Source organism: Nerophis ophidion, linkage group LG22 (assembly GCF_033978795.1).
Source record: "Nerophis ophidion isolate RoL-2023_Sa linkage group LG22, RoL_Noph_v1.0, whole genome shotgun sequence".
Classification (NCBI taxonomy): Eukaryota; Metazoa; Chordata; class Actinopteri; order Syngnathiformes; family Syngnathidae; genus Nerophis; species Nerophis ophidion.
Window position 1 is genome coordinate 34,006,924 of NC_084632.1, and position 144,179 is coordinate 34,151,102.

At 40.0% G+C, this 144,179-nt stretch overlaps 2 protein-coding genes across 2 annotated transcripts in view; one reads left to right on the forward strand and one right to left on the reverse strand.

The window, feature by feature from the left end:
* Window positions 1-9,637: 9,637 nt before the first annotated feature.
* On the forward strand, window positions 9,638-118,271 carry exoc2 (exocyst complex component 2). Its single transcript, XM_061883751.1, has 28 exons — window positions 9,638-9,736; window positions 36,403-36,556; window positions 38,608-38,784; window positions 40,989-41,115; window positions 54,028-54,141; window positions 60,902-61,026; window positions 68,309-68,389; window positions 72,089-72,234; window positions 72,751-72,832; window positions 72,928-73,030; window positions 75,582-75,700; window positions 80,477-80,572; window positions 81,941-82,065; window positions 82,150-82,218; window positions 82,310-82,467; window positions 82,571-82,692; window positions 89,200-89,255; window positions 89,477-89,557; window positions 89,819-89,878; window positions 92,363-92,424; window positions 92,517-92,583; window positions 105,222-105,338; window positions 106,316-106,457; window positions 115,565-115,620; window positions 115,704-115,826; window positions 116,002-116,063; window positions 117,604-117,663; window positions 117,754-118,271. The coding sequence occupies exons 2-28, from the start codon at window positions 36,439-36,441 to the stop codon at window positions 117,845-117,847; spliced, it is 2,742 nt and encodes a 913-aa protein (XP_061739735.1). The 5' UTR covers window positions 9,638-9,736; window positions 36,403-36,438; the 3' UTR covers window positions 117,848-118,271.
* A 13,442-nt stretch (window positions 118,272-131,713) lies between these two features.
* LOC133540805 (interferon regulatory factor 4-like) overlaps window positions 131,714-144,179 on the reverse strand; it is a 22,304-nt gene continuing 9,838 nt past the window's right edge. Inside the window, exons 7-9 of the mRNA XM_061883752.1 lie at window positions 143,463-143,840; window positions 138,500-138,612; window positions 131,714-136,028 (exon numbers count right to left, since the gene is read on the reverse strand). Of these exons, the coding sequence (XP_061739736.1) occupies window positions 135,870-136,028; window positions 138,500-138,612; window positions 143,463-143,840 (650 nt within the window). The 3' untranslated portion in view covers window positions 131,714-135,869. The remainder of the gene's footprint in view (window positions 136,029-138,499; window positions 138,613-143,462; window positions 143,841-144,179) is intronic.

The following is a 144,179-nucleotide window of genomic DNA, read 5'->3' on the forward strand; positions in this document are numbered from 1 at the left end:
ACAACAACAAGTGAGCTACAAATTTATATGAGCAATTTATTTTGATAACTTTTATTTCCGTTTCGATGCAGGTTTTTTTTTTTTATTCTTTTACTTTTTGAACTATGATCTTTATCTTTACATCCACTTATGTATTTACTATTTCCATCCATCCATCCATCCATCATCTTCCGTTTATCCGAGGTCGGGTCGCGGGGGCAGCAGCCTAAGCAGGGAAGCCCAGACTTCCCTCTCCCCAGCCACTTCCTCTAGCTCTTCCCGGGGGATCCCGAGGCATTCCCAGGCCAGCCGGGAGACATAGTCTTCCCAACGTGTCCTGGGTCTTCCCCGTGGCCTCCTACCAGCTGGACGTGCCCTAAACACCCCCCTGGGGGAGGCGTTCGGGTGGCATCCTGACCAGATACCCGAACCACCTCATCTGGCTCCTCTCGATGTGGAGGAGCAGCGGCTTTACGTTGAGTTCCTCCCGGATGGCAGAGCTTCTCACCCTATCTCTAAGGGAGAGCCCCGCCACCCGGCGGAGGAAACCCATTTCGGCCGCTTGTACCCGTGATCTTATCCTTTCGGTCATGACCCAAAGCTCATGACCATAGGTGAGGATGGGAACGTAGATCGACCGGTAATTTGAGAGCTTTGCCTTCCGGCTCAGCTCCTTCTTCACCACAACGGATCGGTACAACGTCCACATTACTGAAGACGCCGCCTCGATCCGCCTGTCGATCTCACGATCCACTCTTCCCTCACTCGTGAACAAGACTCCTAGGTACTTGAACTCCTCCACTTGGGGCAGTGTCTCCTCCCCAACCCGGAGATGGCACTTCACCCTTTTCCGGGCGAGAACCATGGACTCGGACTTGGAGGTGCTGATTCTCATTCTGGTCGCTTCACACTTGGCTGCGAACCGATCCAGTGAGAGCTGAAGATCCCGGCCAGATGAAGCCATAAGGACTACATCATCTGCAAAAAGCAGAGACCTAATCCCGTGGCCACCAAACCGGAACCCCTCAACGCCTTGGCTGCGCTTAGAAATTCTGTCCATAAAAGTTATGAACAGAATCGGTGACAAAGGACAGCCTTGGCGGAGTCCAACCCTCATTGGAAACGTGTCCGACTTACTGCCGGCAATGCGGACCAAGCTCTGACACTGATCCTACAGGGAGCGGACCGCCACAATAAGACAGTCCGGTACCCCATACTCTCTGAGCACTCCCCACAGGACTTCCCGAGGGACACGGTCGAATGCCTTCTCCAAGTCCACAAAGCACATGTAGACTGGTTGGGCAAACTCCCATGCACCCTCAAGAACCCTGCCGAGAGTACAGAGCTGTTCCACACTTCCACGACCAGGACGAAAACCACACTGTTCCTCCGGAATCCGAGGTTCGACTATCCGGCGAAGCCTCCTCTCCAATACACCTGAATGATTTACTATTTCAGTGTTGTTTTTATTGTTGTTTCCAAAAATATTCCTTCATTCATCATTTCTTATTTTTGCATTTTGAAGCTCTACTTTGAACTTCCTTAAGATGCAGCAGTGTTACATGTACATTATTACAATTGTTCAACTAGTCTTCATAGTGTACAAATAAAAAATATGTAAACTGACATGCTTAAGATCTTATAGAAAGCCTTCCAATGAACTAAATCCATTTCAGTTACTGCCAGGGTCTCCCTATTGTGGCCCTATAGTCTAGAATGCAAGACAATAGTTATATTATGTTTGACTAATGTAGTTTTAATTAGAAAACCCAAAACCTGTGAAAATGCTACTTTGTGTTATTCGTAAATAAAAACAGAATATAATAATTTGCAAATCCTTTTCAACTTATATTCAGTTGAATAGACTGAAAAGACAAGATACTTAATGTTCGAACTGAGAAACTTTTTTGTTGCAAATAATCATTAACTTAGAATTTAATGGCAACAACAAATTGCAAAAAAGTTGGCAGAGGAGTATTTTTTATCACACATGGCCTTTCCTTTTCAGTAAACGTTTGGGAACTGAGGACACCAATTTTTGAAGCTTTTCTGGTGGAATTCTTTACCATTCTTGCTTGATGTACAGCTTAAGTTGCTCAACAGTCCCGGGTCTCCGTTTTGGTATTTTAGGCCTCATAATCGCCACACATTTTCAATGGGAGACAGGTCTGGCCAGTCTAGTACCCGCACTCTTTTACTGTGAAGCCAGAGGCTTCGCATCTTCTTGCTGAAATAAGCAGGGTCGTCCATGATAACGTTGCTTGGATGGCAACATATGTTGCTCCAAAACCTGTATGTACATTTAAGCATTAATGGTGCTTTCACAGATGTGTAAGTTACCCATGCCTTGGACACTAATAAACCCCCATACCATCACAGGTGATGGCTTTTTTAACTCTGGCCCTATAACCATCCGTATGGTTCTTTTCATCTTTGTTCCAAAGGTCACGACGTGCACAGTTTCCAAAAACAATTTGAAATGTGGACTCATCAGAGTACAGAACACTTTTCCACTTTGCATCTGTCCATCTTAGATGAGCTCAGGCCCAGGAAGCCGGCAGCGTTTCTGGGTGTTGTTGATAAATGGCTTTCGCGTTGCATAGTATAGTTTTAACTTGCACTTACAGATGTAGCAGCAAACTGTAGTTACTGACAGTGGTTTTCTAAAGTGTTCCTGAGCCCATGTGGCGATATCCTGATGTCACTTTTTGATGCAGTTCCGCCTGAGGGATCCAAAGTCTGTCATATCATCGCTTACGTGTAGTGATTTTGTCCAGATTCCCTGAACCTTTTAATGTTATTACGGACCGTATAGAGTGAAATCCCCAAATTCCTTGCAATAGCTTGTTGAGAAATGTTTGCTCACGCATTTGTTCGCAAAGTGGTGACCCTCGCCCCTTCCTTGTTTTGAATGATTGAAGATTTCATGGAAGTTGCTTCTATACCAAATCGTGGCACCCACCTGTGCCCAATTGGCCTGTTCACCTGTAAAATGTTCCAAATAAGTGTTTGATGAGCAGTCCTAGACTTTCTCAGTCTTTTTTTCTGCAAAAATAAGAACGTTTTCCAGTTCAGTGTCTTGTTTTTGCAGTCTATTCAATTGAATATAGGTTGAAAATTATTTCCAAATCATTGTATTGTGTTTTTATTTACGATTTACACAACGTGCCAACTTTACTGGTTTTGGGTTTTGTACAAATATTACCTATGTAGTCATTGTAAAAGAACTGAGACCTGGCCAGGTTATTGTAATGTTAAACATTTAGTATATGATCTCACCGCAATGATCTTTGACACTGAGGGATTCTACTTGTTTGATGTGCTGGAATTGAAATGCCCTGCACAGGAAGGAAGTGCTCACCCACTGGTCGGCTGTTCCATCTTCGGGAGCTCTAAGGGAGGGAGGGAGTGTTTCAGTGCAATATTTACAGAGACCTCTTCCTCTCACTGGCCCGGGGCCCATGGGAAAAAATTGGAGAAGACAAACAATGAACAATAGGGTTCAGGGATGAGCAGTGGTGCCAGCGCAGCATGTTCCATTATAGTATTTGCATTACAAATAATGGGGCTACTATAAAGCATAGAGGGACCATATGTTAAACAACTGTTCAAAAAGTCGGATGAAAATGATAACTTTTAACAGGTACTAAATATACAGTACTCATTTAGGTTGTGATTGATTTGTGCGTTTGAGACTGTTATACTGAGCTTTAGATGTGTTCTGAATTAAAGTTTTACCCATAACATCTCTGACCGTTTTCTGCTTAAAGAAAAAAAAAAAGATGAAAACACAGAACAATAAAATAGTACTAATGAATGTAAGGTATTTGATGTTACATATGCAGTGTTGGGTGTAACAATATCTATGTTTCCATGCACTAAATTAATCTGATTTGTCAAATATTTAGTTCTTTTGTATTTTCCCACCTTGCACACTCTCTAATGCGACTACTGTTCATACGCCGTATGCCTCCTGTACACTTGGGGACTCTTTTTCCTTTCAGGACGGATAAATGTATTGCTTTTCCGGTTGATGTATGACATCACACCAGGCATCTGCGGCCCCCTACAAGCCAACAGCCTAGCTCTGTTGTACCTGATGTCCCCTGTAATATTAGCACACATTACAAATATTCTGTCTCTAATGGCTATGTTGATGTTGAATAGCAGACAGCATCAAGAAATGTTCTTGAATTGCGGAACAGATGTAGGTTCAAGCAGAGAAAGGCCGGTGGGAGAGAGTTTTTTCGAATTAATTTTTGGACAGAGAATCATGGGAAAAATGTTTTTGAATGTGCCGCTTACAGATGTTAGGACAAACTGTAGTTACTGACAGTGGTTTTCTGAAGTGTTCCTGAGCCCATGTGGTGATATCCTTTACACACTGATGTCGGTTTTTGGTGCAGTACCGCCAGAGGGATCGAAGGTCACGGGCATTCAATGTTGGTTTTCGGCCTTGCAGCTTACCAGATTCACTGAACCTTTAGATGGTGGAATCCCTAAAGTCCTTGCAACAGCTTGTTGAGAAATGTTGTTCTTAAAATGTTGGACAATTTGCTCACGCATTTGTTCACAAAGTGGTGACCCTAGCCCCATCCTTGTTTGTGAACGACTGAGCATTTCGTGGAATCTGCTTGTATACCCAATCATGGCATCCACCTGTTCCCAATTAGCCTGTTCACCTATGACATGTTCCAAATAAGTGTTTGATGAGCATTCCTCAACTTTCTCAGTATTTTTTGCCACTTGTGCTAGCTTTTTCTAAACATGTTGCAGGCATCACATTCAAAATGAGCTAATATTTGCAAAAAAATAACAACGTTTTTCAGTTCAGACATTAAAATATCTTGTCTTTGCAGTCTATTCAATTGTATATAGGTTGAAAAAGATTCGTAAATCCTTTTATTCTGTTTTACTTACGATTTACACAACGTGTCAACTTCACTGGTTTTGGGGTTTGTAGATCAGGCCAACACATTACAATTCTTAGTATTTAGTGATCTATGCTTTTACTTCCTTTTTGTCTTCGTCACGATGAGTGCACAGAAGGCTTGCCTGAAAAAAAGACAGAATCAAAACAACTTAACAATTCACCAATATTCAAAATGAAGACTCTGTGTGTCATGGAATTGTTATATTCGTTAATAATTAGTATACAGTAGCTGCACCACAGATGCATTGCAAATTAAGAGTCATCACATCACCAGAGGTGTCAAAGTCATTTTCACTGAGGGCCACATCGCAGTTGTGTTCGGCACCAGAGAACCGCTTCTAACAGTGAATACTATTAGTATACAAGTTTATTAGTTTATCTTTTTTAAATCAAAATGTAAAAAAAATATGTAAGTTGCAATAATTTCACCTCAAAATGTTGTGTTTATTACTGTAAATGGAAAAACAGTACTGTTTTTATGGTAAAAAAAAAGGCTGTAAAATTGACATTTGTTTTTTTACTGTAAATAAAAAATTATTTGCGATTTTACAGTAAAAGTTTGGTACCTGAGCTTCCAGTTAATTTTTTTTACCGCAAGTTAACAACTGTAGATTTTTGGGTGTATTACTGTAAATGCCAAAATGGCACCACAGTCAAAACCACAGTAAATTTCCCAATTTTTCCTTGAAATCTATTGCTACTTTTAAATGGCACACTTTAACAGAAATCGTTATTATTAGTATTTATTTATATTTAAAAAATGGTTTGAATTTTGGATAATATAGTTTTGCATGATTGGACAATATTTAAGTGAGCATAATTTGCGATTACATGAAATACATATCAATCAATCCATCAATGTTTACTTATATAGCCCTAAATCACTAGTGTCTCAAAGGGCTGCACAAACCACTACGACATCCTCGGTAGGCCCACATAAGGGCAAGGAAGACTCACACCCAGTGGGACGTCGGTGACAATGATGACTATGAGAACCTTGGAGAGGAGGAAAGCAATGGATGTCGAGCGGGTCTAACATGATACTGTGAAAGTTCAATCCATAATGGATCCAACACAGTCGCGAGAGTCCAGTCCAAAGCGGATCCAACACAGCAGTGAGAGTCCCGTTCACAGAGGAGCCAGCAGGAAACCATCCCAAGCGGAGGCGGATCAGCAGCACAGAGATGTCCCCAGCCGATACACAGGCAAGCAGTACATGGCCACCGGATCGGACCGGACCCCCTCCACAAGGGAGAGTGGGACATAGGAGAAAAAGAAAAGAAACGGCAGATCAACTGGTCTAAAAAGGGAGTCTATTTAAAAGGCTAGAGTATACAAATGAGTTTTAAGGTGAGACTTAAATGCTTCTACTGAGGTGGCATCTCGAACTGTTCGGGCATTCCAGAGTACTGGAGCCCGAAATAAAAACGCTCTATAGCCCACAGACTTTTTTTGGGCTTTGGGAATCACTAATAAGCCGGAGTCCTTTGAACGCAGATTTCTTGCCGGGACATATGGTACAATACAATCGGCAAGATAGGATGGAGCTAGACCGCGTAGTATTTTATACGTAAGTAGTAAAACCCTAAAGTCACATCTTAAGTGCACAGGAAGCCAGTATATGTTTTTTCTCCCAAAATAGAAAGAAAGAATACATTTAGTTGGAAAAGTTACAGTACTTTATTGATACTTATTATTTCCAGGCTTTCGAGGGCCACATCTGGCCCCGTTGCCTTGAGTTTGATGCCTGTGATGTAGACGAACTGCATCTGACTAGCATCAACATCTGTGCAAAATCTAGAGTCACAGTTGTATCCCCCTTAATGATCAGAATAGCCTCTCCAATTTAACGGTATGACTCCTGAAGGGAGTGGGCTTTTCCTTATCAGCATTTCGTGCCCGACACAATTTGTTAAGATAAACGTAATGGTATCCGTGTTGTTGTGTGCCTGGGTGGTCTCTGACTTCTAATGATGCTGCGCTTTTCCCAGAACATGTGGAAATACCTTAGTGATACACCGTGAAAAGAGAATTGAGGAAAGAGGCAAAGCAATTGGGTAAAGCAACACAGCAGCAGCAACGGCATCATCAGTGTTATTGTAGCATTCATTTTCAGATTCCTTTCCATTATTAATGAAACATGTTTTTTGTACACTGCGATGAGGTGGCGACTTGTCCAGTGTGTACCCCGCCTTCCGCCCGATTGTAGCTGAGATAGGCACCAGCGCCCACCGCGACCGCAAAGGGAATAAACGGTAGAAAATGGATGTTTTTTTTGTACAATATTCATGATGTATGACATAATTCAGTACACATCATTTTAGAATTCGCTATTAATGAAACATTGCTATTTTTATTATTTCCCTGGCAATTTAGACAAAACACACATATTTGCACAGTTCTAAAGAATCCAGGTCATGTTTAGTACAGCATTTCTCCAACTGTGGTATCAATCAATCAATCAATGTTTACTTATATAGCCCTAAATCACTAGTGTCTCAAAGGGCTGCACAAATGCTTGCTCTATCTAGTGGTACACCTTAAAATCACTTAATAAAGTATTCAAACACAGTGTTACTGTTCACACTTTGTGTAATGTTACAGTGGCCAAAAAAATACTTGTTAAATGAAACCTTGGCCTTGTTTTTAATAAATACTTAAGCATACTACGTATTCAATGTTAGTCAAGTATTTTCTAAGGTGGTACGTGGTGAAAAAACTTTTGAGAATCGCTGTCTATCTGTGTTGGCCCGGTAATGAGGTGGCGACTTGTCCAGGGTGTACCTCGCCTTCCGCCCGAATGCAGCTGAGATATCCTCCAGCAACCCCCGCGATCCCAAAAGGGACAAGCGGTAGAAATGGATGGATGGATGGTCTAGTATAAGTGCTTAAAGAACAATGCTTGAACATTCTGTTAGGAAACTACAACAAATTATCATTTTCACTGAAATATTAGATGTATTCATTTAGATCAGTGGTTCTTAACCTGGGCTTCACGGTGGAAGAGGGGTTAGTGCGTCTGCCTCACAATACGAAGTTCCTGCAGTCCTGGGTTCAAATCCAGGCTCGGGATCTTTCTGTTTGGAGTTTGCATGTTCTCCCCGTGAATGCGTGGGTTCCCTCCGGGTACTCCGGCTTCCTCCCACCTCCAAAGACATGCACCTGGGGATAGGTTGATTGGCAACACTAAATTGGCCCTAGTGTGTGAATGTTGTCTGTCTATCTGTGTTGGCCCTGCGATGAGGTGGCGACTTGTCCAGGGTGTACCCCGCCTTCCGCCCGGTTGTAGCTGAGATGGGCGCCAGCGCCCCCCGCCACCCCAAAAGGGAATAAGTGGTAGAAAAATGGATGGATGGATGGGTTCTTAACCTGGGTTCGATCAGCCTCAGGGGTTCGGCGGAGGTCAAGACCCACCCGACTCATCGTGTAAATAAAAACTTCTCCGTATCGATACCCCCAAACAATGCTCCCTCTAATTTTCCATCTGTAATGCAGTTGTGCAATTTGTTGAGAGTTCATGCACTGTGTTGGTTTTGTTCTTTGAACAAGGTGATGTCCGTGCACGGTTCATTTTGTGCAACAGTAAAAAAAAACTGTCTTGAATTTGAAATATATATTTTTTTCTTTTTCACTAAAGAAGGGTTCGGTGAATGCGTATATGAAACTGGTGGGGTTCGGTACCACCAACAAGGTTAAGAACCACTGATTTAGATATAAATAAGAATATTACATGAATTGTAATAGCAATAATTGTTATATTAATTAATTTTGGAGATTAATAAAAGTATTTGTTGACAGTAAGTATTCAGCTGAGATAGGCTCCAGCACCCCCCCGCGACCCTGAAAGGGACAAGCGGTAAGAAAATGGATGGATGATGATACGATCTGTGTTGGCCCTGCGATGAGGTGGCGACTTGTCCAGGGTGTACCCCGCCTTCCGCCCGGTTGTAGCTGAGATAGGCGCCAGCGCCCCCCGCCACCCCAAAAGGGAATAAGTGGTAGAAAATGGATGGGTTCTTAACCTGGGTTCGATCGAACCCTAGGGGTTCGATGAGTCAGCCTCAGGGGTTCGGCGGAGGTCAAGACCCACCCGACTCATCGTGTAAATAAAAACTTCTCCGTATCGATACCACCAAACAATGCTCCCTCTAATTTTCCATCTGTAATGCAGTTGTGCAATTTGTTGTGAGTTCATGCACTGTGTTGGTTTTGTTCTTTGAACAAGGTGATGTTCGTGCACGGTTCATTTTGTGCATCAGTAAAAAAAAACTGTCTTGAATTTGAAATATATATTTTTTTATTTTTCACTAAAGAAGGGTTCGGTGAATGCGTATATGAAACTGGTGGGGTTCGGTACCACCAACAAGGTTAAGAACCACTGATTTAGATATAAATAAGAATATTACATGAATTGTAATAGCAATAATTGTTATATTAATTAATTTGGGAGATTAATAAAAGTATTTGTTGACAGTAAGTATGCAGCTGAGATAGGCTCCAGCACCCCCCCGCGACCCTGAAAGGGACAAGCGGTAAGAAAATGGATGGATGATGATACTATCCCAGCTGCATTCGGGCTGAAGGTGCGGTGCAAAAAGTCTTACTTTTAGGGGGCTGCAATAACCATTTAAAAATAACACGCAGTAAGATGAAATGTAAAGGACACAGTTACCGTGTGCCGTGTTAGTTTGTTTTGTTGAACAAAATACAACAGCGCGAGCATCGGAGGGAGTCAAAAACTTTACTCTGAAAGCCCAATAACGGATATCCGGCAATGGCCTCAGAAAACAGGAAATGGTCTTGACATCTCGGCTCCGGTGCAGCGTAAGTAAATAACTGTATAATCATACCCCTTCCAATGCAATTGAGTGATTTGAATGTGTGGCAGATTTTATGAAATGTTGTATTCGTGCTTGGACAATAAACATCAAAACCAATAACAGATCATTCATCAATCACTAGCGAACCGCTTTTTAACGTTAGCTAAACTAAGAGCTGTCGGAAACTCGACTGCTCTTTGTGAAAGCGCAGACCAAACGTATGTTTTTATTATTATTTTATAATCTTACTGAAACTTGTTCGGAGACTGGGGTACATTGACGCATTTGTTTCGACGCAAATAAATGGGTTCGGTGGCGAGGACATATTCTAAAATGTCAGGTCGTTTTGGTATTTCCATCCATCCATTTCTACCGCTAATTCCCTTTGGGGTCGCGGATGGCGCTGGTGCCTATCTCAGCTACAATCGGGCGGAAGGCGGCGTACACCCTGGACAAGTCGCCACCTCATCGCAGGGCCAACACAGATAGACAACATTCACACTCACATTCACACACTAGGGCCAATTTAGTGTTGCCAATCAACCTATTTCGAGCAATTTCCCAACATTTGTTGATATTGATCCATCCATCCATCCATTTTCTACCGCTTATTCCCTTTCGGGGTCGCGAGGGGCGCTGGCGCCTATCTCAGCTACAATCAGGCGGAAGGCGGCGTACACCCTGGACAAGTCGCCACCTCACCGCAGGGCCAACACAGATAGACAGACAACATTCACACTCACATTCACACACTAGGGCCAATTTAATGTTGCCAATCAACCTATTTCGAGCAATTTCCCAACACTTGTTGATATTGATAAGCTATTGCAAATAACAGGTGTCAAACTCAAGGCCCGGGGGCCGTATGTGGCCCGCCACTTCATCTTATTTGGCCCTCAAAATCCTGGAAATATGTATCAATGAATACTGTAAGTTTTCTTTCTTTCTTTCTTTCTTTCTATCCACCCATCCATTTTCTACCGCTTATTCCCTTTTGGGGTCGCGGATGGCGCTGGTGCCTATCTCGGCTACAATCGAGCGGAAGGCGGCGTACACCCTGGACAAGTCGCCACCTCATCGCAGGGCCAACACAGATAGACAGACAACATTCACACTCACATTCACACACTAGGGCCAATTTAGTGTTGCCAATCAACCTATTTCGAGCAATTTCCCAACACTTGTTGATATTGATCCATCCATCCATCCATTTCCTACCGCTTATTCCCTTTCGGGGTCGCGGGGGGCGCTGGCGCCTATCTCAGCTACAATCGGGCGGAAGGCGGCGTACACCCTGGACAAGTCGCCACCTCATCGCAGGGCCAACACAGACAGACAGACAACATTCACACTCACATTCACACACTAGGGCCAATTTAGTGTTGCCAATCAACCTGTTTCGAGCAATATCCCAACACTTGTTGATATTGATAAGCTATTGCAAATAACAGGTGTCAAACTCAAGGCCCGGGGGCCGTATGTGGCCCGCCACTTCATCTTATTTGGCCCTTAAAAGCCTGGAAATATGTATCAATGAATACTGTAAGTTTTCTTTCTTTCTTTCTATCCATCCATCCATTTTCTACTGCTTATTCCCTTTTGGGGTCGCGGATGGCGCTGGTGCCTATCTCAGCTACAATCGGGCGGAAGGCGGCGTACACCCTGGACAAGTCGCCACCTCATCGCAGGGCCAACACAGATAGACAGACAACATTCACACTCACATTCACACACTAGGGCCAATTTAGTGTTGCCAATCAACCTATTTCGAGCAATTTCCCAAAACTTGTTGATATTGATAAGCTATTGCAAATAACAGGTGTCAAACTCAAGGCCCGGGGGCCGTATGTGGCCCGCCACTTCATCTTATTTGGCCCTCAAAAGCCTGGAAATATGTATCAATGAATACTGTAAGTTTTCTTTCTTTCTTTCTATTTTGGGGAAAAAAGTACTCCATGTAATCTCATATCATGTTAACTTAGATATGGTGTAATTATGCAAAAATATATTATCAAACATTCAAACCATTTTTTGAAAATAAATAAATACTAATAATGATTTCGAAGCAATTTATACATCAAATTGTGCAATGTAAAAGTAGCAATAGATTTCATGGTAAAATTGTAAAATTTACTGTTTTTTACAGCACTTTTCTCTAAATGAATCAGACAGTACTTTTTTTTTAACTTTAAAGGCCTACTGAAACCTACTACTACCGACCACGCAGTCTGATAGTTTATATATCAATGATGAAATATTAACATTGCAACACATGCCAATACAGCCTTTTTAGTTCACTAAATTGCAATTTTAAATTTCCCGCGAGTTTCTTGTTGAAAACGTCGCGGAATGATGACGCGTACGCGTGACGTCACAGACTTTTAGGAAATATTAGCGCTGCACCACTCGCGGCTAAAAGTCGTGTGCTTTAACCGCATAATTACACAGTATTTTGGACATCTGTGTTGCTGAATGTTTTGCAATTTGTTCATTTAATAATGGAGACTATAAAGAACAATGCTGTTGGTGGAAAGCGATGGATTGCAGCTCTCTTTAGCACTGAGACACAACCGGTGTTTCTTTGTTTGTTGTGAAGCTTTAACACAGAGCGATCAAGCGAACATGTTTTCTCTACGTCAACCAGCATGTTTTTGGATGGGGAAATTGTGATATATATATTATACCGGAGACGTCAGTGGATTATTCGTCGTCCTGCATCAGCTGTCAAAAAAAGGCAGCTGTTAGCTTGGCTCCTCGGCTTCTCTCTGAGACACTTCGTGTTCACAGCAGCCACCCGACCTCAAGTTATGTCTTTACAATATTTAAAATCTCACTAAAACACTATTAAAACAATAAGCAGATAAGGGATCTTCCAGAATTATCCTAGTAAATGTGTCTAATTACATCTGAAACGCTCGCACTGCCGCCGCCCAGAGCCGTTTGTTTTTTTTTGTTTTTTTTCTCTAGTCCTTCACTATCAATATCCTAATTCACAAATCTTTCATCCTCGCTCAAATTAATGGGGAAATTGTCGCTTTCTCGGTCCGAATTGCTCTTACTGCTGGTGGCTCCCATTATAAACAATGTGAATATGTGTGGAGCCCTGCAGCTTGTGACGTCACGCGCACATACTTCCGGTAAAGGCAGGGCTTTTCTATTAGCGACCAAAAGTTGAAAAACTTTATCGTCGACGTTCTTTACTAAATCCTTTCTGCAAAAATATGGCAATATCGCGAAATGATCAAGTATGACCATATAATGGACCTGCTATTCCTGTTTAGATAAGAACATCTCATTTCAGCAGGCCTTTAATAAACTGTGGTGCCGTTTTGGCATTTACAGTAATACACCAAATAATCTACAATTGCTGTGATGAGGTGGCGACTTGTCCAGGGTGTACCCCGCCTTCCGCCTGATTGTAGCTGAGATAGGCGCCAGCACCCCCCGCGACCCCAAAAGGGAATAAGCGGTAGAAAATGGATGGATGGATGTTGAATTGCGGTACAAACCAACAAACTGGCAGCTCAGGTGCCAAAATGTAACTGTAAAATTGCATTTTTTTTATGTACAGTAAAAAAACAAGTGTAAATTTTACAGTAAAGTTCTGGCAACTAAGCTGCCTTTTTTTAACTATAAAAACAGCAGGACTGTTTTTCCATTTACAGTAATAAACACAACATTTTGAGGTGAAGTTCATGCAACTTACTATGTTGTTGTTTTTTTTACATTATAGTTTTAAAAAAATCTAATATGTATGAAAAAAATTGTGTAATAATAGTATTCATTGTTAGAAGCGGCCCTCTGGGGCCAAACATAACTGTGATGTGGCCCTCAGTGAAAACGACTATGACACCTCTGATCCCATCATCTTTATTTAGTAATCCTGCTATGTTTTTTTTTAAATTGGAGCAGTTTATCAAAATGTACGTTGTTTATCCCTTTCTTCCTATCAAAAACAACGTGTGAATACGTGTGAAAAATATGTTTTTTTGGAGGTTGTTAAATTGTGTGATGTTATTAAGCCAAAGGCATGATTAGTTGCGTTTACTAAGTTGTATCCCATTAAGAAAATGAAAATATGGGTAAACAATACAGTTTTTAAATAATTATTTGTTATAACAGCTACCCAAGTAGGTTTTAATATATTGGTTTTAATTACAGATTTGGAATAATTGTGTTTGAAAAGTAGATTTTTTCCCCATTTTAGGATCAGCAAATTGAATGTCTGGGAATAAAGGGTGACGTTGTAAAGTAATTATTGGCTCTCACAAGTTTACATGATTCGTCTTACTGGTGGGTAAGGGATTTATTGTTCCCACCAGTATGTCACAAATCACCTGACTTTGTCATTGTCTCTCAAAATGGCTCTGGAATCTTGTGAGATTTATACTATTTTGATCGTACTTACTTGCAAACTTTGTAAGTATTTTGGTGTTAATAATCAGATGTATATGATAATAGATTCAATATAGACACAACTTGTTTTTGCATTATACTGGTAGTTTAACTTATTCTACATTTTACTTACATTCTTTTACCTTCTATTATTTTATTTTACCTTTTATTTACCTTTTTTTACCTTTTACTTTTTATTTAGCTTATTTTCCTTCTGTTCACCTTCTTTTACCTTTTCTTTACCTTCCATTTACCTTTAACGTTTATTTTACCTTTGTTATACCTTGTTTTGTTTTATTTACATATTTTACCTTCTATATTCCTTCTTTCAACTTTTATTTCCTATTGTTTCTTTCTATTTACTTTTGTACCTTCTATCTTCCTTCTTTAACTTTTTTGTTACATTCTTCTCACATTTAATTGACCTTTTTCAACTTATTTTACCTTTTCATTTAACTTCCATTAACTTGTATTTACCTTATTTTGTCATCTTTTACCATATTTTATCCTTTATTCAGCATGTTTGAGTTTATTTTACAGATCAAACGATTATCGGCCAGGCCGATTAGCCGTACCGATATCTATAACAAGAAAAATCCAATTGCTCATATGTTTTTGTTTTTATTTTTTAACACAAAACAAGATCAAAGAAATTACAATTTAATATACAATTATTATTAAAATAAGGAATTATATATATTATTAATATGATATTAATTTGCTATATGATGTTGTCTGTCTATCTGTGTTGGCCCTGCGATGAGGTGGCGACTTGTCCAGGGTGTACCCCGCCTTCCGCCCGATTGTAGCTGAGATAGGCGCCAGCGCCCCCCGCGACCCCGAAAGGGAATAAGCGGTAGAAAATGGATGGATGGATGGATGGATGTTGATGAACAGGTTTTTTGCTGTCATGGTCTGTTCACACAAGATCATGCTTTATTTTGAGATTGTTAGTGTTTTTCCATGTTTAAAGTTGAGTTATTGTCTGTCTTTCGCGCTTATTTTGAAACTACAGCCGGTGCTGCGGTCTTAGTCAAGAGATTGTTGTTTGCTGTTGAATGCTGTTTGCTGGTTTGAAGCTTTCAAGTTAGTTGGTGTACTTCCTGCGTAATCTTAGGTTTTTTGTGTGCATTCCCAAATGCATTTGTGTTTGTCTGGTGTGCAGCTCGACGCACAAGTGCTTTAGGGTTTTTGTCTTTGTTATATTAATTACCTTGTAGATGCATGCTGTCTCCTGCTACCTTCTGCACCTGGGATCATAATCATCGCTATCATGTGACCCAAGCATGACAGTATGTATATCAAGCAGAAGGACCTGGTTCAAATCCCCAACTGCCCAAAAAGCATGAACTCAGACACGAAGGTTAATTTAGTAAGTTCATAATGGGATGCATACTTCCTTGGATAATTTAGCAGCCAGTGTCATAGTTTAATTACAACTATTAAATATATTTGTGTAAGGTCGCCTCTCTATACTTTACTTACTAAATACTTTAATCGCTCTCCGAAAATAATACTCATTCATTTTTGTGCTTATCCCTGACTAAAAGTAAACAAATAATCTGCTTTTTTCCAAATTACTGTACATTGTTTGTTGCCCACAGCTAGCTTCGCAAATGCTAACATCCTACTAAATGCTACATGTGAAACTGTATAAAACATGCTTTGAAGTCTGAAAATGCCGTGAACACACCAACATTTACCAGGTGATGGCGTTAAAAGTTATGTCTGATCGTATCACAGCTGCTATCCAGGCTATTCGCCATCTGTTTATTAGTTTCATATCCCGACTTCCTTTGGCTTTGCTTTCACTCTGGAAATGAGAAAAATCTCACAAAATATATATTATTTTTCAAACGATCATGACCAAAGACATGCATCTGGGGATAGGTTGATTGGCAACACTAAATTGGCCCTATTATGTGAATGTGAGTGTGAATGTTGTCTCTATCTGGCGACTTGTCCAGGGTGTACTCCGCCTTCCGCCCGAATTCAGCTGAGATAGGCTCCAGCACCCGCCGCGACCCCAAAAGGGACAAGCAGTAGAAAATGGATGGATGGATGGACCACGATTGTGGCAGTTAACAATGCCGCACATTTGAGCCATGTCTTGAATTTGTTAAATAAACAAACAAAAAAAATAAGCAAAGAGTCTTGTATTTAACCATGTACCGTAAATAAGCTATTTAGAGTTCAGAACGACACACAATGCAATGTGTTTCCATGTCACACTTTCAAGTCAAGTCAGTTGGGTGTTCTTCCCCTGCAAACTTTCTTGTGAAGTGAGACATGAACTAAAAAAATAAATAAAAAAAAACTTAAAAAAACTATTACCCCGTGGAGCATAAAGGCTGTGATTGATCAGTGCTTGACACATGTTTATCTCATGCATTACTCATTCAGAGGGCGTACAGCCCATTTTCACTTTCTGACTTTGGTTTAGTGTTGTCCTTATTTCAATATCTTGGTACCGGAACCAAAATGTATTTTGATACTTTTCGGTACTTTTCTAAATAAACAGGACCACACAAATGGCATTATTGACTTAATTTTAACCAAAACTATTACAGTACCTTAAACATATGTTTCTTATTGCAATCAAAGTAGGGCTGGGCGATATGGCCTTTTTTTAATATTTCGATATTTTTAGGTCATATCGCGATACACGATATATATCTCGATATTATGCCTCGGCCTTGAATGAACACTTGATATATATAATGATAAATGGGTTGTACTTGTATAGCGCTTTTCTACCTTCAAGGTACTCAAAGCGCTTTAACACTACTTCCACATTTACCCATTCACACACACATTCACACACTGATGGAGGGAGCTGCCATGCAAGGCGCCAACCAGCACCCATCAGGAGCAAGGGTGAAGTGTCTTGCTCAGGACACAACAGACGTGACGAGGTTGGTACTAGGTGGGATTTGAAACAGGGACCCTCGGGTTGCGCACGGCCACTCCTCCACTGCGCCACGCCGTCCCTAAAGCTCTCCATTTACCGGTCGAGCTACGTTCCCATCCTCACCTATGGTCCTGAGCTTTGGGTTATGACTGAAAGGACAAGATCACGGATACAAGCGGCCGAAATGAGTTTCCTCCGCCGGGTGGCAGGGCTCTACCTTAGCGATAGGGTGAGAAGCTCAAAGCAAAGCTGCTGCTCCTCCACATAGAGAGGAGCCAGATGAGGTGGTTTGGGCATCTGGTCAGGATGCTACCCGAACGCCTCCCTAGAGAGATGTTTCGGGCACGTCCGACCAGTAGGAGGCCACGGGGAAGACCCAGGACACGTTGGGAAGACTATGTCTCCCAGCTGGCCTGGGAAGGACTCGGGATTCCCCGGGAAGAGCTAGACGAAGTGGCTGGGGAGAGGGAAGTCTAGGCTTCCCTGCTTAGGCAGCTGCCCCCGCGACCCGACCCGGATAAGTGGAAGAACAGATGGATGGATGGATGATTGCCATTTGAAGTTCCTTGGAGTAGCACCCGGATTTGGCTGCGTATCTGGCAACCTCAGTCATGGAGAGTGGAAGGGACAACATAATTTTGACCCTGAAAACAGTATAATTTCTGGCCACATTCCTATATCTGGCACCTTTAAATGGACAGTAAAAAAATATAATTAAAGTTTTTAACTTTTCTCTTTAAAATGGGCCCCTCTTTATTATTTTGTATCGTAGTAGTTTATATAGTAGTATTTATTGTACTTGTTTTTGTTGTTTTTAATTAAAAAATACAATTCTGCTGCAACACTTTGGTCAGCACCGATTTTAGATGAGATTTCATTTAGACACCCAACTGATGGGTGTCTAACCCTTCTGTAACAACAGAACATGCATGTATCTATTCAACGAGTGTTATTGACTGTTGGTTTCATTTTGGCAAAAGGAGGTGCGGGTGCTTTACCTTCAATATGTTTCCTGTGCTGATTTGAAACATAATGTACACGTCACTGCACATATATCACTATAGTGATGATTAAATGTGTTATGATTAGGAATCACAGCAGTGTGATGATTTTATGTGTCTACATTAAAATATTCTTGTTCATACAGCATTAATATATGCTCATTTTAAACTTTCATGCAGAGAAGGAAATCACAACTAAGTCAATTGACCAAAACTGTATTTAATAAACAATTATTAAGCAGTGGCACAAACGTTCATGTCATTTCCAAAACAGAAAGTGCAAGATTGTCAGAGACATTTTGAGTGTCAAATAAAAATTAGCAGCATAATAGGAAATCAAATAGTGTTCGTCCTTCGCTATGTGGTAGGTTACTACGGACGTTATTAAATTCTGTTGTTGACTATTTTTTTCATACGGCGTTGATGTGGAAATTTTTGCCTCGGCATTTTGATGGTGTGGGCGTGTGGCACCGAACAGAGATGTTGAAATGCGGAGTAGGCACTCTTAATTCTCTAGCGGGTGACTTTTCAAATGATGCAACATATTAGCAGTAATGCTACTTTTTATAGCAACGCTTTTGCCGCATGCTTGACTTATGAGGGTTATCTGGAACAGATAACCCTCATAAGTCAAGCATGCGGCAAATTCCCACTTGAATCCAAACCACCGGCAGACGATGGACCCCGCGCTCTTTTTCTTGGGAATTACTTCTTCTTTCATTCGCACCTTCTTTCTCTCGTATTACCACTCGCAAGGCTCTGCTAGCATCACAGCAAATGTTACCCATGCTGCTACCTCTGTGCTCCGCGAGGGCGTATACGTATATGACGTATGACGTGGCGGTATGTGACGTATGTAAGAAGGTGCGCTTGCTGTCTGTGAGAAGGAGAGACAAGAAAGAGCGAGAAGAGCCTGTAATGTAATTCCCGCAGCTAAAAGCAACTGCATGAGAATATAGACTCAAATATCACAATATAGTCATTTTTTATATCGCACAGAGACAAACCCACGATATATCGCCCAGCCCTAAATCGAAGAACAATTTAACATTCGTCTTGTGTTAGGGTCCGCACCGACCCGTTTTAGTTTTTAAATGCATAAAAACACCACATACATTTATTTTTTTGCATCAAAGCTTTTTGACTTTGTCAGGAACCTCTTTGTCAACAAAATAAAACATTTTAATTTTTTTCACTAAATTATAAAATGCTCTGGTAGAAATTATGCACTTGGTGTTGTTAGGGTCGGTTTCGACCCAGTTCTAAAAATAAGATGATAAAGCAATGATAAGAGCCAAAACTGAACACACTGACAGCCAGCTCCTCTCCCAATCATGTGAGCTTTAGTGGATTCTCATTTTACCTTGTTATCCTGTACAAAAACAAACAAAAGACGGACACTAAAAGTGTCACTTTTTGCCACTCTGATTTTGTTTTTTTATTAGTTTTGGAACTAGTAATCTATTTCTCTTGGTTTCATTTGCTTGATTGGTTGTTGTTTGTTTGATGTTGGATTTCTGTTGCTGAAAAAAATACTTTTTAGCCTTTTTCTTGAAGTAAATATATATGCGTCGAAATTGACCCGTAACACCATAGATGTTACTATAGTTAAAATTCTTAAAATGAAATAATAAATAAAACACATTTATTTAAGAGATGTGTTCTAATATGCCTTAGTAATAGTTAGGTAACACAACAACCTTTTTTTAATGTATATGATTCTCTAGAGGTTCGTTTTACCATTTTTAAAAATTGAAATCGAGGGGTATACTGACAAAAAAAGGCCCAATGGCCCAAACCAAAAATATTAAAACCAATATTTTCAAGGATAAGGAAGCCTAACGAGGTAACCAAGAGATGAGAAACAAATTGGATGATAGATCATTGTTTTTAGTGTATTTTACAGCTGATTTAAGACATGGGTCAAAACCGACCCGTTAACATAAGAGATGGTAACAGAAAGCTAACACAAGAGGAAGGTTAAGAAAATAGTGAACATACTGGACAACTTGTCTTTTAGTTTTAAGTAAGCAAGCAAACAAAGGCTCCTAATTTGGTTGCTGACATATGCAGTATCATATTGTGTCATTTCTCATTCTATTGTTTTGTCAAAATTATGAGGGGACAATCGGTAGTATTGGATCACTAATCTACTTCTTCATTTACTGTTAAAATGTAATAAACAATTATTCTTCTGTTTGAATACTTAACATTAGTTTTGGATGATACCACAAATTTGGGTATCGATCCAAGTAAAGTAGTTACAGGATCAAACATTGGTCATATTTAAAGTCATCCTGTGTCCAGGGACACATTTCCTGGGTTTATAAACATTATATAAATTGATAAAAAAAGGAAATACAATTTTGTGACGATAAAAAATATTGATGTAATCGTTGTCGTATCGACTCAATACACTCTTGTATTTGGTATCGTTACAGTGGATGTCAAGTGTAGATCCACCCATGGCATTTGTTTACATTGAGAGGGGCCATGCAGCTTGTTGTTAGTGGTGAGCTATTGTATCCTCCTACAGTGTGCAGTGAAGCATGTTTAGCCATTCCTCGTCCTGTATGGATGGTACTTGTAAGAAACTTATTTGTCACCATAGAGGCAAGGATTACTCATCGAGAAGTAGCTAAAACACTAACGACTGCAGATGGATGTTAGCTGCTATCTAGATATGTTTCAAAGCACCTCTTGTATAGCGGTGCTTCAGTGTTTACAGCTTCACATTTATTGTTTGTTTTTAAGCCAAAATGCGTCTATTCTGTCTTTTGTGTCTCTACTCTGTGTCTGCTTGTAAGTACTCCGTGGGTGTGCGTTGCCGAACATGCTCCTCTGCTCGTAAAACCAACAATGTCACAAAGTGACATTGTTGGTTTTACGTAATGCCTGTTTAAAAAAAAAAAAAAAGGTAACCCCTTTTTTTCAGAGGCAATACAGTACTGTTTTTAATTAATTAGTACAGCAATACTTTATTATTACCTGTATACCATACAAACCCTACTTTGGATTATCATTTGCAATTAAAAAAAAGTGTTGTAATGCATCAATTATTTACAACGGCAATGACACTCCCCTTCTTTCTTTAATTACCCTTTTCGCAAGAAAAAAAAAGATAACCAGCTAACTTGTCCAGGGTACACACACCCTGGACAAGTCGCCACCTCATCGCAGATGATGTGCAGTGAGGTTTTCAAATTACTGTAAGTCTTGAACTTTACAAAGTATTTCAATGGTTGGAATATGCGCTTTTGCATGATGTACTAGTTACTATGGTAATCTCATTAGTTACTATGGTAATCTAAGTCACAGCAGTTCATACCAGGCACTAAGCACCTTGGGTGGGGAGCGTTTCCACAGAGTGTTTCCAGAGCGGCCAGCCTGAAATGCGGGTGTCAAGGACAGACGCGGAAGGAGATTTTTACAACAAAGATCTAAAGTTTAATGATATATCAGATTGTAGGTGGGGTTTTTTTTTTTAGCCTTCGCGCTTGCATTTCGCTGTGTTTGTTGCATTTTTGTTGCGTTTCGCTTGATTTTAAGATATGTCGATCGAGAGGGCTTGTGGCGTTTATATGTTAATATTTAGTGTTTTATAGGTCATAGTTAATATTGTAAATCCCACATTCTTTATTTTCGTGTATGTTCTGGCTGTCTCATTCAGTAAAAAAACTTAAAATTCCATTCTGTTTTTTAAGGCGGTCTGTCATAATGTTTTAGCGTTCAATCAGACATTATTGTGAGGTTTTGTATTATTAGTGTTCCTATAAATCAGATGTACTGGCCCCCAGACACATTTTTTTTCTCTCAATTTGGCCCCCCGAGTCAAAATAAATGTCCATGCCTGCTATATAGTATAGATTAGAAAACATAATTGTTTTTCCTCTATTAACAACATTTTAAAAGTACACCCAAGCGCATGGCCCATTTTTTTGTTCATATAGCGAAGATGCAGAAGATTGATGGACGACCCAGCTAGTACAGGTTAGTCTAGCCCAGGGGTGGGCATTACGTCGATCGCGATAGACTGGTCGATCTCGGAGGGTGTGTCAGTCGATCTCAAGCCAGGCATTAAAAAATAGACATAAAAATGAGCAATCATCAATCATACCAAGACTTCACTGTCGTCAGTTGTTTGACATTCTCGGCACCCGAGGATCTTGTGGGATGACGCTGGCTGCTGCGAGCTCATATTTAAGAAAAAAATCACTAACAGGGCGGACGCAGAGAAACACATTTTATTTCTAGAGACTCCGTACCTACTGTCAAAACTCTAAAGACCGACTGCACAGTTCCTGTCTTCACCATAAAAGACCTGTTTCATCCTGCCTGTGCTAACAAAATAAGAGTCTCAGAAAGCTAGCGTGCGCAAGCTAGCAAGCTACGAAGTTTGATGCCAATGTATTTCCCTCCCGCCCTCAGCGACCGCTTTCTCACTTGCTTGCCCACCCGCACAGTCACTGACGTCACTCACCTGCTGCCAGACATTAAAGGGCCACACACATATGCTACTCTTATAACAAAGTGTTTAAAAACGAGTATGCAAGTTGGACAAATGAGATGCCAAATCCAACCACTTTCATGTGGTATTGGACAGAAAGGAGGAATTTTTTTTCTCCTCCATTTGAAAATGCGGACGTTATCAGCACCACTGTCTAATTCCAATCAATGCAAGTCATCAGAATCAAATACACCAACTTATATTCTTGTCTTCATGAAAGAAAGGAATCTATGTGTGTTAAACATGCTTGTATTATCATTAAACACCATTAACTTGTTAACAAAAATGTCTCTTTCATAAATAAATAAATATAAATTATGAATAGGAATGAGGTAAATCTCCTCGACTTGGTCAATTGAAAAGTAGCTCACCTGCAGAAAAAGTGTGAGCGCCCCTGGTCTAGCCTGTATCCCACCACAATAGCCAATGGACACGGGGGGAAATGATTAATTATGTTATGCATTGTAATTGGAACATGGGCTATTTTGAATCAATTGACAAATGCCCAAAATTGTGTCTGGACACACACTTCGGGAGAAAAAGAGCACAAGCCAGTACCAAAATAAATGTCCAAGCCTGCTATATAGTATAGATTAGAAAACATAATTTTTTTTCCCCTATTAACAACATTTTAAAAGTACACCCAAGCGCATGGTCTATTTTGTTGTTCATATAACGAAGATGCTGAAGATTGATGGACGACGCAGCTAGTACAGGTTAGTCTAGCCCAGGGGTCGGGAACCTTTTTGGCTGAGAGAGTCCATACAACCCAAATATTTTAAAAAGTATTTCCATGAGAGCCATATAATATTTTTTTTAAGACTGAATACAACTAAATGCGTGCATTTTTAAGTAAGACCAACATTTTTAGAGTAGAATAAGTCTCTTATTCTTTTTAATATCATTTTTATTCTGAAGCTAACCAACAATAAATAAAATACTTCTTACCATTAATGCAACTTCTTGAACAGGTGCGGTAGAAACCGGATGGATGGATTAAAATGCATGAGAATGTTTTATATTTTCAACGTTATTTTTGACACTGTGATTTCCAGCGGAATTATTCATTACTTGCCGTGTTAAGCAACGTCCGCTAAGATTTATCTGAGAGCCAGGTGCAGTCATCAAAAGAGCCACATCTGGCTCTAGAGCCATAGGTTCCCTACCCCTGGTCTAGCCTGTATCCCACCACAATAGCCAATAGACACGGGGGGAAATTATTGATTATTTTATGCATTATAATTGGAACATGGACTATTTTGAATCAATTGACAAATGCCCAAAATCGTGTCTGTACACACACTTCGGGAGAAAAAGAGCACAGGCCAGTAGTGAAAAAAATGCTTTTAACACTTCAACAGAAGTCTAACTTGAACTGTGTTCCAGCAAACAGTGACCACTTAAAAAGAGGAAATTTGCAAGCAGATGTATAAGTCAGGAAAGAGAATGATATCTACACAGTGCTACAACACGTCTGTCAGCCATAGATAAAATGGGTAAATAAATATACCGGTATACAACACATGTCTTTGAGCTCCAAGTTTATGGCAACTGGGGCCAAAGTGTCTGTGCATTCTGTGGTTTTACAAGTCATTAAAAATAATACAACAGAACAGTACAGACACATCTGAAAGATACAAAAGCAAAGAATCAACGTTGAATGTGTTGCTTTTTGTCTGCTTTAGATAATATCAAATAAATAAATCGGAACCATCAATCACAATGTTGTAGGTTATGTAACAACAAAAGTATTATAGTTTATCACCACAAAATAATATCAAGGCATCACTTTTTTCAGCTACAGAGGAAAACATAGTTTTGTTGACTTCTGCTTCTTATTTCCCCTTCGGGGAGGCCAAATACTGTAGTTTCGATAGGCTGTGAGTCATTGATACGCTGATATACCTGTAGAGTGCTACATGCAGGGTGTTCTGCTGCAGTTTAGTTCGGGGAAGTGCTCATGCTATGAGTAGTTCCCAAGCTTTTTTATGCAGCTTTTTGGTTATTGACAAAATAATCTTGCCTTCCTTCATAAATCTTCCAAAACAAGCCGTTTGGAATTTGCCCAATTTGTGACGTTTTTCCCTTTGGTGATGTCTTCATTTATGATAGAGATTATCCTTAAGAGACTTGCCATAGAATTTTTGTGCAAGTCCACCATTGTAGCCCAACAATGTAGTCCATAAGCTCCTCCTTTTTCTCCATCCTCTTGCTGTGAGGCAGACTGCCTCGTTGTCATTTTCTAATACAAAGTAGCATATAGTTCTAACTGAAATATATCAATAGACTTGATATGAAACCGCTAAGAACTACACGGTGGAGAAGACGCAGTTCATCCTGAAGAAACAGCCTGAAAGCGACTTGAAGATGGTCTGTAAAACCATTGTTTCCCCTAAATGTACAGTATTTAATTTTGGCGGCTTTACGCCACACTTTAACCTTCCTCTTGTGTTAGCTTTCTGTTACCATCTCTTATGTTAACGGGTCTGTTTTGACCCATGTTTTAAATCAGCTGTAAAATACACTAAAAACAATTATCTATCATCCAATTTGTTTCTCATCTTTTGGTTACCTCGTTAGGCTTCCTTATCCTTGAAAATATTGGTTTTAATATTTTTGGTTTGGGCCATTGGGCCTTATTTTGTCTGTATACCCCTCGATTTCAATTTTTAAAAATGGTAAAACGAACCTCAGAGAATCATATAAATAAAAAAAGGTTGTTGTGTTACCTAACTATTACTAAGGGGTATTAGAACACATCTCTTAAATAAATGTGTTTTGTTTATTTTTTCATTTTAAGAATTTTAACTATAGTAACATCTATGGTGTTACGGGTCAATTTCGACCCATATATATTTACTTCAAGAAAAAAGCTAAAAAGTGTTTTTTTCAGCAACAGAAATCCAACATCAAACAAACAACCAATCAAGCAAATGAAACCAAGAGAAATAGATTACTAGTTCCAAAACTAATAAAAAGACAAAATCAGAGTGGCAAAAAGTGACACTTTTAGTGTCCGTCTTTTGTTTGTTTTTGTACAGGATAACAAGGTAAAATGAGAATCCATTAAAGCTCACATGATTGGGAGAGGAGCTGGCTGTCAGTGTGTTCAGTTTTGGCTCTTATCATTGCTTTATCATCTTATTTTTATAACCGGGTCAAAACCGACCCTAACAACACCAAGGGCATAATTTCTACCAGAGCATTTTATAATTTAGTGAAAAAAATTTAAATGTTTTATTTTGTTGACAAAGAAATTCCTGACAAAGTCAAAAAGCGTTGATGCAAAAAAATAAATGTATGTGGTGTTTTTATGCATTTAAAAACTAAAACAGGTCGGTGCCGACCGTAACACAAGACGAAGGTTAAAAAAATGCGGGAGGGTTCAAGTGAAAACAAGTTTAAGTAATATCGTATATGAATGGATGTACTGTGTACAGCCAATAATTTGTGCACTATTGACTAGTGATGCATTGAAAATTCAGCCACCGGAAAAAAAAGTCTCTGATCACCGAAAAAGCACTGCCGAAACAGGATGTTGTGATGATGTAGGCAAGACACACACGGTTGTCTGGAGAGAATGCAGCATGTCTGCGATTTGGATGTACTTTAATCCATCTCAGATACACCCCCGGACAGAGATTTACAATATGTAAAATTTGCAAATATTAAGAGGACAGTAGCACCTTTTTATGGAGAGAAAATGCAATTGGATCAGCAGCGCCAAGCAAGTGTGACGTCAGTCGGGCTCGCTGCAGCTCTCGCTGTTCGTTGGGGACAGGGAGCGACAAAAATAAAAAATCTCTAAACACAAGTAGTGTCCAATAACACCAGAAAATTATACATTTGTTGCTGGTTGTTTTTCTTAAAGAAAAAGTAACCAAAAGGATTGGAGAAGTCTTTGGAAACTTAAAAACATTCTCACCAGTAACAAATGAAGAATAGAGAAACGGTAAAAGAAAATAAATATGTTAATACTAATTTGTGATAACACAAATATGTATGTATAAAATCTTTAAATCTTTCTAAAGAAAATATATGCATCAACGCTGATTATGCAAATTATATGAAGATGTCAGCAATCTGGGGGAAACTCTGAAAACATTATCTATGAAAAATGTTGACCAAAGAGCCAAGATTACATAAAATAGGAGAATAGACTTTATTTACATGGAAATTATGTGGTGGCAGTGCACATCCAAAAAGATAAAAACACACAAAATCAAGAGGGAAACATGAAAGAAAACAAAGACAAAAAATACATTGAACATGTTATTTTGACCACAAGGAGGTGTTTAAAAATGTAGAAAATATCATAAAATGACCCCTTTAACGGTTAGTGTGCCTGTCAGCTGGAGGATTGTTTTTGTTGGTGTATGTCACGCAATGCTGCCATTGTTTGCCGGGCCCATCGGTGCGGCATACCGATACCATACGACACAAAAATAATATTTTACAATGTAGTACTCTACAGTGTATTATCTAGAGTAGGGGTCCCCAAACTTTTTGACTCGGGGGGGCCGCAATAGGTTAAAACTATTTGGCCAGTATGTATATATGTATGTAAGTGTGTATGTATGTACAGTCAAAAGTTTACAACCACTTGTAAAGAACATAATCTAATGGCTGTTTTGAGCTTCCAATCATTTTTACAACTCTTATGTTTTGTGATAGAGTGATTGGAGCACATACTTGTTTGTCACAAAAAACATTCATGAAGTTTGGTTCTTTAATGAATTTATTATTGGTGTACTGAAAATGTGGCCAAATCTGCTGGGTCAAAAGTATACATACAGCAACATAAATTATAAATTTTGTTGATGTAGAAAAGTTACAATCAAATCAAATTAGCTTCATGGCATGGCCTTTTATCTTCATTTGAGTGATTATGATTGATGACACCTGTTGACTTTTCTGAGCCCATTTAAATAGGGCCCATGTGATGCAGTCATTAAACTCAGTTACAAACGCGACAATAGGAAAGTCAAAGGAACTCAGCACAGATCTGAAAAAAACGAATCACTGACTTGAACAAGTCAGGAAAGTCACTTAGAGTCATTTCAAAGTAGCTTGAGGTCCCAAGAGCAAATATGTGTATACTTTTGACCCAGCAGATTTGGTCACATGTTCAGTAGACCCATAATAAATTCATAATAGAACCAAACTTCATGAATGTTTTTTGTGATAAACTTGTATGTGCTCTAATCACTATCACGAAAAAATAAGAGTTGTTGAAATGATTGGAAACTCAAGACAACCTTGACATTATGCTCTTTACTGGTGTATGTACACTTTTGACCACGGCTGTATGTATGTATGTTTGTATGTATGTTTTTGTATGTATGTAATAAATATGTGTGGTATAATTGTTCTATTCAATGTATTTTTAAATCTCTGTCATCCATGGTTAAATGATCTTCTGCTTCTTACCAAATTATTTCCATGTGATAAAGCATAATGAAGGTAGTTTAATAATTACCATACAGTGTTTCCCACAGGTCAGGCATCTATTTGTGGTGGTGTAGTCGGGCGGCGGTTGGTGGGAGGGGGTGGCAGCGATTACCAAGAAGAACGCGAAGTTGGAATATAATTGCAACACTTTATGTACATATTTATATAATATTTACATATTTATATAATATTTACATATTTATATAATATGTAACTACAAGCTCCATTCACAGACAGAGTCCCATTGCTTTTATGAGCGGTCAAGCGAGTCAAAAGCCGGAAAAAAAAAATATATATATATATTTTTTTATTTATTTATTTATTTATTTTTGTGGTGGCCGTAATTCTTTCGTGGCGGGCCGCCACAAATAAATGAATGTGTGGGAAACCCTGCCATATATCCATCCATCCATTTCCTACCGCTTATTCCCTTTCGGGGTCGCGGGGGGCGCTGGCGCCTATCTCAGCTACAATCGGGCGGAAGGCGGGGTACACCCTGGACAAGTCGCCACCTCATCGCAGGGCCAACACAGATAGACAGACAACATTCACACTCACATTCACACACTAGCGCCAATTTTGTGTTGGCAATCAACCTATCCCCAGGTGCATACTTCATCTACATTATCTTCGTCGTACACATTGTCCCAACTTTGTTCTCGCCGATCATTCTTAAAAGCTTTTAAACTTTTCTCTGTGCTTAGTCCTTGAAATGTAGTTTTTCATCTTTGTTCCTCTTCTTGTAGTTTCCATCATAGATTGTGAATAGGCAACTAGTAGATGATCACTGATGTCGGAGTGAACAAACATATTATCAAAAAACAGTGTCCTATATTTCTTCTTGACCTTATAATTTTACGACATAAACTCATCAATTGGCTTTTGCTTATCAGTTCAAGAGGTCAATGTTAAAGTCCCCATATACAAAAAATTACTTTTCAACTAATTTCAGTGAAGATTAGCCTTATCCAGCCCGCAATCATTTCAAAAGTTAACTTACCGGTATATATTTTATATTTACATCTGATCAATACAATGTTGTTTTTTCACGACATATTTAAATGTTTATACAGTTTAAAATAATATCGATAGCAAATGCCACGTCTTTTAACCACTTTATAGTTCAACTTGCCCTGCGATGAGGTGGCGACTTGTCCAGGGTGTACCCCGCCTTCCGCCCGATTGTAGCTGAGATAGGCGCCAGCGCCCCCCGCGACCCCAAAAAGGGATTAAGCGGTAGAAAATGGATGGATGGATAGTTCAATTTATCCTCCCTGTGCAACTATCATTCCATGCAGATTGGGGATTTTCAAGGGGAAAACAATTTGGCTTAATCTTACCTACTGGTTTTTGTCACCATCTAGTGGGCGTTTTTTTTGTCAATCTGCTTGCTAATACCACTCGATCTCACACGCCTCTAGCACAAACCTGAACACTGGTGCAGACAGTTGAAATTCTTTCATTAAAAAAAGGTAAAAAAATTGGAGCTGTTCCACTCTTGACTTACAGACCTTGATTTCTAACTTTTTAAGATGAAGGCAAGTGTTGCGTTAAAGGAGGGCTCATCTTTTAGGGCACCAAGGCAAACGTCATTTTCAGTGTGTGTGTGTGTGTGTGTGTGTGTGTGTGTGTGTGTGTGTGTGTGTGTGTGTGTGTATAATATATACAATGTATACACATATATACATTCTATATATACTTTATATGTATATATACAGTATATTATATATATGTATAATGTATGTATATATATATATATATATATATATATATTCATATTAGGGATGTAACGGTACACAAAAATTTCGGTTCAGTACGTACCTCGGTTTAAAGGTCACGGTTCGGTTCATTTTCGGTACAGTAAGAAAAAAATAAAATATACATTTTTTTGTTTTTTTATTTACCAAATTGTAAACAAGGGATCCATACTATACACACAGGATCCATTGCCAAGGTTAATGTGGTCAACATATATAAAATAAAAACTAAATAAGATAAGGCTCAGAATGGTTTCTTAACAAAACCTTTCCTAAACATAAAGTGCTTTTTTTGATTGATTGATTGATTGAGACTTTTATTAGTAGATTGCACAGTACAGTACATATTCCGTACAATTGACCACTGAATGCAAACACCCCAATAAGTTTTTCAACTTCTTTAAGTCAGGGTCCACTTTCAACAAACCCCCCCTAGCCTGGCTAACTTGGCAATAAGAGGATATATGGGCTTATTGTTATCCAACCATAGAAGTGGGTCAAAATCTAGTTTTTAATGCAATACAGCAAACCCCTGCAACCCCGAACGAGACAAGTAGTAGGAAATGGATGTAGGATGGTCTTAAATCTGCTGCTATAAAAACATTTGTTATTGCTTCAGCCCTGCCTGACTCGCCGAGAAAAGGCTGCTTGATGCGGTGGTGCCGCTTCAAAGGAGTTACCATGTTTGATGTGTTGGCAGAAGTGTATCCTACTGCTGCTGAACAATGTCGGCAAACCTCCGGCCTCCATTGTTGTATCGCACCGCGCAGCCAAAATTTTCCCAAACTGGAGATGTTAACAAGGCAGGAGGGTGTTCCAGCTCTGGCTTTTGCATGTTGTCCTAGCCCGGTCACTGCTAACCTGCTGTGTGTTGTGTCTCGCTCTGCATTGTGTACACAACCTGCGGTACGCTACCTAATATGTCCGTGTGGAAACTCGTTCAGTACACCTCTGAACCGAACCAAAACCCCCTTACCGAAACAGTTCAATAGAAATACACGTACCGATACACCCCTAATATATATGTATACATATGCATATATATGATATATGTGTGTGTATATATATATATATATATATATATATGTGTGTGCATATATACTATATATATACATTATATATGCATATATAAAGTATATATTATATATAAAATGTGTGTGTATTTATAATATATATATATTATATATATGTGTGTGTATATATATATATATATATATATATATATATATATATATAATTTATATTGTGTGCGTGTGTTTTTGTTTGTGTGTAAATGATGCACTGTGGCATCCAAATTGCCTGCTGCATGCCCACTCTGTGAATAAGGGAAACGCAAATGTATTATTCACACAAACCCTCATGCCACAGTTGTAAAAACAAAATACGTTGCAGTGTTTCTACGAGGATTTTTTTTAACACTTAGTTTTAAAAGTAACATAAAGTAGCTGCGGTCATTAACAGCACAAAGCACAACAGAAGTAAATTTTGCTCTGCTGCAGTATATCTTTTGTGCATACACTTCTCGCGCTCACCGGTAGCGCCGTAGTGCCTAATAACAAGTAACTTTATGCAACACATAAGTGTAACTATAAGGAGGTTTGACAGAGCAATGATGACAAGTTCATTTTCAAACACTTGCCATCATCCATTCAGTTACAAGTTGACGTACCTTGTCCTTGGAGTTGGCTCAACATGTTGAAGTGTTGCCTGCTTCCGCGGGGACTTTTTTCCTCCATTTTCTGGTGATGGGCTGACTGTCCTCAATTATTTTACCTTCAGCATGCTTTAGCAATCCAAAATACTTCCAGACTTCAGATGTTGTCCTTTTTCTAGGAGGGCAACATCTCAAGAGCAAGGTCTGTGTGTTGTTTTCCACCATTGCAAACGGCGCTGGTGCACGTGCGCCATTTTCGGCGGCGCTGTTGTTGGTGCGTTTTCAGGAAGTGAGCAATGTTGCTTAGAATGCGTTAATAAATTACGGTTTTTCAATAATTTAAGAATCAAACGGTATTACTAACCATCTGGAATTTTACCGCAGTTTATCATTATATTGTTTACCGTTACATCCCTAGTTCATAAGTAAAAAGTCAAGAGTGGTCATGGCATGTTCTTCCTGTAAATGCTGGTCACTTTTTTAGGGCATTACGGAAAATGACAAGGGCGGTCGCGGCACTTGCCGTGGTTAAATTCAAGTTCTGGACTTACTAACTTAATCGTTCAGTAGGGCTGGGCAATATATCGATATAATCGATATATCGCTGGTTTGCCTCTGTGCGATATAGAAAATGACTTTATCGTGATATTCAAGTATACGTTATCACACAGTCGCTTTTAGCTGCTGACATTACACTCACTGCAGGCTCTTCCCACTCTTTGTTGTCTCTCCTTCTCAAAGACATGAAGCGCACTTTCTAACATACGTCACTTACGCCTTTGCAAAGCAGAGAGGTAGCAGCATGGGTAACGTTAGCTGTGGTGCGAGTGGTAATACGAGAAAAAGAAGGTGCAAATCTGGTAACGAAAGAATAATTAATTCCCAAGAAAAACAGCAGGGGGTCCATCGTCTGGCGGTGGTTTGGCTTCAAGTGGGAATATGTCAAACAGACAACCGTAATTTGTTAAGTGTGGGGCAAAGGCGTTGCTTCAAAAAGTAGCATTACTGCTAATATTTAGCATCATTTGCAAAGTCACCTGCTTGAGAATGAAGAGTGATTACTCCGCTTGTCAACATCTCCAATCGGTGCCACACAAACAAAATGCCGAGGCAACTATTTCCACATCAACACAGTATGAAAAAAATAGTGAACAACAGAAGGAGATAACGTCCAGAGTAACCTACCACATAGCGATTTGGTTTCCTATGATGCAGCTAATTTTTATTTGACAGTTATTGAAATATCTTGTGTGACATCATGCACAAAAGTGCACTTTATTGGGTTTAAACTATTGTAGTGGCATTCTGTTCAAAAAGTACACTTTAATTTAATGTTGTTTTGATATGTCATCTTAGTGACATCATGCATAAAAGTGCACTAGCTTGTTTTAAAATGTCTCTGACAATCTTGCACTTTCTGTTTTGAAATGACATGAATGTTTGTGCCACTGCTTAATAACTGTGTAATAAATACACTTTTGGTCGATTAACTTAGTTGTGATTTCCCTCTGCATGAAAGTTTAAATATGAGCATATATTAATGCAGTATGAATAAGAATGTTTTGGTGTAGACACATAGAATCATCATACTGGTGTGATTATATGCGTCAAGTGTTAATTCAAGCTAAGGCAAAAATATCGAGACATATATTGCGTATCGTGACATGGCCTAAAAATATTGAGATATTAGAAAAAGGTTATATCCCCCAGCCCTATTGTTCAGTTTATTACCAATAATCAATGTTTGTGGAGTGCTGAGAGAAATGTGATTAGACAAGTGTGAAAGAAAATGGTCTGAATCTGTCGCTGCCCTTAATACTTTACTTAAATCTTAAATAGGTACTTTTTTTTCTGCTGAAATACCTTTTGCATCATTGATTTCCTGCAGAATGTCCATGCTTATTTACAGTTAAGTTTTGCTCTGCCTAAAGTTACACTTTCTCTAACCTTGGTTTGCTCAGTGTTTGGAGATGATGTGCAAGATTTTCTTTGCTTTCTATGTGACTTGGTCTGTGTGTGTGTGCACGTTCGTCTGATCATGTGCACCCCAGTGTTATTGAGAGAGGTCTGGGCAGTGTTCATGTACAGCCCCCAGAGTAAAGTAAACACAGCGGCCCTTTTTTCATCACAACCGTCAGCAGGCTTTCCCTAGTCTTGTGCTGGAAAGACCACACACCCAGACCACACACACACACACACACACACACACATTAACACGCACATGCAAGCATGCGCGCACATGCACACACACACACGCACACACAAACACCAACACGTACGCACACACACACTAGCACTCACTCACAATATATGTACGTATATACACACTGCACGGTCCACTTTTTAGATTCATCCACATACTGCCTAACAGAACAACACACAGACCACACACACTAGTTATGGCCACTTGCACGCAATCTTGCTGAACATGTAAAATTACTCACATTATCTGCAAGAATAGAAACTATTTTATTATGCTCATGATGTGTAGTACAAAAATATGCAAAATAACGTGTGTTCTATGAGCAAAGCTATTAGTCAAGTGATGGGACATTTTACATTTGTTGGCTGTCATAAACATAAGAGCTTAGTGTAAAATTTACTTTTCCTCTTCCATTCAACCGGGACCTTCCAGAAGAGGGGCATGTTGCATGCTGCTGCCCGGGGTGATTCCTCTATTTGTTTGTCCTTCTTCCCCGTTTCTCTGAAATGCTGCACAGAAACACACAAAAATCAATAGGTTATATCACTTATTCCTCACCAACAACACTGTTGATTTGTCTCTTGCCAAATGATGTACCTTCATGGCTGTGCCTCTCAGTCAAAGAGGGCGGATTGATGTTTTTGGTTTATGTTTGTGTTGTTGCTCCACATTAGAGTCAAACAGTATAAAGATTGTTTCACACAAATAAAAAAGGCATAAAATAAGGTGGGTGAGGACAATAAACCCACAGGTTTTATCCCTTATTTATTAGAATTACCAAACCTCTGCTCAATTTGCCGGTATTATACATTGTATCCAAATAAATAATGATGTAAAACATTGAGAGGAATATGGTATGATATGGTCTTTATCGTCAAAGTACAATAACATTTTGTTTTCAGCACAAACGTGTTCAAAACCCGTGCAACTAGTGTTTGGATCCCATCCATCCATCCATCATCTTCCGCTTATCCGAGGTCGGGTCGCGGGGGCAACAGCCTAAGCAGGGAAACCCAGACTTCCCTCTCCCCAGCCACTTCGTCTAGCTCTTCCCGGGGGATCCCGAGGCGTTCCCAGGCCAGCCGGGAGACATAGTCTTCCCAACGTGTCCTGGGTCTTCCCCGTGGCCTCCTACCGGTTGGACGTGCCTTAAACACCTCCCTAGGGAGGCGTTCGGGTGGCATCCTGACCAGATGCCCGAACCACCTCATCTGGCTCCTCTCGATGTGAAGGAGCAGCGGCTTTACTTTGAGTCCCTCCTGGATGGCAGAGCTTCTCACCCTATCTCTAAGGGAGAGCCCCGCCACACGGCGGAGGAAACTCATTTCGGCCGCTTGTACCCGTGATCTTATCCTTTCGGTCATGACCCAAAGCTCATGACCATAGGTGAGGATGGGAACGTAGACCGACCGGTAAATTGAGAGCTTTGCCTTCCGGCTCAGCTCCTTCTTCACCACAACGGATCGGTACAACGTCCGCATTACTGAAGACGCTGCACCGATCCGCCTGTCGATCTCACGATCCACTCTTCCCTCACTCGTGAACAGGACTCCTAGGTACTTGAACTCCTCCACTTGGGGCAGGATCTCCTCCCCAACCCGGAGATGGCATTCCACCCTTTTCCGGGCAAGAACCATGGACTCGGACTTGGAGGTGCTGATTCTCATTCCGGTCGCTTAACACTCGGCTGCGAACCGATCCAGCGAGAGCTGAAGATCCCGGTCAGATGAAGCCATCAGGACCACATCATCTGCAAAAAGCAGAGACTTAATCCTGCGGTTACCAAACCGGAACCCCTCAACGCCTTGACTGCGCCTAGAAATTCTGTCCATAAAAGTTATGAACAGAATCGGTGACAAAGGACAGCCTTGGCGGAGTCCAACCCTCACTGGAAATGTGTTTGGATCCCACTGTATGCAATATCTGAAGAGCATGGAAAAAAGCATTTCATTGTGGTTTACTCTGCATGTGACGAATAAACTTTGAACCCTTAACCTTGTAGATTAGGCAAAAAAACGGCGTACAAGGTTACTGATGGGTCGCCACAAGGTGACCCGTAAAAGATGGGAAAAAGTAAATGGATGGATAGAGTAAACGCAGCCTTTTTCATTCACATATCTTGGTGGTGTGCAGAGCAACTGTTTGTTATTGCGCTGCGTATTGTGCTTCTTTCTCATCATACATGGCATCATTATACATAACTTGCGAAAATGATTCCACCATAGTAAGGTGATTTTTAGCTCGTAGTTTGTTTGTTGTTGAGTTTTGTTGGCCTCGTATTGTCCCCACTCGCCTGGAGGCTTCGGCTATAGATGCTAGAACAAGTATGTTGGGCCAATGCCTATTTAAAAAAGACTTTGCAGCATGCAGTCCCTTCTTCAACGCCTGTTGTCTCGTTAGCAATAGCATTTGCAATGTTAATGCTTAGGAAGTAAAGGGTAGGGCAAGAGGAGGGAAAAAAATCATTATTAAAATCGCCAGCAACAAAAAATTTCAATATATCGATAAAATCAATACATCGCACAGGCCTAATGTCATGACTGCTTATTACATTGTTGGTGAGTTGCTGTCCATAAGTAATGGTTCACTTTGTTTGTCCAAGCTGGGATTGAAATATTTTTTGGCTCACCAACAATACATATTAGACAATATTTTGTATTTTTTTTTTATTATTCAAGCCTCAAATAAACTATTTGTAAATACATTTGAATCTTGGAATTGTGGGTATTCTCAATGTAAATGTTTTATTTTATGTTTCTTACTTGTGTTTCTCTGTGTTTTCAATTTTAAGGTTTCTATCATCCCGGTGTAACTTCCTCAGATCAAGATGTCTCGTGGTGGTCAAGCCCCGCTCGTCACCGGCATCTCACCAAAGGAGGGTCCAGCCTGGACTAAAGTCACTATTCGTGGTGAAAACCTGGGCACGGGCCCAGCCGATCTCATTGGTATTGTTCTATATATGCAGTTCAGATCAGACACTTACACACACTTATCACTGTCTTCTTTTGTGAAAACTGCCTATTATTATATTATTATTATTATTATGAAATTGTAATAAAGAACAATTACATTTCCAATAAATCAATTCGTAATTCACTGATTATTGTTATTATCAGTCGGTAAAATAATTTTAAATTGAATATTATACTGAATTGTGATTAATATGTAAGTTAATTAACTAACAAATGTAATAAGTGGAAAAAATAATGTGGCCATTTTTCCTGACAGAAATTGGTGTTACTCACTCGTGTGCAAATAACGAATTAAATGACTTGTACAGGGTGTACACCTCCTACCGCTTGAATGCAGCTGAGATAGGCTCCAGCGACCGCTCACGACCCCAAAAGAAAATGGATGGATGGATGGAAATACATTGCAGAGATTAATAGACTTAAATGTTGTGCCCAAACCAGGCCCTCAATTTGCACTTTTTTTGCACCCTTTTGGTTGATTGGTTGCAATTGGTGCACCCTTTGAATCATCGTGATTAGGGTTGTGCGATATAGACAATATATAATATACGTGATATAAATTTGGCCGACGATAGAGCTTTTAATAATATCATCTAGGGCTGAGCGATATTGGCTTTTATTAATATCGCGATATTTTTATGCCATATTGCGATATACGAAATATATTACGATATTTTGCCTTGGCCTTGAATGAACACTTGATGCATATAATCACAGCAGTATGATGATTCTATGTGTCTACATTAAAACATTCTTCTTCATACTGCATTCATATATGCTACTTTTAAACTTTCATGCAGAGATGGAAATCACAACTAAGTCAATTGACCAAAACTGTATTTATTAAATACTCTTCATTCTCTCAAGGGTGACTTTTTAAATGAAAGAACAAATTAATAGTGCTGCTACCTTTTTGCAGTAACACTTCTGCTGCATACTTTGCATATTGCTGTTGTCTGCTGAATATCTTCCCACTTGAAGCCAAACCACCGCCAGATGATGGATCTCCTGCTCTTTATTTTGAAGAATGGCTAAACATGTTACACTACGGGCTTAACGGTGGCAGAGGGGTTAGTGCGTCTGCCTCACAATACGATGGTCCTGCAGTCCTGGGTTCAAACCCAGGCTCGGGATCTTTCTGTTTGGAGTTTGCATGTTCTCCCCGTTAATGCGTGGGCTCCCTCCGGGTACTCCGGCTTCCTCCCACTTCCAAAGACATGCACCTGGGGATAGGTTGATTGGCAACACTAAATTGGCCCTAGTGTGTGAATGTGAGTGTGAATGTTGTCTGTCTATCTGTGTTGGCCCTGCGATGAGGTGGCGACTTGTCCAGGGTGTACCCTGCCTACCGCCCGATTGTAGCTGAGATAGGCGCCAGCGCCCCCCACCACCCCAAAAGGGAATAAGCGGTAGAAAATGGATGGATGGATTTATCAAATGTATACACAATAACAACACAGGTGTTTATCCGGTTGCGAACGAGTTCAATACTTACGTTGTGTCCTTAGTTGAATTTTAGTCATTATTTGAATTAAAATTTAGTCACTAACACAGTACACAAAAAAAACAAAAGACATAAACACATTAAATAGAAGAATTAAATGAAACGGAAATAAAATAAGAGAGAACAATTTCTTACAATTGTTTGACTATAGGGAGGAGGAAGTCGAAGAGGCAAGAGAAGCTGCAGAAGTGTTGATTCTGGTCTTGTAGCCAAAACACTAGCAAACTTTCCATTTCAGTAACACCACTACACTGCTTGGGTAATATTGTCTCTTTCCTATGTGCAGATTCTTTAACACACTCCAGGATACTAGAGCCACGTGGCAGTTATTGGATGTTGTAGTGTTGAGAGTTAATTTTTTGTGTTTAAATTATCCTTCCTTAATGTTGCTGCTCATGAGCTGCACATTGTGTATTATTCCCCTGCGCGCTGTCAAGATACACTTATGGAGGTACATGTATTTTTACTGTTCATCAATAGTTCTACCCATTCACACTTTATCTCTCTTTGCTTCTTTTAGGTCTTTCAATCTGTGGTCATAATTGCCTGCTTACAGCGGAGTGGATGTCAGCCAGCAAAATAGTGTGTCGTGTGGGACCTGCAAAAGACGACAAGGGAGAAATCGTTGTCACAACCAAGTCTGGAGGTTTTGGCACATCCACAGTTTCATTCAAACTGCTCAAACCAGAGAGGATTGGTAAGTACTCCAGCATGATGGCTTTGGTTCTTACTCTTGTAAGCAGTATGATCTTTTACATTATGCTGATAATGACTAACTACCTTATTTTCTGGACCATAGGGCGCACCAGATTATAAGGCACACTGCCGATGAGCGGGTCTATTCAGGTCTTTTTTCATACAAAAGGTGCACCGGATAATAAGATGCATCAAAGGGATCATATTAGGATTTTTTTTTCAAAATTCAAAACATTTCCTTGTGGTTTACATTACCTGTAATGGGGGTTCTTTGATCAAAATGTTGCATAGATTATGTTTTCCAGACCATCTTCAAGTCGCTTTCTAACAGTCGCTTCAGGATGTGCCGTTTTGTGGGCGGTCTTATTTACATGGCTCACTTTCGGCAGCGTCTTCTCCATGTTATCATTGTTGTAGCGGTGTCACGTGCAAGGACGAGAGTGTAAGAAGTGTCAATAGACTTTACTTAAATCAATAATAGAGCAGCATCTCCTCATCCGTTGCTCACTAGTCTAACAACGCCGGAAATGTGTCCCGTGGAAAACCGTCCGACCGGAACTCTCTAATAACTAAAGTTCCGTGGGTGAATTATGTAAACCCACTACACTGGTAGTTTTTAGCGCTTTCACGGTGAGATATAAGTTAAAACTTTACGCTACTTTATTTTAGAAATGGCAACAGCAGAGGGTGAACGTCCCATAACAAGAAGGTAGAGTAAAAGAAGAAGCTTATCTACTACGGCATCGGTACAGACTACAGTGGCGGACCTGCGCTAATTTTCAGGACTTATGCAGATCTCAAATACACATCAGCAGGTAGCAGAAGGTAAGAAAAGTTGGTTTTGCACAATATTGCGAAACAAAACGGCAGATAATATGTCTGCTAATGGTTGCCATTTTGCGGTCGTGATACACACACCATAGTAATACTTGTATCCCTGACTATGGTAGCCATAATGGGCCAACAATCCATCAAGCGGTGCAGCTTCCAAGTCATACTAACACATTTTGACAGATTTTTGAGTGCCGTATGTAATCTTCTTTATTTTCAATGTAACATTTAAAGTTTTGGTGTTTTTACGGTGTCATATTGCAGTCTACACCTATCTCTTGTGTGTGACTACCATCTACTGGTCACACCTATTCTTACACCATGCACCAAATAAAATTGCTCCGAGGTCGGTAAGCACAACCAGAATTATTCCGTACATTTGGTGCTGGTTTTGAGGCTCACTGTCGATTTTTAAGAAAATGAAATGATTTTAAGTGCGCCTTATAGTACGAAAAATACGGTATATGTGCAATTAAAACTGTTAAATATTGGTTCCAATACAGAACTTTAAAAAAGGCCAGTCACAGGTTCCTGCATTAACATATGTTGTAACACATTAAAACGTTCTAAAACTTGTTAATTACCTCTGAACTCCTAAGTTATGACTGAGGTGTACGCTTGTTAAATTTAAGTTAACATCCCGTTAGCATTAATTCAAGCAATCCAAACAAAAGTTCAAATTTTAATGTCAGCATGCTGATGCTAGGTTGCTAGGAAAAGCGTTAGGACCATCTTGACTTAAAATCGGTTGAGAAATGTGATATATGTTCAAGTTTGGAGAAGAACTAGCCTCTGGAAGCACTTCATGATTACCTCAGTGAGAGTCACCGGGCGGTAATCATTTAGGGTGGTGATTGGAGACATCTTCGGCACCGGGATTATTATTGCTGATTTCAGGCAGGACGGGTTAACTGCCTGGGAGAGATTGAAGATCCTGGTAAAGGTGGAGGTGAGCTGGTGGGCGCACGATCTGAGCACCCTGCCAGGAACCCCGTCTGGGCCAGCAGCTTTTCTGAGGAGGTGGGGGCAGGGCTGGAACAGATGCTGCTGTGGTGTCTTGAAGCGAACAAAGAAGCTACTTAGCTCCTCTGCTAGCAGCACACTCAGGTCTGCTGTTGATACATCACAGCCTGTGAAGTTGGTGATGTGGTGTATGCCCTGCCAGACCTCTCGTGAGTTGTTGTTGGACTGGTGGGACTCTATACTATGTTGTGCGCCTTAGCTTTTTTAATTCTAACTAATACTAATAATAACTAATCGTTTTAATTGCAGACCACACTGATAAATCCTAAACCTGGTCCCCTCATTGTTTTGTTGATATATTTTTTTGTATTGCAACCTGATCTTCTCGAATTGTCCTACCTTGTCTTACAGGTATCTTGGACCAGTCGGCTGTGTGGGTTGATGAATTGAACTACTATGACATGAGGACTGACCGCAACAAAGGCATCTCTCTTCTCTCGCTGAGACCCAATAATCCATTGGGTATTGAGATAGACAAGTATGAACAAATGCAAAATAATTCCAAAGCTCAATCAAGAGTTGCAGCTATCTAATAATTTAATAATCGAGTATTCTATCGAATATCCCGATCGATTATACGAGTAATCAAAAAAATTATATTTTTGCTTTGGGAAAAAACAAAAAACAAAAAAAAACAAATATATATATATATATATATATATATATATATATATATACATATATATACATAAAAACCCTGTTTCTATATGAGTTGGGAAATTGTGTTGGATGTAAATATAAACGGAATACAATGATTTGCAAATCCTTTTCAACCCATATTCAGTTGAATGCACTACAAAGACAAGATATTTGATGTTCAAACTCATAAACTTTTTTTTTTTTGCAGATAATAATTAACTTAGAATTTCATGGCTGCAACACGTGCCAAAGTAGTTGGGAAAGGACATGTTCACCACTGTGTTACATCACCTTTTCTTTTAATAACACTCAATAAACGTTTGGAAACTGAGGAAACTAATTGTTGAAGCTTTGAAAGTGCAATTCTTTCCCATTCTTGTTTTATGTAGCGCTTCAGTCGTTCAACAGTCCGGGGTCTCCGCTGTCGTATTTTACGCTTCATAATGTGCCACACATTTTCGATGGGAGACAGGTCTGGACTGCAGGCGGGCCAGGAAAGTACCCGCACTCTTTTTTTTTTTACGAAGCCATGCTGTTGTAACACTTGTCTTGCTGAAATAATCAGGGGCGTCCATGATAACGTTGCTTGGATGACAACATATGTTGCTCCACACCCTGTATGGACTTTTCAGCATTAATGGTGCCTTCACAGATGTGTAAGTTACCCATGCCTGGGGCACTAATGCACCCCCATACCATCACAGATGCTGGCTTTTGAACTTTGCGCGTATAACAATCCGAATTGTTATTTTCCTCTTTGTTCTGGAGGACACCACGTCCTCTGTTTCCAAAAATAATTTGAAATGTGGAATCGTCGGACCACAGAACACCTTTCCACTTTTCACCAGTCCATCTTAAATAAGCTCGGGCCCAGCCAAGCCGGCGGCGTTTCAGGATATTGTTTATAAATGGGTTTGGCTTTGCAAAGTAGAGTTTTAACTTGCACTTACAGATGTAGCGACCAACTATAGGTAAAGACAGTGGTTTTCTGAAGTGTTCCTGAGCCCATGTGGTGATATCCTTTACACACTGATGTCGGTTTTTGATGCAGTACCGCCTGAGGGATCGAAAGTCGGTAATATCATCACTTACGTGCAGTGATTTCTCCAGATTCTCTGAACTTTTTGATGATTTTACGGACCGTAGATGGTAAAATCCCTAAATTACTTACAATAGCTCGTTGAGAAATGTTGTTCTAAAACTGTTCGACAATTTGCTTACAAAGTGGTAACCCTCACACCATCCTTGTTTGTGAATTACTTAATGATTATTTGCAAAAAATATATATATTTATCAGTTTGAACATCAAATATGTTGTCTTTGTAGCATATTCAACTGAATATGGGTTGAAAATGATTTGCAAATCATTGTATTCTGTTTATATTTACATCCAACACAATTTCCCAACTCCTATGGAAATGGGGTTTATATATATATATATATATATATATATATATATATATATATTAGGGCTGTGAATCTTTGGGTGTCCCACGATTCGATTCAATATCGATTCTTGGGGTCACGATTCGATAATATATCGATTTTTTTTTTCCCGATTCGATTCTCGATTCAAGAACGACATTTTTCCGATTCAAAACGATTCTGTATTCATTCAATACATAGGATTTCAGCAGGATCTACCCCAGTCTGCTGACATGCTTGCAGAGTTGTAGATTTAAAAAAAAAAAAAGCTTTGATAATTGCAATAAGGTAAATTTGTTTTAACTATTAAACGGACCAAAAATATGACTTATTTTATCTTTGTGAAAATATTGGACACAGTGTGTTGTCAAGCTTATGAGATGCGATGCAAGTGTAAGCCACTGTGACACTTTATTTTTATTTTCATAAATGTCTAATGATAATGTCAATGAGGGATTTGCAATCACTGCTATGCTGAAATTATAACTAATATTGATACTGTTGTTGATAATATTCATTTTTGTTTCACTACTTTTGGTTTGTTCTTTGTCGTGTTTGTGTTTCCTCTCAATTGCTCTGTTTATTGCAGTTGCTGGGTCAGGTTTGGTTTTGGAATTTGACTGCATTGTCATGGTATTGCTGTGTAGTGGTTTGTTGGATTGATAAAAAAATGAAAATCGATTCGATTCGTATTCGAATCGATTTTTTCCCACACACCCGATATAGATATATATATATATATATATATATTTTTTTTTTTTTATTGTCCTGTCCAGCTTCTCAGGCAAATTTTATCGAGGGTGAACTTGTGCTTTTGTGGTATGCAAGCTCCACTTTGCAATGTTTGCATACTACTGCGTTTGCCTTCGGTTTTAGTGTGAAGTGTTCTTAGACCTTGGACAACTTTTGTCGCTTCTTAATTCCCTCGTTTTGCTATGGCTCTGGTCCACTGCTTTCTGCGGCGTCTGCCATTGCGAGTTATGTCGGTGAAAAAGTTTTCTAAATCCAAGCGTATTTAAAAGAGCGGTGTCGTTCAGTGCTGGGGGCGTATGATCTGTGACGTAAACACGCTATGCATTACCTAAACACTGAAACGAAACGAAACCTGAGCTGCCATGTCCACACAAACACAGAGAGTTTCAAAAACACATATTTGAGGTTAAAACAATCTCCATCCACACAAGTGTAGTTTCAAAACTGTCTATGGCTACACACAAACGCATACACCTCCTGTCATGCACATTCAGAAGCCTGATTTGGATATACAATGACATGTACCTTAACTTTAAAACCAGCTTGCACGTACACACATCAAAATGGGTTTTGCAACATTCCCGCCGGCACAAATGACAGTCAGCTGTTTTGGACAGGATTGCTGTGAAACTCCACCTGATGGGACAACTTTGACAAGCAAGACATTTTGCTCTGTGTCATAAGAAAGATGCAACATTATCTTATGTTTTTAGTCCTTGCTTCCATTTGTGTAGATGGAGAAAAAGCAACCAAGCAACTAAAAAAAACATAATATAGCATTCCTCCCTGTAGTCTGTACTGCTGTTAAAGACAATACACACTTCATTGCACATGTACCATATCACTATACTGTATCGATGATTAAATGCTTTATAATTCCCCTAAACATGCAAAAAGGTTAACTTGGCTTGTTATAGCGTGCTGATTTAAGAAATAGTGTACACTTCACTGCACATGTTAGTGTTAGGTTTCAGCAGCACAGATGTGCATTCGCTTTTTAATGATGTTCCCAGGGCTCTGTGTGCGTGCAGGCTGGTTTCAAAGATAATGTACATGTCATTGTATGTCTAGTATATCAAAGTAAACATAATAGGATGTGTAATACCGCCAAATCAGCTATTGCTGCTTTTTTCAGGCTTCTGATTGAACAAAATGTGCATGACAGCCAGTGTATGTGTTTGTTTGTAGACATAACAGTTGAAACTACACTTTTGTGAATGGAGATTGGTTTAACCCCAAATTTTTTGAACTTTTTATGTTTAAGCGGACATGGCATAAGACACAACTGTCATTTGTTCGGTCACTTCTGTGGCCTACTATTTCAGTTGGTACAGTAAGTTAGTTGTTCATAACCAAATGATTGGCATTTCATCTATGTTGTGTCACATCAATATCTATGAGACAACCTTACTGTTCTCCTGAAAAAATGATTGTGCTCAACAAAGACCTACCTGGCAACAAGAGCATTTACAAACTTAAGGCACATAAAAAGAACGGAAGAAATCCATGTTGCTGCCCCCGCTATCTAGGTAATAACTCTATTTCAGTTTTGAAGTTTAACAATAAATCAAGTAAAATTCCTGAAGTTTGAGTGATCACACAGCAAAATACTTTTCCATCTATTCATTTTCTACCGCTCTCGGTGTCGCTGGGTTGGCTGGACCGTATTCTAGCTGCATTCGGACACCTTGGAAAAGTCACCACATCATTGCAGGGCCAACACAGAAAGACAGACAACCAATCATACTCACATTCACACATTAGGGTCAATTTAATGTTGCCAATCAACCTATCCCCAGGTACATTACTTTGGAGGTGGGAGGGATGTCTATTTTCTCAATTACCTTGTGCTTAATCTACTAAGGTCCATAAAGCATATGCTAAAAAGCATACACAAATTATACAATTGTGTGTAGTGTTCGTGGACTTGTGTGTGATCCAATAAGACTGTGTGTTTGATTGATTGATTGAAACTTTTATTAGTAGATTGCACAGTTCAGTACATATTCCATACAATTGACCACTAAATGGTAACACCCGAATAAGTTGTTCAACTTGTTTAAGTCGATGTCCCCGTTAATCAATTCATGTTAGACATGGTGTACAATTGATAAAAAGTGCATAAGTGGTGCAGACTGCCGTATTTAAAGGAGAACCACACTTTTTTGGAACTTTTGCCGATCATTCACTATCATTATGAAAAACAGGACGATGTATGGATTTTTTTAATGCATTCTAAATATTGAATAAACATATATTAAAGTCTGCTTACAGCGCGGCCAATGGGAGGTCCTCTATTCCACCCATAAAATCCAATAACTAACCATTCAAAAAACGCTAGAGACAAAAAGACATTCTGTGACTTAAATATTAAAGGTGCCATATGTAATAATGTGGCCATAAATGGTACTGCAATCACTGTCAACATTCTGTAGACCCCTCCCACTCTCCATGACTGAGGTTGCCAGATACGCAGCCAAATCCTGCTCCAAGGCACTTCAAAGGGCAATCAACGAGTCCTACGGTGTAGGTTTCTCTTATTTATGCTTCTTGGAAGATGGTTTACAATTTAATTATGCCACATTTTACTGATGTCGATTAGTCAATTGTATTTGTAATTTTACACAGCATGATTTTCGTCGGGAGTCAGGACAGATTGTTGGCATTACCCTGCTAAAATGTCTAGTTTGACCGCACGGACCACCATCGAAATAATTACATATTATAATATATTATTTATTGCATAGGCCTACTTTGATGGCAAACCAAGGCCAACAATAAAATTACCGCCACATTTCGTTCAGCATAACTTCATGTTGCATCCAACCTGATACACTGCATTTTCTTCCATGTACTCACATCACCATCTTTCAGTGCAGAGTGTGATTCTGAGGACCAACCCACATTATGCATAAACCACATTATGTATAAATCATATAGCTTACTACCATGTCAATACACAAAGTACAAAATCATTACATGTAATGCATTATATTGTGCCAAGCAAATGCCAGCCCATGTGTGCCTGATGCACATACAGTACCGGAAACCGCAATTCGTTGTTCTAATGTTGGAACGCATTTCATCAGCGGATCAGCATATTGAGATTGAAAAAGGTGCTGACACTACCCATATTCACAAAGGTTTTATTTGTCGAAAATATATTTTGCCCTGTCAGTTTGATGTCACATCTACATACAGGCTAACAGGCATATATTTCCCCCATTAGCCTGTATGTCAATGTGTCAATGACCAGTCTAGCATGCTTAGCATTACGCTAGGAGCTGAGCATCCGCTAAGCATTCATTGCACGAATATAAAAGCTTTGTTAGACAACATCATAGACTATATTGGACAATATAGTTTACATACAAAATGTCGATTTCCATTTATTACAAGTAGTAAGAAAATGTAAATGCATTACTTACCTCCTAAACTGGAAATTAGCACGTTTGGCCTCAGATGAGGCTGTGATAGGCACCAGCGCCCCCCATTACCCCAAAGGGAATAAGCGGTAGAAAATAGATGGATGGATGGGCCTTAGATGAAAACATTCTCTCCGCCTTCAATCGTCTCTGTCTTTCAAAGGCATCCCGATACAAATCCTTGTTTTCCTGGCTTTGTCATGAATAAGTAGAGACTCTTAATGATGCCTTTTAGATTGATTAAGGTCTGACATGTTTAGTAACTTTACCAGTGGCCGTAGCTAGACAAAGGTGGTGGTGCGTAACTGGCAACCTGGATGTGACACACTCACAGACTTTCTAATTTGTTAAAATCATGCAGTGCGAGGCATCGAAATGAAAACAATAACAATATTTTGGGACTGTAAATCTAATTTTGAAATTAGCATATCCCGGCTGAACTACCGTTATCAGTTATAGAGGTATTCGAAAAGAACATTTATTAATGCCTTTTGACATATCAGGGTCATTTAATAATGACTTGACATAACATTATTACATTTGGCACGTTTAACCAAGTATTAAAGGGGACCATTATTACAATTTCAGAAGGGTTAAAACCAATAAAAATCAGTTCCCAGTGGCTTATTTTATTTTTCGAAGTTTTTTTCAAAATTTTACCCATCATGGAATATCCCGAAAAAAGGCTTAAAAGTGCCTGATTTTCGCTATCTGTGAAGCCACCGTCAATTTTCCTGTGACGTCATGCAGTGATGCCAATTTAAACAAACATGGCTGATAGCACAGCAAGATATAGCGTCATTAGCTCGGATTCAGACTCGGATTTCAGTGGTTTAAGCGGTTCAACAGATTACGCATGTATTGAAACGGATGGTTGGAGTATGGAGGCAGATAGCGAAAACAAAATTGAAGAAGAAACTGAATAGCTATTGACTCTATTCGGCCCTGGCTGCCTTAGCATCGCCGGTAAAATATGCAGACCAAACGATCGGGACTTTCGCATCTTGTGACACTGAAACAACTTCAATCCGTCCATTGGTAAGTGTTTGTTTGGCATTAAATGTGGGTGGAGGGAAACGCTGGATGCAAATATAGCTACAAATGTACATACAGCTAGCCTAAATAGAATGTCAGCATTGATTAGCTGGCAGTCATGCCGCGACCAAATATGTCTGATTAGCACATAAGTCAATAACATCAACAAAACTCACCTTTGTGATTTCGTTGACTTTATCGTTGGAAATGCATCTGCAGGATATCCATACATCTCTGTGCCATATCTGCCTTAGCATCGCCGGTAAAATGTGCAGACCAAACGATCGGGACGTTCGCATCTTGTGACACTGGAGCAACTTAAATCCGTCAATTGGTGATTGTTTGTTTGGCATTAAATGTGAATGGAGGGAAAGGCTGGATGCAAATATAGCTACAAATGTACGCACAGCTAGCCTAAATAGCATGTTAGCATCGATTAGCATGCCGTGCTAATCGATGCACACTTTACGTAAATCAACTTAAATCAGTCCCTGATCGTGTTACACCCTCCGACAACACACCGACGAGGCATGATGTTTCCACGGTACGGAAAACAGTCGAAAAAACGGAAAATACCAGAGGTGATATGACTCTATGTTTATAATGTGTTTGAGAAAATGGCGGATTGACTACCTAGGTGACGTCACAACGTGACGTCATCGCTCCGAGAGTAAATAATAGAAAGGCGTTTAATTCGCCAAAATTCACCCATTTAGAGTTCGGAAATCGGTTAAAAAAATATATGGTCTTTTTTCTGCAACATCAAGGTATATATTGAAGCTTACATAGGTCTGGTGATAATGTTCCCCCTTAATGACACTGTTACTATAAGCGCGAACGCAGACAAACTACCGTGTGTGCCTATGTCTGCATCAGTGGTTCTCAACCTTTTTTCAGTGATGTACCCCCTGTGAACATTTTTTTAATTCAAGTACCCCCTAATCAAAGCAAAGCATTTTTGGTTGAAAAAAAGAGACAATGAAGTAAAATACAGCACTTTGCCGTCAGTTTCTGATTTATTAAATTGTAAAACAGTGCAAATTATTGCTAATTTGTAGTGGTTTTTCTTGAACTATTTGGGAAAAAAGATAAAAATATCTAAAAACTTATTGAACAATAAACAAGTGATTCAAATATAAATAAAGAATTCTACACATAGAAGTAATCATCAACTTAAAGTCCCCTCTTTGGGGATTGTATTAGAGATCCATCTGGATACATGAACTTAATTCTAAACATTTCTTCACAAAAAAATACATCTTTAACATCAGTATTTATGGAATATGTCCACAAAAAATCTCACATACCCCTTGGTATACCTTCAAGTACCCCCAGGGGTATGCGTGCCCCCATTTGAGAACCACTGGTCTACATCATAGAGTGGTCTGCTGTTTCCTCGCTTCCCTGCTCCTTGGAAGTTTATTGTAGATCATAAATCCTGCCTTTCACCTAGAAAGTAGATAGCTTAGTTTTTGATTGATTGATTGATTGATACTTTTATTATTAGATTGCACTGTACAGTACATATTCCGTACAATTGACCACTAAATGGTAACACCCGAATAAGTTTTTCAACTTGTTTAAATCGGGGTCCACGTTAATTAATTCATAGTACAAATATATACTATCAGCAAAATACAGTCATCACACAGTTTAATCATCATAGTATATAAATTGAATTATTTACATTATTTACAATCCGGGGGGTGGGATGAGGAGCTTTGGTTGATGTCAGTACTTCAGTCATCAACAATTGCATCAACAGAGAAATGGACATTGAAACAGTGTAGGTCTTACATAGTAGGATATGTACAGCCAGCAGAGAACATAGTGAGTTCAGATAGCATAACAACAAGTATATACATTAGAAGTACATTTGATTATTTACATTAGGTTATTTATAATCCGGGTACATGGGATGTGAATGGAGTAGGGTATTAGTAAAGGGTTGAAGTTGCCTGGAGGTGTTGTTTTAGAGCGGTTTTGAAGGAATATAGAGATGCACTTACTTTTATACCTGTTGGGAGTGCATTCCACATTGATGTGGCATAGATAGAGAATGAGTTAAGACCTTTGTTAGATCGGAATCTGGGTTTAACATGGTTTGTGGAGCTCCATGGAGCTGGTGTTTTGGTTATGGTGGTCATTTACGTTAAGGAAGTAGTTTGACATGTACTTCGGTATCATGGAGGTGTAGCAGATTTTATAGACTAGGCTCAGTGCAAGTTGTTTTACTCTGTCCTCCACCCTGAGCCAGCCCACTTTGGAGAAGTGGGTTGGAGTGAGGTGTGATCTGGGGTGGAGGTCTAAAAGTAACCGGACTAGCTTTTTCTGGGATGTTTGGAGTCTAGATTTAAGGGTTTTGGAGGTGCTGGGGTACCAGGAGGTGCAAGCGTAATCAAAAAAAGGTTGAATGAGAGTTCCCGCTAGAATCTTCAAGGTGCTTTTGTTGACCAGATAGGAGATTCTGTAGAGGAATCTCGTTCTTTGGTTGACCTTTTTGATTACCTTGGTTGCCATTTTATCACAGGAAAGATTAGCCTCTAGAATGGAACCTAGGTAGGTGATCTCATCTTTCCTGATGATAACAATGTCACCCACTTTTATAGTGAAGTCACTGACTTTCTTAAGGTTGATATGGGACCCAAATACCTAAGTGTATGGATAGTTTGTTGTCAGCGAGCCAGGTGCAAATATTAAGGAGTTTAGCACTGAGGATTTGTTCCACCTGTGACTTGTCCTTGCCGGATACCAGCAGGGCCGAGTCATCCGCAAACAGGAACAATTCACAGTGGCATGCTGATGGCATGTCATTTCCTAGTATACTGCCTGGGGTACTCCCCAGCTTACTGAGAGGGGAGGGGACACGGTGCTGTTTACCTCTACCACCTGTTTCCTCCTCTCCAAGTAAGATTGCATCAAGCTCGATGAGGTTTTACCGAATCCGATTGCTCTGAGCTTATCCAACAGTATAGCGTGGTTAACAGTGTCAAAGGCCGTCTGAATGTCCAGCATGACCATGCCGCAGTATTTGCCCACGTCCACCTCATGTTTGATGTGGTCGGTCAGATAGAGAACGTATGTGTCAGTGGAGTGGTTAGTTCTAAAGCCGGATTGGAATTTGTACTTTAGTTTATTAGTTGCAAGGTATCTATCAACCTGTTCATAAACTATTTTTTCCATTACTTTCAAAATGGAACTGAGAATAGAAACAGGTCGGTAGTTAACAGGTTCTAATTTGCTTCCTTTTTTATAAAGGGGGGTTACTCTTGCTATCTTGAAATCCTTGGGTATTTGGCCTTGTTTGATTGAGAGGTTTATTATATGTGTGATTATTGGGGCAATGGTGGTGGCAGAGTCCATAAGGAATCTGGAGGGGATTTTGTCAAGGCCGGTGGCCTTGTTTGGGTGGAGCGCGCTCAATTTATTAAGCACCTCGTTAGCTAAGACCATTTCTAATTTGAAATTGTTGTTGGTTACTCCTAGCTTTCTGTAGAAGACTTCAATGTGTTTCACACCAAAGCGACCATAATGATGGGACAGCTTGTTAATGAGAGTTGTGGCTATGCTTGTGAATATAATCCAACAAGTGGGTTCACATTGACAGCCATTTAGGACCCAGAACTGATGAGAACGATACGAAAAGACACTTGGTTCCTTCCTCAAGTGTATATATATATTGCTGAATAATCTGTTTATTATTTTTTTTTTAATGAAGGATTGATATTAAGGATTCGTAGTATAAAGCTGCAGAACAATATCCTCTTTTATCACAGCTATTTTTGCTTAACTTTCAATTTGAACGTGCTGTACATTTCAAATGTATTAAATGTAGAGGTAAAACAGCTCCCGCAGTATCGTGTTAGTAAATGGTAAATGGTTGTACTTGTATAGCGCTTTTCTACCCCTTTTTAAGGAGCCCAAAGCGCTTTGACAGTATTTCCACATTTACCCATCCACACACACATTCACACACTGATGGCGGGAGCTGCCGTGTAAGGCGCTAACCAGGACCCATCAGGAGCAAGGGTGAAGTGTCTTGGCCAAGGACACAACGGACGTGACTAGGATGGTAGAAGGTGGGGGTTGAACCAGTAACCCTCAGATTGCTGGCACGGCCACTCTCCAAACTTTGCCACGCCGTCCCCAGTGTTAATTAATCACATAGCGTATGCGAAACATGCTTTGCATTGTGGCCGTTCTGATAATCAGGATGCACTCTGCATATTTAAGAAGACAGACACGCTAAATAGATTGCGCTCATTATTTTGTTCATTTATTTTGCTCACCCCTTTGGTAGAAGGGTTTGTGTGTGTTCTCTAGTTTGCATGTGTTTTACTACATGCAAACCTTTGGTAGATCAGGTTCTTACTGTAGCAGGCTTGTGCGTGTGACTACAGAGTTGGGGGTTAGCTGGTTTGGAATTATTTGTGTAAGATTTGGGTCATTAGTATATATCAAGTTTCCCTAATGAAGCACTAGTTACACTGTGAGCAACCAATCATCACACACTTAGCTTCAGCTTCCCGTATCAAACTTAGTACAATACTTCATAGCAGCATACTGACTTTTACTGACAGAAACAAACATCTTTGTTAGTTTTTTACAATTTAATTTGCCACTCGTAATAGCATATGGTAAGTAGTACACACCAACAATTCATGATCCAGTATTTTGTGGTTCATCTGCATAAAAGCACCAGTTCGGGGTACCTGGATTAAATTAGATAAATCTATATTATGGATCTAGGCAAATGCCCTCAGGGAAGTTAGGTTACAATAACAGCAACACCATATGCAGTATGTAAGTAAGTACATTGTATCTATAAAGCGCTTTTAAAAATAAATAAATCACAAAGCGCTGCACAAAACATAAGGATACAAAGTGGATTAAAAATGATAGTTAAAAAGTGCATTAACTAAAAGCTTTACTAAAAAGAGAAGTTTTCAAATGTTTCTTAAAAGTTTCAACACAGTCAAGATCATGGAGCGACTGGTGCAAATTATTCCAGAGTCTCGGAGCTTTAGCCTGGAATGCCAGGTCTTCACAGGTTTTAAAAAGAGTTTTGGGGATCTTTTCGAAGACCCTGGCCTGAAGACCGGAGGCTGCACCCTGAAGAGTAGGGGCATAGCAAGTACTGAGGGGCCCCACCATGCAACGCACGGAATGTCAGGACTAAAAGGTATACTGGATAGTTGCAAAAGCAGCACAGCACACAGGGTAATTGGATAATAGATACAATAGAATAATAAAGTATGATTACAAAAATGTCTGTATAATGCAAACCAAGGCAGAGTGTCATTAATTCACAATCTCCTGTACCTTTTTCCATTTAAAATCTTCCTACCATGTTCAGCTCTCACCCTCCATCCCACTATGGGTTCTGCAGTTTAATGGCAAAAGGAACGACTTACTTTTTAATGTGTTGGTTTGGACTTTCTTGCGCACAGATGACGAGGGTGGCTGGCGTCATTTATAATATCGAGCAGTCTTTTTTGGAGAACTTGTCTCTACAACCATCACATAGGATTCCGGCTCCTTGCCAATCACAGAAACAGCGTACCTTTTTAGCTTGTAGCCTACAGGAGTTCTTCTTGAAAGTGCTGCTCCCTCGCCCCAATATTAAAATATTACACTGGCAACTACAGACTGGTGTAACGTCTACAGGAGGTCCGACCCTTCCTTTACATTTGCCCCGTGTAATACACTACTACAGACAGAGGTAACTGTGGGAGCAGACTACTTCCACCTCGCTTCCCTCGATCAGAGCTGGTCACTTGCTTGTGTAGGACTTCCAAAGTCTGTAACCTGCTCTTTGGATTTAACATTGTTAAGCTGAGGACCGTGATATCCAAAGGTGGCTTAATGTCTTCTGTATGAATTTAAATGACAAAATTCAGCATATGCTGTGGTGGGTACCTGTCAAGGTCAAGACTTTAGTTCTAACCCAAAACACCCTAAGCTGTCTGATCAGTTAAAGTTGTACCAACCTTGCACCCAAAGTCAGCTTCCCTCTGACTCTGAACATAATCATTGGTATTAAAAAATAATGCAATTTTGAATTAGATAGTTTTACTATTTTAGTGTAACCATGTTTGTCTTTGTTTTCATAGAGGGAAACTCCCACTGAAAGACGTCGAGATGACATTTCCAGGGATGAGTGGAGACTTCACCAGTGAGAACTTCTCCGCCACCTGGTATCTCATCGAAAACCATGCAAGCACTGGGTATGTCTTTGGTTAAAAATCTATTTTCTAAGAATTACCTGAGCAAGAATATGAACATATCCTTATTAATTGGGAAATAATTTCAGTATATACAATACAGCTATTAAAAAAACTTAGAAAAATTAGACTGTGTGTGAATGCTATTCTATGCGCCCTCAGCCCTCTATGGCCCACCCTGCTACACACGGGCAATGAATGGGGTGGAGGGACCCACACTGATATTCTCTCAGAATTACCAGCAACTTCCCTGGAAGGCTATAAAAATATAGTGAACATGCAGATGAAAAATGTAAGCGTTTTGTTGATGGAATATGAATAATTATGGAAAAAAAATGTAAATGTGTCTAAAACCTGAATAGCCAAAATGTCCTCCCATTCATCCATTTTCTTCCGCTTGTCCCTTTTTGGGGTCGCAGGGGGTGCTGCAGCCTATCTCAGCTGCATTTGGGCGGTAGGCGGGGTACACCCTGGACAAGTCATCACCTCATCGCAGGCCAAAATGTCCTGAAAAAATTTAACCTTTTCAGCTTAGAATAGGTTGTGACGTATAGAAGCACAAATAATTATTATAATATTTTTTGTAGGAAGCTTTGGAATTAAGGAAATAGTGGGAAATTTTGGAGTGTGTACAAAAATCATGGAAGTCCTGAAAGAACTGCAAAGTTTCAAACATTTCAGGGATAAGATACATGTGACACCTATGAATTATGAAATATCTATTCATTTTCAGTGTGAATTTTGTCCCAATAATATAAGTAATTACTGAAAATGCGCAAGTTGTTTCCATGTTTGCAAAGTTTCAATCATTTGAGGGATTAGATACATGTGGCGCCTATGAATTATGAAATATCTATTCATTTTCAGTGTGAATTTTGTCCCAAATAGTATAGGGAATTACTGAAAATGCGCAAGTTGTTTGGAATGTTTCAGTATGGAATCTGGGATAGAATAACAGAATGGAGAAGGCATTTTTTGTTTGGAAATGTTGTATGGCTTATGGGGAATGTGAGAATTTTTGCAGTGTGGAAAATAGCAAGCTTGATTGTTGCTATGCTGGAATAGTTTTGATTTGGTTCAGAAATGTGATTTGTACTTTACTAAAAAAAAAAAAAAAATCTTTAAGCTGGGAAGTGGTAAATTGAATGAAACATTTTATGGAATAATACAGCTAGATAGCCTGAATGTTTTGAATGGCAGAATTAGAATACTAAGGTTTTTTTTTTTACATACTACCATGTGTGTGAATTTATGAATTAATAATTGTAATTGTGAACTAAGTTAATATAATATCCAGACATGTTTGTTCCAAGAAAAAAAATCAGTTACTGGTTATACAGTGTGTTATTTTGGACTCTCCTGCCTTCCTCTCCCCTTTCTGTAACCTCGACCTCATAATCCTGTATGACAAGGCACACTATTTTGACTTTGCTGCCTGAATGTTTGTTCCTGCAAAGGAAACCCCACTCTCGACACTGTAGTTACACGTACTCTGTGTATAGGACACAATTGTCTGTGATTGTATCTATAAATCAACATCCATGCTCTTATGTGGCTACATAAAGTAAAATATATATTTTGTATTCTTTTATTGCATATTTATTTATCTTTAAATTTTGTTAGATCTAATAGTACATCTTATGGTATTCTAATATAGTAATCGAATGATGTTATGTTATTATGTTTACCTACGTATAGAGCAAAGAAAAGCAACATCAAATAAAAACCACAAAATTATAATACTTGCTATCAAAACAGGTAAAAAGTTTGTTTTCCAGACAGGATATTATAATGATATCTTCCGTTTCATTGTGAAAATTCCTAAGTATTTTTTTGATTAATTGCTTGCTTACTTTTTTGCACACTCTTAGCATTCTTTCAATGAGCTTCAGGAGGTAGTCATATTGTGATAGAGTGATTGAAGCACATACTTGTTGGTCACAAAAAACATTCATGAAGTTTGGTTCATTTATGGATTTATTATGGGTCTATTGAAAATGTAACCAAACCTGCTGGGGTCAAAAGTATATATACAGCAATGTTGATATCTGGTTACATATCCCTTGTCAAGTTTCAGTGCAATAAGGCACTTTTGGTAGCCATCCACACGCTTCTACCAAGCTTCTGGTTGAATTCTTGACCACTTTTCTTCTCAAAATTGGTGCAGTTCAGCTAAATTTCAGTCAGGACTTGGGGAAGGCCATTCTAAAACCTTAATTGTAGCCTGATGTAGCCATCCCTTTACCACTTTCGACGTGTGTTTAGGGGTCATTGTCCTGTTGGAACACCCAAGACCCAACCTCCGGGCTGATGATTTTAGGTTGTCCTGAAGAATTTGGACATAATCCTCCTTTTTCATTGTCCCATTTACAGAGCATAATACTACCACCACCATGCTTGACAGTAGGGTGGTGTTCCTGTGATTAAAGCCCTCACATTTTCTCCTCCAAACATATTGCTGGGTATTGTGCCTAAATAGCTAATTTTGTGTTTCATCACGTCAATTCAACCAGAAGCTTCAACCAAAAGCGCCTTATTGCAGTGAAACTTGCCAAGGGACATGTAACCAAATATTAACATTCCTGTATGTATACTTTTGACCCAGCAGATTTGGTAACATTTTCAGTAAATCCACAAAAGTTCATAAAAGAACCAAACTTCATGAATGTTTTTTGTGACCAACAAGTATGTGCTTCAATCACTCTATCACAAACAAATAAGAATTGTAGAAGTTATTGGAAACTCAAGGGGGGCATGACATTATGTCATTGTGTAAGTGTATGTAAACTTTTGACCAAGGCTGTATATGGATATATGTATGTATATTTGTACAAACCCTGTTTCCATATGAGTTGGAGAAATTGTGTTATATGTAAATATAAACGGAATACAAAGATTTGCAAATCCTTTTCAACCCATATTCAAATGAATGCACTACAAAGACTAGATATTTGATGTTCAAACTCATAAACTTAATTTTTTTTTTTGCAAATAATAAATAAATTAATGGCCGCAACACGTGCCAAAATTGTTTGGAAAGGGCATGTTCACCACTGTGTTACATCACTTTTTCTTTTAACAACACTCAATAAAAGTTTGGGAACGAGGAAACTAATTGTTTAAGCTTTGAAAGTGGAATTCTTTCCCATTCTTGTTTTATGTAGAGCTTCAGACGTTCAACAGTCCGGGGTCTCCGCAGTCGTATTTTACGCTTCATAATGCACCACACATTTTCGATGGGAGACAGGTCTGGACTGCAGGCGGGCCAGGAAATTACCCGCGCTGTTTTTTTATAAAGCCACCCTGTTGTAACATGTGCTGAATGTGGCTTGGCATTGTCTTGCTGAAATAAGTAGGGGCGTCCATGAAAAAGACGGCGCTTAGATGGCAGCATATGTTGTTCCAAAACCTGTATGTACCTTCCAGCATTAATGGTGCCTTTACAGATGTGTAAGTTACCCATGCCTTGGGCACTATAATGCACCCCCATACCATCACAGATGCTGGCTTTTGAACTTTGCGTCGATAACAGTCAGGATGGTTCGCTTCCCCTTTGGTTCGGATGACACGATGTCGAATATTTCAGAAAACCATTTGAAATGTGGACTCGTCAGACCACAGAACACGTTTCCACTTTGCATCAGTCCATCTTAGATGATCTCGGGCCCAGAGAAGCCGGCGGCGTTTCTGGATGTTGTTGATGAATGGCTTTCGCTTTGCATAGTAGAGCTTTAACTTGCACTTACAGATGTAGCCACAAACTGTATTTAGTGACAATGGTTTTCTGAAGTGTTACTGAGCCCATGTGGTGAAATCCTTTAGAGATTGATGACGGTTTTTGATACAGTGCCGTCTGAGCGATCGAAGGTCACGGTCATTCAAATTTGGTTTCCGGCCATGCCGCTTACGTGGAGTGATATCTCCAGATTCTCTGAACCTTTTGATGATATTATGGACCATAGATGGTGGGATCCCTAAATTTCTTGCAATTGCACTTTGAGAAACGTTGTCCTTAAACTGTTTGTCTATTTGCTCACGCAGTTGTGGACGAAGGGGTGTACCTCACCCCATCCTTTCTTGTGAAAAACTGAGCATTTTCTGGGAAGCCATTTTTATACACAATCATGGCACCCACCTGTTCCCAATTAACCTGCACACCTGTGGGATGTTCCAGATAAGTGTTTGATGAGCATTCCTCAACTTTATCAGTATTCATTGCCACCTTTCCCAACTTCTTTGTCACGTGTTGCTGGCTTCAAATTCTAAAGTTAATGATTATTTGCAAAAAAAAAAAAAAATGTTTATCAGATTGAACATCAAATATGTTGTCTTTGTAGCATATTCAACTGAATATGGGTTGAAAATGATTTGCAAATCATTGTATTCCGTTTATATTTACATCCAACACAATTTCCCAACTCATATGGAAACGGGGTTTGTATGTATGTAAATATATATATATATATATATATATATATATATATATATATATATATATACATAATTTCTCAACTCATATGGAAACGGGGTTTGTATGTATGTAAATATATATATATATATATATATATATATATATATATATATATATATATACATATACATATTTCATCAAAAAAGCCACTCTTTGGTCTGATTACTGCTTTGTACACTTTTGTACACTTTGAAGTGAAAACCATTCCAGATGACTACCTCTTGAAGCTCATCGAGAGAATGCCAGGAGTGTGCAAAGCAGTAATCAGAGCAAAGGTTGGATATTTTGAAGAAACTAGAATATAAAACACGTTTTCAATTATTTCACCTGTATTATTATACAAATACAACATCGCGTGGACATCGGGGGAGATATCTCTGGATTGGCTGACCGGGGTGGTGGTTCCTCTCTTTAAGAAGGGGAACAGAAGGGTGTGTTCCAGCTATCGTGGGGTCACACTCCTCAGCCTTCCTGGTAAGGTCTATTCAGGTGTACTGGAGAGGAGGCTACGCCGAATAGTTGAACCTCGGATTCAGGAGGAACAGTGTGGTTTTCGTCCTGGTCGTGGAACTGTGCACCAGCTCTATACTCTCGGCAGGGTCCTTGAGGGTGCATGGGAGTTTGCCCAACCAGTCTAAATGTGCTTTGTGGACTTGGAGAAGGCATTCAAACGTGTCCTTCGGGAAATCCTGCGGGGAGTAGTCAAAGAGTATGGGGTATCGGACTGTCTGATTGTGGCGGTCCGCTCCCTGTACGATCAGTATCGGACATTAGTCCGCATTGCCGGCAGTAAGTCGGACACGTTTCAAGTAATGGTTGGACTCCATCAAGGTGGCCCTTTGTCACCGATTCTGTTCATAACTTTTATGGACAGAATTTCTAGGCGCCGTCAGGGCGTTTAGGGGATCCGGTTTGGTGGCTGCAGGATTAGGTCTCTGCTTTTTGCAGATGATGTGGTCCTGATGGCGTCATCTGGCCAGGATCTTCAGCTCTCACTGGATCGGTTCGCAGCCGAGTGTGAAGCGACTGGGATGAGAATCAGCACCTCCAAGTCCAGGTCCATGGTTCATGTAGTGCCATCTCCAGGTTGGGGCGGCGACCCTGCCCCAAATGGAGGAGTTCAAGTACCTCGGAGTCTTGTTCACAAGTGAGGGAAGAGTGGATTGTGAGATCGACAGGCGGATCGGTGCAGCGTCTTCAGTAATGCGGACACTGTATCGATCCGTTGTGGTGAAGAAGGAGCTGAGCGGGATTGCAAAGCTTTCAATTTACCGTTCGAACTACGTTCCCATCCTCACCTACAGTCATGAGCTTTTGGTTATGACAGAAATGACAAGATCACAGGTACAAGCGGCCGAAATGAGTGGGGCTCTCCCTTAGAGATAGGGTGCCATGCTCAATGTAAAGCCGCTGCTCCTCCATATCTAGAGGAGCCAGATGAGGTGGTTCGGACATCTGGTCAGGATGCCACCCGAGGTGTTCGGGCACGTCCGACCGGTAAGAGGCCACGGAGAAGAACCAGGACAAGTTGGGAAGACTATGTCTCCTGGCTGGCCTGGGAACGCCTCGGGATTTCTCGGGAAGAGCTGGGCAAAGCTTCTGGGGAGAGGGAATTCTGGGCTTCCCTGTTTAGGCTGCTGGCCCCGTGACCCGACCTCGGAGAAGTGGAAGAAGATGGATGGATGGAATATACAATATACACACACTTAGTTTAACATTTTACAGGTTAACATAGTTTTTTAAATCTTTTAACATATCTAAATATTATCTGTATTAAACATAGCGTATTTCCTTGAAATGCCGCAGGGCATATAGTATGCGCCTGCCTTGAATTACCGCCGGGTCAAACTCGCCTCCCAAAATAATTAGCGCATGCTTAGTATTACCGCCTGGTCAAACTCGTGACGTCAGAAGTGACACTTCCCCTGTCATCATTTTCAAAATGGAAAAGGCTGATTTCAATACCGGTAATTTGAAATCGCATAAAGTGAAGAAGATTAAGAGCTATTCAGTAGAATTTAAGGTCCAAGCTTAAATCAAACTCAATTTTTTACTGCATACCTTTGGTAAGTGCCGGAGTGAGAAGGGGTTTTAAAATAATTAGCGCATGCTTACTTTTACCCCATGCCTTTGGTAAGCGCAGGAGTGAGAAGAGGTTTTAAATTATCTAGCGCCCCGGCGGCAATTCAAGGACATACGGTATACATTAAAAATTGATGTTTTTTTTTTATTTATTCTTTTATTGATGAACGATGAAAGATACGAACAGTTATACTTTTCTGTTGTTCTTAGTTTTGAGCAGTTGAGGATTGCTGCCAGCAATCTGAAAAAGCAGGCCACCAAGAAGAATGAGGGGAGTCTGGCATATGTAAAAGGAGGACTCAGTACTTTCTTTGAGGCACAGGACGCTCTGGCAGGTGAGAATTATTCAAACATTTTGATGTGTAGTTCCAAATGGGCAAGTACATGCTTTTGACCCATCAATTAACCCTTTTCTGCATTGAAATATTTGACGTGTGTATGTGTATGAGTCCTCACCCACTTTCAGCTCAATTGCTGGGTTGCAATCATGTGACCTCGAGGCACTTACAGGTTTTAGGTGGAGGGCAAGAGTCTCATTCGACTTCTGTTTTTTTACTTGCATCAGTGTATATTTTGGCGTATTTTGAAAAGGATAGATGATAAGCTATCATGAAGAAATATTGAAATGGGATGGAAGGAATCTATACACTCTTAAAGTGGTACTACATTTTTTTGTAATTTTGTTTATTGTTCACAATCATTATGAGCGACATGACGATGGATGGATTTTTTTAATGCATTGTAAATATAGAATAAATGCGATCAAAATTCAGCTTACAATGGAGCCTATGGGAGCCGCTTTATTCTGCCTATAACACCCTTAAAAAGCATCCAAACACCCCTATTAAGGTTTTATATACACGCTATTAGTATATATGTAGTGACAGGGACATTCATAATAACATTTATTATTTACGTATTTTGATCAGTTTAAGCATTGTGTTAAAGAGACTTACACGACTGCGTGTCCTGTTTATAGTACAACCAACTCCAGTGTTATTACTTACATTTAGTTAAGAAAGAAAATCTCCGCCTCACCAAAGTTGGCCTTCAGATGGACTTGCATTTCAAGGTTGCCCCAACTGCTGCCAATTTGGTACATGAAGGTACTTGTTCATGTCATTCATGCGTTTTTATTGTTTACTGTCTTCTTCCCCTGTAGCCAATCACTTACTTCCTTAGTACTATTTATATGTACACTTTCTTCCACCATTGTCATTATTAATATGGCTTTCCGTATATTTGTGACCTGTTTGGGAGAAATGCAATGTTTTCATTGTTCGTGGCTGGATCCAAATAAACAGAGCAGTGCAACACAATGCAAACCAGTGTATTAGGATTGACAAAGCTGATAACCGGCCCAATTTGACCAATGGGAACAATACACAGTCATTCCTACATTCAGACTGAGCATGCCTTTAGTACTGTGTGCCTACTGCCTAAAAGGAAAATATACAGAGGCAATTATTGAGTCTTTTCAGTCCTTAGGAAAAAATGCTTTAGGTAATGTAAGATTTTAGACTTGACAAAATAGTATGGATGCAAGATGTGTGCATAAGTGGCTATTTCAGTACAATACAGTAAATTTCATTCGTCAATTTCCTATTAACATTCAAAAAAAGACATTGTCTCCTTTCTGGTGTGGTCCAGTCAGTAAAGAAGACTATATAATTTTACAACAAAGTTTTCAATTTATCCTAATCAAGTCTTTTTCAGCACTGTAGTATCACAAGTGGAACTAAAAAAGCCCTCAGGAAGCGCTGACCTCTGCCAGGCCCTATCTCTCTAAAGTAAAGAATACAAAATAATCCAAAATCTTATCACTAGTTCTTTATCCGATAACTGACATTTCCTGAAAAAAAATCCCTGTTAAAAGTTGCTCTTAACTATTTGAGATGTGCTGTGAGATAACAGAGACAAACAGCCTTCAGTGCATACATATCCTCTTAATCAGGGGTCTCAAACTCAATTTACCTGGGGGCCACTGGATGCAGAAACTGGGTAAGGCTAGGCCGCAAGAAAAGATTTCTTAAAAAATCTAACATGCACTTTTTAATAATTTCACCTTCTATGAATGGCTTTCCCGCCCTAGCAACATACTTGCCAATCCTCACGATTTTTCCAGAAGACTCCTGAATTTCAGTGCACCTCCCGACAATCTACCGGTGCAACCATTCTCCCGAATTTTTCCCAATTTTCACCGGCCGACATTATTAAGGGCTGCCGTGACTGCACTGCCTTTAACATCCTCTACAACAGTGGTTCTCAACCTTTTTTCAGTGATGTACCCCCTGTCAACGTTTTTTTGTTTTTTTAATTCAAGTACCCCCTAATCAGAGCAAAGCATTTTTGGTTAAAAAAAGAGATAAATAAGTAAAATACAGCACTATGTCATCAGTGTCTGATTTATTAAATTGTATAACAGTGCAAAATATTGCTCATTTGTAGTGGTCTTTCTTGAACTATTTCGAAAAAAAGATATAAAAATAACAAAAAAACTTGTTGAAAAAGAAACAAGTGATTCAATTATAAATAAAGATTTCTACACATAGAAGTAATCATCAACTTAAAGTGCCCTCTTTGGGGATTGTAATAGAGATCCATTTGGATTCATGAACTTAATTCTAAACATTTCTTCACAAAAAAAAAAATCTTTAACATCAATATTTATGGAACATGTCCACAAAAAGTCTAGCTGTCAACACTGAATGTTGGATTGTTGTATTATTTTTCCACAGTTTATGAACTTACATCCATACTTCATTGAAGTATTATTCAATTAACATATGTATAAAGTGTTTATGAATTGCTGCTGTTTTTTCGAAAGTTTTTAATAAATCTCACTTGTCCCTTGGCATACCTTCAAGTACATCCAGGGGTCCTCGCACCCTCAAAAGAAGACTACTGCTCCACTACATATCATCGCGCACGCTTTTATATCACACAACCAATGTGCCGGCTCTGTATCACGTTGTGTGAGACTTGTGCAGAACAACGTCAGTGGCTGCAAGATGTACTTGTTCAACAGCCATACAGGTCACACTGTGGGTGCCGTATAAACGACTTTAACACTGTTACAAATATGCGCCGCACTGTGAACCCACACAAAACAAGAATGAAAAACCCTTTTTGGGAGAATTTCCCCACCCTAACACAACTTAAACACAAGAGAACAAATACCCAGAAAACCTTGCAGGGCTACAATATACAAAACCTCAACCGACGCAAGTAGGGAGGGTGGAGGGTGGGGTGTTGGTGGTAGCAGGGGTGTGTATATTGTAGCCCAGAAGAGTTAGGTCTGCATGTGATTCTGGGTAATTGTCTGGTGTGTTTATGTTGTGTTACGATGCGGATGTTCTCCCGAAATGTGTTTGTCATTCTTGTTTGGTGTGGGTTCACAGTCTGGCACATATTTGTAACAGTGTTAAAAGTTTTTTTACGGCCACCCTTAGTGTGACGTGTGTAGCTGTTGATCAAATATATCTTACAATAACACACGTGCGTCTCACATGGTCAGATGCAACATACAACTGGGTATGCACGCTGTCAGTTCAGGATGTAGGGGGTGCTAAAGGCAGTGCCATTATGGCACTCCCTGAATAATGTTGATCGGTGAAAATGGACAGGGGCGTCGAGAGAAAATTGGGGACGTTGGCAAGCATGACCTATCAAGCGCCGTTCATATTAAACTCGCGGGCCGCACCAACATTAAATTGTCATATCAAAGCGCGGGCCGCATAATAACGTCTCGCGGGCTGCGGTTGGCCCGCGGGCCGCATGTTTGAGTCCCCTGCTCTTAATTAACTGAAAGATAATTGAAAATGACATGTCTGTGCAAGTTTGTTTAGTTGATGTCACTAACAAGCAAGAGGGTTCACTCTTAGCACCAGTCTCAACAGCTGAGCGCGTTTCTTCAATAGAGGAACGGAAATAAACGTAGTGAACCCTCTGGTCACCATCCACTCTCTTTGTGTTTGTGGGTAGAGGTATGGTAGCTAGTATGAACACAGAGAAATTCAGGCTCGTAACGTAAACTTAAGATAACAAAGTAGAAATGATCTGGATCAACCCAGGATGTAATCACTTGTTCCTTATACAATTTGATATTCTGTGAACATTTAATCAAAATCAATGCGTATTTTTTTTTAGTTATGTCTATTACAGTCAAACCCTGGCAAATACAGTGGGGCAAAAAAGTATTTAGTCAGCCACCGATTGTGCAAGTTCTCCCACCTTAAATGATGACACAGGTCTGCAATTTTCATCATAGGTACACTTCAACTGTGAGAGACAGAACGTGAAAAAAAAATCCAGGAATTCACAATGTAGGAATTTTAAAGAATTTATTTGTAAATTATGGTGGAAAATAAGTCAACCATTAAAAGCTCTCACTGATGGAAGGAGGTTTTGGCTCAATATCTCAGGATACATGGCCCCATTCATTCTTTCTTTAACACGGATCAATCGTCCTGTCCCCTTAGCAGAAAAACAGCCCCAATGCATGATGTTTCCACCCCCATGCTTCACAGTAGGTGTGGTGTTATTGGGATGCAACTCAGTATTCTTCTTCCTCCAAACACGACGAGTTGAGTTTATACCAAAATGAATACATGGATGTTACAGCAGAGGATTGTGAGAATGTCATGTGGTCAGATGAAACCAAAATATAACTTTTTGGTATAAACTCAACTCGTCATGTTTGGAGGAAGAAGAATACTGAGTTGCATCCCAAGAACACCACACCTACTGTGAAGCATGGGGGTGGAAACATCATGCTTTGGGGTTGTTTTTCTGCTAACGGGACAGGACGATTGATCCGTGTTAAAGAAAGAATGAATGGGGCCATGTATCATGAGATTTTGAGCCAAAACCTCCTTCCATCAATTAGAGCTTTGAATGGTTGACCAAATACTTATTTTCCACCATAACTTACAAATAAATTATTTGAAATTCCTACAATGTGAATTCCTGGATTTTTTTTTTTCACGTTCTGTCTCTCACAGTTGAAGTGTACCTATGATGAAAATTACAGAGCTCTGTCATCATTTTAAGTGGGAGAACTTGCACAATCGGTGGCTGACTAAATACATGTTTGCCCCACTGTACATAACTTCCTGGCAGAGATAAGTATTTTTTGGAAATTAATAAAAACAAAACAAGTTATAGTGTTTCTAGCATACACCATGTCATTGTTCTTGAATATTTAAAAAATGTACTCATACTGTAATTAGTTGAATAATAAAAGTGGGTCTATTATTTAACTGCGATGTGTCTAGCTTGCCAGAGAAAGAGCAGCTGGCTTAATGACTGACAGTCTGTCGAGCTTTGTTGTTAATAAAATATTGAATTTTGAGGTTTTTCATTGTTGTTTCAAAAGGAAGTCTCCCAGCGATGCAGGAAGCAGAACGGCTACCGTGTTCAAAAATGCCAGATTCCCAGGGCCAATTTCCCGAGCCCCCAGCCTAACAGGAGTCAAAACATCTCCAGCTTTAGAATCCAGGGGCACTGTATTTTTATTTGTATTCATTTTTGTCTTCAATGGGTTCAGGAAGTGAAGCAGGAGTTGCTGCTGCTCCTCAATTCCTGGCAGACTATCCGAAGCCGGGTCTGATGTTTGGGTTAGATGTGACATTATCTGCCCTTTATGTGACACAAAGTGAACACACAGCTGGCAACGGGGCAAAGGTGGAGTCTGAAGCAGGCTTTCTTTGTGTGTTTTGTTGGGTTTTTTTAGTGTTCAGAAAGATAAAAGTTGGTCTGCTCTTGCAGCTGTAACTGCATTTACTCTTCTATGTTCAAACCAGTTAAGTTTTTCCTCACCAAACTCATTCAAAACTGTGAGTTTAGATTTATTAGTATGCTAATGATCAGTCATGGTGTGATGCACTATCTAGCTCACTTGATGAATTATTTCAGTAAGTCATGTGCCTTGGTACTTTTGGCAACACATTGTCTGCATGTTAGGAGTGGAACTGTACATGTGTTTGTCATCTGATTTATCAGTACAAAACTTTTGGTTTGGTTCAGACTGGACAAATATGGCAAAAATAATCATCACTATTATTTTGATTGGTATTAAAATCACGATTAATAACACGATTATTCATAAATTTGAAAACGTGTATGTATTGTGACAGCACGGTATAACAGGGTTTAGTGCGTGTGCCTCACAATACTAGGGTCCTGGGTTCGATCTTGGGCAGATCTTTCTGTGTGGAGTGTGCTTCTTCTCCCCGTGACTGTGTGGGTTCCCCTCCCCCATGACCCAGAGAGGGACAAGTGGTTGAAAATGGATGGATGAATTGTGCAATGACAACATATAAAAAATACTGAAGGGTCTGACATACTATGTCGGTGTTGATTTATCAAACTTCAAAGCTGTCCAGCCATGTCTTTAAGGACCATGATTTGTGCTCAGCGGCATGCTCATGCTGTAATAGAAGGAACGCACGGAATTCTTCAAAATGTCAAGTAGCAAGAAGAAGTCATCTCTAATGAATACTGCATTTAAAAGTTATGCTTTCTTTTACAGTCACTAGTGTTGTGATATTTTGCTGGTCGGCAGTAGTAGCCAGAGCAGTATCGTCGTAGTAGTGAGAGTTGCATGAAAGGGCCAATGATAATGATTGAAAATGGCATGTTTGAACAGTAGATTTCTGGAATATTTTAATCCCTGCATTGAAATTTATGTCCGTCAGAGTAGGCTTTATTATTTATTTACAGAGCTCTCCCTTATGCGGTCTCCAATATCTCTTAACAGTAATAGCTGTGTTTGTAATAGAACAAATGAGGAGCAAGAGATAACAGAGAATTGAGTGAAGAGAAATGAGTGGGTAATTTTTTCTCTCATGTTTATTTGTCTTAACCTAATTCCTGAAATGTCTCGTTGCTGCATACAGTATTTGAATTACTTCATAAGTATGTCAAAGGTCCCAAAACCTTGCCCAGCTCACCTCCTCTTTGTCAATAAACTCACAGTGCAGCTCTCAGCACCCAACGGCCCACTTGTGCACTTCCATTTATTTATTCATTGGGCTGGCCACACCTCTCACTGGTCTTTTTTTTTATGTTTGATCTTCTCATTCCCCCTCTTCAAATTCCATCTTCTGCACAAACATTCCATGCTAAATGATTTTAAAGCCAGATTAGAATTCCATGCTTTCCTCGCCCTCCTTTACAAGTCTTTTTTAGCATTTGCCTTTCGCTCGACATTCCTAAAGGTATTTCTCAGATAGTTGATTCACATTAGAGGGCAATTAATGTCTGAAGGCCATAAAACAGTTATTATTACTATATTTTTTCTTCCGCCCGATTGTAGCTGAGATAGGCGCCAGCGCCCCCCGCGACCCCGAAAGGGAATAAGCGGTAGAAAATGGATGGATGGAATTATCTGGTACGATAAGTACAAGGGAAAGGCCTGTTGCATGGTAAATTCTTAAAGGATGGGTCCAGACCTTGCAATTCAATCTACATCCACAATCTGATTATGTGTATTTATTGTTTAATCTTTGATTCCTGAAACAAATATGCAAATGTTCTTGTTTTTGTTCCATTTATGTTGTACTTGGTAGATAACTTCAGTTACTAAAACATATACATTATTATAATTTGTTCTAGCAATCCACCAGAGGCAGGAGTCAGATGGCACTGAAAGAGTACAGGGATCAATGACCCAACGCCTGGAAGTTATCCTCAACAGTAAGCATCTTTTTATTTAAAATTATGGTATACCACAATTACAGTTCCTGGGCACACAATTGGCTTGCGTATTTCCGGTGTACATACATTTACTGCAGTATGGAAAACAGTGAAGTCACGATGCCAAATCCTCTTCAATTGCAGACTTTTCGTCAAAATGAGTTAATCATAGTCTTGGGTCCTAATAGGAAAGCTTCAACCCTAACTCTCCCGTTCAAAGGCCAAACCCAGTAACTCAATTTTGGTCAAAACTGAGCTGATAATAATTTTGGAGTTCCTAGTTGATATGTTTTACATTAGTGTATGCAATATTGTAATTTGTTCCGTAAGTAAGCTGTTACGCGCATGGCAGGACCTAGCTACTACCACATAACCGCGTAGATACAACAGAAAAACTTAGTATCTCAAGGGACCAATCGGAGCTTCTTTGTCAGTCGCCTTATTGTCTTTAATGAGACATTTGCAGGAATGGGGGCCGACGGTCAACCTGATTATGTGATATTATGGCACGAGGGGATATTTGGAAGATGGCCCAGGACGTTGCAAGCACCTTCATTAAATGTATTGTTCTTGATTCTTCCCCTTGCATACTTTTTTGGGCAGATAACTGTGGAGGTCAAAATAAAAACGGGACGCTGTACACGGCTCTTGCCCAATGTGCAAACGCAGAATGGGGCCCACCCGAGATTGTAATAAAATATCTGGAGAAAGGGCACACGTTCATGAGAGCAGATTCAATCCATGGCTCAATCGGCAAGAAAATGAAAGCTCAAGAAAACATCTATACGTTTGATGACTTTGTAGATCTTTGTATGACAGCATCAAGATAGATTGGTTTTCCTTTGTTTTCTCAAAATCAGCTAGAAGTGAGTTACTAGGTTTTGCCTTTGGACGGAAGAACTTGAGTGGCCTCTATACAGTTCAGTCCAAACAGTATCAGTTATTTTTATTTTAACACAACCAACTATAGTTTTGAATTTAAACCATCAAATAAAGCGTAGACTCTTTGCTTTACTTCAAAATGTTTCATAATAACAGCAATTGTATGTACATCTCGCAGCCACTCATACAGCCAGCATGTCCATTTACAGGGGCTCAAAAGTATTTGGAAGTTTGAATTGTAAATATAACCATGCATTTGTAAAGAAAACCTCATAGTTTGGCTTTATATATTGGCGTACACGATCATACAGTATTATTTATTGTAGTATTAAAATTATAGTAAGTACATTTTTTCTTAACATTTAAAGATACATCACAAGTTAAGTAAATGCAAGGCACTGAATCGCACAACATTTTAAACCAAAGGTCTCCAACCCGCAGCTTGCTAGCTATTCGCCACACCTTTCTGAGTAGCTCACCAGAGAGTTTTGAAAATAAGACACACTATTATTATGCACAGCCATCTAACGCAGCTGTCATACAATGGTCAAACGATCAAATATTTTGAATGGCTCTTTCATGTGAACAATAAGTGCTAATTCACACAATAGCTTAGCAGTAATTTGGAATGCTATAAGATTCACTTATAGCAGTTCAAAAGGTCATTCCTTTGTTAAGGTAACATTGCTTAATCACACACACAAACCCCAGGCAACTATGGATAGCGGAAGTGATCTAAGATTAGATTAGATTCGATAGTACTTTATTTATTCCGTCAGAAGAGTTCCTTCAGGAAAATTACAAAGGATGGAGTTATAACTGCCATTTTCAAAATGTACTTTAAGGCCTTACTTCAATGTCAACTAGCCAACAACATAAGAATATGTGCGCAATATATTTTGGAGACAGTGTGGCTCAGTTGGTAGAGCGGCCGTGCCAGCAACCTGAGGGTTCCTAGTTGGATCCCCAGCTTCCGCTGTCCAAGTCACGTCCGTCTTGTTCTTGAGCAAGACACTTCATCCTTACTCCTGATGGGTCGTGGTTAGGGCTTTGCATGGCAGCTCTCGCCATCAGTGTGTGCATGTGTGTGTGAATGGGTGAATGTGGAAATAGTGTCAAAGCGCTTTGATAACCTTGAAGGTCGAAAAGTGCTATACAAGTATTTACCAATTACCATTTAATCCCTCCTGGTAGGCAAAAACAGCATGCTTGTCTCTTCACTTAACACAAATGTCATAACGCTATTAAGTCAAGCATAACACACAGCGCCACCCTTTGAGAACAATGATGAGGTGACCGAAGAAAGATATACAGTTCAATACATACATTACATACATACAAATTAGGCTGATGAAGAGTGGTTTCGTAAATTTCTAGACTAATACCATGTAGATAAAAAGTCAATAATTTATGACTATATACTAGTATATACTGTAAATATTGTCAGGAGCTCGCATAGCTGCTGTAGTTGTCACCCCAAAACGCAGGAGACAGCAGGACGACGTGCAGGTTCGAGTCTTTTATTATATTCAACACAAGAGAGGAGCAGTCATGCATGCAGAAAAATGTCTGTAACATAATCAATCCTCGAGCCCCGACTAGAGGGCGAGGTAGGCATAAATAGCAGCCTGGTTGGCCAATCAGGGACAGATGAGGGAACGAGCACTAAGCAGAGATATGCAGGAAATGGAACTAAAATAAGAGCGCTGACAGGACATTAACACAAACTAAGGAAACAACCAGATGTGAAGTGACAAATCATCAGTTATTTTACTAAGAGGTAAGTAAATGAAATACAAAGCAGTAATTTACAAAATTATATGATTTACAAGATAAAATGTACCTACCGAATTGTTCATAAAAAGTCAGGCTTAGTAGTAGTCATTTTCCTTCGTTACACTCATGTCCTGCCTATTTTATTTCACATTTCTCCATCAATGTCTTACAATAGTAGGCTGCTGAGGTTGTTGCTTCAAGTCCAGCTGAATACTCCTCCGTGAGTACGTTTAAAAACGTCCGACCACTTCTCGTAGCTTCGCGTATCAAAGTTAAGTTCGTAAAAAATAATAAACAAGATTAAATTGCAAATAGTTTAAAGTCTACGGCTGAGCAAAAACACTGCAAGATAGTTCCACTGTTTGTTTCGTTCTTTCCATTGTCAAGTTTGTCGTAACAGGAAAAGTCTCATTGACGCTAAAATGTGTTATATTCGATTACTCTATTAATTAACTAATTAACTCATATATTACTCAGTTTCTAAAATCATCGATTGCCGCAGCCCTATAAATGCAGATTAACCACTAATTTATTTTGACCACACCTGATCCTGGGGATGGTTGCCTGAAAGATGGCTAGGTCACTGATCTGTTCAATACGTGTTTCAGTCCAAAAATGAGTTATAAGACTCTGTGTGGTGTGCTTAGTGGTGCTTAATTTCATGATATACCCAAATTGGGTCTTTGGATAATACCATTATCAAGTTCAGAGCAAATAATACGACATGCATTTAAGTTCAATAAAGTGTATAAGATTCTTACAATAAATTGCATTTATGTAAAAAATATAGGGGTCTTTCTTTAAAGTTAATTGAATTATGCAAGCAAGTCATTTACTGCATTTATTGTGATTTTAAATAAAATAACCATCAGTAATTACTGAAACATAAAACGTTACCATGTCAAAACACATGTTGACATGTTTACAGAATTTCTTTTGTTGTTGTTACTCGACTGGTTTGACTGTTTTGAGTCCACTTTAATAACAATATTTATGTCTTTTTCCACTTTTATTCCATCTTTGCCTTTATCGTCTTCGTAGGGGCAAGTGATACAGCAGATACACTTTTCCAAGAGGTCTTGGGACGGAAAGACAAGGCTGACTCCACACGCAATGCGCTTAACGTCCTGCAGCGTTTCAAGTTTCTTTTCAACCTGCCGCTCAACATCGAGCGCAATATTCAGAAGGTATTCATCCCGTGATAAATATGCACTTTAAGAAACAACTGAAGCAACTCATATCATGTATAATATGGTTGTGTAGTCACCTGACAATTCCACTGAAGTAATGTGTTTTATCATTTTATTTAGATTCCCTTTGTAGTGTGTAGTGAGATATGAATCAGTCATCAAAATAAGAGCTCAGAGCACTCAGACAAAAATATATATTTTATTTTAGTCTCTTGAAATCTTGGTCAAGCATCAAAATATTTGATTTTAAGAAACTGTAATTCAGCCATCCACATTCGTCAAACTCTGCTGTTTATGTTTTGCTTTTAATGTCTTTACAGTCATTTCATTGCTGTGCATGTGGTTAGTAATTACTAACCACATGTGAAGGTACATGTTGTTTGTACCCCCACTGTAGCTTCGACTGCTAAAGTTTTGTTAGTTTTCACCCAGTCAGAGGAACTGCAATACACGGTTCGAGCACCATGAGTCACCGTGTACCATGATGGGTTAACTAACTGCTGTGACTTCCAGGGTGATTATGATGTGGTGATAAATGACTATGAGAAGGCCAAATCCCTTTTTGGGAATACCGAGGTTGCTGTTTTTAAAAAAGGTAAACTTATCGTCACTCGTTTTGGTATTCAGACTAATACATAAAATAGTGTAAAACCTACTTAACAAATGTATTTACCTTTTTGCTCTGTAAAGTCTACGCTGAGGTTGAGTCTCGGATCATGTCTCTCCGAAGTCTTTTACTGGAGAAGCTGCTACAGACTCCATCAACACTACATGATCAAAAGCGATACATCAGGTATTCTATTTTTGATATTACTATAATGTTCATGTCCAATAATTCACATCATCTTGCCCACACTTTCTGCAGGTGAACTACTTTTCAACTGACCAAGTCGAGGGGTTCTACCTCGTTCATATATATAATTTTTATTGATTTATTTATGAAAAACACATTTTTGTTAACAAGTTAAAGGTGTTTAATAATATTTACAAGCATGTTTAACACACATAGATTCCTTTCTTTCATGAAGACAAGAATATAAGTTGGTGTCTTACCCGATTCTGATGACTTGCATTGATTGGAATCAGACAGTAGTGCTAATAACGTCTGCATGTTCAAATGGAGGAGACAAAAAGTCCTCCTTTCTGTTTAATACCACAGGAAAATGGTTGGGTTTTGGCATCTTATTTGTCCAGCTCCCATACTTGTTTTTATACACTTTACTAGAAATACATTGGCGGCAAACTCCAGAGTTTGCTTGCTTGTGCACGCCAGCTTGCTGAGACTATTATTTTGTTAGCACAAACAGGATGAAGCAGCGCTTTTATTGTGAAGACAGGAACTGTGCAGTCGGTCTTTAGAGTTTTGACGGCAGGTACAGCGCAAAAAAGTGTTTTTCTCCTTTTTAACGGTCATTTATTCTAAATAATGAGCTCGCAGCAGACGGTGTCATCTCACAAGGCCATCAGGTGCCGTGAATGTCAATCAAGTGACGAAAATGACATCCTGGTGAAAGCTGATGATTGCCAATTTTTAGGTCTATTTTTTAATGCTTGGTTGGCGATCGACTGACACACCCTCTACGATCGACCGGTAGCTCGTGATCGACATAATGGGCGCCCCTGGTGTACATGTATTAGTCTTTGTGTGTGTCTGACTAGTATATCAACTTTTTTTCCAGCACATGTCATGTAATCACAAATTGGATTCCAAAATTGCATTTCTTTATTATTAGACTCTTGTCTGTCTGCACTCCCTGTTTGTTGTGCAGACATTGGTTCTGTAGATTTTTACCTCGGTTTGCTCAATCTGACAGCCAAAAACACTGCAAAAGCTGACCATTTATCTTTAGCAGACATGCCAACAGTCCCCTTCAAAGACAATATATTGTTGTGCTTCCTCTACTTTAACCAACTTTCTGGTTGACAGGGCTGTACGCTTAGCTTTTTCACTAGGAGCACTGATGCTACTAAATGGAAAACATTTGTAACACAGAAATATAAAAAAAAATAGAGCATTATGAAAATGTCTTAAATAACACAATTTAAATATTTTCAGTCAAACAAGTTAAAACCAAACAAGTGTGTCAAGCTGTTTTATTGAAACAAATACATAACATGAGTAACTTTTATGAAATGTTGAAGTTTAATGTATAGATTCACATAAAAAAATATTGAAAAAGGTCATCCAAAATTGCATTTCTTTGCTATGCATTCTATCTTCTACCGCTTGTCCCTATCGTGGTCACGTGGTTGGCTGGGACCTATCCCAGTTGCATATTACGTTTTTTTTTGTTGCTACATGTAAAACTCTTCTTTGTGGTCTCCCCCATCAGAAGTAGCAACAAATTGTAGTTACTGACAGTGGTTGTCTGAAGTGTTCCTGAACCCATGTAGTGATATCCTTTACACACTGATGTTGCTTTTTGATGCAGTACCATCTGAGGGATTGAAGGTCACGGGTATTCAATGTTGGTTTTCAGCCTTGCTGCTTACGTGCATTGATTTCTTCAGATTCACTGAACCTTTTGATTATGTTAATTCCTTGCAATAGCTGGTTGAGAAATGTTGTTCTTAAACAATTTGCTCAGACATTTGTTCACAAAGTGGTGACCCTCACCCCTTCCTTGTTTGTGAATGACTGAGCATTTCATAGAAGGTGTTTTTATACCAAATCATGGCACCCACATGTTCCCAATTAGCTTGTTCACCTGTGGGATGTTCCAAATAAGTGTTTGATGAGCATTCCTCAACTTTCTCAGTCTTTTTTGCCACTTGTGCCAGCTTTTTTGAAACATGTTGCAGTCATCCAATTCTAAATGAGCTAATATTTGGAAAAAAATAACAAAATTTTTTAGTTCAAACGCAGTCTATTCAATTGATATAGGTTAAAAAGGATTTACAAATCATTCTATTCTGTTTCTCAGCTACAATCGGGCGGAAGGCGGGGTACACCCTGGACAGGCCGCCGCCTCATCGCAGGGCCAACACAGATAGACAGACAACATTCACACTCACATTCACACACTAGGGCCAATTGTAGCTGAGATAGGCGCCAGCGCCCCCCGCGACCCCGAAAGGGAATAAGCGGTAGAAAATGGATGGATGGATGGATGTATTCTGTTTTTAATTACGATTTACTCAACGTCCAAACTTCATTGCTTTTGGGTTTTGTACAGTCATTAGCCCTATTGCAAAAACTGGCTATTAGGACACACCATGAAGTTATAGAGAACTATTACTATCTATTTCTTTAGCTAAAATATTGAAATTCAAAAAAGCAATAGTTGGCGGGTGCAATTAGATTAAATATTAATGCTGTTTCTTTGTTTTGTCTCCCTGTGAAGGTATTTATCTGACCTGCATGCTGCAGGTGACCCTGCGTGGCAGTGCATCTACGCTCAGCATAAATGGATCTTGCAGCTGATGCAAGACTGTAGGGATGAGTTTATCACTGGCCAGAAAGGTAACAGACACATTATGCATTGCATTACTTATATTTCACCTGAAACAACACGCTATTTAGCCTTTTTCAATCATTTCATTTGAACTGTGACTTAGTGCTCAATAGAGTAATCCTTATTAGAAAGCACATAAGTCAGTTCCTTATTGTTGGTCACCAGGTTTGGACACATCTCAGGGGGGTTTTTACTCCACTGCTGGGACAGATACTCTCCAAATCGTGGCGGTTTATAGGCTGATTCTTGGCCACTCAAAAATTCAGTTTCAGTTTTATGTCATTAAGGGGGATTTATGATAATTTTTTTTTTTTTTTCCAAAATTGTCCCACAATTGGATATTTTTGTTAAAAATTGCCAACGATTCAATCACAAGGACTATGCATCTGGGCAGAAGCTTGCGCGCATTTTGTGATGTCTCTGAACGCTATGTTTTGCAGTCTTGTTTTAAGAGTAGGCCATTTGTGACATCACAGATTGACAGACATACTAATGTGGGAATCCTAGTATATACTGTTGGCCAGCCACCTCCCACTCTGCTGTGCCGAGGCTATCAGCTGCAGCATCTCTTGTTATTCCTTATCATCTAATGCCGTCCCGCCTCCTCTGATCTCTTAAAAAAAAAAAAATACTTCTGTGTTTATATGTCAACTTTTTTGACAGGCCTGTTAGGTTGACACTGGCCAGTATGAAATTAGATTTAGCTGCTAAACTTTGATGGAATAAGACGGCATCATTGCGACATAATTACTTGGTTTGAGGGAACACTAGAGAAGGTAGGATAACGTATAATTTTTTTATCTAATTGTGACATGCACACAATAATACGGATGTGCGACATGTAGTGAAATTATTTCTGGTAAATGCAGCTTTTATGAGTCGGTATTGTGTGCCACACAAGGTGTACCAATGTGTACTTAATGTATTGACAGGTCTGTTTGTTTTTTGATACTTTTATCCACGTTAATCAATTCATGGTAAATCGGTGACTTTGTATAGTGTTTATGTTCTCTGCTGGCTGTACATATCCTACTAAGTAAGACCTACACTGTTTCAAAGTCGGTTGATGCAATTGTTGATGACCGAAGTACTGATATTAACCAAAGCTCCTCATCCCACCCCCGGATTGTAAATAATTCAATGTATATACTATGATGATTAACCTGTGTTATGACTGTATTATGCTGATAGTATATATTTGTACCATGAATTGATTGCCGTGGACCCCGACTTAAACAAGTTGAAAAACTTATTTGGGTGTTACCATTTAGTGGTCAATGGTATGGAATATGTACTGAACTGTGCAATCTACTAATAAAAGTATCAATCATTCAATCAATCAAACTGTTACTCTGATACCGTTGGAGAGGTTTGGGGTTGGGGGGCTTCATTTGCAATCTCAGGAAACACCCTCACCCACAAACCGGTTGGACACGAACTGGGAACGAGGGTTCAAAATGTGACTGTGGAGTAAAATTTTAAACACAATTTGCACCAAAGCATATCCAATGCATATGATCTAGACCACAAAGAATTGTGTTAAATGGATATTATAATCATCATAGGTCATTTTTAAGACCCAAGCACTACAAGATGTGCTCTTTCTTGCACACCTCTTTTGTGCACCTTCCCTTATGTTTTGATTCATTGTCATGCTGGAAAACCCATGGCTCCTCGTGAGTGTTCTGGCTGGGGCCGGGAGGTTTTCATCCTAGATTCTACTGTACATGTCTCCCTTTATCGGCCCTGTGTTTTTGTTGTTTCCACCACCATGTTAGGCAGTCTGTATCCCCCATAACTGTGGAATACCCATGTTAACCTCTTCTGCTATCAACAATACATTTTGTAGACCATAGAAAATGTTTGTCAGGAAAAAAATTACAGGGACTTCAGTGTTAAGAAAATTTACTGAATTACATGCAATTGTAATTAGACTTGATAAGTACTGCTTTATAAAGGTGAGAATTAACTAATTTTAGTTTGCTGATTATACTATTATTTCACCCTCTGTACAATGTAATGTAAAAAACATCTTACAATAGCCAATAATTTCACACTTTTTATACATCGCTATTAGCAAACATAAATACACTGCACTGCGCCTGATGTTGTCTCTTTTACAGCCAGATTAGGGCACTGTTCTTCCAATTGAAGGATTTTTCCCAACTTTGCTGTTATTTTATTCTAGGGTTGTTCGCTATACCGGTACTAATAAAGTACCCCGATATTAATTGATTGAAATCTGTACTATACTGGCTTCGAAAAGTACCAGTACAGTTCGTTGATCTCAGTGCCGCTGTGTGGCGGTGACTATAGAGCATGATGTTGTGTGTCAAAACGCACACCCAAAGTGCATACTAGCAATAACATTGTGGTGGGGAAGAATGGCAAAAAATTATACTGGGTAATAAAGAGGGTAGTGAAGCGCAATATGGAGGTATTTGGGCTTCAAAACTAACGGTAAAGGTGACCCTTCAAACAACAATGCGCTGCGCTTCAAGTGTTGCTTTAAAACACGTCTCACCAAATGTGGCGATTAATATTACCACCTTTTGCGTCAAACTTAGGTAAACATTTAAATAATAATCATTCAACTCTGCACAATGATTTATAAAGACTGACAGGTAATAATGTAGTTGTTTCACCGGTCCTGCTGTTCGCTCCGGTGCAGACCGTAGTAGAAGAGCGCAGGGGAAATGTTCCCTTCAGTTCACATTACCCCACAATGGGTCCGGTAAGATCCGCTTTCCGGCCAGAATTCGAGGTTGCCGATTTGTGACAATCTGGTTGCTTTATTATTAGTTTTGTAGGACACAAACAGACCCATTCATCACTTTACTGCGCAGTGCGCACGCTCCCTCTCTCACTCTTTACTCGCCCACTCCCTCACTGACGTCACTTAGCCAACACATCGACATTCTCCCAAACCACATACTGTACGCTACTCTCATAAGTTAACAGCTACCTGTTGTGCACATGTAGATACATGACATGTAGATACATGACATGTAGATATTTGACATACGTAGACTAGATACATAGACTCGCACTCAGCTGCTAGGCTTAATACCAAATATTAGCGGAGTTAAGACCGCCCATCTAACTTCAACTAGTACAAGTAGAATGACTGAATTTAGTAACAAATTGCTACAATCTGTGTTTTATCATTAACAGATGTGTGTTTTACCTGCTACATATCTTATCTGGGTACATTCATCCATAGTTTTGTTTTTAGTACTTACTAATAATTGTATTTTTCTTAATTAACAGACCAGTATTGGCAACCATAAATCATGAAGCAGTTAATATTATGTAAATAAAGTTTTGTTTATTATATTCTAATCTAATCCTTGAATGTGGCAGACTATATTTAATATGAAAAATTGTAAATTGTTCTTTGAGGGCAACAAGAAAAACACAATGTGTATAATGCCCTTTAATTTATAATATAACTTCTAAAATTGTTATTTGACTGCAGTAGGAAACATATGTTTATTGTATTGTAAGATTTTCTGTTAAAATGTTACACTTTTTTATATTTCCCTTTATGTGGAAAAGTATCAAAGTATCGATATACATTTTGGTACTGGTACCAAATTATTGGTATTGGGAAAACCCTGATTCATTGTATTCTATCATAATTATATCAGTATTATAATTAGGTAAGACTGCTATCTGTGTTGGCCCTGCGATGAGGCGGCGACTTGTCCAGGGTGTACCCCGCCTTCCGCCCGATTGTAGCTGAGATAGGCGCCAGCGCCCCCCGCGACCCCGAAAAGGGAATAAGCGGTAGAAAATGGATGGATGGATGGATGGATGTATTTCCAGCACCCCCCGAGACCCCAAAAGGGACAAGCAGTAGAAAATGGATGGATGGATGCATTATAAGCTACAGTATACACGGTCCGTGGTAATGTTTTAATGTAGCAGATGGTGCTCAGCAATGTCGAATCGGGAATATAAGTTAATTTTTTTTCTCAAAGTATGACAATTTTAAGTTTCGCGTACAATAACTTTTCATTTCCCGTCTAGCAACACTGTGATAAGGTTTCCACAGGTTTAGCAACAGCAGCTCTCCCCTCTATTGAGAGAAATACATTTCAGAAAGCCAAACCATTTCAATCTCAGAGTGAATTTGTTATTTAAAAAAGCTCTGCTTTATACTGTTGTATTATATTTTAAATTCAAGAAGGGAAAACTTGTATTTTGCCCACATCCTTGATATTCCAGTTACCGGCTGGGTCTTGGGGGATTTTTTTTCATATTTCTTGTGTCCTACAGCCAGAAAAGAGACTCACAAGTTAGTAGTTTTAGAAGTGTCGACATTCTCACATGTTTGATTAGGTGCTGTAGTCCTTAAAGTGCTTTTAGAAGTCAATATATTTGCTGAGACACTGATTAAACGGTTTTGTGTAACACATACACATGTTGCCATCTAGTGGTAAGAGTTGCCCTCTGGTAACAGAAATTACATGTAACTGAACCCAGTGATGTTAACCTACATCACCCCAGCTCTGACAAAGTTTACAGATCTGTTTTTGTTACACTGAAAACAACAGAAAAGTATTTAGCAGTAAACAAAGCTACATCTGAAATTGAATAAATGAAGAGAGAATGAGAGGAACGAATGAGGATATCTTAGTTTAAAGCAACCTGCGATTGACAAATGTGCAATGATTAATCATTTTTATTTGAAATGGTTGATATTTGAAGTGTGCGTTTCTTTATCGTACAGAGTTAATTAGTTTTATTCTGCTGCCCGTGTCCTCTGTGTTGTGTGTCAGTCTGTGTCGGAGCTTTGGATTCTTCAGCACTTAGCAGACTCAGCCACACATCATCTTTGAAGAGAGGAGGTAGCCTGCAGATGACAAGACCTAGCAGTGAGTACCACACTCACGTCTCAGTTCACATATACCGGTACATTGTGTGCTTATATTTGTTTGTCTTGTGCATATGGTTTCTATGGTTACTTCAAATTCCTAAAAGATCTTAAATTTTTATATTGTGTTTGAATAGGGATTGAATTTCGAATAAATGCTTAATAGCACCCACAATTAAAGCGTTTGGGAAATGTTCAGAATCAGAATCAGAGTTACTTTATTAATCCCTGAGGGGAAATCAAGATGTTCAGCACAATCCCATTCAAGATCAGACAAACATCACAGGGAGACAGAACAGGATCGCAGACAGGTCTGCCAACTTCCGGCGCCCCTTACAAAAAAACGATGAGAAACAGGTAAATGCTGGGGAGGAGTGTGTAAAAAGAAAATAAATATTCAGCCTGGGCCCAAGGAAGAAGAAAACAACTCATAGCCATAGCGTACACATGTGTGTAAGAGGGAAACATCAAAGAACACAAAGGACATTAAAGACATTAAAAGAGCAGATTAGATGCAACCAGCTACCACTCCAGGAATGCTTCTACATACTGCTACTAAAGTTAATCAACAAAAAAACCCAACAAATAATTAACCAATAATATATATTGCACCATGCATAGACAAGCAATCATACAAAAACATCCATATATACTGTGGTGGCCTCTTCGGTGTTCCACGTCATCGTCTGCTGGGGTCGAGGAGCATGGCCAGAGACAGGAGCAGACCCAACAAAGCAACTAAGAGAGCCGACTCCACCCTCAGCCGCCCACTAACTCCAGGCCAGTGTCTAGTCTGCATGGATGAGCGAACATGCGTCTAAGGAGACCGAGGTGTCCGATACACGCTCATTCAGCCAAGACACTGTGAAGCATGTCCGTCCCGGTGCTCAGCGCTAGCTTCGCAGCAATGTCTCTTCATCCGTATCTCCTCGAGTCTCTCCAAACGGACTCTGGGATGGCAGAGACACTTCAGCTGGTCTCCACGGCCAAAAGGCTCCCGGGAGGCAGACCCAAAAGTTCACAAAAAACTCACGACAGTGCCACTCCTTGTCGCACAGTCCCAAAGGGTCCCGAACCAAAAGGCAAAAAAAAACACATGAAAACCAGAGGGAAACATCAGGAACACAAAAAAATGATACAAGAGCACAGAGCTCCTGTCACTAGCAGCCACTACAGCGGCACCATCTTGGGAAAAATAAAATTTGTATCAAAAATTTTTGTGAATTTAATTTAGAAAATAATTTGGGTTTCGGGGCCTCTCATATAGTCTGCCAAAGTGGAATGTGATATTAAGGTGCCTTAATGTTTGTAATAAGAGACATCATGTATAATTGTAGTGGAATACAGTATGTATGTTTGTCCATTTTAGACCGCCACTTTGAAACCCCTCAGCAAGTGCAGTTTGTAGAAAACCTGTCGGATCTGGTAATTGGTCAACTCCCTAATTTCTGGAAGCTTTGGATCTCTTATGTCAATGGAAGTCTTTTTAGTGAGGTAAGTACATGCAAAATAATTACAGTGTGAAATATAATTTAACATTTAGATGTCAGATAACAGTGTTATGTTTGTCTCCTGCAGACTGGAGAGAAATCTGGGCAGGTGGAAAAATCAAAGAAGAATGCAAGACAAAGGCAAAATGACTTCAAAGTATGCAGCTGTGACGCCTCACAGTAAAATCCTACCAACTTTGGAGTTTGAAATATAGGCTTTCCTAACCGTGTGTGTATTACCTGTGTAGAAAATGATTGAGGAAATTATCAATCGACTGGTCAAGCTGGTGCGGGGGGCCCTTCTTCCTACGACACTGCCACGAGGGGAGCAAAGTCTTTATGGAGGCTGGGAGAACAAAACAGAACTTTCTGGGGCCTGGTTCACTGAAATCATCCACACTGTCAGGTCATTTTCATATAATTTATAATTTTGTGCTGCTCCAATGTTTTTAGCAGTCTTTAGTGGTGTGTTTGCTTTACTCATTAATACCCTAATCTATCTTATCCAGAGGTTGTCATGAGGCTTTGTCTGCCTTGGAGATCCCAAATGATCTGTTGCAAGTGATCCAAGAGTTGCTGCTGGAACTAAGGGTTCACTGCCTCATGGTGACACTACTGCACACCACAGACGGTAAATGCAGATTTATTACAGGAACTAGAAGCTCACTAGTGTGTGTTCAGTTCTTCAGTCTCGTCGGGTATCTTTAACATATTATGTGATACCTACGGAAGTATTATTGTAGCAAAAATATTTGCAAATTCTTATCTCAATTTGTGTGCCTGTACTTCAATTCACATGTATTTTAACTAGGGATGTACGGTATACCGGCATTATTATAGTACCGCGATACTAATGTATCCTATTCGGTACTATACCGCCTCTAAAAAGTGCCAGTCCCGTACCCCCTGCACCCCTGTCGTCATCACATTGTGTCATTGTTGGTTTTACGAGCAGAAGAGCATGTTCGGCAGCGCACAATCACTTAGTACTTACAAGAAGAGACAGTGTGTAAACAGAAAGGGGAGAAAGGACAAATTTTGGCTTAAAAACTAACGATAAAGGTGAAGTTATAACACTGAAACACCCTTAGGAAGAGGTTCTTTAAGACATGGTTAGCAAACTAGCAGCTAAAGTCCAGCCGCAGTCGGCAGTGTTTTAGCTACTTCTAAATCACTAATCCTTGTCTCCATGGCGACAAATAAAGTATGTTTCTTACCAGTATCATCCCTGCAGGACGAGGAATAGCAAAACATGCTTCACTACACCCATGTAAACAAACGCCATGGGTGGATCTACACATCTAGTCAATACTATCATGATTATATAGTAATCAACGGACGTTTTTCCTGAGTTTATAAACATTTTTTTTTAAACTAAAAAAGATTTTGTGATGATAGAAAATATTAATGTGATCATAGTAGTATCGACTAGATACGCTACTCTACTCCTTTCCTGTCTACACACTGTCTGCTTGTAAGTGGTCCGTGACTGTGCATTGGCGAACATGCTCGTCTGCATGACACGATGTGACGACTTGGGGGACCGGTACTTTTTTTTAGGCGGTATAGTACCAAATATGATTCATTAGTATCTCGGTATTATATTAATACCGGTATACCGTACAACCCTAACATACACACGCACATACACATGCATGTGTATGTCAAAAAGTCACGTGTAAACGTATAAACAGATTATTTTTTTTAACCATAGACAAATCAAATTACGAACAGACAAAACACACACACACATTAGTTCACCTACAGGTGGATTGAATTACAGACACAAAGATTGAGACATGCATTTGCAAATAATTTTTCTTCAATAATACTTTCATAGATTAAGGTGCAACATCGATACTTTTTAAATGGTGCCAGTGCTAAAACGGTACTTATAAAAAGAACATGTTTTGTCTAAATTAAGTAACATACAATTTAAACACGTTTCAATCACAGAAATAAAAAGGTAAGTAATAAATTCATGACTATGAAATTAAAATTCACAACTACAAAAGCTCCGGTTTGGTAGCCGCGGGATTTGGTCTCTTTTTTTTGCAGACGATGTGGTCCTGTTGGCTTCATCTGGCCGGGATCTTCAGCTCTCACTGGATCGGTTCGCAGCCGAGTGTGAAGCGGCCGGAATGAGAATCAGCACCTCCAAATCCGAGTCCATGGTTCTCTCCCGGAAAAGGGTGGAGTGCCACCTCCGGGTTGGGGAGGAGACCCTGCCCCAAGTGGAGGAGTTCAAGTACCTAGGAGTCTTGTTCACGAGTGAGGGAAGAGTGGATCGTGAGATCGACAGGCGGATCGGTGCGGCGTCTTCAGTAATGCGGACGTTGTACCGATCCGTTGTGGTGAAGAAGGAGCTGAGCCGGAAGGCAAAGCTCTCAATTTACCAGTCGATCTACGTTCCCATCCTCACCTATGGTCATGAGCTTTGGGTCATGACCGAAAGGATAAGATCACGGGTACAAGCGGCCCAAATGAGTTTCCTCCGCCGTGTGGCGGGGCTCTCCCTTAGAGATAGGGTGAGAAGCTCTGCCATCCGGGAGGAACTCAAAGTAAAGCCGCTGCTCCTCCACATCGAGAGGAGCCAGATGAGGTGGTTCGGGCATCTGGTCAGGATGCCACCCGAACGCCTCCCGAGGGAGGTGTTTAGGGCACGTCCAACCGGTAGGAGGCCTTGGGGAAGACCCAGGACACGTTGGGAAGACTATGTCTCCCGGCTGGCCTGGGAACGCCTCGGGATCCCCCGGGAAGAGCCAGACGAAGTGGCTGGGGAGAGGGAAGTCTGGGTTTCCTTGCTTAGGCTGCTGCCCCCGCGACCCGACCTCGGATAAGCGGAAGAATATGGATGGATGGATGGAACTACAAAAGCACCCCCAAAGCACAGAATTCCACTAGGCTTTATCTCCCAATAGTAAAGAATCCTTTTGAAAAATCCTGAATCCAGACAGTGATCTGTATCAACCCCAAAATCTAATCAGCATAGGCTGAGAGAACAAACAGCAATCTCCCAGACCAGCATTGTAGAGAAAACTATTCCATAAGGCTACAACTGAGGTTATTTTCAAGGTTGGGATGGAGACTTTAACAACCCCCTGCTTGCCCGTGCATCAGCAAGCTCCCCTTAAGGGTAGACGTGGAAATGACAGCAACGGCACTGCTAGCGGAGCTGGTTACCATCTTTCGGGCAAGATGGACGGAGGTCGTGAAGTTGATAGACTTCACCTATTTCAGCCGTAATGCATGGCAGACCATCTACGTACTCAACATCTCCTAAGTGCTCGGTGACAACAAATGCCATTCATCCTAGCCCCGAAGTAATGGTTATGTTCTCAGGTGTATTTAAGGACTCCGCCTAATAGCTCAGGAGGTTTTCTGCATTCTTTAGCGTGTCCAGTGTTGATGAGAACTTATCAAGAGATTTCTTAATAGCCATTTCCAGACTTAAACAAACCTGCTGAAAAACAGGATCGCTCAGTTGTCTGTCCTGTCAGATGCTGTTCAATGTGTATGTCCATGACTTTCCAGAGACAACCTCTAGGACAGGGGTGCCCATTACGTCGATCGCGATTGACTGGTCGATCTCGGAGGGTGTGTCAGTCGATCTCAAGCCAGGCATTAAAAAATAGACATAAAAATGAGCAATCATCAATCATACCAAGACTTCACTTTCGTCAGTTGTTTGACATTCTCGGCACCCGAGGATCTTGTGAGATGACGCTGGCTGCTGCGAGCTCATATTTAAGAAAAAAATCACTAACAGGGCGGACGCAGAGAAACACATTTTATTTCTAGAGACTCCGTACCTACTGTCAAAACTCTAAAGACCGACTGCACAGTTCCTGTCTTCACCATAAAAGACCTGTTTCATCCTGCCTGTGCTAACAAAATAAGAGTCTCAGAAAGCTAGCGTGCACAAGCTAGCAAGCTACGGAGTTTGATGCCAATGTATTTCTCCCCCGCCCTCAGCGACCGCTTTCTCACTTGCTTGCCCACCCGCACAGTCACTGACGTCACTCACCTGCTGCCAGACATTAAAGGGCCACACACATATGCTACTCTCATAACAAAGTGTTTAAAAACGAGTATGCAAGTTGGACAAATGAGATGCCAAATCCAACCACTTTCATGTGGTATTGGACAGAAAGGAGGACTTTTTTTTCCCCTCCATTTGAAAATACGGACGTTATCAGCACCACTGTCTAATTCCAATCAATCCAAGTCATCAGAATCAAATACACCAACTTATATTCTTGTCTTCATGGAAGAAAGGAATCTATGTGTGTTAAACATGCTTGTATTATCATTAAACACCATTAACTTGTTAACAAAAATGTCTCTTTCATAAATAAATAAATATAAATTATAAATAGGAATGAGGTAGATCTCCTCGACTTGGTCAATTGAAAAGTAGCTCGCCTGCAGAAAAAGTGTGAGCGCCCCTGCTCTAGTAGGTGTGGGTATGCGGATGACCTTGCCATTACCATGCAGCAGCTAAAGTGGGAGCCAATGGAAGCGTACCTGTGTCGGAGATATATGTGGGAAAGAAACCGCTTAGAATTGCAGCAGGCCCCCCAAATACCACAGCCTATGGCTGAACAAAACACTGTCCTACAAACAACAAATAGAAGATCTGAGAGCCAAAGCCACTGAAAGGGCCTCGCTGGTACAACCTGGGTATTCCAGTATTCATGAATACACCTCACCGTAAGTGTGATTGCTGGCTGATGAAGAAAATGGCGTAACACCTTTTGAACTGTTGACTCTGGAATCGTGCTCCTCCTTTTTGCCTCATTTCGTTGCCACTGACTGTTTACTTACCGCTGAAATTAGGCCCTAAATACAGTTTGCTACTTTTTTTTTATCAGAAATTGCAACAGCGCCGTATTTTAGCATGCATTTGCATCTATGAGCCTGTCTGCCCCACAACAATAGGATAGAAAAGGAACTTACTGACAACAACTTTGGACTACAACAGAGTAAAAATGTCAGACTCGTACAAAGCACTTTGGGTTAACCTCTAACATATATGGTGATCTCTGCTGACGGAACTAAGACAAAATACGTCACTTAAGTCTCAAATTCCAACAGGCTCGTTTGGAGCAAGTTTGGAAGAAGGCAATATTGTTTGATAAATCTCTCTGCGAAACCTCCATGGTTTGAGTACACATTTATGAACTCGTATTATTTAATAACTTCAGGATTCCTACTGTACACAGAGACAACGTTGCCACACAATTCGTGCCAAATGTGGTCAACACTTGTACATTATGCCCTTAGGGGTCAGCACCTGTTGGCCTCTGGTTTATATACAGTCGTGGTCAAAAGTTTACATACACTTGTAAAGAACATAATGTCATTGCTGTCTCGAGTTTCCAATAATTTTTACAACTCTTATTTTTTGTGATGGGGTGATTGGAGCATATACTTGTCGGTCACAAAAAAAAAAACATTCATGAAGTTTGGTTCTTTTATGAATTTATTATGGGTCTACTGAAAATGTGACTGAATCTCCTGGATCAAAAGTATACATACAGCAATGTTAATTTTTGGTTACATATCCATTGGCAAGGTTCACTGCAATAAGGGACCTTCCACAGAACTTTCCTCCAGAAGGCCTTACCATTGTCCATGTGATGTCAGATGAAACTAAAATATAGCCGTTTGGCCACAATACCCAGCAATATGTTTGGAGGAGAAAAGGTGAGGCCTTCAATCCCAGGAACACAACCTACTGTCAAGCATGGTGGTGGTAGTTTTATGCTCTGTTTAGCTGCCAATGGAACTGTTGGTTTACAGAGAGTGAATGGAACAATGAAAAAGGAAGATTACTTCCAAACTCTTCAGGACAACCTAAAATCATCAGCCCCATAAGACAATGACCCCAAACACACATCAAAAGTGGTAAAATAGTTGCTAAATCAGGCTAGAATTAAGGTTTTAGAATGGCCTTCCCAAAGTCCTGACTTAAATGTGTAAATAATGCTGAAGAAACAAGTCAACTTCAGAAAACCAACGAATGTAGTTGAACTGCACCATTTTTTTTTAAGAGAAATGGTCAAAAATTCAACCAGAAGCTTGCCAGGAGCTTGTGGATGGCTGACAAAACCGTCTTATTGCAGTGAAACTTTCCAAGGGGACATGTAACAAAATATTAACATTGCTCTATGTATACTTTGACCCAGCAGATTTGGTCACATTTTCATCCATCCATTTTCTACCGCTTGTCCCTTTTGGGCCCACGGGGGGTGCTGGAGCCTTTCTCAGCTGCATGCGGGCGGAAGACCCATAATAAATTAATAAAAGAACCAAACTTCATAAATCTTTTTTTGTGACCAACCAGTGTGTGCTAATCACTCCATCACAAAAAAATAAGAGTTGTAGAAATGATTGGAAACGCAAAACAGCCATGATATTATGTTCTTTACAAGTGTATATAAACGTTTTGACCACGACTGTACATGAGCTTATGGTGCACTTTAATTTACAAACAGGATATAAACACATGTGTGGCTCTTATAAGAAAACCTTATAGTGCTTACTTTCACTTGTGGTTATTTTGAGTAGAGTGCCTGACTTTCTCTTAACTTGCACATATTTGTATTTAGTGATCTTTGTTGTGAGATGTTTTGTACCACATTGTGGTTTTCTTTATGCAATTCTAATTGTGATTACAGTATTCGCATTGGGTAGTTGTTACATAAACAATGGTATTTATGGAAATATAATTATGGTATTTATGGAAATATAATTATATAAATGCATGAAATTGGCCCTAGTGTGTGAATGTGAGTGTGAATGTTGTCTGTCTATCTGTGTTGGCCCTGCGATGAGGTGGCGACTTGTCCAGGGTGTACCCCGCCTTCCGCCCGATTGTAGCTGAGATAGGCGCCAGCGCCCCCCGCGACCCCGAAAGGGAATACGCGGTAGAAAATGGATGGATGGATGGATATTCAACAATTAATCCGAAGATCCTGTGCTAATATACAAATGCAGCTGGCTTTCAAACATGGTTCTGCTGTTCTTTGACAATGAGGAAATTTGTCTACAGCACGTCTCAACATGTGTGTTTTTTTTCTAATAAAACACTACAAAAGTGTTAAAGGTTGATGCCAATTTGTGTGTTTTTTAGATGTCAGGAGACTTGCTGAGAAGGAGGACTGGATTGTAGAGGGATTTACCAGGCTGGTAAGGAAGTAGCATCATGTATGTCATTGTTAAAGTTTTCACTTACATGATCAAGTTTGTATCGCTTAAAAATAGCAAGAGCTGTGTATGCCTATTTGTATTTTGTCAAATAACTCCTTTACAGATTTGCATTATAGAGTAATTTTGGTTTTGTGTCAATCTAATTTCTGAAGGATATTTTTTGTCATATTTTCTGGTATTCTATTGCTGTTTTTCTTTAGCCATCCCAGTTTGAACAGTGTATGGCCCAAATGCTGCAATCACTGAAAGAGCCTCTGGACATCAAACCAGGAGAGATCAACGTAAGATAGTAATCATAACCACCAAAATATATATTTGTAAAAGTCATAAATAAAGGTACATCATACAATTTTGACTAAAACTATTGTATACCACTATTAAAGCAATGTATTAAGCTGTCTTAAGAAATACAGTCATAATTCAAAATCACAATTACAAACTTATTTTTTATTGTTCCACTAATTACTACTTATTCTTGTACAAGGAGTGTTCCATAAATAGAGCAGGTCATATTTTACTCATGAATTGTTTTGTTTCTTCAGATATTGCAGCTGGACCAAGTTCAGGATCAAGCCACAGAACTCTGTGTAAACATCATGAAAGCAAGTATATTTTGTAATTTTTCTAGCAAAAAATCATTGATCTATTATTTTTGGATCCATGTGACGACTAACACACCTACCATTTATCAACCAATCAATCAAGGTGTACTTATATAGCCCTAAATCACGAGTGTCTAAAAGGGCTGCACAAGCCACAATGACATCCTCGGCTCCGATCCCACATCAGGGCAAGAAAAAAACTCAACCCAATGGGATGACAATGAGAAACCTTGGAGGGGACTGCAGATGTGGGGGGACCCCTGGTGCAATGGACGTCGAATGGATCTAGCATAATATTGTGAGAGTCCAGTCCAAAGTGGATCTAACTTAATAGTGTGAGACTCCAGTCCGTAGTGGGGCCAGCAGGAGATCATCTTCAGTGGAGACAGGTCAGCAGCACAGAGACGTCCCCAACTGATGCACGGATGAATGGTCCACCCTGGGTCCTGACTTTGGACAGCTAGCGCTTTATTTGTGGTCACCAAATCTGTGCCCCCCTCTCTTGATGAAGGAGAGGGGGGCAGAGCAGAAAACAAACGGCAGATCAACAGGTCTAAAAGGGGAGTCTATATAAAGGCTAGAGTTTTAAGATGGGATTAAAATGCTTTTACTGAGCTAGCATTTCTAACTGTTACGGGGAGGGAATTCCAGAGTACTGGAGTCTGAAAAGAAAACGCTCTATAGCCTGCAGACTTTTTTTGGACTCTGAAAATCACTAATAAGCCGGAGTTCTTTGAGCACAGATTTCTTGCCGGGACATATGGTACAATACAGTCAGCAAAATAGGATGGAGCTATACCGTGTAGTGTTTTATACATAAGTAGTAAAACCTTAAAATCCCGTCTTAAATGCACAGGAAGCTAGTGCAGGTGAGCCAATATAGGCGCAATATGATCAAACTTTCTTGTTCTTGTCAAGTCTAACAGCCGCATTTAGTACCAACTGTAATCTTTTAATGCTAGACATACGCAGACCCCAAAAAAATATGTTACAGTAATAGAGACGAGACGTAACAAACGCATGAATAATGATCTTAGCATCGCTAGTGGACAAAATGGAAAAAATTTTAGCGATATTACGGAGATGAACGAAGGCCGTTTTAGTAACACTCTTAATGTGTGACTCAAACGATCATCCATGTGCACTGCATTCCATCTGAGTGTCAAGAAAAAAACACTCAGTGTTTAGTGTCGTAAAAATAGATCATGCATAATTATTAATATACTCTACTGTTATTGACTTGTGACCATTTGAAGGTGAATCCTCCTTATCTAAAGGCAGAAGAGAGAGGCTACAGCTCATTCCATAACCCTAATGAGAACGAGTGTGAATGAGTGAAAGATGTAATTGTATATTTATGTACATACAGTATATATACATAGTATATATGTGTATGTATATATTAAAAAACCAAATATATATATATATATATATATATATATATATATACATATATATTTATGTATATATATATATATATATATATATATATATATATATACACACACATACATATAGATATCTATATATTTATACATATACTGTATATTCATAACAAATGGTACCTGGATGGGCTTCACGGTGGGAGAGGGGTTAGTGCGTCTGCCTCACAATACGAAGTTCCTGCAGTCCTGGGTTCAAATCCAGGCTCGGGATCTTTCTGTGTGGAGTTTGCATGTTCTCCCCGTGAATGCGTGGGTTCCCTCCGGGTACTCCGGCTTCCTCCCACTTCCAAAGACATCAACCTGGGGATAGGTTGATTGGCAACACTAAATTGGCCCTAGTGTGTGAATGTGAGTGTGAATGTTGTCTGTTGTCTGTCTATCTGTGTTGGCCCTGCGATGAGGTGGCGACTTGTCCAGGGTGTACCCTGCCTTCCGCCCGATTGTAGCTGAGATAGGCGCCAGCGCCCCCCGCCACCCCGAAAGGGAATAAGCGGTAGAAAATGGATGGATGGATGGATGGTACCTGGATACTGCACATCAGTTGCAGCATTTTTCTTCATTAGCTACCAGTTTTCCAGAATTTTATAACCCATTATACATTTCCTAGAGACGTGTTTGTAATGACATGATATCATATCTAACCCCAGCCAAAATTGTTGACTGAAATAAAATAAAATAAATCACCCCCCTTAAAGGACAAGTGGTACGAAATCTCTGCCCTTTTGTTTATTATGCTGATCACTATACTTCCTGTAGATGCACACATATTCCTACATTAACCATAATATAGTGAAGATTCTGAAAACGCACAAATGATGGGTTTGATCAATAAAGTGTAGCTTATAGGAAAGCATTTTGTCTTTGGGTCCAGCCTTTTTGCATATAAAACAGTATGTTTGTTTTATTTTGACTGGCTTTGTCAGAGTGTTATTACCAACAATATTTGGAATGTGTTGATTAACATGTAAACATGTTTGAAATAAACTGAAATTGAACTGAGCTGAACATCATGAGTACCATATCCATGTGTTCAATTCAGGTTTTCATTAACTGCTTGGGGCAGCAGAGCACAAAAAGAGATGGCGACATGACTCCATCCCAGTAAGTATTGTAGTATTGTGCTCAAACAATGTATGTACTATTGTAGTAGACCTTTGTCATTATGTTTTTAATATGTTTTGTGTTTGCTGTAGCTTATCTGTGGAGCTTTCCTCTGCGGATCCGTTCACCAACATGAGAGAGCACTTCAGTCCAACTTCTGTAAGATCAGTGTTTGTTTTTGATTCTTTGAGAACCTGCATGTCAACACATTGTGGTTTCTTGGTTAATGATGCCAGCAATTCTCTGGTAACCAAACTATCGTAAAAAAAATTTAACAACAAAATGTTATCAGGCTATTTTCTGGTTATAAACACAAAGCAAATACATCCTCCTTTCCTGTAAGTTTGTTACAAGTGTGCGCACTGACGAGGAGGGAGGTAAGAGGACAGTGTGTAGTGTGCTTCTGGTAAAGGGAAATAGGACGAATGCAAAGGGGTTTCCCCATTCTAAATCGTCTTGGTTAGCAGGGGTAAATCAGCCAGTCCCCTTGAGAAGCGTGTACTTAAGTTGTGAGTGTGTTGGTGGGGGTGAACATTACCCAAAGAGAAAATATTTTGGCTGTTTAGAAAATTGGAAATACAAAATATTGAAAGCTGACCTAGGATAATTTTTATCTACATTTAAAACTATTATTTGTGGTCTAGACACTGTATGTATTGGGTATGCTTTGGTGTAGATTTTACGTACATTTTGCTCCACATTCTGTTTTATAACACACTTTATGCAGATTTGCAAGATGTTGGTTTGTGGTGGCGTTCCATGATTGCAAAAAAAAACACTCCCCAGCCTCTCCAAATATAAATGTACACTGTTTGAAGTCACCGCTATTGTTTTTATTAATGTCACACATATAGTGCACATACCAAGAGTAGATGAACATAATATTTAATCGTACAATGTGCCAACTTCACTGGTTTCAAGTTTAAAGGGAAGGTGAGACACCGGTCGGTAGTTTACCATGAGGTCAGGATCGAGGTTAGGTCTTTTAAGGAGAGAATGAATAACTGCTTTTTTGAATGCTAGGGGAACAGTGCCAGAGAAAAGTGATACGTTTATAATATTTAGCACTGATGGACCTAATAATATAAAGAGCTCCTTGATAAGTTTCCCAGGAAGTGTGTCAAGTAAACATGTTGTTTGTTTTATTCCATTTACACGTTGTAACAATTCTTCTAATGTCATTTCATCAAAAAGAGAGAAACTATTTTGGAGGGCAGTATCCGCCGAATATACAGTCGTATCTGTGTTAATAGAACCCAGTTGTAGCTGGGAGGCATTGTCTTTACTCTCCTTTCTAATGAGTTAAATTTTCTTATTAAAGAAATTCATGAAGTCATCTGCCGAGTGGGTGGAGCTACTGGAAGAAGTTCCTTGTTGGGTTAGCGATGCTACTGTACTAAACAAAAATTTAGGATCTTTTTTATTGTGGCTGAGATTTGAGTAATATTTAGCTTTATATTTATATTTAGCTAAGGTAAGCATGCGTTTATAAGTTATTAAACTATCACTCGATGCTTGATAGAAAACCTCAAGTTAACGCCATTTGCGTTCCAGCTTTCTACATGATAATTTAAGAGCTGTAGTTTCTTCAGTAAACCATGGGGTACGCCTTTTTGTGGCCTTTTTTAACTTCAGCGGTGCTATACTATCAATTGTTTCGCGCAGGGCGTTGTTAAAGTTGTTATTGAGATTATCAATAGAGCCCACATACTTTGGGAATGGTGCCATTTCCGAGGGCAGTAGGCCAGCAAGAGTTTTCGTTGTGGTAGCATTAATGTTGCGGCTGCGATACCAGTTATTATTATTATTAGTTTGCCGAACATGAGTCTGAACTTTGAATTTTATAAGGTAATGAAAGGACATTACTTTAGTATATGGGAGTATCATAACTTTGGAAACGGTGATACCTCTGCCAAGCACTAGGTCTATCGTATTACCGTTGCGATGCGTGGGTTCATTTATTATTTGTGTAAGACCACAGCTATCAATTATAGTCTGTAGCGCCAAGCACGATGGGTATGATGGGGTATTCATATGGGTATTAAAGTCCGTCATTATAATTATATTATCGGCGTGCTTCACTAGATCAGCAACACACTCTGAGAATTCACTTATAAAGTTCGAATAGGGCCCTGGGGAGCGGTAGATAACAGCCAGGTATAGAGGCAGCGGTGTGACAGACCTCATAGTAAGCACCTCAAACGATTTATATTTATTATTCAGGTTAGTACTAAGGTTAAAGTTTTTGTTGTATATTAGTGCTACCCCCCTAACCCCTTTTACGGGGACAGGCAATATGCGCATTCGTATAGTTAGGAGGAGATGCCTCATTTAGCGCAAAAAAGTCATCCGGTTTAAGCCAGGTATTGCTGAGACCGATGACGTTAAGATTGTTGTCTCTAATGACCTCATTAACTCATAACGCTTTGGGAGACACTGATCTTATGTTTAAAAGCCCATATTATAGGTAGTGGGCTGTTTTAAGGAGTTTTTGATCAAATTATCCGTAGTAGCAATATTAATAATGTTGCGTTTATTATGCGTAGTGCACCTAAAATAATTACGACCATATCTAGGAATTAATATGACAGGAATTTTCAGATTGTTTGCTTGGTGTTGCGATAAACTGAAAGCATTATAATTTGCCACCTCAGTAGAACGCATGTCCAACTCTGATACAGCCATAGCAGAAAAAACATTATGTGAGTTGTGTATTATTCTAAGAAAATGGCTATGTGTGCAGGGATTATCCAGCCTGGCGCTGGCTAGTTCTAACTTAACTGACTCCTCACCCAGATATATGTGGGGATTAGCCTTTAACTTTGTTGTTAGCCCCGCTCGGCATCGATCACACCGCTTACGTGTCTTTCGTTGACAGTCCCTGCTGGTACTATACTCCGCTGCGTCAAAGGCCTCTGGATGTAACTGGCGAAGTATTCCCATGCTAGCGAGGTGGTCCAACGTACACGCATCTTTTAGTCCAAAACGGCCTGATCTATCCACATCCAGAGTTGTCTGGCGGTCGTGTGTGACCACGGAGTGTCCATGCTGTAAGCCAGCCATGAAGTTTGCAGAATTGTCCGGTATTTTTGCCAAATGTTCTATATATACCATGAGCGTCTTCAAGCCGCAGCCGTCAGGGCGCTACCATCTTGGACACACAGTTGTGTCTTTGTAGCATATTCAACTGAATATGGGTTGAAAATGATTTACAAATCATTGTATTCCGTTTATATTTACATCTAACACAATTTCCCAACTCATATGGAAACGGGGTTTTATATATATATATTTATATATATATATATATAAAAATACAGTGGGTCAAAAAAGTATTTAGTCAGCCACCGATAGTGCAAGTTCTCCCACTTAAAATGATTAGGAGGTCTGTAATTTTCATCATAGGTACACTTCAACTGTGAGAGACAGAAAGTAAAAAAAAAATCCAGGAATTCACATTGTTGGAATTTTAAAGAATTTATTTGTAAACTATGGTGGAAAATAAGTATTTGGTCCACCATTCAAAGCTCTCACTGATGGAAGGAGGTTTTGGCTCAAAATCTCACGATACTTGGCCCCATTCATTCTTTCCTTAACACGGATCAATCGTCCTGTACCCTTCGCAGAAAAACTGCCCCAAAGCATGATGTTTCCACCCCCATGCCTCACAGTAGGTTGGGTGTTCTTGGGATGCAACTCAGTATTCTTCTTCCCCTAAACATGACGAGTTGAGTTTATACCAAAATGGATACATGGATGATACAGCAGAGGATTGGGAGAATGTCATGTGGTCAGATGAAACCACAATAGAACGTTTTGGTATAAACTCAACTCGTCGTGTTTGGAGGAGGAAGAATACTGAGTTGCATCCCAAGAACACCCAACCTGAATCTGGAGAAATCACTGAACGTAAGCGATGATATTATGGACCTTTGATCCCTCAGGTGGTACTGCATCAAAAACCGCCGTCAGTGTGTAAAGGATATCACCACATGGGCTCAGGAACACTTCATAAGACCACTGCCAGTAACTACAGTTGGTTGCTCCATCTGTAAGTGCAAGTTAAAACTCTGTTATGCGAAGCAATACCCATTTATCAACAACACCAAGGAAGGCTGCTGGCTTCGCTGGGCCCAAGCTCATTTAAGATGGACTGATGCAAAGTGGAAAAGTGTTCTGTGGTCTGACGAGTTCACATTTCAAATTATATTTGAAAACTGTGGATGTGGTGTCCTCCGGAACAAAAAGGAAAACAACCATCCGGATTGTTATAGGCGCAAAGTTCAAAAGCCAGCATCTGTGATGGTATGGGGATGTATTAGTGCCCAAGGCATGGGTAACTTACACATCTGTGAAGGCACCATTAATGCTGAATGGTCCATACAGGTTTTGGAGATACATATTTTGTCATCCAAGCAACGTTATCATGGACGCCCCTGCTTATTTCAGCAAGACAATGCCAAGCCACGAGTTACAACAGCGTGGTTTCCTGGCCCGCCTGCAGTCCAGACCTGTCTCCCATCGAAAATGTGTGGCGCATTATGAAGCTTAAAAAACGACAGCAAAGAGGATTGGGTGACTGAAGCTCTACATAAAAGAAGAATGGGAAAGAATTCCACTTTCAAAGCTTCAACAATTAGTTTCCTCAGTTCCCAAACGTTTATTGAGTGTTGTTAAAAGAAAAGGTGATGTAACACAGTGGTGAACATGCCCTTTCCCAACTACTTTGGCACATGTTGCAGCCATGAAATTAATTAATTATTTGTTAATTTTTTTTGCAAAAAAAAAAGTTTATGAGTTTACACCTCAAATATCTTGTCTTTGTAGTGCATTCAACTGAATATGGGCTGAAAATTATTTGCAAATCATTGTATTCCGTTTATATTTACATCTAACACAATTTCCTAACTCATTTGGAAACGGGGTTTGTAGATATATATATATATATATATATATACATATATATATATATATATATATATATATATATATATATATATATATATATATATATATATATGTATATGTGTATTGTATATGTGTATATATACATGTGTGTATATATAGATATATACTGTACATATATACATTTATTTATATATATGTGTATATATATATGTGTGTGAATATATATATATATATATATGTGTGTATATATGTATGCGTATATTTATTTATATATATATGTGTGTGTGTATATGTATGCATATATTTATATATATATAAATATATATGTGTGTTTATATTTTCTGTGTATAAATATATGTATATATATGTGTGTGTATATGTATGTATATGTTTATATATATATATCAATTTATATATATATATATATATATATATATATATATATATCTCAATTTATATATTTAACAGTGTACATTTTCAAAAGATAAATTCTGATACTTTCAGAGAGGGTGAGGGAAGGTTTCATTTGCAATCTAGGAACGCCTCCACACATAAACTGTTTGCTGTTTCCGCAGAAAGTCGGCGCAAAATGTATGCAAAATTTACACTAAAGGCAAGCCATATTCAATGCATATTATATAGACCACAATAAAGTTTGTTAAATTTGGATTAGAAACATAATGGGTACCCTTAAAGTTAATGTTTTAGCCACTCTTAAGTTATGCGACCAATTGTAATATTGGGCTCGAGGTAAAATTATATTAATATACGTTATTTGTCATAAGTGAGGAGTGCTTCTGCAGATTTCATCACAGATTGGTAGCAAAAATGTAAAATGCTGCATCAGTCTTAGAACAAAGATGGGCAAGAACCCAAAGTTAGATACCTGATTTCATAGATGCATGAGTGTGTTGTGGAAATACTGGACTGAATCCGTTGTGTCTTCCAATATCAGTTTTTTGGGATAGGCTCCAGTCACCTCCGCGACCCCGAGAGGGACAAGCGGTAGAAAGTAGATGGATGGATGAAACTTTATGACCCCAGCTGTCCGAATACTTTGATCAATATTTATTGTTTATCTTTTGTTCAATTATAAGTTTGGCAGTACGGGTGGGACAAAGTTATTGTTAACCCAATCATCATATCTCTCACAATACAGTATTAAAACATCCACATTGGGTATCAATGCTCTAGGCATCCAACCATGTGCTGTTATGCACTTGTTGACAAATTAATCTGACTTGATGTGAATGTCAGGGTTATTTATCCCTGTGTTGTATCTGACCTCAATATCTAAACCAGAGCTGGGCAAATTAAGGCTCGGGCTTAAACTTTTCAGTCTGGCCCGCCAGACATTTCCAAATAATTTCTTTAGATCTTTAAAATCAAAAATGTTGCTGCCATTATGATGTGCAGAGATGTTTTTCAAATATCCGTAAGTCTTGAACTATACCAAGTATTTTAGTGGTTACAATCCGTGTTTTTGCATGATGTACATGGTAATCTAATCAGTTACTATGGTAATCTAAGTCACAGGAGCTCAGATGAGGCACCAAGCTCTGTGGGCGGCGAGCGTTTCCACAGAGTGTTTCCAGAGCGGCCAGCCTGAAATGTTGGTTTAAGGGACAGACGCGGAAGGAGATTTTTATAACTAAGTTCTAAAGCTTAGTGATATATCAGATTGAAGGTGGTCTTTTTTTTTTTTTTTTTACCCTTCGCATTCATATTTTGCTGTGTTTGTTGCATTTTTGTTGCATTTCGCTTCATTGTAAAATGTGTCGATCGACAGTGGGTGTGACGTTCATAAGTTGTCAATATTACGTTTTTTATCGTTCATAGTTAAAGGCCTACTGAAACCCACTACTACCGACCAGGCAGTCTGATAGTTTATATGTCAATGATGAAATCTTAACATTGCAACACATGCCAATACGGCCGGTTTAGTTTTCTTAATTACAATTTTAAATTTCCTGCGGAGTTTCTTTTTGAAAACGTTGCGGAATGATGACGCTTTTGATGACATTCATTGTTTTATTGTACATTCTGGGTGTCTTATTAAGTAAAGAAATTTAAAATTCACGGTGGAAGAGGGGTTAGTGCGTCTGCCTCACAATACGAAGGTCCTGCAGTCCTGGGTTCTAATCCAGGCTCGGGATCTTTCTGTGTGGAGTTTGCATGTTCTCCCCGTGAATGCGTGGGTTCCCTCCGGGTACTCCGGCTTCCTCCCACTTCCAAAGACATGCACCTGGGGATAGGTTGATTGGCAAAATTAAATTGGCCCTAGTGTGTGAATGTGAGTGTGAATGTTGTTTGTCTATCTGTGTTGGCCCTGCGATGAGGTAGCGACTTGTCCAGGGTGTACCCCGCCTTCCGCCCGATTGTTGCTGAGATAGGCGCCAGCGCCCCCCGCGACCCCGAAAGGGAATAAGCGGTAGAAAATGGATGGATGGATGGAATTTAAAATTCCACTGTGTTCTCTAAGGCGGTCATAACATGTTTAGATTTCAATCAAATATTATTGTGAGTTTTTGTAATAGTGTATTTGTATATGTATACATAGGTGGATAGATATACTGGCCCCCAGACACATTTTTTTGTCTAAATTTGGCCTCCGGAGTCAAAATAATTGGCCAAGCCTGATCTAAACCATCAATGAAATTTCCAAATGAAATTTGTTATTCTGTATTTAACATTTCCTTAAAACTGCAGTTTTAATTTTCTGAGAGAGCTAATACAATAATAATACTCCTGTCTTACCACTTTGCAGTCCAATATGTGCACATTCTGCAATCCACTTCCATCCATCCATTTTCTACCGCTTATTCCCTTTCGGGGTCGCGGGGGGCACTGGCGCCTATCTCAGCTACAACCGGGCGGAAGGCGGGGTACACCTTGGACAAGTCGCCACCTCATCGCAGGGCCAACACAGATAGACAGACAACATTCACACTCACATTCACACACTAGGGCCAATTTAGTGTTGCCAATCAACCTATCCCCAGGTGCATGTCTTTGGAAGTGGGAGGAAGCCGGAGTACCCGGAGGGAACCCACGCATTCACGGGGAGAACATGCGAACTCCACACAGAAAGATCCTGAGCCTGGATTTGAACTCAGGACTGCAGGACCTTCGTATTGTGAGGCAGACGCACTAACCCCTCTTCCACCGTGAAGCCCTGCAATCCACTTAAGTATTTCAAAAGATACACCAATGACTGAGAAAACATTTTTATTTTTGTTTTGTGAAATCTGCTAATTAACACATGTTTTTCTTTTTCCAAATGTATTGAGTACTTAATTAGAATCACAATAAAAATCAGAAAATATTTTATTGCCATTGTTTGAGAACGGGTTCACAAACTAGGAATTTATTTTGGTGCAATCATGCAACATAAAACACAACACAGAATAGGTAATAAAATTAGCTGTAAATTTGCTATCAGATCTTTCTTATTGTTCATGTGCCTGATTGCCGAGGGGAAAAAACTGTTCAAGTGGCAGGAGGTATGGGTCTGGATGGACTGTAGTCTTCTGCTTGAGGGAAGAGGGGAGAATAGTTTGTGTCCAGGGTGAGAAGAGTCAGCTGTGATCCGAACCCCACGCCTCCTGGTCCTGGAAGGATGGGAGCTTGCAGCCAATAACCTTCCCAGCAATACGTATGATGCGCTGCAGTTGATGCTTGTCCCGGACTGTGTCACCGGGGAAACACATGGGGATGGAGGAGATGAGGATGGACTCGATGATAGCTGAGTAGAACTGTACCAGCATCTCAGTTGGCACCTTAAGTTTCATCAGCTGCCGCAGGAAGTACATTCTCTGCTGGGCCTTCTTAATGAGAAGGTATCGGAAACCTCAGTCTCCTCAGACGCATCCTCGCTCATCCATGCGGACTGGACACTGGCTGAGAGTTGGTGGACAGATTCTTGGTTGCTTTGTTGGTTCTGCTCCTGTCTCTGGCCGTGCTCCCTCCACCCCAGCAGACGATTGCCTGGAACACCGCAGAGGCCACCGCAGTGAATATGTTTCTTTTGCTTTTTATCTATAACTATTTGTAGAAGTGGCTGGTTGCATCAGCTCGGGTCTTTTAATACCTTTAATGTCCTTTATGTTCTTTGATGTTTAATGTTTCCATCTTACATGTAAGAGGGATGTGTGCTATGGCTATGAGTTGTTTTTTGGCCTTGACCTCAGTCTGGACCCCCTCTCTAGGGGCCCAGGCTTAGACCGATTTTTTTTTCTCCCCCCCCCCCCAATTGTTTACCTGTATCTCACCTTATTTGTAAGGGGTGCCGGAAGTCGGCAGACCTATCAGCGATCCTGTTCTTCCATCCATCCATTTTATACTGCTTATTCCCTTTGGGGTGGCGGGGGGCGCTGGTGCCTATCTCAGCTACAATCGGGCGGAAGGTGGGGTACACCCTGGACAAGTCACCACCTCTCTCCCTGTAATGTTTGTCTAATCTGGAATGGGATTGTTCTGAAAATTGTAATTTCCCTTCAGAGATTAATAAAGTATTTCTGATTCTGATTCTGATCATCCACAGACCTGTTGGCTCTGTGGACAAACTGCAGTGGGTCCAGAAGGGCGGGGGGGTGATGTCCTTGAGGTGGGGCAGGACCAAGGACTTCATGAACACAGACGTTAGCGCCGCCGGCCTGTAGTCATTAAGTCCTGTGATACGCGGTTTCTTGGGGACAGGGATGATGGTGGAGGTCTTGAAGCAGGACAGCACGCGGCATAACTCCAGAGGGGTGTTGAAAATGTCAGTAAAGACAGGAGCCAGCGAAATCCGGGCAGTGTCTCAGGGTGGAAGGGGAGACCTCATCTGGCCCGGGGGCCTTCGCGTGTTCAGCTGCAAGAACTGCCGGCGTACATCCTCCTCTCGCATGGAGAGGGCCTTTATTGAAGCCCTGTGATGTTCTTGGAGTCCTTTAAGTCCTTCAATGAAGTGCTCGCGTTGGTGATGGTGGGGGACGCAGAGCTTTGATGAGCTGAAGGCTGTTCCTGACGACAGTAATGTGTGTTGAGGTCCTGAGCGAGAGTCCGGTCATTCAGGGCCTGGTGGGTTTTGGACTTATAGTTTGTAAGGGCACTTAGCCCTCTCCACAAGGCTGCAGTGTCATTGGAGCCGAAATGTTCCTGTAGACCAGGGGTGCCCATTACGTCGATCGCAATCGACTGGTCGATCTCGGAGGGTGTGTCAGTCAATCTCAAGCCAGGCGTTAAAAAATAGACATGAAAATGAGCAATCATCAATCATACCAAGACTTCACTTTCGTCAGTTGTTTGACATTCTCGCCACCCGAGGATCTTGTGAGATGACGCTGGCTGCTGCGAGCTCATATTTAAGAAAAAAATTACTAACAGGGCGGACGCAGAGAAACACATTTTATTTTGAGAGACTCCGTACCTACTGTCAAAACTCTAAAGACCGACTGCACAGTTCCTGTCTTCACCATAAAAGACCTGTTTCATCCTGCCTGTGCTAACAAAATAAGAGTCTCAGAAAGCTAGCGTGCACAAGCTAGCAAGCTACGGAGTTTGATGCCAATGTATTTCTCCCCCCGCCCTCAGCGACCGCTTTCTCACTTGCTTGCCCACCCGCACAGTCACTGACGTCACTCACCTGCTGCCAGACATTAAAGGGCCACACGCATATGCTACTCTCATAACAAAGTGTTTAAAAACAAGTATGCAAGTTGGACAAATGAGATGCCAAATCCAACCACTTTCATGTGGTATTGGACAGAAAAGAGGACTTTTTTTTTCCTCCATTTGAAAATGCGGACGTTATCAGCACCACTGTCTAATTCCAATCAATGCAAGTCATCAGAATCAAATACACCAACTTATATTCTTGTCTTCATGAAAGAAAGGAATCTATGTGTGTTAAACATGCTTGTATTGTCATTAAACACCATTAACTTGTTAACAAAAATGTCTCTTTCATAAATAAATAAATATAAATTATAAATAGGAATGAGGTAGATCTCCTCGACTTGGTCAATTGATAAGTAGCTCGCCTGCAGAAAAAGTGTAAGCGCCCCTGCTTGTAGACGGTTAGAGTACACAGATTTAGCTTTCTCCACTTCCCTGATGAAGTGGTACTTTGCTTCTCTGTAGGAACTCCGGTTCCCGCTCCTCCACGCAGCCTCTTTCTTTTTGCGCAGCTGTCGGAGCTTGCGTGCGAACCAGGGCTTGTCGTTGTTATAACAAGCTTTGGTGCGCGTTGGAATGATGCGCGCCTCATTGAACTGTATGTATGAGGTCACACTGTCCGTATACTTGTCCAGATTGTCTGTGGCCGCTCCAATTGCCTCCCAGTCTGTCGTGTCCAAACATGCGCGCAGTTCCTCCACAGCCTCAGCGGTGAATTTCTTAATGGTCTTCATAACAGGTTTAGCCAGTTTCAATCTCTGTCTGTATGAAGGAATTAAAGTGCGCCATCACGTGATCTGATAGTCCGAGAGCAGCGTGCGGGACTGCATGGTATGCCTTTCTTATTTTAATGTAACAGTGATCCAAAGTGTTCTCCTCTCTGGTCGGGCATTTAATAAAGTGCCTATTCTTGGGTAATTCCTGGCTCAAATTTCCCTTGTTAAAGTCAGCAAGCACGATAACAAGAGAGTCCATAAAATATCGTTCCACATGTAAGATCTGTAGACAAAGTTTTAAATCCAGTCGCAATATTTTTTATCAGAATTTGAATTGAACATTGTAGACATAAAGTTTGTGAAAATAATAAATATTTGGACGATGGAGATCATTAAGTGTTGACATCTAGAAGAATAAGTAGGTGTTACATGTGTCTGAACATTGTGGTAATTTAGGACATTGATGGTACTAACACAATTTTGAAATATCAATCAATCAATCAATCAATCAATGTTTATTTATATAGCCCCAAATCACAAATGTCTCAAAGGACTGCACAAATCATTGCGACTACAACATCCTCGGAAGAACCCACAAAAGGGCAAGGAAAACTCACACCCAGTGGGCAGGGAGAATTCACATCCAGTGGGACGCCAGTGACAATGCTGACTATGAGAAACCTTGGAGAGGACCTCAGATGTGGGCAACCCCCCCCTCTAGGGGACCGAAAGCAATGGATGTCGAGCGGGTCTAACATGATACTGTGAAAGTTCAATCCATAGCGCCTCCAACACAGCCGCGAGAGTTCAGTTCAAAGCGGATCCAAGACAGCAGCGAGAGTCCCGTCCACAGGAGACCATCTCAAGCGGAGTCGGATCAGCAGCGTAGAGATGTCCCCAACCGATACACAGGCGAGCGGTCCATCCTGGGTCCCGACGAGCGGTCCGTCCTGGGTCTCGACTCTGGACAGCCAGTACTTCATCCATGGTCATCGGACCGGACCCCCTCCACAAGGGAGCGGGGGACATAGGAGAAAGAAAAGAAGCGGCAGATCAACTGGTCTAAAAAGGAGGTCTATTTAAAGGCTAGAGTATACAGATGAGTTTTAAGGTGAGACTTAAATGCTTCTACTGAGGTAGCATCTCGAACTGTTACCGGGATGGCATTCCAGAGTACTGGAGCCCGAACGGAAAACGCTCTATAGCCCGCAGACTTTTTTTGGGCTCTAGGAATCACTAATAAGCCGGAGTCTTTTGAACGCAGATTTCTTGCCGGGACATATGGTACAATACAATCGGCAAGATAGGCTGGAGCTAGACCGTGTAGTATTTTATACGTAATTAGTAAAACCTTAAAGTCACATCTTAAGTGCACAGGAAGCCAGTACAGGCGTAATATGATCAAACTTTCTTGTTCTTGTCAAAAGTTTAGCAGCCGCATTTTGTACCAACTGTAATACAATTAGTGTTGTCACATAATACTAATTTATGTATAATATATTTTTGTCTCTTCAGGAGCAACGCTTGCTGATCCTACTCAGTAACTGCCATTACCTGGAGAGACACACTTTCCTTAATCTTTTTGATCACTTTGAAAAGCATGGATTCACAGGCACAGAGAAGATCTCACAGGTTAGTGGAATGTCCCAGGCTAGTTCACTTTTAACTTACTCTAAACAAACGTTCAGATAACTGTGATCTTCATCTTTTCAAAAACGAATGTGTCATCTATTTGTTGTGGTTCATGCTGTCTATGGGAAGTGCTTTGTATTGTCAGTAATGAGATTAATCAGAGGTGCTGAAGTTCTCCTAAGACGTTTTCCCTTCTAACTTATATGCCTTATCATCACACAAACAGTGAGGACTTCAACGCAACACCATAACTGTCTGAATCGCAAAGCAAGGACGTATTCATTATCATTTTCGACACTTCTTGGAACGTAACGTTGAGATTTTAAATGTTTTTTGTTCAGCCGCATTCTGACAAAGTTGCTGTCAAAATGTTGTTTGGAATAAGTCTGGATGATGAGGGCAATTATAACTAGAAAAAAAAGGTGTTCCCTTTGATTCCTAAGTGGGTTAGTATAGCAGCAACAGTAATAGGAACTTCGTGTGTGTGTGTGTGTGTGTGTGTGTGTGTGTGTGTGTGTGTGTGTGTGTGTGTGTGTGCGTGTGTGCGTGCGTGCGTGCGTGCGTGCGTGCGTGCGTGCGTGCGTGCGTGCGTGCGTGCGTGCGTGCGTGCGTGTTATTTTTTTCCATGAGTCAAAGTGAAACTTTCCCACACTTTAAAAATGCCAAACCATGAATTGATTAACGTGGACCCCGACTTAAACAAGTTGAAAAACTTGGTGTTACCATTTAGTGGTCAATTGTACGGAATATGTACCGTACTGTGCAATCTACTAATAAATATATCAATCAATCAATCCAAAAAGACGCCTGCTTTAAGTTAATTGTAGTGATTGTTTTAACATTGGTATTGTTTAGTGTCTCTCAGTAGATGATCAAATTCGAGCTTTGTAAATGTTTTTTTTTTGTTGGTATGTAGGTTTGATGTCCCAGCATTGCTATACCTAACTGAGTCCTGGTCCTCCTGATCCACTTTCCAGGTGAGCTTGATGGCAGTTCGGGAACTGGATGAAAAACTATTTGATGCCTACATTGAGAGGCGAGCTGACCCTATCGCAGGCGCCCTAGAGCCTGGTATCTACGCTGGATACTTCGACTGGAGAGACTGTCCAACTCCCACAGGTACTTACTTCTATAGCAGGGGTCACCAACCTTTTTGAAACCAAGAACTACTTCTTGGGTCCTGATTAATGCGAAGGGCTACCAGTTTGATACACACCTAAATAAATTGCCAGAAATAGCAAATTTGCTCAATTTACTTTTAATAAATAAATCTGTATATATATTTAATTAAAAAATCAGGTATTTCTGTCTGTCATTCCGTCGTACATTTTTTTTCCTTTTACAGAAAGTTTTTTGTAGAGAATAAATGATGAAAAAAAACACTTAATTGAACGGTTTAAAAGCGCAGAAAACAATAAAATAATGAAAATTTAATTTTGAAACATAGTCTATCTTCAATTTCGACTCTTTAAAATTCAATATTCAACCGAAAAAAATGAAGAGAAAAACTAGCTAATTCGAATCTTGTTGAAAAAATTTTAAAAAATAATTTATGGAACATAATTGGTAACATCAAGATCAATTTTAGAATTTTGATGAAATTTTTTAAATAGGTTAAAATCCAATCTGCGCTTTGTTAGAATATATAAAAAAATTGGACCAAGCTATATTTCTAACAAAGACAAATCATTATTTCTTCTAGACTTTCCAGAACAAAAATTTTATAAGAAATTCAAAAGACTTTGAAAAAAGATTTAAATTTGATTCTACAGATTTTCGAGATTTGCTAGAATATATATTTTTTTAATTTTAATCATAATAAGTTTGAATAAATATTTCACAAATATTCTTCGTCGAAAAAACAGAAGCTAAAATGAAGAATTAAATTAAAATGTATGTATTATTCTTAACAATAAAAAAAAATTAATTTACTTGAACATATATTTAAATTGTAAGGAAAGAAGAGGAAGAAATTTAAAAGGTAAAACGGTATATGTGTTTAAAAATCCTAAAATCATTAAAATCAGTAAAAAAAAAAATAATAATTTATTTAAACAAGTGAAGACCAAGTCTTTAAAATATTTTCTTGGATTTTCAAATTCTATTTGAGTTTTGTCTCTCTTAGAATTAAAAATGTCGAGCAAAGCGAGACCAGCTTGCTAGTAAATAAATACAATTTCAAAAATAGAGGCAGCTCACTGGTAAGTGCTACTATTTGAGCTATTTTTAGAACAGGCCAGCGGGCTACTCATCTGGTCCTTACGGGCTGCATGGTGCCCGCGGGCACCGCGTTGGTGACCCCTGTTCTAAAGTGACACCCACATACACACATTTAAAAAGAATTGCTGTGGAAAGATGTGCTTGTTAAACAATGGGGAGGAATTCCCCCCAAAAATTCAGATAAATGACTCGGTATCATAAAGACCTTTGCAGACTTGTGGGAGGATAAGTTCATATCTCTGGTCTGCTTGGTTGTCACAATTTGTTATGTGCGATGTGTCATGTGACGAGCACAGCTCTTTAAGAGTTACTGTAAAAACCACTGAGATCAATGTTTTGGTCGCGTAAAAGCCACAGTGTGTGTGTGAGAGTGTGTGTGTGTGTGTGTATGTGTGTGTGTGTGTGTGTGTGTGTGTGTGTGTGTGTGTGTGTGTGTGTGTGTGTGTGTGTGTGTGTGTGTGTGTGTGTGTGTGTGTGTGTGTGTGTTTGGTTTTATGACGATAATCATATTTATGTCGGTGATGATGAAGTTGGATCTTCTTCTGCTTTGGTCCAACAAGTTTGCACAAGCTGGATGTGAAAGAGGAACATTTTGGTCGCCAAATTAGAGTTCTAGGATATGATACTTTCACATGCTGCACACAACAGTGACATTCATCATGTTTGTATATCACTGCTACATTTTTGGAAGTCATTGTTCACACTGTGTCTCTTGTTTATCATATAGTTATTATCTAGATGTTTGCTACATTTTTCTGTCATGCTGTATATTTCCTGTCATCTGACATCAAAATAATATGCTTTAAGTGTTTAGTGTTAAGTGTTTAAAAAAAAAAAAAAAAAAAAAATGTTTTATAGTTTTGCTTTAGAACATGGAATAAAATGGACAGAACCTCACCGATCTTGACAGTTAGTTGCGGGTGATTATTTTTCTGATAATGAACAATAATTCTTATATACAGCAGGCATGTGATTTTTCCGTCTGAAGTCGGAATTCTGTCATTTTTAATCCCGGGGGCAAAAAAAATATATATATTCCGTTTTTCCGGGGTTTTTTTCCGACCCTAAATCAGAAAAAGCATATCAGTATGTGGAATTAAATTACGGAATGGATTAAGTAAAGAAGTTAAACATTGTACTGATATGAGCCAGTTTAAGAGGATGTTTAAATTAATAGTGCTTACAAAGTACAAAGAAGAAGTATTATGAGAAACACTTTCAAACTTATTGAAAACAAGATATTCTTCATCTTAGTATGTTAATAATGACTGAAATAATTAAGTACATGTTAGAAAACTGCTGTGTTAATCACTCATAGATGTCCTTTTGCTATTTTGATATTTTGCTGTAAAGAAGGTCAGTGAATAATTGTATATATTGTGGGCGCTCTGAAGTGGAAAAGGGGTAGGATTAAATAAGCTTTGCTTCTTCCTACTCCTTTTCGGACATGATGTATTGTGTATTGCGAAATGATGAATTTAACTGATGTATAATGTTGTATGTATGTCATGTTCGAAATAAACTAAGAAGACAGAAAGAGAGTTGTTTACTTGCCGATTCGTCTTTTGTAATCGAGACGTAGCTTATATTTCGCCGTAGTTGATTGGTCGATACGTTCCTTGTGACCAATCAGGACATCTGTTATGAATGATGGCGTTATTACCACCATTTTCGAAATGTAAACGATGTCGGTTCTCGAGAGAAAGGACGCTTAACGAGTAAAAGAAATTGATAAACATGTCAAAAATAAGTTTCGATGGGACTGGATGGAAAGGGAACTCACTGATACTTTTGGGAAGAAGGAAGTTACGACTTTGTTCGGCGATTTTATTCGGAAAATCGATCGTCTCGGAAATATTTTCTTCAAATGGTGCTGTCTTTGTTAATTTTAGCATGTCCCCCAGACCTTTGGAAAATGTTTCAGTCTTTTTCATTGTGGTCAAATCACATGCCTGATACAGGAATAGAATAAATACAATTGTTGAAAATTGCTAGTTGATTTGTAAAAGAATATGTATAATTATTTATTATTATTAGATTTCCTGCTGTTTTTTTTTAAGTTTACACCCTTACAAAGATATTAACAGTGTAATTCGGTCAGCTTGGCTTTGTGGGTACAGTGGCCGTCTTAGAACTACAGGGTTACTGGTTCGATCCTGGTTATATGAGCTCATGTCAAGGTGTTCCTGAGCAAGACACTGACCGCTCTTGATGGGTTGTGGTTTGGGCCTTGCATGGCAGATTCCACCATCATTCCGCAAATGTGTTGATTTTAATGTGCAATGACAATAAAAGCCTATTTATTTTATCATTTTGAAAAGTGGTGCAGACCACCTTATTTAAATGAAGATTTTGCATGCATACAGGGCTTTTACCACAGAGACACCTGATGATTTTTCTGCATATTCATGGTTGTAATGCCCCTCCCTGAGTGCAATGTTTTGAACTAGCAGAACACATCTATAATCTCTTAACACCTTTTCTGAATTGCAATCTAGACAACAGAATCATATGCACACTAAGCATATGTACTGAAACGCAAGGAAATGCATAATGAAAGACGTCTTTTAATCTAAGAGATATATTACAGTTTGTGAATTAAAATGCCAACTGACACCAAAACACATCAGTTGAATTAATTTTAATCAGCCACTTTAAATAATCTAGCAGCTTTAAAATTATAAAAGGAAATTGCTGAATCGACGATATGTCTAATATTTGTTATTTCTGTCAGTACAAATGCATAATAAAGAAGGAAAAAAACATATATATATATACGTCACTGGAGTATAAGTCCCATTTTGGGGGGAAATTTATTTGATAAAATCCAACACCAGGAATAGACATTTGAAAGGCAATTTAAAATACATAAAAAATAGTGAACAGGTTGAAAAAGTGTACGTTATAGGACGCATAAATAACCAACGAAGAACGTGCCTGGTAGGTTAACGTAACATATTATGGTAAGAGTAATTCAAAAAACTATAACATACAGAACATGCTGTATGTTTACCAAACATAATGTCTCTCCTAATCGATAAATCCGATGAAATCTTCTTCCTCGATGTCGCTTCTAAACAACTCTGCCAAGTCCAAAGGTATGCGCCGCTTCCTCTTGTCATTTTCTGCTGCATATTTCACTACGTCCAGTTTGTAATCTGCAGTACATGATTTCCTTTTTGGTGTCATTTTTGTTCAGCCCTTCTCAGTTTTTATAAGTTACCGCCAACGTTGAAATGATCCTTTTTAATAGCTCTGACAGTAGCATATAGCAGTTACCATCACATGACCCACAATACACTTCTGCCATGTCCCTGCCGAATTCTTATTGGTTGACGTGTGTGTGACGATTGCTGACATTTTCTTCGTCTCTTCCGCGAATGAGATAAATAATATTATTGAATATTTTACGGTAATGTGTTAATAATTTCACACATAAGTCGCTCCGGAGTATACGTCGCATCCCCGGCCAAACTATGAAAAAAACTGCAATTTATAATCCAAAAAAATACGGTATGTTGAAACACATACGTCTGTCAATCGTGTGTCTTTGCGGTGCAGTTTTACAATGTAAAATATTGTTGCAAAAACTGGTGATTGTTGATCAATCAATTTGCGCGCGCTGTTTGATATATTTGCATTTTCTCCTACCAGTATTGTGATCAGCACACATTCTGCATATTAATGAAGATGGAGACACAAAATGCATTGCACGACTTATTGTGAATTATATTTTATATAGCGCTTTTCTCTAGTGACTCAAAGCGCTTTACATAGTGAAACCCAATATCTAAGTTACATTTAAACCAGTGTGGGTGGCACTGGGAGCAGGTGGTTAAAGTGTCTTGCCCAAGGACACAACGGCAGTGACTAGGATGGCGGAAACGGGAATCGAACCTGCAACCCTCAAGTTGCTGGCAAGGCCACTCTACCAACCGAGCTATGCCGCCCCGCTTACTTAACAGATGCAATCCACTTTGCACACGTTTAGTAGAACAGCTTTGCGTGTGCCATAGAGTTTGCACGTGTTTTAGTACACGCAACCTGTTAGTAAATCAGGATTCAGATGGTTTTCTCCACAAAATAAATAATTCAAACTGAAATACCGTATCTTCTGCATTATAAGCTGCACCAGTATAAAAAACACACACACTCAATTTTGAAAGAAAAGATATATTTTCATGTATTAGCCGCACCGGACTGTAAGATATAGACTGGTATGCTTAGAAATATTTAGTAAATATATATTTACATACCTTAACTGTTTACAAAGGGTGTCTGTAACATGGCAGTAAAACGGCTGATCAAACAAAACACAAAAATAATTGATGTCTCTCTTCATTCTTTATAAGATCAATAAGTTTCTCGTTTTTTAATAAGTTTCAAAATGTTTATCAGGATTCTGCGTCTTTGTACTAAACACTTTGAGTTTGAACGGTTACTTTAAATTAAATTAAGTTAAGTTAAAGTTAAAGTACCAATGATTGTTACATGATTGTGGTGAAATTTGTCCTCTGCATTTGACCCATCTCCTTAATCACCCCCTGGGAAGTGAGGAGAGCAATTGGCAGCAGCGGTGCCGCGCTCGGGAATCATTTAGTACATTTTATGAATTATTTGCTTAATCCATTACATAATTTAGCTGTTATTGGAAAAAAAAATCCAAAGATTACCCTCAGAGTGTGCAAAGTGCGGCCAAGGAACCAGGTGAAATGTAATGAGGACAAATTGCAACATTGACTCAAATAACGTTGAGTCAACGTTTTTTTTACATTATGCTGCCACCTTACCGTGGTGGAGGAGTTTGCATGTCCCAATGATCCTAGGAGCTGTGTTGTCCCGGGTTTTCTATGCCCCCTGGTAGGGTCTCCCAAGACAGACAGGTCCTAGGTGACGGATCGGACAAAGAGCAGTTCGAAGACTTGTATGGAAATACAACAACAGAGACTCAGTTTTCCCTCGCCCAGACGCGGGTCACCAGGTCCCCCCTCTGGAGCCAGGCCCGGAGTTGGGGCACAATGGTGAGCGCCCGGAGAGGCAACATGGGCTCACCATTCATTGGAGGCGCCATAGAGGTCGGGTGCAATGAGAGCTGGGCGGCAGCCGAAGGCAGAGCGCTTGACGATCCGATCCTCTTTGGACATGGAATGTCTGGAGTACTGGAGAGTGCTCCCCCGGGTGATTCCCTTGTCCTACTGGGGGACTTCAACGCTCATGTTGGCAACGACAGTAAAACCTGGAGAGGCATGATTGGGAAGAATGGCCCTCCGGATCGTCACAGATTGTCCATAACAAACACCATGTTTAAACATATATGTGCTCTTGGCACCAGGACACCCTAGACCGGAGTTCCATGATGGACTTTGTAGTTGTGTCATCAGCTTTGCGGCCTCATGTTTTGGACACTCGGGTGAAGAGAGGGGCGGAGCTTTCTACCCTTCACCACCTGGTGGTGAGTTGGCTGCGATGGTGGAGGAGGATGCCGGACAGACCTGGCAGGCCTAAACGCATTGTGAGGGTCTGCTGGGAACGTCTGGCAGAGTTTCCTGTCAGAGAGAGTTTCAATTCCCACCTCCGGAAGAACTTTGAACATGTCACGAAGGAGGTGCTGTACATTGAATCCGAGTGGACCATGTTCCGCACCCCACTGCTGTTTGGAGCTGTGGCCACAAGGTAGTTGGTGCCTGTCGTGGCGGTAATCCTAGAACCCGCTTGTGGACCAGCGGTGAGGGATGCCGTCAATCTGAAGAAAGAGTCCTCTCAGGTTCTTTTAGCTCATAGGACTCTAGAGGCAGCGAACAGGTACCGATAGGCCAAGCGGTGTGCGTCTTCAGCAGTCGCGGAGGCAAAAACTCGGACATGGGAGGAGTTCGGAGAAGCCATGGAAAAAAAATTCCGGACGGCTTCAAAACGATTCTGGACCATCATCCGCCGCCTCAGGAAAGGGAAGCAGTCCACTGTCAACAGCGTGTATGGCGGGCATGGTATCCTGCTGACCTCGACTGCGGATGTTGTGGATCGGTGGAGGGAAATACTTCATAGACCTCCTTAATCCCACCAACACGTCTTCCTATGAGGAAGCAGTTCCTGGGGAATCTGGGGTGGGCTCTTCTATTACTGGGGCTGAGGTTGCTGAGGTAGTTAAAAAGCTCCTTGGTGGCAAGGCCCCATGGGTGGATGAGATCCACCCGGAGTTCCTTAAGACTCTGGATGCTGTGGGTCTGTCTTGGTTGACAAGACTCTGCAGCATCGCGTGGACATTGGGGGCGATACCTCTCTTTAAGAAGGGGAACCAGAGGGTGTGTTCCAACTATCATGGGATCACACTCCTCAACCTTTCCGGTAAGGTCTATTCAGGTGTACTGGAGAGGAGGCTACGCCGGATAGTCGAACCTCGGATTCAGGAGATCAGTGTGGTTTTCGTCCTGGTCGTGGAATTGTGGACCAGCTCTAATTCTCGGCAGGGTCCTTGAGGGTGCATGGGAGTTTGCCCAACCAGTCTACATGTGCTTTGTGGACTTGGAGAAGGCATTCCATCGTGTCCATCGGGAAGTCCTGTGGGGAGTGCTCAGAGAGTATTGGGTATTGGACTCTCTGATTGTGGCGTTCCGCTCCCTGTACGATTAGTGTCAGCACTTGGTCCTTATTGCCGGCAGTAAGTCGGACACATTTTCAGTGAGGTTTGGTCTCCGCCAGGGCTGCCCTTTGTCACCGATTATGTTCAAAACTTTTATGGACAGAATTTCTAGGCGCAGTCAGGGTGTTGAGGGTATCTGGTTTGGTGGCTGCAGGATTAGGTCTCTACTTTTTGCAGATGATGTGGTCTTGATGGCTTCATCTGGCCAGGATCTTCAACTCTCACTGGATCGGATAGCAGTGAAGCGACTGGGATGAGTGCCATCTCCGTGTTGGGGAGGAGACCCTGCCCCAAGTGGAGGAGTTCAAGTACCTGGGAGTGTTGTTCACAAGTGAGGGAAGAGTGGATCGTTAGAACGACAGGCGGATCGGTGCGGCGTCTCCGGTTGTGGTGAAGAAGGAGCTGAGCAGGAAGGCAAAGCTCTCAATTTATCGGTCAATCTACATTCCCATCCTCACCTATGGTCATGAGCTTTGGGTTATCACCGAAAGGACAAGATCACGGGTACAAGCGGCCGAAATGAGTCACATAAGCCCTATTTAAATGGGCTCAGAGAAGTCAACAGGTGTCGTCAATCATAATCACTCACATGAAGTTAAGAGGCCATGACATGAAGCTAATTTGATTTGATTGTAATTTTTCTACATCACTAAAATTGATAAGGAAAGGGACGGCGTGGCACAGTGGGACGGTGGCCGTGCGCAACCCGAGGGTCCCTGGTTCAAATCCCACCTAGTACCAACCTCGTCACGTCCGTTGTGTCCTGAGCAAGACACTTCACCCTTGCTCCTGATGGGTGCTGGTTGGCGCCTTGCATGGCAGCTCCCTCCATCAGTGTGTAAATGTGTGTGTGAATGGGTAAATGTGGAAGTAGTGTCAAAGCGCTTTGAGTACCTTGAAGGTAGAAAAGCGCTATACAAGTACAACCCATTTATTTATTTATTTATAACGTATGTTGCTGTATGTATACTTTTGACCCAGCACACATTTTCAGTAGACCCATAATAAATTCATCAAAGAACCAAACTTCATGAAGGTTTTTTGTGACAAACAAGTATGTGCTCCAATCACTCTATCAGAAAAAAATAAGAGTTGGAGAAATGATTGACATGGCCCCTGCATGCTTTGATTTTTCAGTACGGGCCTTCAGTGGAAAAAGTTTGGACACCCCTGGATTAGCCACACCTTAAACCGCAGGATTCAAAGCTTTGGGAAACGAGTAGCGTATTATATTTTAGTATAATGTACCAAATAATGTTCATGTTGACAAAAACAAATACCAATCCCTGAACCCGAGAGGGATAAGCAAAATGGATGGATGGATGGTTTAAGAGCATTTCATTAAAGATGTATGTTACTTTTTCTCTAGGGGTAAGGAGTTACTTAAAGGAAGCCCTAATGAATATCATCACTGTTCATGCTGAGGTACAATGGCCACTTGTTGCTTTATTCTCTTTATGCTTTTACATTCTTCTTTGTACTCACCTCTCCAACTTTCCAACTGCCAGGTCTTTACGGTTTCCAAGGATTTGGTTCCTTGCGTGTTGTCCAAAATTGTTGCGACAGTCGCAGACGAGATGTGTCGTCTTATACAGTGTGTGTCATCCTTCAGCAGAAATGGCGCTCTGCAGGTATTCGCATGACACACTCACTTAACCACTTATAGTGAGGACCTGACTCATAAGTAAACCCCACACTCTTTTTCCCCATTTGTTGTCTAAATGCCACGTCTTGTAAACCACTAACAGCAGTGGGATTGGGTTAGTCCGATTGTGTAAAATTTGCACCTGCAACCTCCATTTCCAGGCTCGACTTGAACTTTGTGCTCTGAGAGATGCCGTAGCCGCATACCTAAATGCTGAAAGCAAGTAAGTGCGGCCCACACCCACATACTGCACATGGGAACGTAGCTCAGTGATTTATGGCTCCTGTATATCATACACATAAATCTTTGTCACACACACTTCAAAACACTCCATATGTGTGCTACTTGGTGGGTTAGATGAAAGGAAGTGAAAGCAACCTGGTTCTGCTGCCTCCATTCGCTATACTGTATAGTATAGTTTATATTCACATGTGCATGTTTGTTTTACTAACGGCTAATGTGATTTTTATTTGATTTTTAATCCAAAAGTTTAAAGCACAGCAATATACTTTAGTATCACCTTTTGAAATAGCAAATATTATTTAATGGTATACTGCTATAAGGGGAAATGTGTTATTGCAATGGCAACTATGTCTACCTCCACTACCGCTTTTGTATGTTATGGTGCTGCTGTGCTTTTCTAAAGGGCACCTTAACTGTCTGGAAGCAGTTACAGGAACAAGTTGAAATTCATTTTTGGTACCCCAAAACCTAAGCCTTAGACCAGGGGTAGGGAACCTATGGCTCGCGAGCCAGATGTGGCTCTTTTGATGACTGCATCTGGCTCTCGGATAAATCTGAGCTGATAAGTAATGAATAATAACATTCTCAGGCATTTTCATGTTCAATAAATTGCGTTAATGGTAAGAATTAATTTATTTTGTTATTGGTTAGTGTGGGTCTTGCCCTCCAGGGGGTTCTTAAGACCACCAAGCACCAACATTAGAGCCTATTTCAGGGTTACAATATTGTTTTATTATTCAATAAGTCTCTCTGTTGCTTTCCAACAATTGTCTTTTTCTCTTTCGTTCTCGCTCGCGCTCTGGCTCCAGCCCCAACCCCGTCTCTCCTCCTGGCTGCTGCTTATAACATTGCGACAGATGATTAGATAAAAAGGCCCAGGTGGACCATCTACGCACCTGTCGCTGATTTCGAGGCCGGTCCTGGCAACACCCTGCTTCGCTGCAGGCCCACAGGCCACGCCCCCTCCACAGTTAGCTTCAGAATAACAATGTTATCAAAAAGAATAAGAGACCTATTATACTCCACAAATGTTGGTCTTACTTAAAAATGCACGCGTTTATTTGTGTTTAGTGTTAAAAAAAAATATTACATGGCTCTTACGGAAATACATTTTAAAATATTTGGCTTCTTGGCTCTCTCAGCCAAAAAGGTTCCCGACCCCTGCCTTAGACAGTTGTGTCTTAGAACCGATTGTACAAAACCCAAAACCTGTAAAGTTGGCACGCTGTGTAAATCGTAAATAAAAACACAATACAATGATTCGCTAATCCTTTTCAACCTATATTGAATTGAATAGACCTCAAAGACAATATATTTAACATAAACTTTATTTTTTGCAAATATTAGCTCATTTGGAATTTGATGCCCACAACACCACATGTCCAAAACTCAGTTGACTTTGTTGTGAATATCAGAGATCTACAACTGGACAGGTTTAGTTTACATAAAGTGACTATGACGTGTAGGACAATTAACATAAAATAATGTATTTATTCTGCTAACATAGTTTTTCATTCCAGTGCCAGCTTCAAACAAGCTATGGATGCCTTGCCTCAGTTACACAGTGGATCCGATAAAAAGTGAGTCTGCTTCTGCACGTGTCGATAACACAAGTGTTGATAATACAGATATTGATACTTGACTTTCCTCTGCTCGATGTTTCCTGCCAGGTTAGTGGGAGAGCTGTTGAATCAGTTTAGGAGCAGCATGCTGCTCCAGCTCACCTGCTTCCAGCCATCTTGTGTCCAGCCCGTCAAGCGATAAAGTAAAACTACTCACCAACATCATGACTCGTACTTTTTACTTCACAAGATTGAACTTTATTGGGCAAAATACTACGTCATAAAACAAAGATTGTGTTGAAATATATGGTTGAAGATGCATTTCATTTTATTTCCGTAATCAAGTTTGAGAATTGTTTTACTTTGTTTAACACATTTTTATGATATATTGAAGACTCAACTTATCAATGAAGTCTTAATGCATTTTTATATTGGAACTGTGCATTTTGGTTCTTCAAAATAGCCACCCTTTGCTCTAATTACTAATTTGCACACTCTTGGTATTCTCTTGATGAGCTTCAAGAGGTAGTCACCTGAAATTGTTTTCATAGTCATAGTTTTGATGCTTTGAGTGACAATCTACAATGTAAATAGTCATGAAAATAAAACTTTTGGTCTGTACTGTATATATGTGTGTGTGTGTATATATATATATATATATATATATATATATATATATATATATATATATATATATATATATATATATATATATATGCCATCTCCGGGTTGGGGAGGAGACCCTGCCCCAAGTGGAGGAGTTCAAGTACCTAGGAGTCTTGTTCACGAGTGAGGGAAGAGTGGATCGTGAGATCGACAGGCGGATCGGTGCGGCGTCTTCAGAAATGCGGACGTTGTACCGATCCGTTGTGGTGAAGAAGGAGCTGAGCCGGAAGGCAAAGCTCTCAATTTACCGGTCGATCTACGTTCCCATCCTCACCTATGGTCATGAGCTTTGGGTCATGACCGAAAGGATAAGATCACGGGTACAAGCGGCCGAAATGAGTTTCCTCCGCCGTGTGGCGGGGCTCTCCCTTAGAGATAGGGTGAGAAGCTCTGCCATCCGGGAGGAACTCAAAGTAAAGCCGCTGCTCCTCCACATCGAGAGGAGCCAGATGAGGTGGTTCGGGCATCTGGTCAGGATGCCACCCGAACGACTCCCGAGGGAGGTGTTTAGGGCACGTCCAACCGGTAGGAGGCCACGGGGAAGACCCAGGACACGTTGGGAAGACTATGTCTCCCGGCTGGCCTGGGAACGCCTCGGGATCCCCCAGGAAGAGCTAGACGAAGTGGCTGGTGAGAGGGAAGTCTGGGCTTCCCTGCTTAGGCTGCTGCCCCCGCGACCCGACCTCGGATAAGCGGAAGAAGATGGATGGATATATATATATATATATATATATATATATATATATATATATATATGCTTTAGAGCCCCTGCCTCAAAAGAAAATAATTTTTGCCTTTAAGGCAACACTTGCCTTGACCTTAAAAAGTACAAATTTGAGGCCTGTGTTTGTGTATGTATGTAAATATATATATATATATACAGTGAAGAAAATAAGTATTTGAACACCCTGCTATTTTGCAAGTTCTCTCACTTAGAAATCATGGAGGGGTCTGAAATGTTCACAGTAAGTGCATGTCCACTGTATGAGAGATAACTTAAAAAGAAAAATCCACAAATCACAATCTATGATTTTTTTAACAGTTTATTTGTGTGTTAAAGCTGAAAAAAGGTATTTGAACACCAACATTAATATTTGGTAGAGTAGCCTTTGTTTGCAATTACAAAGGTCAAACGTTTCCTGTAGTTCTTTACAAGATTTGCACAGACTGAATGAGGGATTCTGGCCCACTCCTCCACACAGATCTTCTTTAGATCACTCAGGTTTCCGGGCTGTCGCTGAGTAACACAGACTTTCGTCTCCCTCCAAAGATTTTCAATTGGATTTAGGTCTGGAGACTGGCTAGGCCACTCTGGAACCTTGATATGTTTCTTACGAAGCCATTTCTTGGTTTTCCTGGCTGTGTGCTTTGGGTCATTGTCATGTTGGAAGATTCAGCCACGACTCATCTTCAATGATCTGACTGAGGGAAGGAGGTTTTTGGCCAAAATCTCACAATACTTGGCTGCAGTCATCCTCTCCTTAATACAGTACAGTCGTCCTGTCCTATGAGCAGAAAAACACCCCCAAAGCATGATGCTACCACCCCCATGCTTCACAGTAGGGTTGGTGTTCTTGGGATGGTACGCATCATTCTTCTTCCTCCAAACACGCATAGTGGAATTATGACCAAAAAGGTCAATTTTGGTCTCATCTGTCCACAAAACTTTCTCCCATGACTCCTCTTGATCATCCAGTCATTGGCAAACTTAAGACGGGTCTTAACATGTGCTGGTTTAAGCAGGGGAACCTTCCGTGCCATGCATGGTTTCAAACCATGACGTCTTAGTGTATTACCAAGAGTGACCATGGAAACAGCTCTTTTCAGGTGATTGACCAAGTCCTGCCGTGTAGTCCTGGGCTGATTCCTAACCTTTCTTAGCATCATTGAGACCCCACCAGGTGATATCTTGCATGGGGCTCCACTCCGATTGAGATTGACCGTCATGTTTAGCTTCTTCCATTTTCTAATGATTGCTCCAACAGTGGTTATTTTTTCACCAAGCTGCTTGGCAATTTCTCCATAGCCTTTTCCATCCTTGTGGAGCTGCACAATTTTGTTTCTGGTGTTTTTGGACAGCTCTTTGCTCTTAGCCATGCTGAATGTTTGGGTCTTACTGATTGCATGGGGTGGACAGGTGTCTTTATGCAGCTACGTCACAACCTCACACAGGTGACTCAGGATAATACAGTAGAGTGGAGGAGGACTTTTAAAGGCGGACTAATGGGTCTTTGAGGGTCAGAATTCTAGCTGATAGACGTGTTCAAATACTTATTTTCAGCTGTATCACGCGAATGAATTGTTAAAATATCATAGATTGTGATTACTGGATTTTTCTTTTTAGTGGACATGCACCCACCGTGAAAATTTCAGACCCCTCCATGATTTCTAAGTGGTAGAACTTGCAAAATAGCAGGGTGTTCAAATACTTGTTTTCTTGACTGTATATATTTACCGTATTTCTTTGAATAGTCGCCGGGCATGTAATATGCGCCTGCCTTGACTTACTGCCGGATAAACCTCGCTCATCGATTTAATAAGTGCATGCTTACTTTTACGGTCGGGTCAAATTCGTGACGCTTACCCTGGCGTCATTTTCAAAATGGCGGAGGAGGTTTTTTTGCCTGTAATGTGTGTTAAACAGGGGTCTTGTTCCACAGCCATACAGATCACACTAATGGTTGTGATATAAAACAATTTTAACACTCTTACTAATATGCGCCACACTCTGTGAACCCTAACCAAATAAGAATAACAAACACATTTCTGGAGAGTATTGGCTCTGTGGCACATTATAAACGCAGCATAGGGATTACCCATAATGCCGTGCATCCGTGACTCTTGGATATTATACACGCGCCCCCTAAGGGGACAGGACGATTGATCCGTGTTAAGGAAAGAATGAATGGGGCCATGTATCGTGAGATTTTGAGCTAAAACCTCCTTCCATCAGTGAGAGCTTTGAATGGTTGACCAAATACTTATTTTCCACCATAATTTACAGATTAATTTTTTAAAATTCCTACAATGTGAATTCCTGGATTCTTTTTTTCACATTCTGTCTCTCACAGTTGAAGTGTACCTATGATGAAAATTACAGACCTCTGTCATCATTTTAAGTGGGAGAACTTGCACAATCGGTGCCTGACTAAATACTTTTTTGCCCCACTGTATATATATATGTATATATATATACAATATGATTTTGTAAATTTGGATCTACATACTTTAATTGTTTCCAAATGGTGTCTGTAACACAACAAAGAGAAGTCATGGTCATGGACCCACCAGCTGAGAATTCTAAAGTTATTGATTATTTGCAACAAAAAAAAAAATGTTTATCATTTTGAACATCAAATATGTTGTCTTTGTAGCATATTCAACTGAATATGGGTTGAAAATGATTTGCAAATCATTGTATTCCGATTATATTTACATCTAACACAATTTCCCAACTCATATGGAAACGGGTTTTGTACTCTTATTATATTAAATATTACTATTTTATTTATATTTATATATATATATATGATCTGTGATTTCTGTCCCTTTTTTTTTTTATCAAGTAATGATGTTATTTTCTGCTTTCCACTTGCAAGTTTCTGCCTTGTTTTCTTCAAACTTTTATTGTTTTCTATTGTCTCTTAGATTTTAAGGGTGTTGTATTTTCTTATGTCTTGTCGGAGTTTCTTTCGTATTGTCTTCCATGTTTCTGTATATTCAACATTCTGGAATCCAACTCCATCTCTCTTCATATTCCTCCTTTTCTCCATTAACCCCTTTGTGCTGTCTGAGAGTTTGGAGTCTTGCTTTTTCTTTTCTTTCCCTGCTGTTTTTATAGAGCTCTCATGTACTATGTCAAGGAATTTGTCCTTCCATTCGTCAAGGTCGGAGGTATCTTCCACTTCCAGTCCTTGAAAGCGGTTTTGTAGAGTTAGTTGAAATTCATGCTTTCTGGCTTCCAAATTGATCTTTCTGTATTTTGCTATTAATTTCATTCTTTCTAGTCTTGTATCTACCTTCACTTTGCACATAACCATACAGTGGTCACTGCCAGTGTTTACTTTGTTGAATATGGTAACATCTTGAATTATTTTTGGCTTGTTAGTCAAGATAAAGTCAATTTCATTCTTGGTTTTACCGTCCGGGCTTCTCCAAGTCCATCTTCTGGATATTTTCTTCTTGAAGCAGGTGTTCATAATTTTGAGTTTGTTTCTGGAAGCAAAATTGATGAGCATTTCACCTCTGTCATTTCTGAGACCTGATCCAAAGTTTCCCATCACTTCTTCCTCTCCATCTTGCTTGATTCCCCATTTAGCATTGAAATCCCCTATTACTAGGTTAAAGTGAGTTTTTGATGATTTGAGAGCCTGTTCCACTTCCTCATACAATTTGTCAACCTCTTCATCATCTTGCTCTGATGTTGGAGCATACACCTGAATGACCTTAATGCTGTATTTACTGTTCAGTTTTATGGTTATTTGGGCTATTCTTTCATTTATTTCTTTAAATTCTGTTATATACTTTGTCCATTTCTTATTAATGATGAAACCAACACCTGCTAGGCTTCTCTTTCCCATTCCTATGTGATAGAATTGATGCCCGCTGCTTAGTTCAATTAATTGTTCCCCTTGTCGCTTCACTTCACTGAGACCTATTTTATATGCCAATCTATACCATCTAAATCTTCAAGTTCTGTTAATCTGTCGTCTCCAATTAGGGATCTCACTTCATACGTTGCCACTCGCAGATCCCAACGATGGCCTGTATGAACCCAGGGATTTTTAGCACCCCCTGTTTCTTGGCGTACTTTTCATGCTGGTTATTAGCCTACACCTTCCACGCTGGCTTGGTGCGGGTTGGAAGGGGTATTTTATATCAGAGATCCCTCTCCTAGACTAATTGCCTTACTGGGCTGTTGAAGTTAGTCTGTCCTGTTGGTTGTCCGCGCTCCATTTACCCAGGGACCCGCTCAGCTTTATGGCGCTGACCGCCCGCCAGTCACAAGAGAAGGTGCAAACGGTTCTTTGTGTGCATTTTATAGACGTAAGTTGGGACTCACTAACCCCACACACAACCTCCCATATCATGCCTGGATGGTAAATTTGTATGTGTATATATATATATATATATATTTTTAATGTATATATATATATATGTATATATATATATATATATATATATATATATATATGTATATGTATATATATATATGTATATATATGCATATATATGTATATATATATATATATATATATATATATATATATATGTATTAGAGATGCGCGGTTTGCGGACTCATCCGTGGAGTCCGCGGATAAACCGCGGGTGGGGCAGTTGACATGACGAAAAAGTAGATTTTAAATAGATTCGGGCGGGTGACGGTTGAACCATTCGAAAACATTTGTTATACATGGTTCGGGGACCGGTATCCTTTACCATTCAAAGAGCCATTTAGGACCCGTGTCACAAAGCGAAGAAGACAATAGAAGACACAATCATTCTCTACAATGACTGCCGGCAGTCACCCAGTTAATGAGTATTAGGGCGTGCTATGAAACCATTGACTTTGTCGCCTTCTACAACATGTACGCTCTGCTTGTCAGTCCAGCAACATATTGTCTGTCAGACACACACACACACGACTGCAAGGCATACTGGGTGACACAGAGTACACTAATGGTTGTGATATAAACAATTTTAACACTCTTAGTAATATGCGCCACGCTGTGAAGCCACACCAAATAAGAATGACAAACACATTTCGGGAGAACATCCTAACAGTAACACAACATAAACGCAACACAACAAATACCCAGAATCCTTCGCATCCATGACAGTTCTTGACTATTTTATACACCCCGCTAGCGGTAAAGGTGGCCGACCTCTGACGTAATTCAACGGGCGGGTGGCGGGCGGTTGCGGTTCTGATAAAATGTTGGTTCGGGTGGATGGCGGGTGGATGACAACCTTGGTGATGCGGTTGCAGATGATATAATTGCCTATTCGCGCATCTCTTATATGTATATATATATATATATATATGTATATATATAGATATATGTATATATAGGTATATGTATATATATATATATGTATGTATATATATACTGTATGTATATATATATATATATAGGTCCCCCATATGTATATACTGTATATATATATGTTATGTATGTATATATATATATAATGTATATATATATATATATATATATATATATATACATATATATAATGTATATATATGATTTTGTAAATTTGTATCTACATACTTTAATTGTTTCCAAATGGTGTCTGTAACACAACAAACAGAAGTCATGGTCATGGACCCACCAGCTGCGGAAGCTCGCTCTCTAATTAGTTAAACTGACTCAATAATTCCATGGTGACATTTCGGTGAATTTACTGAGGAATTTGTGAAACTAAAACAAAACAAAAACCTTTCCATTGTAATTTAATAACACTAACACAGACGCTTGGAAACGTTTTAACACATTAACTAATGCTAAGAACGCTAGCTGGAATACATTACAATAGCACATACAAATATGCATGAAAACACTCCTACAGGCATCACGCGTGGGACGATTTAATAAGTGTAGATAGTTTTAGTTATATTGTAAAACTTACAACTTACTACAGGCATCACGCGTGGGACGGTTTAATAAGTGTAGATAGTTTTAGTTATATTGTAAAACTTACAACCGTTGTTTGGAGTGGCGAATGAGGGATCCATACGAGTAGAAACGCTACTCGAAGACGAAACGACACTTGTACTTCCGGTTCAAAGCACTAAACAGAAGAAAATACTGCAGGCGTTCACACCGCAGCACCTGCAGTAAGCCAACTTGTACAATTAGACTGTACAACTCCTCTCTTGGGGCGGGGGGGTACAAGGATGACAGGGGGATCCAAAACAATAACAGTGCAGTGCGTTTTCATAACATGGTCACTACTGCCTACTTTCTCTTGTTATATTCTTATTTTACTGTTGTATTTTTATTCCCATTGTTGATTTTTATTGTTTATTCTTATTGTAATATTTCTCGATTTTGTTTCCATTTAAACCCCCATTATTTACTTTTTTAAAAATTGATCTCAACTCTGTACACTGCTGCTGGAATTTAAATTTTCCTGAAGGAATCAATAAAGTACTATCTATCTATCTATCTATCTATCTATCTATCTATCTATCTATCTATCTATCTATCTATCTATCAAAAGATGGCACCACAGCACAAACAATAACACACCTTTTAAGTGTCTTTGCTTGCTTTATGAAAACTATTGGCATTACAAAACATCATAAATTAGATGCACAGTTTCATAAGCCACAGGGTGCAAAGCATAGGGAAAAAAAGTGTGGCCTGTGTGTTTTAAATTAGAATTTTACCATGACCACCAAGCAGGGGCATTAGAGAAATATGTTGATGGGGGGAAGAAAATATTTATTTGTTATCAACAAAACAGAAAAATACGGGGTGGGGGGTTATTTTATTTTTTTAAGTACCATGCAAATTAGCCCTCCTTCTCTGTTAAACGGGCGCTAAGTGTTGAGCACCCAATGGCTTCACCTAACAATACCAAGTCTTTGGGGGTTATTTTGGACTACAACAAACTGTTTATTGCATGTTACTTTTGAGCAAACGACTATTTGTATATCCCATTTAGGTCTAACAATAGAGCTGCGTCTGTTGGAAAGTGCAGTCACAATTCAGTCTAAATACTGCAACTGTGAATGCAGATTTTGTCGCCATAAAAAAGGTGTCATTCTTCAGTGGAACACTCTTTAACGGCACATGTTCTGCAGACAGTGTGCATGCTTTCCTCGCTTCACACCAGCGGGTGCAGCCATTCATCTGTGCTTACCACTTCCTCCCGGTCCTCGGTGTTGTCTGACATGTCACCACTTCACTCCCAGCACCAGCGAAAAAAAAAGGGCGTGTGCCGGGCGAGGTCCATCTGTGCCGTTACATTCAGCAGTTGACATAAAAGACGACAATAGGTTTACAGAGGTGGTGGACTTCAGCAGTTTAAAAGCTCAACATGAAATGGAATCTGTTGAAATATACAAAACCCAAAACCAGTTAAGTTGGCACGTTGTGGAAATCGTAAATTAAAAAAAAAGAATACAATGATTTGCAAATCAATTTCAAGTTATATTCAATAGGCTGCAAAGACAAGATATTTAGTTTTCGAACCAAGAAACGTATATATATAATTTTTTAAATAATAACGCGTCACACATTTTGGGTGGGAGACAGGTCTGGAATACAGCCAGGCCAGTCTAGTACCCGCACTCTTTTACTATGAAGCCACGCTGTTGTAACACATGCAGAATGTGCCTTGGCATTGTCTTGCTGAAATAAGCAGGGGCGTCTATGAAAAAGATGTTGCTTGGATGGCAACATATGTTGTTCCAAAACCTGTTTGTACCATCCATCCATCCATTTGCTACCGCTTATTCCCTTTCGGGGTTGCGGGGGGCGCTGGCGCCTATCTCAGCTACAATCTGGCGGAAGGTGGGGTACACCCTGGACAAGTCACCACCTCATCGCAGGGCCAACACAGATAGACAGACAACATTCACACTCACATTCACACATCCATCCATCCATTTTCTACCGCTGATTCCCTTTCGGGGTCGCGGGGGGCGCTGGCGCCTATCTCAGCTACAATCGGGCGGAAGGCGGGGTACACCCTGGACAAGTCGCCACCTCATCGCAGGGCCAACACAGATAGACAGACAACATTCACACTCACATTCAAACACTAGGGCCAATTTAGTGTTGCCAATCAACCTATCTTTGGAAGTGGGAGGAATCCGGAGTACCCGGAGGGAACCCACGCATTCACGGGGAGAACATGCAAACTCCACACAGAAAGATCCTGAGCCTGGATTTGAACCCAGGACTGCAGGACCTTCATATTGTGAGGCAGACGCACTAACCCCTCTGCCACCGTGAAGCCCTGTTTGTTCCATCCATCCATCAATCCATCTTCTTAGGCTTATCCGAGGTCAGGTCGCGGGGGCAGCAGCCTAAGCAGGGAAGCCCAGACTTTCCTCTCCCCAGCCACTTCGTCCAGCTCTTCTCGATTTATCCTGAGGCGTTCCCAGGCCAGCCGGGAGACATAGTCTTCACAACGTGTCCTGGGTCTTCCCCGTGGCCTCCTGCCGGCTGGACGTGCCCTAAACACCTCCCTAGGGAGGAGTTCGGGTGGCATCCTGACCAGATGCCCGAACCACCTCATCTGGCTCCTCTCGATGTGAAGGAGCAGCGGCTTTACTTTGAGTTCCTCCCGGATGGCAGAGCTTCTCACCCTATCTCTAAGGGAGAGCCCCGCCACCCGGCGGAGGAAACTCATTTCGGCCGCTTGTACCCGTGATCTTATCCTTTCGGTCATGACCCAAAGCTCATGACCATAGGTGAGGATGGGAACGTAGATCGACCGGTAAATTGAGAGCTTTGCCTTCCGGCTCACCTCCTTCTTCACCACAACGGATCGATACAACGTCCGCATTACTGAAGACGCCGCACCGATCCGCCTGTCGATCTCACGATCCACTCTTCCCTCACTCGTGAACAAGACTCCGAGGTACTTGAACTCCTCCACTTGGGGCAACCCGGAGATGGCACTCCACCCTTTTCCGGGCGTTCTGTATGTACTTTCCAGCATTAATGGTACCTTCACAGATGTGTAAGTTACCCATGCCTTGGGCACTAATACATTCCCATATTATCACAGATGCTGGCTTTTGAACTTTGCGCCTATAACAGTCCGGATGGTTCTTTTTCTCTTTGGTCCGTAGGACACAACATCCACAGTTTACAAAAACAATTTAAAATGTGGACTCTTCAGACCACAAAACAATTTTGCCCTTTGCATCAGTCCAACTTAGATGACTTCAGATCCAGCAAAGCCATCTGCTTTTCTGGGTGTTGTTGACAAATGGCTTTGGCTTTGCATAGTAGAGTTTTAACATACCTTACAGATGTAGCGACAAACTGTAGTTACTAATTTAGTTTTGCAAAAAATAATTAACTTAAACTTTAATGGCAGCAACACGTTGTAAAACTGCATATGTAGTTACTGACAGTGGTTTTCTGAAGTGTTCCTGAGCCCATGTGGTGATATCCTTCATACACTGATGTCGCCTTTAGATGTTGATTTTTGGTCTTGCTGCTTATGTGCAGTGATTTTTTTCCAGATTCTCTGAATATTTTTGATGATATTACGATGGTGAACTCCCTAAATTCCTTTCAAAAGCTTGTTGATAAATTTTGTTTTTAAACTGTTGGACAATTTGCTCAGGCATTTGTTCACAAATTGGTGACCCTAGCCCCATCCTTGTTTGTGAATGAGTGAACATTTCTTGGAAGCTGCCTTCATACCCAATCATGGCACCCACCTGTACACAATTAGCCTGTTCACCTGTGGGATGTTCCAAATAAGTGTTTAATGAGCATTCCTCAACTTTCTCAGTTTTTTTTGCCACTTGTGCTAGTTTTTTTAAACATGTTGCAGGCAACAAATTCCGAATGAGCTCATATTTGCAAAAAAATAACTAAGTTTCTCAGTTTAAATGTTTGGTATCTTGTCTTTGCAGTCTATTCAATTGAATATAAGTTGAAAAGGATTTGCAAATAATTGTATTTTGTTTTTATTTACGATTTACACAAGGTGCCAACTTAACGGGTGTTGGGTTTTGTAAAGTCTTGACAATAATTATTTTTGCTTACATCCATTTGAAATGTTTGTGGTCTATTCAAGCTGCTGCTGCTGTTCCGTCAGTGCTCTCCTTATCGCTTTCTCTCAAACCGTTTTGTCAACAAATAATCTGAAAAGCTCTGCAAGAATCAGAATTTGGGTTTATTTTTTCCTTATCATTTTCAACCTGAATTTACAGTCCTTTAGAGTAGTCAGTCTACATTAGGGATGTTCAACCAGAGTCCTCGACAATAGACATTTAAATTTGTTCTAAATCACAGTATTTTGTCGGAGTTCCAGGAGCACTTGGCTGTTTTTAAGGACCTTCCGCAAAAAAGATAGTTAAAGATGACATCACTGTAGTTTTGAGACGCCCAAAGTATGGCCCGCGGACCAAATTTGTCATTTTGAGTGGAATGTATTACTTAATCTTAAAATACTTATTTCAAGCTAGATGATCACTGATGGCATGTCCACAAGGCTACACTGTAAAAAGGCAGCAGATTTTACTGGAAAAAAACTGAAATTTACTGTAAAATTATTCATGGTACCATTTTTCCATTTAGAGTGGGTCACTGTAAAAACTACAAAAATAACAGTAGTACAGTTTTGTTTTATTGTAATGCAGTGAAATTAAATCACAAGTTTGGACCCCAGTGTTCTATGTTTGCGAGCAAGGCTAAAATGACAATGCAAGGGTCTGCCAATGTGTTTGCAGTAATCAAAGATCCTCTATGACAGTGGTTCTCAAATGGGGGTTTGCGTACCCCTGGGGGTACTTGAAGGTATGCCATGAGGCATACCTTTTAAAAAAATATATATATTCTAAAAATAGCAACAATTCAAAAATCCTTTATAAATATATTTTTAGAATAATCCATCCATCAATTTTCTACCGCTTGTTCCCTTTTTGGGGTCGCGGGGGCGCTGGCGCCTATCTCAGCTACAATCGGGCGGAAGGCGGGGTACACCCTAGACAAGTCGCCACCTCATCGCAGGGCCAACACAGATAGACAGACAACATTCACACTCACATTTACACACTAGGGCCAATTTAGTGTTGCCAATCAACCTATACTCCAACAAAATATGAATGTAAGTTCATAAACTGTGAAAAGAAATGCAACAATGCTATATTAATGTTTGTGGACATGTTCCATAAATATTGATGTTTTGTGAAGAAATGTTTAGAACTAAGTTCATGAATGCAGATGGATCTCTATTACAATCCCCAAAGAGGGCACTTTAAGTTGATGATTACTTCTATGTGTAGAAATCTTCATTTAAAATTTGAATCACTTTCAACAAGTCTTTAGTAATTTTCATATCTTTTTTTCCAAATAGTTCAAGAAAGACCACTACAAATGAGCAATATTTTGCACTGTTATACAATTTAATAAATCAGGAACCGATGACATAGTGCTGTATTTTACTTCTTTATCTCTTTTTTTCCAACCAAAAATGCTTTGTTTTGATTATGGGGTTCTTGAATTAAAAAACTGAAAAAAGTTTGAGAAGCACTGCTCTATAACACAGGAGCACATCAGTGGGATTAGGAATTTCCCGCAAAAGTTTTGAACTGAACTGGGGGGTCAGTATGGTGTCATTCTCGGGCTGTATTTGATCCCCCGGGACAGCAGTTGAATATATTATATCGATCCATCCATCATCTTCCACTTATCCGAGGTCGGGTCGCGGGGGCAGCAGCTTAAGCAGGGAAACCCAGACTTCCCTCTCCCCAGCCACTTCGTCTAGCTCTTCCCGGGGGATCCCGAGGCGTTCCCAGGCCAGCCGGGAGACATAGTCTTCCCAATGTGTCCTGGGTCTTCCCCGTGGCCTCCTACCGGTTGGACGTGCCCTAAACACCTCCTTAGGGAGGCGTTTGGGTGGCATCCTGACCAGATGCCCGAACCACCTCATCTGGCTCCTCTCCATGTGAAGGAGCAGCGGCTTTACTTTGAGTTCCTCCCGGATGGCAGAGCTTCTCACCCTATCTCTAAGGGAGAGCCCCGCCACACGGCGGAGGAAACTCATTTCGGCCGCTTGTACCCGTGATCTTATCCTTTCGGTCATGACCCAAAACTCATGACCATAGGTGAGGATGGGAACGTAGATCGACCGGTAAATTGAGAGCTTTGTCTTCCAGCCCAGCTCCTTCTTCACCACAACGGATCGGTACAACGTCCGCATTACTGAAGACGCCGCACCGATTCGCCTGTCGATCTCACGATCCACTCTTCCCTCACTCGTGAACAAGACTCCTAGGTACTTGAACTCCTCCACTTGGGGCAGGGTCTCCTCCCCAACCCGGAGATGGCATTCCACCCTTTTCCGGGCGAGAACCATGGACTCGGACTTGGAGGTGCTGATTCTCATTCCGGTCGCTTCACACTCGGCTGCGAACCGATCCAGTGAGAGCTGAAGATCCCGGTCAGATGAAGCCATCAGGACCACATCATCTGCAAAAAGCAGAGACCTAATCCTGCGGTTACCAAACCGGAACCCCTCAACGCCTTGACTGCGCCTAGAAATTCTGTCCATAAAAGTTATGAACAGAATATATATATGAATATATTATAATATATATATATATATATATATATTATAATGAACTGAAAATAACACACATCGTCAGAACAACTGGAAGATGTTCATCTCCTCCATGATGACATTACAGATCTGACGGAAGTTAGACAGCATGCATTATTTTTTATTGTTGAGCTGTTTTGTCCAAGCAAGTATATTTGAAGTATTGGTTAAACAAGACTTCAACACATGTTTTGCGTCCAGCTTTATTAGCAAATTCAAACCAGATTGTTCAAGTTTTTGCTGAGCTGACATATTGCATATTTAGTGGCCAATATATACAAATACTGTTTATAGTACTCACATGGATATTTTCTAATTTACAGAATATCCAAATGATATGTGAAACATGAATGTACTGTTTGCACAAAGCCTTGACACACAATCGTGCATCCATACCAACAGTTGGCCTTCTACTACACTTTTTTTTGCAATATTCATGTAAATTTAAAAAAAAGCTTATTGCAGAAGTTTGTAATACATTCACAGAAGCATTTGATAAGATATTCAACAGAAAAATAACAATCAGTACCTAGCGGTATTATGATGGTACGACTGTGACAATGATATCACTTGTGGAGTCCATGTGAGAGACCATGTAGACTCTGGACTGGTCACCAGGCACACATAGACAAACACGCATCCGAGTACCCACTCAAGTACAGGAGCCACACGCAAATGTTTCAAAGCACATTCTAACCTGGATCTTCACCATGAAGTCTTCGGTAAAAGGTAAAAGTTATGTTAAATGTTCATTTATGTCTTTTGCATTGCTTTCCACATTGAATAATTAGTATTTTATTATTAATTTTCCTTTTTCAACAAAGCCTTTGCAGGAAAACTGCAGTACCTATGTGTATTTGTTAGAGATGTCCGATGGCTTTTTTGCCATTATTCCGATACTGTCCAACTCTTAATTACCGATTCTGATATCAACCGATACCGATATATACAGTCGTGGATTTAGCACATTATTATGCCTAATTTTGTTGTGATGCCCCGCTGGATGCATTAAACAGTGTAACAAGGTTTTCCAAAATAAATCAACTCAAGTTATGAAAAAAAATGCCAACATGGCACTACCATATTTATTATTGAAGTCACAAAGTGCATTATTTTTTTTTAACATGCCTCAAAACAGCAGCTTGGAATTTGGGACATGCTGTCCCTCAGAGAGCATGAGGAGGTTGAGGTGGGCGGGGTTGGGGGGACGCGGGGTTAAAAAATTGTAGCGTCCCGGAATAGTTAGTGCTGCAAGGGTTCTGGGAATTGTTCTGTTGTGTTACAGTGCAGATGTTCTCCCGAAATGTGTCATTTTTGTTTGGTGTGGGTTCACAGTGTGGCGCATATTTGTAACAGTGTTTGTAACAGTGTTTGTGTTGTATATACGGCCACCCTCAGTGTGACCTGTATGGCTGTTGACCAAGTATGCGTTGCATTCACTTGTGTGCAAAAAGCCGTTGATATCATGTGATTGGGCCGGCACGCAAAAGCAGTGGCTTTAAGACGGGCCCCCAATATTGTTGTCTTGGTGGAAATCGGGAGAATGATTGCGCTGGGAGATTTTCGGGAGGGGCCCTGAAATTTGTGATTGTCCCGGGAAAATCGGGAGGGTTAGCAAGTATGACTGGAACAGACAACTGCTCTGGACTTCGCCCTATGTCTGTGTACCTCTACGTACAGCGGCGTTTTGAAAAGTCATACATTTTACTTTTTGAAACCGATACCGATAATTTCCGATATTACATTTTAAAGCATTTATCGGCAGATAATATCGTCAGTCTGATAATATCGGACATCTCTCGTATTTGTATGACATGAATGAATGTATGCCATCACATGGCTTATTCAAGTAACACAAATATAATAATCTGTCTCATTCTTAAAGTAATAAGGAGCAGTTTGCTACTATTATGCAGCTGCCTAAAGGGTGCTAACTTTTGCAAAGTGGTGAAAGCATTATATCAGGCCCCACAAATCTTTGTGTGTTGTCAGCTAATGGTAGCACTTCGGCAAAGTTTATCAACTAGCTTTAGCGATCATTGAATATATATATACAGTTATATATATTTTATGTTAGCAACAACATGACTGCAAATTGTCATTTTAGTCGCTGTGACTGCTTTTGTGTATGTGCACGTGCTCCTGAGCAAGACAGCCACAAACCTTGGACTAATTTCTATTCAATATGATTAAAGTAATTGTGAAAATTTTAAGCCATATAAAAATATATAAATATTGTCTTCAAACCATATTATTATGGTGTAATGTGGGGCAAAGTAGCTCAGACGGTTAAGAAACTTGAGGATTCCTGGAATCCAGCTACTGCTATCTGAGTCACTGCCGTTGTGCCCTTGGGCAAGACACTTTACCCACCTTGCTGGTGTATGAATGTGTGTGGTAGGACTCATTTGCAAAAGGGATTCTTAATTTCAACGGGAGTTTTCTGGGTAAATAAAGGTTTTATATAAAAAAAATTTAAAAAAAGGTAAAGTTTTTGGTTTGAAAATACTTAAGAGGCTCAAATCCTTGGATTTTGCAAGATATAACATGAACATAGGCCTGGGTCGATAACGCATTTTACTGGACGAAATATTGTTCCATAAATTATTGCCGATAAACAATATTTATAGTATTACTTTGAGACCAATTTCAGCACTAATGTAATCATAATATGTAACAATCATGCATGTAATACTTTCAAACTCAAAAAACGTGTATTTCTCTTCAGTGTGTTTTTTACGTTTGTATTTGGAAGGTCAATAACTTTTGGTTATCCGAAATACAGTAAGTTAAGAATAACAATTAAATCAGTCTATTCGCAAAAATTGCACTTCCATAAATATTTTCCCCTGGTTGATAAATCTGGGTCGGGTGAGGGGGGTTTGGCATACAAGCTTGTTTGTTCGTCTTTACGGGCCGCTCTTTTTTATTCGTTTTAAAGCTGAGATTTAAAGAAAAAAAGATTGTAGGTGACTAACGAGGGTTCATTTGATTCTGCTATTGAACACAAGTGCTCAGCACAGAGTGAAACCTCTTGCACCTTGTTTGGAAGCCAAAAATGATAAATACAAACACAAACGAACATTTGATTTATCAGTGCAGGTGTTCTGTAAAAATGTGCTGCTTTGTAAAAAAAAAAAAAAAAAATGCAATTATTTGCTTATTCCCTTTCGGGGTCACGGGGGGCGCTGGCGCCTATCTCAGCTACAATCGGGCGGAAGGCAGGATACATCCTGGACAAGTCGCCACCTCATCGCAGGGCCAACACAGATAGACAGACAATATTCACACTCACATTCACACACTAGGGCCAATTTAGTGTTGCCAATCAACCTATCCCCAGGTGCATGTCTTTGGAAGTGGGAGGAAGCCGGAGTACCCGGAGGGAACCCACGCATTCACGGGGAGAACATGCAAACTCCACACAGAAAGATCCCGAGCCTGGATTTGAACCCAGGACTGCAGGACCTTCGTATTGTGAGGCAGACGCACTAAACCCTCTGCCACCGTGAAGCCCGCATTATTTGCGTAGTCCGACGGCTAAGTAATGGACAGATTTTTAATTAAAATATTTGGTCCTGGAACAAGTGTTTTTGAATTGTTTAAATTATTTTTCATATATGAGCATGTGAAAATACTTATTGTTGACAATCATTCTGTCACCAGACTGTATAGACCAGGGGTCCCCAAACTACAGCAGCTTTCATAATCAGGTCTGTGAGAAGTCCCATGTTAAATTACCTATTTATTATTATTATTATTTTTTTTTAAAACCTATCTTTTCGAATCCATTTTCTACCGCTTGTTACTCTTGGTGTCTCCCAGCTGCTCAAGCAAATCGATAACATGACATCGTCGGCAAAGTGCGCGCTCTTTCTATATGTATATCTACATATAGAGCGTTGATGCGCATGAATGCACATGCTCGGTAGTGTTAGGCAGCAACTTTTTCCAAAAGTTTTTGAGTTCATTTTCATGTAGCATTCTATTAATTTACTCATTGATTATCGGCCCAGGCCTAAATTCACGTGACCATTATCATCTATTTTGTTACAGCATAGGTTGGTCTCGTTCTACATGTAAACAACCCTGAATGTTCTTTACATGATGAGGTCTCACTGTGTTTTTCCACTACAGCGTTTATCACAGTGACAGGTTAAGCCACCCAAAAACAAGTGTGTCCTGAGAATATCGTCATGAATTACAAATCTTTGCCTGATCTTCTGTAAAGGCGCTTTGATGGATGATTCATATACCTAAGTGCTCAGGTCACTTCTGCAGGCTGTGATGCTGTGTGATGGCCCCTCCGAGAAGCTGTAGTGCTCCGTAAGTCCTGAGTGCTCATAGCTGCGGTAGAAATGTCCGCTGGTTTGCTGGGAGTAGAAAAAAATCCTCCTGGCAAACATGGGCTCCACCTGTCAGAGGAGCATTACAGTCAGTGGATTATTGAAAATGTTACATCCAATAACCAATCTCCATTCTCTATCTAAAAGGAACGAGTGATGATTACACAAAGGACTATTAGGAATATGATTTTAAAGTGCTGATGTCAAAATTCCCACAGTAACACCAAGAGGCGCTCGCTTCTGTACCTAGACTTAAGTATAAAACTCAAATTTAGTGAAGTTGGCACGTTGTGTAAATCGTAAATAAAAACAGAATACAATGATTTGAAAATCATTTTGAACTTAAATTCAATTGAATAGACTGTAAAGACAAGATATTTAATGTTCGAACTGAGAACCTTTTTTTTTTGCAAATAATCATTAACTTTGAATTTGATGGCAGCAACACATTGCAAAACTGCAAATGTAGTTACTGACAGTGGTTTTCTGAAGTGTTCCTGAGCCCATGTGGTGATATCCTTTACACACTGATGTCACTTTTTGATGCAGTACTGCCTGAGGGCTCGAAGGTCACGGGCATTCAAAGTTGGTTTTCAGACTTGCCGCTTACATGCAGTGATTGCTCCAGATTGTTTGAATCTTTTGATGATAGTACGGACCGTAGATAGTGAAATCCCTAAATTCCTTGCAATAGCTCGTTGTGAAATGTTGTTCTTAGACTGTTGGACAATTTGGTCACACGTGTTCATACAGTGGTGACCCTCATCCCATCCTTGTTTGTGAATGACTGAGCATTTCATGGAAGCTGCTCTTATACCTAATCATGGCACCCACCTGTTTCCAATTAGCCTGTTCACCTGTGGGATGTTCCAAATAAGTGTTTGATGAGCATTGCTCAACTTTTTCAGTCTTTTTTCCCACTTGTTGCAGGCTAATATTTTAAAAAAATGACCAGTTTGACGTTAAATATCTGGTCTTTGCAGTGTATTCCATTGAATATAGGTTAAAAAGGATTTGCAAATCAATGGTTTTTGTTTTTATTTACGATTTACACAACGTGCCAACTTCACTGGTTTTGGGTTTTGTAAATATAACTGTAAGTTGGTTCACGTTCACACTGAAAAGTACAGCAAATTGATGTGCGGAACATGCAGCCAAAATGGTGAGTGTACACCTCCATCCTCATAGTTGTCATTTTGGTTACTTAGCGGAAGGGGAGGGACAAACTTGAAGTAATGGTGGCTGAGTAGCATGTAGAGGTGGAAAGTAGTGAACAGACGAAAAAGCGGTAACTTGAAATTGCTGTTATGTTTAGTGCATGTTACATCCTGTAGTGTATTGTGTGTGTGTGTTTAGTGTCTTTACAGAGAGCTGACCACACCTGGAAGTGTCTGATCAGGCCAATTAGCGGAAGCTCCTGTTTAGAAACAGACAGCAAACCACAAGAAGGTCGTCCTCTACAGTGTTCAGTTCTTTTTGCCATGTTTAGTAGTTTTGTCCCCAGTTCCAGTGGGGATTATTTTCTGATTATCTGATTTTCAATACTTGGAGGAGTGGAGGAGTTCAAGTACCTAGGAGTCTTGTTCACGAGTGGGGGAAGAGTGGATCGTGAGATCGACAGGCGGATCGGTGCGGCGTCTTCAGTAATGCGGACGTTGTACCGATCCGTTGTGGTGAAGAAGGAGCTGAGCCGGAAGGCAAAGCTCTCAATTTACCGGTCGATCTACGTTCCCATCCTCACCTATGGTCATGAGCTTTGGGTCATGACCGAAAGGATAAGATCACGGGTACAAGCGGCCGAAATGAGTTTCCTCCGCCGTGTGGCGGGTCTCTCCCTTAGAGATAGGGTGAGAAGCTCTGTCATCCGGGAGGGACTCAAAGTAAAGCCGCTGCTCCTCCACATCGAGAGGAGCCAGATGAGGTGGTTCGGGCATCTGCTCAGGATGCCACCCGAACGCCTCCCGAGGGAGGTGTTTAGGGCACGTCCAACCGGTAGGAGGCCACGGGGAAGACCCAGGACACGTTGGGAAGACTATGTCTCCCGGCTGGCCTGGGAACGCCTCGGGATCCCCCGGGAAGAGCTAGACGAAGTGGCTGGGGAGAGGGAAGTCTGGGCTTCCCTACTTAGGCTGCTGCCCCCGCGACCCGACCTCGGATAAGCGGAAGAAGATGGATGGATGGATGGATGATTTTCAATAATTACTTTATTTAGTCTTTATCTACGTTCCACTTATTTGTCCTTACCCTTTTATTTTTTCTTTAGTTTTTTTTCCATGTTTACCTTTTGTTGGTCCCAAATGACATTAACTTGTCATTGGGTCTTTTCAGTGCATAACAACATTGGCAATGTACTAACGGAAGCATTTATTTATATCTATTCTTACAAATCTGCATTATAGTACATTCATCAGATATCATTATTAAATATTTGTTAATGATTGAGGAGCTCAAAACCCTGTATTATATAATCTAACATAATCCGTTAAACCTGAATACAAATGGATAAATGTAGAATTAACAATGAATTGTCTGTGAGTAACCTCAACAGTGAGCGCTGCTCGTTGTCTCTGGGGATCACAACACTCATCTCCAAAACTCAGCAGAACGTGGAAGCGAGGCAGTTGTCGGCTGTGGTGCCCGTAACCATGGATCTCTGATAGCAAGAAAAGAAAACACACAGATATTACCTTTAAGTAAAAAAAAAAAAAAAAAAACCCGCTGTAACGTGTAAAAGTTTGTTTGAGGAGTGACCTTTTTGGGTGACTCGAATGGAAAGTACTGGTGACGACTCAGTTAGACCGAGGTCTACACAGTTGGGCTGTCACAGCGTGTGGGTGGGGACACTTAAGACTGTGTGTAGGAATCAAATGACTGACGCACCATAAAACACAGCTTGGAAAGTGTCTGCCACAGCTGTTAATACTAGCTGTGCCTCAGGTTATGATCACATGACATCGTATCACGATGAAAATTAGTTTTAGATGACAATTTCACAGAAAGTGAAAGACGATAAAGAGTCCCAATGAGTCACAGAAACTACACTGCAAAAACTCACAATCTTACCAAGTATATATTTAAAATTTCTAGTAAAATGTATAATCAAACTTCATACAAGTCACAATATTCTGAATTGTAATTTTTCAGTGAAACATAAAAATGTTTGTAAGCAATAGATCTTTAGAGAAAAAACACTACTTTTGAGTATTAAGACACAAAAATTCACTATTGCTGGGTTGCAATTGTGTGACCTAGCGGCACTTCTGGATTTTAGCCAATGGTTTAGTGTCACATTAGGTTACTCTTTATTTACCTGCATCTGCACAAATTTGGGCATATTTTGAAAGGATTAAAGGCAAATATATAAGCGATCATAATAAAATAATTTAAAATGGGATGGAGTGGATTTATGCACTCTTAAGACATTTTTTGGGGGGAAATATTTAAACCATCATAATCAAGACGTTACGACCTCCCTTCCTTGGACATTCACATGAATTTAAAGAAAAAGGCACATTTTGTTTTTACACCTGGAGGGGTCCACAAAATAATCAATAATCGGTGAAAGACAATGTCGGACCCATTCGTGCATCACTAGGTAACATATTTAATTGACAAAATGAGTGCCGTGCTGCTGTGATCTTGACAGTAATGAGAAAAAGGATAAATTGGTTTGCAGTTGATTTCCTTCTACAAATATTGTCATCTACAGTACATCTCTGCAGTTGTTTTAATGTGTGTAGTTCATATTGTGTCTCATTATTTATCTACAGATGTCCCTGTTCTTCAGGAATGTTTGCTAGCGATTTTAAAATTCGATATACTGTTGAGCCTACAAGAAATGTATTCACCTACTCTATTAATACAACTAAGTATACTTTCTTGATGCTCACAAATAGCACCAAAGACGCATCTGTGTCAAAAAATTTTCCTGTACAACAACTAAGCATTTAGTTTTTGTTATGAAAATCAACAATGAAAATACGGTGGATTGGACCAACAATCACAATATTTATCACTCGGACTTAACATGCCATTAATGTATCTGCACAACCATGTCTTCGTAGTTTAGGTATAGCAATCACAAAATAACACAAACTAATGTGATCTATTGTCCTTTTTTGTACGTTTAGTTCTGCTCTCAAACACTAGTAATATAGTAGAGAATAAACTCGATTGCATCACGGAAAGTTTCTCAAACAAACCAAATGTTCAAATAAAGATTTTACGAAATGATCGCTGCAGACAGAAGCACAGACCGACTGTATTCCACAAGATGATGAAAGTGATATTTTTAAGAGCCATTTCCTTTTACGCACTTTCATTTTTTCCCTGACTTTATTACCTTCATGAACCACTTCTTTCAGGACTCTAAAAGCTTTCTCCTATCACTATTTGAACGACTGGAACATTTAGGAACAGAACAGCAATACGGCATATTCTGCTCAACTCCACACTCAATTCTACGCTCGGGCTGGTTGACCATCATGTGAATTAAGCCGCAAAGAAGTAAAACGGATGTGATGTACTTTGCAACCAAGCAATACTGGTAAGTATAGCAAATGATAAGTTTTATTGCTAATTTTAAAATCACTTTTATGTTGTTAAAGCTTAAATGTAATGTCTTATCTCCCAAAAATTTTTTGGACTTGTATCATTTGCAATTTTTTTTTTTTTTTTCAAAAATAACGTGTATTCATTTAGTAATTACATGGTCATATGACACAATACATTTTTTAGCTAATGCCCAAACCTCAAGTGCATATATACACATTTGTTGTGCAATAAAAAAATGTGTGTTACGTGTAATAAATTCAATGTAGGTCAATAATGCAAAGCTATCTGAACAAAACATTGACATAGCTTTGTGACAAAGAAAATATGTGTGGTATTTAATCATATACCTCATTAATGCTAATGATTAAACTAACCAACCATCATATTGATTTTAGTATAAGCTCAGAGCCAAAAAAACAAATGTGCTGGCCAAAAATGGCTCCCAGGCTACACTTGAGACCTCCTGGTTTACGGTGTTAATTATTTAACTTTTAGTTAAGTAAAGTTTATTGCTTTAAGCACATAATAAATGATAGATGGGTTGTACTTGTATAGCGCTTTTCTACCTTCAAGGTACTCAAAGCGCTTTAACACTACTTCCACATTTACACATTCACACACTGAAGGAGGGAGCTGCCATGCAAGGCGCTAACCAGCACCCATCAGGAGCAAATGTGAAGTGTCTTGCTCAGGACACAACGGACGTGACGAGGTTGGTACTAGGTGGGGATTGAACCAGGGACCCTCGGGTTGCGCACGGCCACTCTCCCACTGCGCCACTCCGTCCCATCATGAATAGTTTCAGTTTGTAGCCTCATTCCACATCTCTAAGTTTTGTCTTATCCACTTATCTTTATGTACGTATTTCAATGGGAAGGCTCTGTGTGCCCCAACAGCAGAGGTGGGTAGTAACGCGCTACATTTACTCCGTTACATTTACTTGAGTAACTTTTGGGATAAATTGTACTTCTAAGAGTATTTTTTATGCAACATACTTTTACTTTTACTTGAGTATATTTATAGAGAAGGAACGCTACTTTTACTCCGCTCCATTTATCTGCAATCAGGTCGCTACTCGCTACTTTTTTTTTATCGATCTGTTAATGCACGCTTTGTTTGTTTTGATTTTGTCAGACACGCATTCAAAGTAGGATCTACGCATGCCTGCGTTTCACCAATCACATGCAGTCACAGGTGACGTTGGACCAATCAAACAGAGCCAGGTGGTCACGTGACCGTCATACGTAGAACCCGACATGTTGAACAACTTATTGGGGTGTTAATATTTAGTGGTCAACTGTACAGAATATGTACTGTACTGTGCAATCTAGTAATAAAAGTTTCAATCTATCAATTAATTAATCAAAAGTGTAAACGAAAAAAGACACTTTTTATTTCAACAGTACTTCCAACCCTAAGCCAAAAACTGATCGCACAGTTCCTGTCTTCACAATAAAAGCGCCGCTCCATCGCGCCTGCGCTAACAAAATAAGAGTCTCCGAAAGCCAGAGCAAACAAGCTAGCAAACTACGGAGTTTGCCGCCAATGTATTTCTTGTAAAGTGTATAAAAACGAATATGGAAGCTGGACAAATAAGATGCCAACAACCCACGACTTTCATGATGTCTTAGACAAGAAGGAGGAACATTTTTTCTCCTCCATTTGAAAACCGGGACGTTATCAGCACTACTGTCAGGTAATACACCAACTTATATTTTTGTCTTCATTAAAGATAGGAATCTGTATGTTAAACATGCATGTTTATTCATTAAAACACCTTTAACATGTGAACAAAAACGGCAAAATAAATAAATATAAATTATATACTGTATATATAAAGGTATGTATATATATGATATGTGTGTATGTATATGTATATATGAGGTAGATCACCTCGACTTGGTCATTTATTAAGTAATTGATAAACGTTGAAAATCTTATTGGAGTGTTACCATTTAGTGGTCAATTGTACGGAATATGTACTGTACTGTGCAATCTACTAATACAAGTTTCAATCAATCAATCAATCAATCAATGCCTACTGAGCCTATGGTGCTGTTAAGTTATTGTGGCTCAATTTGCCTTAATTTTTATTTTATTTTAATGTATTATTATTTAATATATAATATTGTTTTAGTTGCTTAATAGATATTCCTGGCTGTGAATTTGCTCATTGCTATTTTTATGTTTTTGTGCATTATTTGTTGCCGTAATCATTAAACAAACAGGTTACTCATCAGTTACTCAGTACTTGAGTAGTTTTTTCCCAACATACTTTTTACTTTTACTCAAGTAAATATTTGGGTGACTACTTCTTACTTTTACTTGAGTAATAAATCTCTAAAGTAACAGTACTCTTACTTGAGTACAATTTCTGGCTACTCTACCCACCTCTGCCCAACAGGTTTTTTAACGATTAAAAAGGGTCTCCAGGCTCTGGCTTCTCCTTGGCACTATTGCTGGCCATGACCAATGGTGGGTGTGCTCTGTATTTGTTTACAGACTGAACACATAATTTAAGGCACACTTCCTGCCCCTGTGTGTCATGTGGGAAACCGGTATGCCTTTCTATCCAACCACAATTCAATACTAAGAAATCTGATTACACTTCCAGAACACACTAGTGTATCATCTGTGATATCTTCCATTGTATTGATAATGGCAGAATCACTCTAATTTAGTGTTAATTTATATTTAAAAACATTTGAATAAACCCTGGACTATATTATCTACATGGATGATCTAGGATCAAAGTAAATAGGAGACTTAATGAGGTGTCTGTGATGCTATGAAAATTGCTCGCCCCATGGTCCAGCAGTTTTCAAAGATTAATTTGCACACAGAGTTGCACCAAGTTTTTGGTTCAGTCCAGCTTTGATTGATTTTTCTAATTTAATTTTTATCAGCAGTGGCCAAATTGGAAAGACAACCATCCTTGTCAAGTCTCACCTGTGAGGTAATCCTGTGTGTGAAGGAGTTTACAGGTGATGTCTCGCGCAAGCTTTTTGGGCTTATCTCCATAGGGCATCAGCCCTCCCTGCCAGTACACTCTACCCTCACACAGCTGTCGAGCGTATAGTCCATCTGGGGCCATCCAACATAGCACCCCTTTCTCAAAGGAGGACAATGGACTTGGGGGACGCTCCTCGGCTCTCTTCTGAGCTGAAAGGGTGTCCATTGGCAAAGGCACCACATCGTGGCCTCCAGGAAACACGTAGTGCTTATCCTCTGGGGATCCTGGGGTGATGTGACACCCCTCTGGGCTGGAGGTGGTAACCTCCCTCACCAAAGTGTCCCGAAAATATACAGCAATATATAGGCGTGCATCTGGAAGGAGAAAATGATGAAAAAGATGTTAGCAAATGTGTTTGTTCTTCAGAATTTTTTTTAGCACAGTTTACCAAATAATTTTGGTTTCTGTTCTGAAAATAGTGCAGGCCAGGTGTACCAATTAGGTTGATCGCAAAAAATTAAAGCTCATCAATCTTCACTCTGACGTCTCTTGATTGATATTCACGGCACCCAAGGATCTTGTGCGTTTATGCTAGCTGCTGCAAGCTCAGTTTTAAGAAAAAACGGTCAGCAGGAAGGCGAGAAGCACTTTTTATTTCGACAAGCGCTCGTGGCCTACCTGCTGTTAAAAGCCTGAAAACCGACCGCACAGTT

Coding starts and splice junctions, on each gene's coding strand:
- exoc2 (XM_061883751.1), top strand. CDS start 36,439: ATGTCTCGTGGTGGTCAAGCCCCGCTCGTCACCGGCATCTCACCAAAG. Junction 82,693..89,199: donor ACTACTGCACACCACAGACG/GTAAATGCAGAT, acceptor TGTGTTTTTTAG/ATGTCAGGAGACTTGCTGAG. Junction 89,558..89,818: donor TCAAACCAGGAGAGATCAAC/GTAAGATAGTAA, acceptor TTGTTTCTTCAG/ATATTGCAGCTGGACCAAGT.